Source organism: Notamacropus eugenii, chromosome 4, assembly GCF_028372415.1.
Source record: "Notamacropus eugenii isolate mMacEug1 chromosome 4, mMacEug1.pri_v2, whole genome shotgun sequence".
In the NCBI taxonomy this organism is placed as follows: domain Eukaryota; kingdom Metazoa; phylum Chordata; class Mammalia; order Diprotodontia; family Macropodidae; genus Notamacropus; species Notamacropus eugenii.
This window is the reverse complement of record NC_092875.1, coordinates 51583845-51728023: the sequence shown is the minus strand read 5'-3', so window position 1 is coordinate 51728023 and position 144179 is coordinate 51583845. Positions and strand designations below refer to the sequence as shown.

Genomic DNA, 144179 nt, shown 5'->3' with positions numbered 1-144179 from the left:
ACACAGGAAGTCAGGCGTGGGGTGTAGGACTGGATCAGGGCCAGACACCACCTACCATGGTATTTGGGCTGGCTCCTTGCCCCACTCTCTCCCTCAATCTCCCCCTCTCTTGCCCTCCAACCTCCAAGTTCTATAAACCTTAGGAAGGATGGGAAGCAAGGCTACTTGGACATATCCTTGGGGAGAGATCCTGGATTCAGGCCTTGGGGGTGTGACATACAGAAAAGCTGGGTCAGGGAGGAGGGAGTCACATAGCTAGAAGTTTCCTGACTTAAGAGGAGTTAGCCATGGAGGAGGGTTCTCTGGTCTCAGGTGCTCTTCCCTTTAGGGGTAGCAGAGAGGAGACTCCACGGTCCATCCCCTCTAGCCTTCATTTCCCTCCTGTTACAGAAGTTGCCTCCCAGCCCTGGCAATCCCATCTCTTCCTCACATGATCCTAACTCTTATCATTAACCCTGCCTCCACCAACATCACTCTACTCATTCCCCACAATATGGCAACCTAAATCAAAGTCTGGAGAGCCACCCACAAGCTCTATTTATTAACTGAGTGATTAGTGCAAATTACTTCCCTCTCTGGGCCTCAGTTTCCCTGTCTGTAAATGAGAGTATCAGACAAGATGTTCTCTAAGGCCCCTTCTGTGACTCTCAAAATACCTTACTGTCCTGTCCCATCTCTTTCTGTCTGCCTAGCCCTGGGCCCAGAATTCATTTGGGGAGTTGGAGATAGAAGACCCCTGGGTTCCAGATTAGGTTTCCACTTTAAACTCTCACCAACTCCCTTTTGAAGGAACTGATGAAACCCTGCTGATCATCCCCAAGTCCCAGTCAGTATCACTGATGTTTGCAGTCTCTGAGCCCTGGCATGCTCCTGCACAAAAACAATGTCTAAGGATGTTTGGCCAGTGATCATACCCTTATGTCTACGTCTTCACAAATCAGTCTGCCCTATCAAACACACACACACACACGTCTACTTAATATGTGCATGATTGTGTGTACTCTAATGGAGGCAGGCTCATTCCTGTCTTTATTCACATGTACCCTCCATTCATGTACACACATATATCAGGACATCCTGACTCATACAGTGACACACACACATACTGACACACCCAAAGTTATTGTCAGAGGCCCAGTTCCATGTACGATAACCAAGTTACAGACATACATACACAGAAATAGTGATATATTCACAGTCAGTGATATTGGCATATACTGATACATACCCACTCAGACACGCCCATACCCAGGCTTGCTTGTGGTACATGAAAACATACCAAAACAGAAACATCCACATGACCATAGGCCTGCAGAGCATACACACAAATGTAGGCATATTTGTGTTAACAGAAAAGTGTAAGTGCATTTGCACAGACATATTCTTGGCAGTGCTGATAGAAGACCTGGGGTCAGAGGGTCATGACTCCTTGGTCCTCTAGCCCCACACTGCCACTCTCCTTGTTCTAAACTTTATAATCCTCTGCTGCCTATCTCTAGTGACAAACTGCTTAAAGCCCACTGCAATCTGGCTCCCACATTCCTTTCCAATCTTTTTTCATAGGACTCCCCTTCACCAATGATCAGTTCTTGTCAAACAGAAAGACTGTCGATTTTCCTGGATGTAGCTCTAGGGATCATCCTCCCTGATCCAAATTTTGTCTCTGGGCACTCTTCACATGACACATGCCTGGAAGGCCCTCCCTGCTCAACCTCACGGTCCCTTCAAGACTCAATTGATGTTCCATCCCCTCCTCCCCAAGGTCTTCCTTGATTCTACCTTGCTCCTCCGTTTTCCTTGTCCTATAAATATTTTTGTTCACATCGTGTCCCCTAACATAGAATATCACCTCCTTAAGAGCAAGCAATATTATTTCTCCACATCCTCCAGTCCCTAAGAGAGGTGCTTAGTAGGAGCTTAATATATTTTGAATTGTTCTGGTTTTCACAGCAGATCAGCATGGAAGTCATTTGTTAAACACCTAATTATGTCTATCACTGTAAGTCTCACTTTCCACAGCCAACATCAAATCTTCTCCCATCCTCCACCCCCCCAAAAGTCATATCATTTGTCCTCTTTGAGAATGAAAGATGGACAAAAATAACAACCCCCCTCAAAAAAAAACACCTAACTAAATCCAATGCACCACTTATCGATAAGCTTAGGTCACAAAGCCCTTGTTTCTGCATCAGTTCCTACCATGTCAGAGAAAATCTTAGAAATGTACTCAAGAAAGACAAATACTGAGGAAGAATCCCAGTCCCCATCGTGCATCTCAAACACCCAATCAGATAGATACACAATCACAGTAGACCCAGTCTTACTCATCGTTGGTTACTCAGTTACAGGCTCACATAGAAATATTGAGCAAACCCAGGGAAATAGTCACCAACCCACCAGTCTCTCTTAAATACTGACAGACACAATCCTAGTCACAAACACAGAGAGGTACAGATAAACAGAGGCAGAGATGAACAACATCAGACAAGAAATCCATTCCAGACAGATGGACACAAAAACACACACAGTCCCAGACAGAGCCCCAAATGTAGAGTGGCATATAGATTGGCAGACACATGGAATTGTCATTATCTCTGTCTGTCTTTAATTCTAACTTTGTGGTCCCAAACCTATCATTAAGCCCCCATAGACACATGACTGTCTCCACGCGCAAGGACATTGTCTGAAAACGATTCTGGTGGAAGGGCCCAAGGATAATAGACCTCTAAGCAATGAATTCTCAAGTGATGGGCAGCATCTACCCTATGACCTACGGTGATTTCAGACACTTCAAAGCAGGCTCTGGACCCCTGAGGAAGGCCTGATATCCCATCATCAGGACTTCATTCCTTTGAAGGCATTTAACCCTGACAAAATGCCAATATGTGGGAGGGTCCCCTAGCCAGTCATTTCAGTCACTGACTCCTTTGTCAAAGAGATTCATCTGTTCTTTTCCTAAGATCAGATCTGTAAGGGAAGATTTGAGCCCTGGATGCCTGAGGCAGAGTAGATGGGGACAGGAAGGTCACAGAAAAGAGAAGCCAGGGGACGCATGCACTTCATTTACCTGACAATGGCCTCCTGACCAGCCTCCCTTCCATCTCTTGCCTCACCTCTAGATGATATTTCTGGCATAAATTACCAAGTATCTTCCTAAAGTCCAGGTCTGACCATGTCCCTGCCCTGACTTTCCATGGCTTTCCCACCCTAGAGGGGAAAAAAAGGCACTGCAGTGGGTACTTGAGATGTTCTTCTAACTGGCCCCAACCTACCCCTGCAAGGTCATGTCTCCTTCTGCTCCAAGCACCATCCCCTCCTCATTCGTCTGCCCTAACCTTTGCTCTGTCACCCCTTTTTCTAGATGTCCTTCCCCCTTTTGTTCTATAAATCCTCTCCATCTTGGGCTTTCAGTGCTTGACCCAAGACTCACCTGTGGGAAGCCTTCCCAGACCATTCCAGCTCTATCTGAGCAGACAGCCCCTACCTATTCTTTGGCTAGAGATCTTGGCCTCTGCCCTATGATACTGGATTCATTATGGATTAGCTATCTTCAACCTTGTCTTAACTCTTCTAGGAGATTGGAAATCCCTAGAAGGCAGACACCCAAATATTTGTTAATTGGCCAAATCACAGGCTAGTCCAAAGGACAGGATAGTGGAGTGTCAATATGCTGAGGACTGAGGATCTCAAAGCTGACTGGAGAGATAGGAGTCAAAAATCGAGGAATAGGAATTGGGATTTTGAAACTGGAATCTCAGGGCCTGGGGTCTGGGGTCTGGATAGGGAAACAATCGCTTCATAAGTCAGGGGACCGTCTATGGTGACAGGGGCTCAGAGTAGAAGAGATCTGGACTGGGCCCCATAACAGGATCTATGAGGACTGGGGTTTAGGGTAAAAGAGGTCGGGACTAGGAGGGAATCCCGAATAAGTCTTCTCTCAGCTCTTTTCTCCCCCCCACCCCCAGTTCAGGGGCTCAGCCTCAATGGCACCGACAATTGCCCGGGGGTAGATCTCGCTCTTTTCCCGGCAGACTGTGTGTGGTGGCGTACGCAGCTCAACTGTCCCAGCAGATCTCCCTGTCGGGGGGATAATTCCCACTCTCCCCTCGCTCTCCACACTAGTCCTCGATTTCCAGGTGCAGCTCCCCAGCCTTCGGGACAGACCTCCGTTCTCCCAGCAGGTCCTCCTCCCCGTACAGGGACAACTCCCTCCCGCCAAGCTCTCGGGACAGAGCCTCATTCTCCTGGTCCAGATCCCTAGCCTTCCGGACAGATCCCCGTCCTCCGAGGGGATTCCCCTGCCGGGATAGATCCCCATTCTCAGAACTGAATCTGCTCTAGGAACAGACCCCTCGTTTGACTCACCCGCCGGTGCAGCAGTGACTCAGTCCCAGCTCTCGGGGAATGCGCTCCGGTCTCCTCCGGACGTCCCGAGCAGCACCGGGGCCGGGCGGGTGAGTCAAGTCGGGCGTGGCCGCTGGAGCTGAGGAGCCGGAGCTGCTCCGCCCACCTGGTCCCGCCCCTCACCCCAGCCCTACTCGGGCCAGAGACTGGAGGGAAAGGGAAACTGAGGCGGAGGGTACCAGGATTCAAATGTCTGGGCTTTCAAGCAAATCAGGGGAGTCTTCTAAACTGGGCAACGTAGTTGGGTTCTCTGGGGACAGAGCCAGTCATTTGAGGTCAGCCTCAAAGGAAGCTAGATGACTGTCCTGTAGGACTTTGTACTGGACCTTCAGGGGAAACTAAGCCTTAGGCACTTAACAGGTCATTCTAAGGGAAAAAAAGATTCAGGCACCCTGCCTCCCGACTGTCTAGCGTTTCCTTCTCTTCTCCCCAGATCAGCAGTTCCAGCTAAGGGAGAGGGAAAGAAGTGGGGTCCTTTAATGATTTCCCCTCAGCCAACCAATCCCCAGACCAATCCAGAAGAGGGAATATTAGGGAGTCAGCACCAAGGGAGTTAGAACCCTCATCCAGCCACTCCTCCAGGGGGTAGTGGTTATGTCCAATAGCTGCAGGGAAACTACATGGCCAGCCCAAGGGGTTCCACTCCTTTCACATCAGTCCTGCAGGCTCATCCGGCTCAGAACAAAAATTGGGGAAGAGGAAATGTAGGATCTTAAAAGGCTAGTTAACCCAAGGGTTGGAAAGAGAGAAGAGAGCTTCTGATGAGTAAACCTGGACATAGATTCTGATAAGAGGGAGCAGACAGTAACTAACCTATGTCCGTTCTTCCCTCTGACCAGTGGAGCCTCTATGGTCACCAGCAGGCAGAAAAAGGAGGGTTCAAAGGAAGGGCTCCAGGCATTGGGACCTGAACAAGGACTTGAGCTGGAGCTCTCCTGTCTCCCAGGGATCCTGTCCTACCTAGCTTCACTTAAACTATATCTATCTTCCCTGTCTGTTCCTAAAGAGGGTAAGCTGGCTGAACGGAGAGCTAGCAAAGAGCTCAATCAGGGGATGTCAGGTTAGGTGAGCTGAGCATAAGAGGTCAGTCCTTTGAGTCCTTAGCTCACCTGAGGCACTGTGACTCACAGGCCACAACCTCTCCTTCTCTTCTCATCTCTCTTACACTTTTATCATTTTTTTTTTTTTTTGCCACATTTTCCCTCTTCTCCCCCCATTGAAAAGTAAAGAAGCTGAGGAGGCTTAGAAAATGCACAGACACCTAAGTCTGTGGAAATTGGAGATTTCCACTACTCTCCCCTTCTCTCATCTGATGCTGCCACCCCTCTTGTGCAAGCCCTCATCACCTCAAGCCTTGATTATTACAACAGCCTACTGGGGGAGGGAGGGGTTCTGCGGGCCTCAGGTCTCTCCCCACTCTGTCTTTCATTCAGCTACTAAAATGATTTCTCTAAAACTTTGATCTAATCATGTCACCTTCTTACTCAATCAACCTCAATGGCTTCCTATTGCCTCCAAAAGCAAATACAGAATGCTTCGGTTGGTATTCAAATCCTTTTGTAACTTGGATCCTTCTTACCTTTCTAGTTTTCTTATACCTTGCTTCCCAATACTTTCATTTCGATCCAGTGACACTGGCCTCCTGGCTATTCCACAAACAAGGCATTCCCTCTCTTGGCTCTAGGCAATTTCTCCAGCTCTTCTACATGCCTGGAATGCTCTCCCTTCTCTACTCCAACTACAGACTTCCCTGGCTTCCTTTAAGAGCCAGCTAAAATCCCTTCCTTTATTGGAAGTCTTTACCAACCCCTCTTAATTCCAGTGCCTTTCCACTGTTATATATGTCCTATTTACCCTATTTGTAGCTTACTTTGAATGTATTTGTTTTCGTGTTTTCTTTCCTAGTGTAAACTCCTCCAGGGCAGGAACAATCTTTTGCCTCTTTTTGTATCCCCAGCACTTAGCACATTGACAATTAATAAATTTTTTAATGCTTTTTTCCAATTATGTGCAAAAATTTTTAACATCTGTTTTTTAAAATTTTCAAGATCCAAATTCTGTCCTCAATTTCATGTAGATTACACATGTGCAATGATGCAAAACATATTTCCACGTTAGTCATCTTGTGAAAAAAAAAACAAAGACCAAAAAAAACACCACCCCAAAATAAGGAAAATAAAGTTTTTTTTAAAGTATGTTTCAATCTGCATTCAGACTCTATCACAATCTGCATTCAGACTCTACCATTCTTTCTCTGGAGGTGGATAGCATTTTTACTATCATGAGTCCTTTGGAATTATCTTAGATCATTGTATTGCTGAGAATAGCTAAGTCATTCACAGTTGATCATTGTATGATATTGCCGTTACTGGGTACAAAGTTCTCTTGGTTCTACTTATTTCACTTTGTATCAGTTCATGTCTTTTTCTGAAAGCATCTTTCTCTTCATTTCTTATAGCACAATAGTATTCCATCACAATCATACCACAACTTGTTCAGCTATTCCCCAATTGATGGGTAACCCCTCAATTTTCAATTCTTTGCCACCATAAAACTGCTATAAATTTTTTTGGCACATATAGATCCTTTTTCTTTTAAAAAAAATGTCTTTGGGATATAGACTTGTTGCTGGGTCAAAGGATAGGCCCAATTTTATAGCTTTTTGGGCATAGTTCCAAATTGCTCTCCAGAGTGGTTGAATCAATTTGCAACTGCATCAACTGTGCATTAGTATTCAGACTTTCCCACATTCCTTCCAACATTTGTCATTTTCCTTTTCTTTCTTATTAGCCAATGTGATAGGTGTGAGGTGGTACCTTGGAATTATTTTAATGTGTATTTCTCTAATTAATAGTGATTTGGAGCATTTTTTCCAATTGACTTTCTTCATCTGAAAACTGCCTGTCTATATCCTTCAACCATTTATCAATTGGGGAATATCTTATGTTCTTATAAATTTGACTCAGTTCTCTATGTATTTGATGAATGAAGCCCTTATCAGAGAAACTTGCTGTAAAATTTCCCCAGTTTTCTGCTTTCCTTCTAACTTTGGCTTCATTGGTTTTGTTTGTGCAAAATCCTTTTAATTTAATGTAATCAAAATTATCCATTTTGCATTCTGTGATGCTCTCTGTTTTTTGTTTGGTCACAGATTCTTCCCTTATACAGAAATCTGACAGGTAAACTATTCCTTGCTCCTCCAATTTGCTTATGGCAGGACCCTATTTGTTTAAATCATGTACCCATTTTTACCTTATCTTGGTATACAGTGTGAGATGCTGGTCTATACCTAATTTCTGCCAAACTGCTTTCCAGTTTTTCCAGTAGTTTTTGTCAAATGGTGAGTCCTTGTCCCCAAAGCTTGGATCTTTGGGTTTATAAAACATTATGTTATTATGGCCATTTATTACTCTATATTGTGTACATAATCTATTCCATTGACCTACCACTCTACTTCTTAGCAAGTAATCAAATTGTTTTGATGATTATTGCTTTGTAATACAATTTGAGATCTGGTATTGCCAAGCCACCTTTCTTCATATTTTTTTCATTGATTCCCTTGATATTTTTGATAGATCTTTTGTCCTTCCCTTCAATATTTATTCTACCCTCTGGTTCTAGAATATCAGGGAAGTTTTCCTTGATAGTTTCTTGAAAGATGGTGTCAAGGCTCTTTTTTTTAATCATGACTTTCAAGTAGTCCCATAATTTTTAAATTGTCTCTTCTGGATCTATTTTCCAATGAGGTATTTTACATTGTTGTTTTTTCATTCCTTTGGTTTTGTTTGACTGATTCTTGATATCTCATAGAATCATTAGCTTCCACTTGCCTGACTTTAATTTTTTTTGCTATTTATTTTTTCATGCTTCTCTTCATTCTTGTGTTTGAAAGTCAAATTTTCTTTTCAGCTCTGGTCTTTTCATCAAGAATGCTTGAAAGTCTTCTATTTCATTGAAAGACCAATTTTTCCCCTGAAGTATTATACTCAGTTTTGCTGGGTAGGTGATTCTTGGTTTTAGTCCTAGTTCCTTTGACTTCTGGAATATCCTATTCCACGCGCTTCGATCCCTTAATGTGGAAGCTGCTAGATCTTGTGTTATCCTGATTGTGTTTCCACAATACTTGAATTGTTTCTTTCTAGCTGCTTGAAATATTTTCTCCTTGACCTGGGAACTCTGGAATTTGGCCACAATGTTCCTAGGAGTTTCTCTTTTTGGATCTCTTTCAGGCAGTGATCTGTGGATTCCTTGAATACTTATTTGGCCCTCTGGTTCTAGAATCTCAGGGCAGCTTTCCTTGATAATTTCATGAAAGATGATGTCTAGGCTCTTTTTTTGATCATGGCTTTCAGGTAGTCCCATAATTTTTAAATTGTCTCTCCTGGATCTATTCTCCAGGTCAGTTGTTTTTCCAATGAGATATTTCACATGATCTTCCATTTTTTCATTCTTTTGGTTTTGTTTTGTGATTTCTTGGTTTCTCATAAAGTCATTAGCCTCCATCTGTTCCATTCTAATTTTGAAAGAACTATTTTCTTCAGTGAGCTTTTGAATCTCCTTTTCCATTTGGCTAATTCTGCTTTTGAAAGCATTCTTCTCCTCATTGGCTTTTTGAACCTCTTTTGCCAGTTGAGTTAGCCTATTTTTCAAGGTGTTATTTTCTTCAGCATTTTTTTGGGTCTCCTTTAGCAGGGTGTTTACTTGTTTTTCATGCTTTGCTTGCATGTCACTCAATTCTCTTCCCAGTTTTTCCTCCACCTCTCTAACTTGATTTTCGAAATCCTTTTTGAGCTCTTCCATGGCCTGAGCCCATTGGGTGGGCTGGGATACAGAAGCCTTGACTTCTGCGTTTTTTCCCTGATGGTAAACATTGTTCTTCCTCATCAGAAAGGAAGGGAGGAAATGCCTGTTCACCAAGAAAGTAACCTTCTATAGTCTTTTTTTTTTCCCCTTTTCTAGGCATTTTCCCAGCCAGTGACTTGACTTCTGAGTGTCCTCTCCACCCCCCACCTCACCTCCAGATCCGCCCAGCCAGCGCTTGGGGTCTGAGATTCAAATGCTGCTTCCCAGCCTCAGGGCTTTGGGCGGGGGCAGGGCTGCTGTTCAGTGTGAGATTAAGTTCAGGTGCTCAGGTCAGGGCAGGGCTGCCTCATGGGCTCCATTCCCTCAGGGGGTTTATGCAGAGACCTTCAACAATGGATCCAGGGTCCTGCCTGCTTGGGGAGCCCTGGTCTGCTCCCGCCTCTGCTGCTGCCTCCAGAAGGGGCCTGAGTTATAGGGGCACCCCGCTCCCCTCTCGACCCACCAAAGGGTCCTCTCACCAACCCTTGTCACTTGTGGGTGGAGGGACCCGTGCGGCTGCTGGAGATTCTGTCCCTGAAGCCTGCTCGGATCTGCTCCTTTTGGCGCTGCGCTGCCTAGGCAAGGTTGGGCTCTGCTCTGGGTCCGGGGCATGAGGGACCTTTTGCGAGAGGTTTTCAGGCTCTCTGGAGCACAAATCTCATCTGCTCCGTTCTGTGGCCTCCGCTGCTCCAGAATTCGCAGGTGGCTCTTTTCCTTACAGGTATTTTATGGGCAGTGGGTTCGGAGGTAGCGTATGTGCGTCTTTCTACTCTGCCATCTTGGCCCTGACTTTAATTTTTAACAAAGTGTTTTTTTTCAATTAGATTTTGTGCCTCCTTTTCCATTTGGTCCATTTTACTTTTTAAAGAGTTTGTCTTTAAAGAGTTTTTGTGCTTTACTTTCCATTTGGCCAATTGCACTTTTTAAGGAATTGTTTTCTTAAGTGTGCTTTTCCCCTGATTTGGCCAATTTTATTTTTTTTAAATTAATTTTCTCCCCATCCCTCCCCTCTGCCCACCCCAAGGCAGTATGCATTCTGATTACCCCTTCCCCCAATCTGCCCTCTAGTCTATCATGCCCCTTCCTTCTCTTATCCCCATCCCCCCTATTTTCTTGTAGAGCAAGATAGATTTCTATACCCCATTACCTGTATGTGTTATTTCCCAGTTGCATATAGAAACAATTTTAAACACTTGGTTTTAAAACTTTGAGTTCCAACTTCTCTCGCTACCTTCCTCCCCTCCCCACTCAGAAGGCAAGCAGTTCAATGTAGGTTATACATGTGTAGTCATGCAAAACACTTTCATAACAGTCATGTTGTGAAAGACTAACTATATGTCCCTCCATCCTATCCTGCCCGCCATTTATTCTATTCTTTCTTTTGACCCTATACCTCCTCAAAAATGTTTACTTCTAATTACCCCCTCCTCCCATTTGCCCTCCTTTCTATCATCCCCCAACCCCACACTTATCCCTTTTTCCCCTACTTTCCTGTAGTGTAAGATAGATTTTCACATTAAATTAAGTGTGCATGTTATTCCCTCCTTAAACCAAATGTGATGAGAGTAAGGTTCACTCTTTCTCTCTCACCTCCCCCCTCTTACCCTCCATTGAAAAAGCTTTTTCTTGCCTCTTTTATGTGAGAGATAATTTACCCCACTATATTTCTCCCTTTCTCCTCCCAATATATTCTCTCATCCTTTAATTTTATTTTTTTAGATATCATTCCTTCATATTCAACTCACCCTGTGACCTCTGTCTATATGTATATAATCCCTCCAGCTACCCTAATACTAAGAAAAGTCTCAAGAGTTACAAATATGATCTTTCCATGTAGGTATGTAAACAGTTCAACTTTAGTAAGTCCCATATAATTTCTCTTTCCTGTTTACCTTTTCATGCTTTTCTTGATTCTTGTGTTTGAAAGTCAGATTTTCTATTCAGCTCTGGTCTTTTCATCAAGAATGCTTGAAAGTCCTCTATTTCATTGAATGATCATTTTTTCCCCCTGAAGTAACATACTCAGTTTTGCTGGGTAGGTGATTTTTGGTTTTAATCTTAGCTCCTTTGACCTCTGGAATATCATATTTCAAGCCCTCCAGTCCCTTACTGTAGAAGCTACTGAATCTTGTTTTATCCTGATTGTATTTCCACAATACTTGAATTGTTTATTTCTGACTACTTGCAATATTTTCTCCTTGACCTGGGAGCTTTGCAGTTTGGCTACAATATTCCTAGGAACTTTCCTATTGGAATCTCTTTCACGAGGTGATTGGTGGATTTTTTCAATATCTATTTTACCCTCTGGTTCTAGGATATCAGGGCAATTTTCCTTCATAATTTCTTGAACAATGATGTCTAGGCTCTTTTTTTTGTCATGGCTTTCAGGTAGCCCAATAATTTTTAAATTGTCTCTCCTGGATTTATTTTCTAGGTCAGTTATTTTTACACTGAGATATTTCACATCTGCTGTTTTTTTCATTCCTTTGGTTTTATTTTATAATTTCTGGATTTTTCATAAAGTCATTAGCTTGCATCTGCTCCATTCTGATCTTTAAGGAATTATTTTCTTCAGTGAGCTTTTGGACCTCCTTTTCCATCTGGCCAGTTCTGCTTTTTAAGGCATTCTTCTCCTCATTGGCTTTTTGGATCTCTTTTTCCATTTTGGTTAGTCTATTTTTTAAGGTGTTATTTTCTTCAGCATTTTGGGGGTTCTCTTTAGGAAGCAGTTAATTCCATTTTCATGATTTTCTTACATCACTGTCATTTCTCTTCCCAATTTTTGCTCTTACTTGATTTTCAAAATCCTTTTTGAGCTCTTCCATGGTCTGAGACCAATTCATATTTTTCTTGGAGGCTTTGGATGTAGGAGCTTTGACTTTATTGTCTTCTTCTGTTTGTATATTTTGGTCTTGTCCCCAAAGTAAGATTCTATAGTCTGATTCTTTTTCTGTTTTTTGCTCATTTCCCCAGCCATTTACTTGACTTTTGAGCTCTTTGTCAAAGTAGTTCTCTGCTTCCAATGGAGGTGGAGGGGTGTACTGTCAGTCACTCAATCCCCTCCACAATCTGAAGGCCTAGAGCTCCAGAAACAGCCACCATTGCTGTCCATGGTGCTGTAGTGGCTGCCTTGGGTTCCACCACCCTGGAGCAGGGGCCAGACCACTGTACCCTCTCACAAAGTTTCGACAGGTTTTTTCCACTGACCTTCCAATTTGTCCTTGGTATTTTGAGGTCATGAAGTCTGGAAACTGCTACAGGTGCCAGTGATTTAGTCCCCTGGAAGCCTGCTCAGGTCCTGTCTGTGCCAGCATGGCCCACACTGGCCTGTGCTCTGCTCCCAGTCCAATGTGATAGATGCTTCCTTTAGACTTTTCAGGCTTTCTTAGGCAGGAGATTTGCTTCACTCCCTTATTCTGGGGGTTCTGCAGTTCCAGAATTTTAGAGTCATTTTTTACAGGTATTTGACTGGGTTTGGGGGGAGAGCTCTAGCAAGTTCTTGCTTTTACACCTCCATCTTGGTTCTGCCCTGACCAATTGTATTTTTAAGGACTTGTTTTCTGCAGTCAATTTTTGTCCTTTCTTATCTAAGATATTGACTCTCACATATCGCTCATTTCTTTTCCCAGTTTTTCTTCTACCTCTTTTATTTGACTTTTAAAATCCTTATTGAGACCTGAAACAACTCCAAAAGACTCATGATGAAAAATGCCATCTACATCCAGAGAAAGAAATATAGAGTGTGAATGCAGATTGAAGTGTACTGTTGCTCTCTTTTGTTTTGTTTTGTTTTGTGTTTTCTTTCTCATGGTTCTTCCCATTCATTCTAATTCTTCTACACAACATTACTAATGTAAAATATGTTTAATAAGAATGCATATGTAGAGCCTTTATCAGATTGCATGCCATCTTGGGGATGGGGAGGAGAGAGGGAGCAGAGAAAATTTAAAACTTATTAAAGAGAATGTTGAAAATTAAAAAGAAATAAATTAATTTATTAAAAAAACTAAATCCTTCTTGAGCTCTTTGAAGAAAGTTTTTTGGTCTTGAGACCAGTTCATATTCCCCTTTGAAGTTTCAGATGTGGGTATATTGACAATGATGTCATCTTTTGAATTTGTGCCTTTATTTTCCCAGTCCCCATAGTAAGAATCTATGGTCATTGTCCATTTCTGTTTCTTGCTCATGATATTTGCCAATTTCTTGGCTTTTAAAGTTGAGATCTCCTGCTGGAGCACTGGGGCCACTATTCCAAACTTGTTGTATTGGGAACCTGGGACCTGGTCACTGGCTTTGTGTGCTGGAGCCTCAGGTGCTGGCAGCTGGAGGCTGTAGGGAACTTAATGCTTACCTGGTGCTGAACTAGGGTCAGCAACTCAAGTTCTTGGGGTAGAGGTGAAGAGTCTGGCCCCTGGAGGATGCCTGCTCACCCAGGCTTCTTTAAAACACTGTGAGGTTGGCTGCTGGAGGATGCTTGCCCACTGAAGCACATGATGGTTTTCTAATCTGGTGTCTACCAGTTCCCTGCCTGCGCCAAGGCACTAGATTGGGGAGGTGGGGTGGGATCCTGCTGTTGGTGCTTGCCTGCTCCACCATGCTGGGGCTCAGAATCTCCTCCCGGTTTACTGAGGTGGGGCTTGCTGGGACATCTCCTGTTCTGCGCTGCTCTTCCTCCGCCAGAGTGAGAGGGGCCTTTCCTGTTAATCCCCCAAAGCTTCCTGGGCTACAAGACTGCTGCACCTCATCTTTCTGTTGGCTCAGCTGTTCCAGGGTTTTCCCTGGGGCAATACTTACTTCTTACTCCACCATCTTGGTTCCTGGAAGTCCCCATCTTCATTGCTTTTTAAATAGTCCTGATGATCTTTTTCCTTAGGGTGCTCATGGATGGCTTGTTAAATTTCTTTTTCTATGTGTTCAATAGGAATGTACATGTAGAGCCTATATCAGATTGCATGCCATCTTGGGGAGGTAGGGGGAGAAAATTTAAAACTTATGGCAGTGAATGTTGAAAACCAAAAATAAACAAACTAACAAAAAAGGAAAAAATAAAATAAAATAGAGACAATTAAAAATAAATTTCTTTTTCTAGGATAGGGTTGTTTAAGTATTTTGTTTCCTTTTTTGTTAATCTAGGCAGTTTGTATTTTTGTAAATATTTATTCATTCCATTTAGCTTGTTAGATCCATTGGTACATAATTGGATAAAATAGCTCCTATTAATTCTTTCTTTTAAAAATAAGTATTGATTGATTGATTAATTGATGGGTGGTTTTTACTCCATTTGTTATCCCATACCTCTCAGACATCAAGAGTGCTGAAGGGCAAAGAATCGTAGGTTTCTCTATCTGTAAAATGAGTTGGTCAGATTAGATGGTCTAAAATTCATTTCCAGCTCCCTGCCTATCAGGTGTACTGGAGCTAGTTCAAACAGTGCTGGGAGCCAGTTGTTAAATTTTCACTTTGAGCATTTACACTTCAAATCTAATTTGAGAGATTGCCAAATGCTATATATAAGGGCTTTGTTTCTTATTTTGTTAATAGTCTGGATTTAAGTAAGTGATGGGGGAAATTTTAATACGGTTAAAATTGTATCCCATGTACATTTCCCCCACAGAATCCTTTGTTAAACATTCACTAGCACCCCACTCCCCTACTTCTTGAGGTGAAACCTAATTCAAAGGTCCTTCTTTCCTCAGCCCTAATCTTTCAGGAAGCACTGGACACCAAAATGCTCCTCATTGATGGCTTCTAAAACTCATTTTTTTTTTTTACTATCTCTTTGAACCAAGAATCATGTTTATGCTCAGACTTAAAAGGGGACCCTGTTAAGGTAAGCTCAGTTCTCACGTGAACAGTCTCGGGTCAGGTACGAGACCCCCCCCAGAGAACAGCTGGGAATTGAGGAGTGAGACACAAGTTATCTGGTTTTCCACCTCTTCTCAGTGGGAACTTGCTGGGGAGAGCATCCCACCCTTGAGATTGGTCCGTGGTCTGAGCACACCTTTTGTTAATTAGCTAAGGGGCTGAGAGCATGCACGGTGCACGAGTGAACTAGCAGGGGGAGAGCTTAAATGTGGACAGGAAAGCCTGAGAAGGGGTTGGGTTCTTCCTTGTTCCTCGGGAGGGAGAAGGGGGCTCCCCTGGTGGGCTCCCACAGGGAGCACTTGCCCTGTATGCTGACATGTAGCTTGTATCTGGAATAAGGCCCACACCTCTGTTTGACTCTGGAGGTCTCTTCTCTCATATGTTTATCCAGCTGACCACCAAAGACCTGAGATAGGTAAGAGGACCTGGCAGCCCACGGCGTTAGGCTGGACAGGATGCTAGAATCATTTCATCAAACACCCAGATGGCAGAGTGGATAGAGCACTGAATCTAGAGTCAGAAAGACCTGAGTTAAAATCTCACCTCAGATACTTACAAGACCCTGGACAGGTCACTTAATCTCTGTCTCCCTTAGTTTCTTCAGCTATAAAATGGGGATTACAATGGCACCTCTTCACAGGTTATTATAAAGATCAAATGAGAGAATATCTGTAAAATATTAGGCACTTCATCATGCTTGTTCCTTCCTTCCCCCTCCCATGCAGAATTCCTCTCTATAGTATCCTTTATCCATGATCACCCAGCCTCCACATGAAGACCTACAGGTTTGGGACCTTCTGAAGCATCTTGTTCTATTTCTAGATAGTTTAGGGAGTTTCCATTGATTCTACCTCTACAATATCTTTGGAATCTACCCTCCTTTGTGTCACAATAAAAATCTGTGATAAAGAGAAACTGAGGCACAAAGTTTAGAGCATAATCCATTTATTAGCAAGGCTAGTGATTTCCAATAAAAGGGATCCAAGACTCCTCAGGAACCAAGAATGCATCAGAGTCACTCTTTTATACAGTTGAAAGGGTAGCAGTACCAAAGGATTGCAGTATAGTGATGCAAGTTAAACTAAGACTGTGATTGGTCTGACAGTGATAGAGAAGGGGCTGTGCTTGGCTTGACTCAGAGAAGAGAATTCCATATGTCTTCTCTAAACATCCTCTGGAAACACCCTGTGACCAGATTGACTCACCTTCCCCCATGGTCAGGAAATTCACAGATTTGAGTTGACAGAGCTGAAGCTCCCATAATGAGAGGTCCAACCAATACATAGTGGATGGATTATTAACACCTAATAAATTGACTAAACCTCATTAAAATAATACAAAATAAAGTAGAGTATCAATTTTCTGTTTCTCATTTACACTCCCACAACAACCAGTCTAATGCAGGCTCCATTCCCTGTCTCCTGATCTGTTGGAGATGATGGGTCTCCCCACCTATGCTCCTTCAGTTTTTCCTTTGAGGGCTGCCAGAGTTCTCTTTCCAAAGCCCATTTTCAGTTATTTCCTGCTGTCTACCAAATAGAATCCAAACTCCTCAGGTTGAAATTCAAGGTTCTATCTTTCCAGTCCATCTCCCACTTTTACTGTCAAGACTAGACTAACAAATTCAACAAATTCAGCCAACCTTTATTAATCATAAACTATATTTAAGACACTGCTCTAAGCCCTGGGATACAAAACAAAAATAAAACAGTCTCTCCTCTCAGTGAATTTATGTTCTCTTAAAAGGAAATAACGTTTACATGACAAAGTAAATACAAAATAATTTGAAGTTTGGAAAGAGACCAGCAACTGGGGAGGGGATCAAGAGGGTTTCTTGTAGGAGGTGGCATTTGAAATAGTATATTATGTATATGTAAATAGTATTTCATATACATATATTCACATAAATACACACATATATGTATATACATAAACATACATCAATCCAAATTAATTTCAAATGGGAGATACACTGGTCATTAAAAAACATCTCCTGGAAGAATGATCTGTGTCTTAAAGGAAACCAGGGGTTTCCTGAGATAAAGGTAAAGAGGGAGTGCATTCCAGACATGAAGAAACATCTGTAAAAAGGCACACCATAGATCTGGGGAGAAGAATGGAGCCAACTCCTGATCTCCAGCCATCGGGTGATTGACCCATGAGGCGTCATCTATTTGACAGCTAGAAGTGGGATGAAAAGACTATGAAGATAACAAGCAGTGGTTAGTAGCGGTTCAGCCAGACTGCAAGAGGTGACTCTGGTGAACCAGAATGAAAACTGCTCCACACCCTTTACTTGTGAGACCAAAATGGTTGGGAGTGGGCCCACTGGGAAATGCTAGGTATAAAAAACCAAGGAAGGGAAGTTGGACATTCGGAACTCACTAGGAGCTGCAATTTTCCAGTTCAGAAATTTTAAAACTGACACTGTTATGATTTGGTGATGGTTAAGAAATAGAGAGGTTAAAAAGTTTGGCTCCATGATATAGAGAAGCAAACAAACATCGTGGCCTAGTGTTTGATAAACACAAAGCTCTCAACTATTGGAATGAGAACTCATCATCTGACAAAAAATGCTGGGAAAACGGAAAGCAGTCTAGCAGAAAGTAGCTCTACCTCGCATACCTTTCTGTATACTGAGATAAGCACCAAATGGGTCCATTATTTAGACATAAAGAGTGACATTATAAACACATTAGAGAAGAAAGAGAGAAAAAAACCCTTCAGATCTATGGATAGGGCAAGAGTTTATGATCAAAAAAGGATAGAAAGGATCACAGAAATTGAAAGGGATGATTATTATAATATACAATTTGACAGTTTTTGCACAAAGTCAGTGCAGTTGAAATTAGAAAGGGAAGCAGGTAACTGGGAAAATTTTTGCAACACTCTGATAATGGACTCATTTAAAAAACATTTATTTTTAATTTATGAAATAAAACAAGCATTTCCATATATAACAGAATTTTTAAAAATATGATTGTACATGAAATTGCAAATCTATTATGTACAACTTGTGATTCCTTTTAAATATATAAAAACATTCTTGGCTAACTTTCTTTTTTTTCTCCCTCCCCGTACCTACCATTAGATACAAACATGTATATGTGTATGTAAAATCATCCTGTACATTCTATGCATACTTTTAGTAATACTTTCTCTAGATACAGATAGAGTCTTCCTTCATAGGTTCTTTGTAGTTTTGTGTGTGTGTGTGTGCGTGTGTGTGTGTGTGTGTGTATGTGTGTGTGTGTAGCAGTTGGGGTTAGGTGATTTGCCCAGGGTCACACAGCTAGTATCAAGTGTCTGAGGCTAGATTTGAACTCAGGTCCTCCTGACTCCAGGACCAGAGCACCACCTAGTTGCCCTGGTCCTTGTTAGTTAATTTGGATATTTGTAATAGTCAAAATGACTTAGTCGCTCAAAGTTGTCCTTAAAATAACATTGCTGTTTCTGTATACAATGTTCTCTTCGTTCTGCTTATTTCTTTCTTTATTATTTCCTGCAAGTCCGTCCATGTTTTTCTAAAATCAATGAGTTCATGACTTCACAGTAGTATTCAGTCGAGATCATACATCATAACTTGTTCCCCAATTCCTCAATGGATGGGCATCCATGAAATTCCCCGTACTTTGCCACTACAAAGAGAGCCGCGATAAATATTTTAGAATATGTAGGTTCTTTTCCTTTTTTTCCTAGTCATCTCTGGAAACAGACCTAGCAATGGTATTTTTCTCAGTTACAAGTAAAGAAAAATTTGTAACATTCATTTTAAAAAAATTTGAGTTCCAAATTCTCTCCCTCTCTCTTCCCCTCCACCCCAGAAGAAAAACAATTTGATATAGATTATATACATGCAGTCATGCAAAACATTTCATATTAGAAAGAACTCACGTTCAAGATATATGTATATACACAAATACGGAACTAATTTAAATTCATAAGAATAAAAGTCCACAAGCAATTATTAAGCACCTACTAAATTCTAGGCACTGTACCAAGTGCTAGGGACAAAAAGCAAAAAATAAAAGTCTCTGCTTTCAAGAAACTCACATGAGGGATATAATGAAATGACTGAACAGCAATTAAAAAAAAAACCTATGTACAAATGATCTGTGTAGGACAAAGTGTAGATAATCATATTAGAGAATCAAGAAAGGCTTGTTGTAGAAGATGGCATTTTTTCTGGTACTTGTAGGAAGTCAGGGAACCCAAGAGCTGATTCAGAAGGAGAGCATTTCAGGCATGGGAGACTGCCAGCGACAGTGTTTGGAGCAGGGAGATCCACTGCCTTGCTCTAGGGACTAGGAAGTCAGGGTAGCTGGATTATAGGGTACATGACGAAAACTAAGGCATAAGATGATTGGAAAGGTATGAGGGGAACCATGTTATGAAGGATTTTCAATGCCAAAAAGAGAGTTTTTATATTTGATTTTTGAGGCCACTGGATAGAAGGACAATGTGTTCAGACCTGTGCTTTAGGAAGATCCTGAGTGACTGGGAGGATGGTGATGCTCTCGATATTAACAGGAACATGCAGAGAAGGATATTGAGCTCTGTCTTTAAAATGCTTAGTTTCTGATGTCTGTGGAGCGTTTAGTGAGACTGGAAGTCAGGAGAGAGGGTAGAGCTGGATAAAAAGATCTGGGAATCACCAGGATAGAGATGACAGTTGAATCCATGGGAATTGATGAGCTCACCAAGTGAAACAGTATGGAGAGAGGAGAGAAAAGGATCTGGGATAGAGCCTTGTGATACATCCACAGTTAGTGGGCATTACCTGGATGAAGATTCAGTAAAGGAACCTGAGAAAGGTCAATCAGTCTGTAAATAGCCAATAGCCAATTTAAGCCATAGAAGACTCCAATATTATGCTTTAGAAATATAATGAAATCTTACTGGAATAAAGGCACCAGCCAAGCTATTTTGAATTAGGAAGGAATTAAATTTTTCCCTTACCTAAAAGCCCTGGAAAACAACCAAGGAGGAAAAGTCCAGCAGAGCAAACATAGGTAAGTTGGGCAGATACCAGGAATGAGATGGCAGAGCTCAAATTTTGAGTATCATATAATGATTGAATCAGATATCCCACTGTTTCTTTTGTGAGTTAGCTTGTGTCTAGAATGCCACCCAGTGGCTTGTACACAAATATTACACTCTGAGCAACTACCTTTAGCTATTACTAGATCAAAGGATTATATATTTAGAGATGGAAGGGACCTCAGAGTTCTACCAGTCCAATTCTCACTCATCATTTTTCAGATGAAGAAACTAAACCCCAGAGATGTGACTTACTCGATATCGCCTAGCTAGTCAATGGAAAAGTCCAGATTTGAATTCAGGTCCTCTTGTTCTAAAACCATCATTTTTTCTACTCTACCATGCTGATACTGTGACACCCAGTCATCCCTATGTCAAAAGGAAACAAAGAATTCCAGTAATTAGGTGGAAAGTCTTGAATGCCAACCTGAGGACTTTGGGCTTTGTCCTAGGGGCAATAGCAGCCACTGAAACGTTTTGAGTAGGGGGTGACCAGGAATGTTAATTTCTTTGCTTTACAGAGGCATTAGAAAAAGAAAGAGTGGGAACCAGGAGACCAATTTGGAGACTCTTGAAATAATCCAGCTGAGAGGTAATTAGGGTCTGAACTGAGATAGAAATTGTGTAAGAGAAAGGAGAGGATGGAACTTAGAAATAGTGTGGAGGTAAAGCTGAGAAGATGTGACAGTTGATTGGAAGTGGGAAAATAATAAAGAAGTCAAGGAAGAGACAAGATAAAGAAAGCCATCATCATTTTCTTTTTAAAAATATTTTAATTTTAAAACACATTTATTTTTACAATTTTGAGTTCTCAATTCTCTCCCTCACTCTAGTCCCTCTCCCACTCAATGAGAAGGGAAGCATTATGATGCCCCTTATACATGCCATCTTTCAAATGTGCGTTATAGTCTCCCACCTCTGAAGGAAAGTTTCCAGTACTTCACCTGCTGAAATTTTATTCCCATCCTTCAAAATCCATCTTCCATTCCAAGGAGGAGCCTTCCTTCATGATCCCAGATGTGAGTAACCACTTTCTTCTGTAAAATCCCATTGTTTTTTTACTTGGTGCCCTATAAACTAGCTCTGGAACTATGCTCTACTTCATATGCTTTGGATGTATTAGGAGATGTGACTCCTGATTTCCCCAGAGATCTCAGATCTCTGCAGAAGGCTGAGACATGGAGAAAGAGTTGGAGAGAGACGGATCAGGAGACACAAGGCAAGGACTTTTCAAATGAGGTCTGGAAATCTTTCTTGGAGCCAGATATGTGGGAGAAGTCAGCCTCTCATCCTCAAAACCTGCACTTTCCACCCTAGAACCTGCTGAGAGTGGACTCTCCAGGGGGAGATCAGTCCCTTCTTCTTTGGCTGAGCTGAGGTGTTTGCTTCCAGCTTTACCATCGGCCACTCTTCAGTTTATCTGAATCTGTATAACTTCCCTGACTTTTGTTTACTGTTTTGCTTAGATAAATGGGTTTATTCAAAACAATATTCATGATGGTCTTTTACATAACCAGAGTTTAGTGGGGTTGGGAGAGTTAGGCTGGCTATTTTCAGCTATTACCTTCCTCTTGAGAACAATTAGGGACAGCACCCTTTATTTTGAACATTGCACTCCTAGACTTACAGATATTTGATGTGTGATATATAGTTATAATTCTTGCTCAATCCTCTTCTTGTAGATGAGCAAGAGAAGAAACCAGAGGCCAGCCATGATCATCATATTATTCCCAACAAAGGCTAAAATAAGTGTCTCTTGTAGAAAGGTGGGCCAGGCCCCTGATCAGATCTATGCCACACTTAACTGTCTTTTATTTATTGGATAGTATACACCCACAAATCTTACATTCATATTTCTTTTGTGGCCCTTATCTTTCTTATAGTTATTAAATAACAATACATATACATACATACACACGCATACACACATTCAGAATTAGAAGGGACTTTAGAAAAAGTCTGCCTCCCCTCCCATTTTGAAGTTAGGGAAGCTGAGAGCTTAAGTACCTTTCCAGTTTGCGTAGTTGTAAGTTGTAAAGCCTTGTTTCAAACCTATAGCCTCCAACGACAAACTCAAAGTGCTTCTGCTACAACAACACAGTAGTCTCTCTCTCACTCTCCCCTCCTCTTCCACAGGGAATCCTGTCTCTCCCCCAACCCCCACTCCCATGTGCCTTCCTCCTTCAGGGGTAGGACCATCCTTTTGTCTCTTTAGAAGGTGGAGTCTTTTGGTGAGATAGGCCCTGGTTCTTGGGTCCCTGGAGGAGTCTGGGCAGGACCAAACATCTCATTACCAAGCCCGGGGTGGAGGCACAGATCAGAGAGTCCAAATGTGGAAGGATACTCACCATGATGATTGGTCTGCCCACAAGGAAATAGACCAATGGGGTACTAGTCCCACCCCCAACCTGTCCAAAGCCTAGCCTGTCAGTTTCCTAGAGGACTTGGAGAGGCCAGGTAGGTTGAAGAGAGGGAAAGGGCTAGAATGGGGCTAGGGGTAGGGGTGGGCTTGGGGGTAGTGGTGGTGGTTGTATGTGTATGTGGTTGATGGGGGTAGGTGGGTGAAATCTAATGGGGGGAGGCCATTTGAGGGGCAGCGGAAATTCTCCTTCCTCCCACTCCCCATATGCGCCTTCTGGACTCCGGGAGGCAGTTGCCATGGAAACACCCCCTTAAAAAAATCTCCCCCAGAGATTTGTCCTCCCCTTGGTCTTTGCTCCCGCTTCTGTCCTACTGTTCCTCTCTCTCCTCTTTCATCCCGTCTCCCTTCTGCTTTCTCCCTGTGTTTCTGTCTGTCTCTGTCAGCTCCATCTTCCCCCACTTTATTTCTTCCCGCTTCGCTCTCGTTCAGTATTCGTCCCTCTTTCCTTCTGTCACCTCCTTTCGCCTGCATCTCTTAATTATTTTTCTCATCTCCTCCCCTCCTCCCCCCATCTCGCTTTCCCTTGGCGTGTCTCTCCGCTCCCTTCTCCATCTCTTCCTCGGTCTCGTCCACGTAAATAGGGGCCACTGTCCCTATCCCTCCTGCGTCGGCCCCTCTCTAGCGAGCCAAAGCTGGGGCAGGGGGCGGGGTGGGGCGGGGCTCGCCTGTTGTCTCCTCGCCCCCAGCCCCCTCCCCTTCCTTGGCTTCCTCCTTCTTCTCCCCCTTCCCCTCAGTTCGGCGCCCAGGCCCTACGGCCCGATCAGGCCCTCCCACGGGGACTCAGGTGTTGGAACTGCTGGAGGCTGAAGGTGACTGAGAGATGGGCTTGGGGGGCGCGGGGCGAGCGGAGCAGGTGGAGGGGGAGGGGTCGAGAGGCGGGGACCACAACCGTAGCGTTGGGCTCTTTGTCTCCATTAACTCCTTCCTGGCAGCCCCCCTTCATCCCCTCCTTTCGCCAGCAGGTGTCTGGAATCGAGGTGTATGTGAGAGTGGGGTGGGGGGATGCTAGACAGACACCCCCAGGAGCACACCCCGACTCAGTAGCCCCCACTCGCGCGAGAGACAGGAGCAGAGCGGCTCCCCTTTCGCTAAGCTCTCCATCTGCTCGAAATGAGGCATAGGTTTCTGATCCCTCGCCCCTTTCTCAGGCCTAGCTGGAACCTCAGTTTTCCCTCGTCTTCTTAGGGATCAGATGTGTCGAGGCTGAACACTGAGACAGGAATAGCACCTGTACTGGGGAGGAGAAGCTCTCTGTTTTATCCCTCAGATATTGGGGGTGGCAGAGATCTCGAGTTTGTGTGTGGAATCAGGGGAAGGATGACTGGGTCTGCTGGGTGGCAGAGGATAGGATGCCTGGGTCCTGGGTGGTGGCGTCAGGACTATGCTAGCTCTTCGGGGGGAGGGGTAGATGGTGCTAATCTCTCTCTAAGCTGTATATGGGGGGGGTGGAGGGGGAGGGGTCCCCATCTGCCATCTAATTCCCTCAACCCGGTGCCAAGGGGCTGGTTGCTATAGGATGTACACAGGAGAGCTGGCCCCAGCTGGAGGGGGAGGCAGGTATTTGGCTCCCTCCTCCAGTGGAACAGAATACAAAAGAAGTATGGGGAGCATGGGGGCTGGGACTGAGGGATTGGACAGTTGGGTGCTGGAAAAGGCAGAAGAGACTGGGTGGGGGAAGGTACTGGTATGTCTGGGTGCTGCAAGACAGATTGGGATGCAGGTGTCATCCTCTGTCTTTGTTGCAGGATGAATACTGGAGTTAAAGCCAAAGCTGGGGGGAGTCGATCCCTGGCTCCCCGTCTGCCTAGCTCCTCAGTGCCAGGGCCTCTTGGGACTCCTAAAAGATCAGGAACAGTGCCCCCACGAACCACTGCTGAGCCTCGAGCTGTGGTAAAGAAATCTCCAGGGGAACAGGCAGGAAGAGCAGCCCCCGTCCTCAAGGTAGCCACAGCCCTACCTGGGCCCCCCAGAACCAGCAAGACAGGCCACAGCGTTCCTAGCACAGGTACGGGACCCCAGGTCTTGTCTCTTGCCAGCTCCGATTCCTGAGGCTGCTTCTAGGACCTTAAACCTGTCCTGTCTCTTGACTCTTGGTCCTACTACCTAACAGTGACCTTGAATCCTATTCCCCCACCCCTGCTCCTCCTTGATGGTCCCTCCCTTTACTATGCCTTCATTTCTCTTCTCCAAATGTCAGAGAATAAAGGGAGCGGAATTTGGGGAAAACAGATTGGCTGGCTCAAGCTTCCTGAGGTGCCCTCCAGGACAGATAATGCAGGACTCCTGGCCTTAGAGGAAGGCCTCCCCTCATCCATGCCCTGTCTCCCTCTTCCCCCCCCCCCCATCCCCTTTCAAAGGTGTGTTTAAGGTGTTATGGGAGGACAGAGGAGGTCAGGATTGAACTGACCTGGAGTGTCTCCCGGTAGTGCCCAGGCAGCCTTTGGTGAGGAAAGCGGAACCAGTCCCAGGTGCTGCTGGCCGAACCTCCAGGAATGACCCTTCCCCAAGAATGTCCCCTCTCCAGACTGCTCCCTCCTCGGGCAGGTATGACCCATTTCCAGACAGGGACCTACTCAGGTATGACTGAACACTAGGAGTAACAATTATCCTTCTCTGGTGAGCTTCTCCCCTAACGACCCGTCCCCAGATAGGGCCACTCCAGAGTTGGACCCTCCCCACCCATGGCCCCTTCCCAGGCAATGATCCCCTGCCCAAATTGGTCCCTCCTGATTTATGACCCTTCCCTAACAAAACTCCCTCCCCAGATATGCTGTCTTCCCAGGTGTGGCTCCTCTCAGGGGCGAGTATATTACAGGGAACAGATTTATTTTACAACCTTAGATGCAAATGTGTATGAACCATTAGCTCTTGTTCTAGGGAAGGGGACAGGTCCTAAAAGACTCTGGGGGACCTAAGCTAGCTTTTCTTATCTGACCCAGGCTTTCTTGTCTCATCTAAGGTCAGGGCTTCAGGGCTCCAAAGTATCCATTCCAGCCAAGCAAGTCCGCTCTACCCCTGCAGAGTCTGCAGCTAAGCCTAAGGCATCACTAGCTTCCAACCCCACAGGTCGGAACAATTCGGTCCCAGCAGAGGCCAGGAGAGGTAGGAGGGTCAGGGGGATAGTGATGGCATGGGGCTCAGGGCCAGAGGATGGTGGCCTGTCAGCAGTGAGGAGTACCCAGTGAAGGGATTTGTGGGGAAAGGGCACCAGGGAAGGAGCTGGGGCTGACACCGCCCGCACTCCCATTCCAATTTGGGGAGGAGCCAAAAACAACCACTAGGTGCAGGCAAAGGGGGAAGGTCTCCTAGGGTCTTGCAAAATGACTTTCCCAGAGGCCTTTCTCTTGTCCTATCTCTTTCAGATACTGCTCGCCCAACTCAGGGAGCCCAAGTCTCAAAGGCTGGGCTCCCTGGGTCACGACTGCCCGGAGCCTCAGGACCCGAACCAGGGTCTCTGCGGGCTCCCCCCAAATCCAGGGCCCAGCCCTCTCCCCTACCCAAAGCCACAGCCCCCAGAAGAACCTCCAAGAGCCCCGGGGACCCTGTCTCCAGCCCAGCCTCTGTGGTCAGGAGGAAGTCCAGCGAAAGTTTTTCTGGTGTTCAGTCCCGCCTCCCTGGACCCACCCGTCGCCAGGACAACACTTCTGCGGCCTCATTGGCCCAGACCTCTCTTCAGGCCCTGCCCTCAACCTGTCCAGTAATTCGGTCCAAGGGTCCCTCCCTTCCCTCCACACCCCCGCCTAGCCGAAAAGAACAGGCTCCACCCTTAGCCACACCCCCTAAACATGCTCCTCCCCCTTCCTTGACCACACCCCCTCCACAAGTCAATCCCTCTCTGTCCACATCCCCTCAGAAGGCCCCACCCTCTCCCTTAGCCACACCCACTATACAAGCTATACCCCCTTCCTTGCCCACACCCTCTCCACTAGCCAATCCCTCTCTGTCCACATCCCCCCAACAGGCCCCACCCTCTCCCTTAGCCACACCCCCTATACAAGCTATACCCCCTCCACAAATTAATCCCTCTCTGTCCACATCCCCCCAGCAGGCCCCACCCTCTCCCTTAGCCACACAAGCTACACCCCCTCCACAAGTCAATCCCTCTCTGTCCACATCCCCTCAGAAGGCCCCACCCTCTCCCTTAGCCACACCTCCTATACAAGCCACTCCCCCTTCCTTGCCCACACCCCTTCCACAAGCCAATCCCTCTCTGTCCACATCCCCCCAGGAGACCCCACCCTCTCCCTTAGCCACACCTCCTATACAAGCCACTCCCCCTTCCTTGCCCACACCCCTTCCACAAGCCAATCCCTCTCTGTCCACATCCCCCCAGGAGACCCCACCTTCTCCCTTAGCCACATCTCCTATACAAGCCACTCCCCCTTCCTTGCCCACACCCTCTCCACAAGCCAATCCCTCTCTGTCCACATCCCCTCAGCAGGCCCCATCCTCTCCCTTAGCCACACCCACTATACAAACCACTTCCCCTTTCTTGCTCACACCCCTTCCACAAGCCAGTCCCTCTCTGTCCCCATCCCCTCAGCATATTCCATCTTCTTTAGCTTCCAGTCCTCTACTGATCCATCCTTCTCCTTCAGTCACATCGCTTCCTCTGGCTCCTCCCTTTCTGACCACAGACCCTCAACAGGTCCCACCTTCTTCTCCCTTAGACCCGCCCTCCCTCCAGGCCACATCTCCAGCCACACCTCCTCCACAGACCCCTCCCTCTCCTGTGGCCACACCCATCCAGCCTATTCTCATTCCTTCAACCACTTCCACTCTTCAGGACCTGACTCCTCTTTCACCCTCTGAACAAAGGGCTGACTCTCTCCTGGCCACACCCCTTATTCAGGCTCCACCCTCTCCCTTGGCCCCACTCTCCCCCCCTCAGGCCACTCCTCTTCTACAGGGCTTTCCCTTAACCACATCCCCTTTACAGGAGCCACCTTTGCCCTTAGCCACGCCTCCTCGCCAGGAGAGGGTGGGGCTTTCTCAGAGGCTCTCCATTTTAGCCACACCCCCTCTACAGACCCCTCCCATTCCTTCAGACCCACCCTCTCACTTGTTCCCACCCTCTCCTCCCTTGGCCACACCTCCTCTTCAGGCCTCTCTTTTCCCTTTGGCCTCACCCCCTCCTCAAGCTACTCCCTTTCCTCCAGCCTCACCCCCTCTGCAGGTCCTTCCTTCTCCCATAGCCACACTCTCTCAACAAACTCCATCCTTTCACTTGGTCCCGCCTTCCCCACCCCTGGTCACACCCCCTCTTCAGGCCCCTCCCTTTCATCTGATCTTGCCTTCTCAGGCACCATCTTTGGATACTCGCCCTTTGCAGCCCCCTCCTATTCCTCTAGTTTTGCCCCCTCCTCCCTCTCCACTAGCCACGCCTCCTCTTCAGGCTCCTCCCTCTCCCCTGGACACACCTCTTGTGCCACGCTCTCCCTCTCCCCTGGCTAGAGCACCTGTGCTGACCCAACCCCACTCACAGACTGAGCCTCCTGGGGAGCTGTCCCTTCCCGAGCCTGTCTTGTCCTTGGGAACCTTGGGTGGGGAGCTGTCCAGAAGCCCTTCCAGCACTCTGAGTGGCCCGGACCTTGCTGGCCACAGCAGCAGTGCCACAAGTACACCGGAGGAGCTGCGAGCCTATGACAGTGGTCCCGAGATAGGAGCCCCAGCTTCGCCCCCACCTGATCCTGACCTCGAACTTGCTGCCTGCCATCCTGCTGTCTGGAGCCGGCCGGGGGTCCCCACACGGAGCCCCTGTACCACCTCCCCTCGACTTGCCCATGCGGTCCCAGGTAACCCCAGCCAGGGAGGAGAGGGAAAGGGCCTGGAGGAAGAGGGCAGCTTTTTAAAGAGGGGAGGTCTCAATCCTGTCCTTCCTTCCTCTAGGTGAGCCACTGCCCTGGTCCCCTATGGCTGGGCCCCCAGATGGCTTGTCCACAATCTATGAGGCAGAGGCCCCGGAATCAACATTTGGGCCCCCAAACAGGGAGGCACAGGATCAGGAGGAAGAGGATGATCAGACCGTGGAGAAGATGCCTCCAGCTCCACGTGGTCCCAAGGCAGCTCGAGTGGGTGAGCTGCAGCTGGGAGCATTGCAGGCCAGTGTAGTACAGCAGTTGCTGAGTCGGACACTGCTGTTGGCTGCAGAGGGACCAGGGGGAGCCAGGCAGGGACCTGGGAGTGGCCGCCCAGCTCTGAGTGATGCTGAACTGGGCCGCTGGGCAGAACTGCTCTCCCCTCTGGATGAGTCTCGGGCTAGCATCACATCTGTCACTAGCTTCTCCCCAGACGATGTTGCCTCACCACAGGGAGACTGGACTGTAGTTGAGGTGGAGACCTTCCACTGAGATGCCTTTGTCCCATCCCATTCCAAGGACCAGTGTGCCCTCTGAATTGTTTGATACCTGCATTTTACCTGCTTTCCCATCTGCAGTTCCATTGCAGGGGGAACTGGGCAGAGGAAAAGCCCTGATGATGTTCTAGCTTCCTAACATCCTTCCATCTGCATCCTGAAAGGGTGTTGGCCTGACATACTCCTTGTCAACCCCTGCACCAGATGTATGTTGTAGGTTGTCCTTGCTGGTTTGCTCCTGTGGTCCCTAGAGTCCGTGTGTGGTGTGCCTGTGTGTTTTCTAAAGCCTTTTTAGTTTGTAATAAAGATGAGACAGTGGAGCTGTAGCTGCTGTGTTTAGGGGGATTGGGCTGTCTGGAACTTGTGTATCTGAGGTTCCCTACACAGATTGTATCAAAACCCTCCCATTTCTGCTGATGGTGATGCTGTGGTTGAGCAGGTGGAGAACAAGGCTTTAGGGGCAGTTTTTTCCCTTCTCCCTGGGGTTCAGGACCCCCAGAGAGGTGTTAGGTGACTCTTTGAGGCAGGAGGATCCCTGTGAGGGTGGGCACTTTGGCTTCCGAGAGAGAGGGGCCGGCTCACCCCATGCTGCCGACAATGAGTGAGCAGGTTGGAGCTCTGGCTGAAGGATTTTCCACACACTCCACAGAGACAGGGCTTCTCTCCTGTGGAAGGGTAGAGGGGAACTTGGTGAAAGTGCTGGAACGGGGCAAGGAGTATATGTAAGAAAATGGGTATGGAGTATGGGGTTGGACAGGAGAACTATGGGGGTAGAGTGGATAAACGACTTGTCAGAATTGAGGAGTTATGGGACTACATAACGGGGAGATGGGGAATCTAGTGGGGAGTAAAGATGATAAAGTTCGGGTGGCTAGTTAGTCGAGAAAATGACAGTGTAGGGTAATGGAGGGGTTTGAGGAGTTATGAAGATGAACATGAGGACCAGCTAGGGTGAAATATGGGGAGAGATGAGGCTGACAATGGACTGGACTCTTTTCCAACTTCCCTCCTAGAGTGGGTTAGATTTGTTTCCCGATAGGAGGGGATGAAGTGGAGGGGCCGTCCTTCTGGCCTTTCCTGCAGCTTGGAAGCTTGCTTCTCCACCCCACCCCCCCCACTCCCCCTCCACCCCCCACTCCCCAGCCCTTTTCATCTTCATCTTTCCGGGCCCCGTCGGTGTGGGTGAACGTGTGCTTCTTCATGTCGGATTTCTGATGGAAGCGCTTGGCGCAGAAGGGGCAGGGGTGGGGTCGCGTGCCCAAATGGATGAGCAGGTATGTGGACAGAGTGGAGGAGCGCCGGAAACTTCCCGCACACGCCGCAGGGGAACAGTCTCTCCTGAGAGCAGGATGGAAGCAGTGGAAGGAAGGACAAGGCTAGGGTTCTTCCACACCATCCCGCTCCACCCCAGAGGCAGAAAGAAGGAGCTGTGACTGCCGCTGGAGTAGGTTCTGTCACTCCACCCCCTAGTCCTCCTGGGTTACCTTGAATTGGTGAGGGGTCTGTGCTGTGGGTGGTAGCAGCAGTAGCTGTGGCTGCAGACTTGGGGAAGTAACTCCTGTCTCAGGCTGAGGCTGGAGTTGGGGCTGGGGGCAGTGACCATCCCAGCAGAGACTGGCCAGACCCTGGAGCCCTGGGGTTAGGTCAAATGAATCCAGTCAGTAGGGGACCCCTCCGACCCAATTATCATGCACCGTCTCACAATCTAGAGACCTTAGCCCACAGTCCTTCAACTTCCACCTCCTTAGCCCAGGGGAGCTCTTACCAACGAGGTCACCCCAGGCTAGGGCATGAGACCTCAAGGAAGAGCCGGCTTCAGGGCTTGGGGATAAGGACCTCTCAGCCCATGTGCCTCCAAGGCTCCCTACAGACAGGGCTGGATCCCGTGGAGTAAGCCTATGTAAGAAGAATCCATCACTCCTTCAGTACTGTGGGAAAATCCAGACATTCTGGCTCCTGACTCTGCTGGTATCCTGACTCCTAACACAAGCCCTCTCCCCCCACCTCTATCTGAGGCTCTTAAATTCCAATTTGAATTTGGACATTTATTCCATCCTCATTCTCTGCTCCTCAGCCTTTCACTCCCTCCAGAATTTGGGCAGCTTAGTACCCAGCTTTTCCATGGGAGCCCTGTAGGATTCTGGGGCTGGAGATCCTCAGAAAGCTCAGGCCATACTTACCAATCAACTTTTTTCTTCCAGAGGATCTCTTACTTCTTACTAGGAAGGACTGAGGCATCTTGGGGGCTACCCAACCAGAGGTGGAAGGTAGAAGAAAGCAGAATAGGATCCAGACATCTTTTCCCCCAGTCTGGAGACTCAGGTGTCTAGTTCTTCAACCCCCTCACTTCTCCCACTTTGAGAGGCTAGTTTAGATTAGCCTGGATTCTTGTGTAGCTATCAGACATTCAGATATGCCTTGGAGGATGGGAACTGAGGAGGGCTGAGAAGCAGGATGCCTAGGGCCATTCCATCTTCTTCCCCCTCCCCCAACATCCTGGTACCAATTCATTCTGGTGTTGTAAAAGGTAAGTGGCTTTATCTTGGGGACCTGTCCTATCTTCCCACTGCTCCCCTCATACTCAAACACACATACCACACCTCTATCTATTGGGCATGGGAACACACACCAATTGAGCTTCTATTGCAAACTAGAGATTTCCTTCCCAGAAGAAATGAGGATCTAGGTAGTCTCTGTCCTCAGACCTGAGCAGGAGTGCCAAGGAAGCCCCACCCTAACACCCCTCCCCCCCCACCTGTGCCTTCTGTTCTTGGGCCACAGGGTATATAGGCTCACCTTAAGCCCCCACAAAGAGAAAGTCGAACAGAAAACTCAGCACACAAATCCTCTCTACCATATCCACACCCACATGCTTTGTCCCCTTACCAACCACGCCTAATCTTGCCTACACATCAAAGTCTCACCTCCACAAAGTCTGCCAACCATTCCAACCCAAAGGGTGTCTCACTCTTCTAAGGCACAGGATCAGACCTTCCTTTTCTCTGGATTCTTTGGAATTTAAGAATCCCAGAATCTCAGAGCTGGAAGAGATCTCAGGTTTAGTCCAACCTGTACATAAGCATAAATCCACTCTTCAACTACTCTTTACAAGTGGTTATCCAGTCTTCACTTGAAGACTTCTAACAAGGGGCAGTCCATTCCTCTTAGATAGCTCTAGGAAGTTCATAACCTTGTGTGAATTGGCCTCTTTGCAGCTTCTACTTTAGTTCTGCCCTCTGAGGCAAAGCGTAACATCTCCAGTATTTGTCCCTGTCCTTGGCTATCACAAACTCTAGGATGCCATGGTCACTTCCCCTTGTGGTTTCTGTAGTCCCATTTCACCCACCAATTAATTCTCCTTGTAGATTAAGATTTGTGCATAGGCTTCTTAATGTATAAACTGCCTCCCTTATGTTTCTTTTTGGACAAGATATGATCATTCATGGATGGATTCCTGTTCTGAATTCCATCCTCCTAAATCTCAATAACACCTATGAGGTTGTAGCTGTTTGTGTCTCTTGCTCAAGACTGTGCCACTGTTAAGATAACTGAAGACATAGGCTTCATTCTTGATCTTTTCTTACTAAAAGCACTATTTGGGGGGAGGGGAGAGGAAACTCTCTGGATTTAGATCTTAGAGAACCTAGGTTCAATTCCTTTTTCTGCTTCTGTGACTTTGATCAAGTCATTTCACCTCTTAGGGCCCCAAAGTTAAATGAGGGCATTGAATGAGATCGTCTCTAGTTTGCTTCCATGCCCAAAGTTTATGATTACATTCTCCACATCGTGCTTTAAAGTGCTTTTGATCAGGCTACTGAATCCCTCATCATAGGTGTTTTTCCCAGTCCTGTGAGATGCCTTGATCACAAGCCCAGCTTTCTTCTATCTTAAGTGCTGGAAGGCTTCCCACAAACCAGGGAGTCTTCTGTGGACTTACAGAAAGGAATGGATAAGAATCACACAAGATAAGATGGTGTGGAGGGTTGTGATCTCAAGCAGTGGAGAAAGTATCTACACTGATGGATCACAGATCCACTGAAGTATAATCCATGATACAGAAAATCAAATACTCAAGTGCTGAACTGGAAAGACCTGGATTTGAAGTCTGACTCGACATTTATTATCTATGTGACTTTGGCAAGCCATTTCACCTGAGCCTCAGTTTCCTATCTGCAAAATGGAGATAGCACCAAAAGTCCTTATTTCACAAGGCTAAGAGGTTCAAGTGATGATGATGATGGTGTGTGTATATACATACTACATACATATGTAATATTCTGCATACTTTAAAGTTCTACATGAATATCAATTGGTATTTCTTTTCCAAAGTCCAAACCTTCCACTAACAGGAGATGAATTCTCTATACCCCTAAACCCTTGCTTCTTGTCCAGGAGACCAAATTTATTAGGGGTGCTTACCTCTTAACGTTTCGTCTGAAGGGCTCATTCATTCCCAAAGCAGAGGTGGGTTCTTATACCTTTATTTCTGATCTAGACTTCTGCATCAATCTCCTAAAGAAGTTTCCCTCTAGCGTCTCCCCTTTGTATTTCATTTGCTAGCTTCACCTTTCTAAAGTCTAGCTCCATTCATATCACTCCCCATCACTAGAAGGCTAGCAGGAATTCCTACATAATGTCTTGAATTTGGTCCCAGTGACTAGTTACATTTATCACTCCACTTCCACCTCATCACCCAAGATAACACACACATTCTTACCTCCTGGCTTTGGTTTTGCAATTTCCTTCTCACTTTTCCAATTAACTGAAATTCTATTTATCTTTCAGAGCCCAGTTTAAGTCTTACCTCCTTCTGGAATCTCTCCTGTTCATTCCTCGGTGCTCTCAACTCCCACAAACTTCCTCTGGTTCTTATTTTTCCATGTGTCTTCTTCACTCAGTTAAATTGTCCAGAAGCTACTTAAGGACAGGAGTGAAACCTTATTCTCCTGTGTTCCCCTAGCACATCATGTTTGACGACTTTAATGAACCTGCTCACACATAAGCACACTCCTTACCCCACCCACACATCCTTCTTCACACCCACCTAAAACAGTAATATATGCAAACACGTCATTCACAAGCCCCATCTCCCTATCACACACATACCCCTCCTCAACCCCAGTCACTACTAACTTCAACCTCAGCCTCTAAGGGATTTCATCTCACCGAACAGTCTGCTCATTCTTGGCAATCTTACCCCTCCTGAGAACTTTTAAGTCAGGACTTAGAGCCACATTGAAAACTCCAAAGCAATCAAGCAAGCCCTGGGAACCCAAGGGCTTGGAATGAGGTGAGAAAAGGCTTTTCGTAGTTTGTGTGCCACCTCCGGCCCCCGCATTGTGCCTAAGTTCTCCAGGACTGGCCTTTTTCTTTTCCCTGCTGACATTCATACTCTGTCCTGAAAGAGAATTTACTCCCTAGTGCTTCAGGGGAATGAAAGCAGTCCTCATCTCTCTTGCTCCCCTCATGCCATCTGCTATTACATGAAAGACTGAGGAAGGGAAAGAACCCGAAGTCGTTTTCATCTAAGCCATGAAGCTCAGGCCTCATCCCCTTTTGCTTAGGTTAGGGTCTCTCCCAGCAAACTCCACCACTCCCCCACCCCCGCCAACATCCTACCCACCAATTCTAAGACCGTGTAAATATGCTTTATTATTTGTCTTTCCAACCTTGTGTGGAAACACATGGGTTTGTACAGGCAGTGTGAGGATGGTGGTGGGCAGAGGGGGAGATGGAGGACATACACTTACACCTAACAGGACATTGCAGAGCAGGCCAGACACCTGCAGAGTACCTGTCACCTCAACTACTTCTGGTCTCAGCACAGAGGACAGAGCCAGTGCGAGGTGATGTGTATGTGTGTGAGAAAAAAGGGATGGAGTAAAGAGAGTGGGAAACCTGCCCCACAGGGGCTTTCCTATTAAGTAAAGATCAGACTATTTGCTTCTGATATCAGCTAAGGGGCAGGGGAAATGGTGGCAGGGGTCAAGAGATAGCTTTGGGAGCACCAATGTGGTGGGCTGCCCTGGAGCCATGAGCCCTCGGTAATTGGGGGAGGACAAGAGGACAGGGTGTGAGGAATGAAAGATAGGGCAGATCCTCCTGCAAAGATAGAGAATAACACTTGAGTATAGTGTGTATGTTTGATGGGAGCATGCCCCCAGAGCAGCGTAAGTAGACACTTCATGGATTTTGGCACCTAAGTTCTCAAACTCAGCAAACAGAGCCCGAGGGGAGGAATCAGGGATGAAATGGAAGACCAGAAGTCTTATTCTCCAGGGAATATGACATGTCTTCCTTCCATGGCCACAGGCACAAATTCTAGAGGCAGGTTCCTAGGGCAGGGCCTACCAGGGAAACACTTCTACTCCTCTTTGCCCAACTTCTTTCCCCTTTTAAGTGACTTCTGCTGGGTTGGTGGATCTGCTTGGAGTGAAGGTGGAGGATGTAGAGGGGCATACATGGGTGCTGAATACTGATACTGTACTGCAGGGAGAGGCAAACGGGATGAAACACTCAAGTGACAATTCCCCTTCCCCTTCCTCTAGGGACTGGTCACCATCTGGCTGAAAGGAAGCCTGGCAGCACCTTTAATGTTGGCAAAGAAAAGAGACACTAGGAAAATCTTAGAAAGCAAAGTGCTGAATGTAGGGGAAGAGGCCTGCTCCAGGTGGGATGAGGTGAGGGAGCAACATGGTCTGGGACTATGATGGTCTGAGCCGCTGTTCACTACCTCTAGGAGTGGCCAAAGCAGTTTTTCTCTTAACTCAAGAGCCAAATGAGGGTTCCTTCTTCCCACCTGTGGCCCAAAGAAACCCTTTTCAGACCTCTGGGCATAGGAACTTCCTTAATCCTGGTTGGGACTAGTGGCAGGCGGGTGGGTGGGCAAGCTGCTCAGGATTAGAAAATGCTTCTAGACATTCTCTTAGATATTTGCTCCCCAGACTGGGATGACTTTGGTTTTAGCAGAAAAAGGACCTGTTTCTCCAGGGGCACTAACCCTGGCACTGGTTTGGCTGATGGCAAGAAGGGAGTGGTAGAGGAGAACCAATATGGTGAGAAAATGGGATTGGCACAGGGAGGAAGAAGCAACTGCCCAAACTGATACAGGAACTGCCCCAAACTCTGAGGCCAGTCCCTCCACCTTAGGGGCTCTAGGGGGATGGCCTGGGATTGGAGGAGCTAGTCACTGAGAGTATGAACATGCCAGGTTGAGGAGCTCTAGAGTGGAAGATACCACAAAAGGCCCAGCCAACATGAACACACTGTATCTCCAAGGGTGGAAGCCAGCCCCTTTTGTCAGCCTGACCAAAGGATTCCATAGCTCAGGGGCAGCTGATGGTCTTTACTCACAGGAAAGACAATCCTAGCCTTGCTTTGACACTAGGCTACGACTCTGGGAGGCCTGTAGTCATCACCCATCTGCCAAGACCTGGCCTCTTTTTTTTTTTTTTCAGGAGGGAATCTTTCACTCAGGGATCTTGCTTCCCTTGTCAGATCTGCTAATGGCTGAATCTCGCCCTCCCTCCCAACCCCTAAATGTGGAGGTACAAAACTGGCAGGCAGGGGCTTGGTTAATCTAAAGCACCTCCAAAAATGTACTGGGGTACATTTGGGGTACATAGGCTCTCAAGTCCCTAAAGAGGACAAACAGCCTAATCCTGGGAATGGAGGCAGAGAAGAGAGCAGTTGCCACAGAGGCCAGTTCTGACCATTGGTCCTCTCTGCCCCTTCTCACCCCAGTGCCTGTGCTGCTCTCTTGGGAGGGAACGGCAGTGCTTTCTGGTCCTGGGCAGTCAGGGATGGGGGGAGGAGAACAAAACAACCCTCTTGTAGAAAATAAATAACACCGGGAACGATCGGAAACTTAGAGACCACAGAAGTGTTCGGAGGGGGAGAGAAGCCTGTGACTCTGTCTCCCAGTCCCTGCCCTCGAGAAGCCCTGAAAGGAAGGAGGGTGATGGGCGGTGGGAAGGGAGCCACAGAATGGAGTTGAGTTTAAATACAGTGAATCACAAGCGCCCTTGGGCGAGGGCAGTGTAGACAACACTCAAGGTAGATACTCTGGTGCACTCTGTGGAGGAGCTAGGCACACTGCAATGTGCCCCACTCCCCCTGTCCCTGTGGGGAGGGGACATCCCCTCCAGGAAGAACGCTGAATGGAGGTTGGGGAGAGCCTGCCCTCCTACCCCTCCTGAACATGAGAGGTCTGGGCCCCAGGTGGGGCGGGCCAGAGAGGCAGTCATTCCTCAGTTACCCAGGCTCTGGCCATAGGAAGGGGCCAGCTCATCGGCTTCACTGTCCGTGCTGCCCTCACTGTCCTTGGCTGGGCAGTCCAGTCGTCGGAAGAACCGGGCATCTCGAGGGGAGAGAGGATACAGGGCATCCTGTAGGGCTGCCCCCACCCCTACGCCTACACCCAGGAGCTCCTCATCAGAGGAGGGTAGCGAGTCCTCATCCAAATGACGTACCAAATGAAGGCTGTCGAATGCCAGGGGGTCCTCAAATGGAGGTGGGCCCTTCAGTAGCCGAACCTGGGAGATGGGGGGAGGGGAGATAAGGTTGGGAAGGAAGTGGACCTGAGGGATCCAAACCCATATTAGAGGGGAAGAAGGGAAGATAAGCTGTGGCCAGGTTGATATGGGAGATAAAGGGAAGGCTGGAGAGGACTGAGGGAGATGGAGATGGAGGAAAAAAAGGAGATGACTGAGGGATCAGGAAGGGAAACAGAAAAAGAGGGAGGGAACAAGACCTGCTGGATGGTAGGGGGCCACAAAGAGAGGACAGATGGCTCTTTGGTGGAGAACACAGAGCAGGAGGAGCTAGTAGACCACTGTGGCACCACCAGCAAGACGGTTGCTACTGGATTTGAGGGGAAGACTTGGGGCCAGATGGGGGGAGGAGTAATGGGGATCAGGCAGAGGGCTGGCAAGGTTCTGAGATAAAGGTCTTCCACCTTAGCCCAGCCCTGATTCACCCAGACACCAGAGCCTGAGGGGGAGGCTCTGCAGGAGGGGGAGTTACCCTGGGCTCTGATACGGAGGGGTGGCCTGTGGGAGCCTACAAGTCCCAGCATGCAGTGCGTCGCCTCGGTCCAGCTGCCAGCCTGCCCAGGGTGAGAGACTCTGCTCGGATCAAGACAAGAGTTATGGGGCAGGGAGCTCCTGTCCTGATGTGGGGCCCACGAGTGGGCCTGAGACACCAAGCACAGCCAGGGAGCCCATTCTGGGGAGCCCTGCCTCCTGGTCTCCCTGATTTTCTCCCTGCAGCCTGGGTCCCTCCAGCTCTGACAGCTGGCCCCAATCTTAGCCCTTTCCAGGCACTGATTCTGGCCATGACAGGGGCTCTGTAGGTGTCCAGCTCATGGAATGGGGCCCCAGAGAGAGAACATGTGCGAGACGTTGCCTTCTCAGTCACCCTCTGCAATTGTGTCTGCTCTAAAGATAATAGGAAGCTCCTGAAAGGACATCAGTACATGGTCATAACAGAAGACAACAAAGAGCTTTCACCTTCACCGTCTTAGCTGATCTTCACACTACTGGGCAGCAGGGAGTTCTGCTCCATTTTACAGATTAGGGAAACTAAAGTGAGGAAAGAGGAAGGGCTTCTGCACCCATGGTCACCATGGTCACCCACAGAGGCAGCAGCAGAGTCAGGAGCACAGCTCCAATCTCCCGGTTATTAGGCCAGGGTTCCTGCCATTCATTTTGCTACAGAAGCCATCAACTGGTATGAGGTTCAGATAATGGAAGCCCTGTTGTCTAGGTCTAGTCCCACGATTTGCCCTGGGGAGCTAGAGCACTTGTCGGACTGAAGACAAGTTGTGCAAAGATGCACAGCATCTGGGAGACTCTCCAGAAGTCCAGGACCCTGGGAATGTCTGTCTAGAGCACATTAGCTTGTGTCTTAGCATAAAGGGGGGAGGACTCCCAGCATGCCCACAGAAGGAATGGCTGGTTTCCCTTCTTGGAATGCCAGAAGGCAGATGAGCAACTGGAGAAGTCAAAGACTGGGGCAGGCCTGGGACTCACCTCGGCCTTGAGCTCATCAATCTGATCCTTGAGCTCACGGATATACTGGGAAGAATCGGAGTGGTTGAGCTGCCCCTGGATCATACCCTCTTCTCTCTGGAAGGTAAACATGTGCCCCATCCCAAGTCACTGACTGGAGAGGAGAGGAAAGAGGGGCCAAGGGCTTCCCCACATGAGCCCTTCCTCTTGGGCCCCTCACCTGAATCTCCAGCTCTGCGATTCGCTGCCTCATCTCCGCTACAGCAGCCATGCTGTCGGCCTCTCGTAGCCTCACAGCCATCACCTCCTCCTTGCTCTGGAGGGGCAAAAACAGCAGGAAAGCACAGGAGCCAACTCAGGGGAGGGAGGGATGAAGGATGGGGGCCAGAGAGGACAGATGGGAGCCCAGCAGACTGGGTTGGGAGATGGGCAAAGGCCTCAGAGCATGCTGGGAAGGGAGCACAGCTTGGGGGGGGTGGCCCACCTTACACTCAGCCTCAGCATGCTTGCGTTTGCTCTCACTCAGTTGGGTCTGCAGGCCTTTGTTCTGAGCCACCAGGTAATGGAGCTTTTCCTGCAGGCCTGCGCTCTCTGCTTCTACACGGTTCAACAAGTTTCGATGGATCTGGTCCTAGGAGGAGGAGAAGTCACCAGCAAGTGACCAAGTGGCTCCAGGCAGTGTAGGAGTCTACAGCCAGAAGCCACAGTCTAATAAAATTAGATGACACCTGGCCTGTAACCAAAGAGGCGCAAGCCAACAATGAGGGGAGACAGCATGGCTCAGGGGGTTCATGAGGTCCATTTGGGGCAAGGAGATGGCCTAGGCTTGACAAGGGGGCAAGGGGAGGGCAGAGGCCAGGGAAGACAGGGTCACTCCCCACTTCTCATTCTGGGCAGGTTCTCTGACCTGTGTTTCCAGCTCCACAACTCGCTGCCGCAGCTCCCTCCCTTCAGCTAGAGCATGGGCCTCTCGAAGCCGGACAGTCATCAGTTCATCCTGTAGGTCACTAAGGGCCAGCTTCCGGGGAGATTCCTTCCATCTCCCTCCCCGGGAGAGGTGGGCCTAGCCAGGAGGGAGGCAGGGTCATCAGGTTTTAGGGACAGAGGACACATTAGATGGTAAGATCAGCCTCTTGGAATCTCAATGCAACTCTCAGAGTGTGAAATGACTTAAGGAGCAAATAAGACCCTGGATTGTTGCCTCAGGAAGATGAAAACATCCAGGGGAAGGTGCAATTGGGGGAATGGGGGAAGGGCCCTTCCTGGCTTTGCCCAGGTTGCTTCAACTTATTGGCTAAATGGGGCTGACCTTGAAAGTCCTCTGCAGGAGCTCCTCACCAATGAGAGCTGCCACTTCTATAGGGCTGTCTGCTTTACAAATTATTTATATTATCTCCCTACTTCTCACAAGAGCCATTGGAGGGAGTTAGTACAAAGCACTCGGCACACTTTAAAGAACTAAATAATGTGCGTGATCTTGATTACTCCCGTCCTCAAGAATATCTATGATTTCATCAGGGAGGGTACTTGCCCCCTCTTCCCCAGTGCACTTCTTACTGCACTGCTTTAGGAACTGAAATCCCAATGGGATCTGCCTTGCCCAGGAGTCTCCTGGACACTGGCTAGGCTCAATTCCACACCATTCTCCTTTACCTGCGCCTTGTACAGGAGAGTGGTGTGGAGTTGAGCCTAGCCAGTGTCCAGGAGTCTCCTGGGCAAGGCAGATCCCATTGGGATTTCAGTTCCTAAAGCAGTGCAGTAAGAAGCAGGTGAGGCAGCAGTTCCTAGGGAAAGACCTGGTGGGATTTAGTGAACTGCAAGCTCAGCACAAGTTGACAACAGGACACAGAAGTCCAAATGGCCAAGAGAAGAGAAACACCACATTCGATATGAGGGAGATCACTGCTCCTCTGTCCTGTGGCCTGATCAGACCCTGTCTGAAGGACCATAGGCAGCTCTTTTGGGAAAGACATTGAAGCTGCAATGCAAACAGAGGAGGGTGACCAAAAGGAGACAATGCTATACTTGGATCAGCTGACAGAAGACACAGAAGAGAAGATGGAGAGGAGACAAAATAGTGATTTTCAGGGATTTAAGGGGATATCATGAGGGACGTGGGATTAGATTTATTCTTCTAGAATAGAAGGGCAGCAATGGAAGGAAGTAGCAAAGAAGTAAATTCAGGCTTGATGTGAGGTAACATTTTCTAACACTTAGAGCTACCTACAAGTGGAAAGGGCTGCTTGTCATGGAACTCAATTTTATTTTTCCATCTAGCAAAGTGCCTACTATGGGCAAGGCGCTGTCTGAGGTGTTAGAAGTTCAAAGATAAAAACCAAACTGTCCCTGCTCTCAAGAAGCTGGCATCCTGTGAGGGGGAATGAGACCAGCACCCCAGGAAGCCCTGGCTTGGAAGATGGCTGATCACTTGGAAGGGTCATAGAGTCTTAGGGTACAGGGGATTCCTCTTCATGCAAGGGTTGGCAAGATGATCACTGAGATTCTGTGACTCAATAGAAATACAATCTGCAGCCAGGTCCCCACTCCGACCTTATCTCTAGCTTGTTAGGACCAGCAAGGGCTTGCTCAGCTGGCACTTCAAGAATCCAGGGCCAGCTCCATCTCCAGAGGAGCACTAGAAGAAGACTCTAATAGAGCATGCAAACCTTGTGAGCCTCAAGAAAACCAAAGACTGAGAGAGGAAATGGTTTTGCCCACACGACAAGGAAGTGGCAGAGACAGCACCTGAACCCAGGGTTTTGGACTGCCAGTCCAGGACTATGCGGTGCATCAGTAAATGAGGGAGAAAGCCGTCAAGGGAGGCCCATGGCTGCTCCTGCTTCTCTCACCTGCCAGCTGTCTGTGAGCTCCTGGACCTGCAGTTTTAGCTCCCGAAGGGAGGATACAGCTTCACTCTCCCGAAGTTTTAGACCTTTGAGTTCCTCCTGTAGTCGGGCCACATTGTTCTCATCAGGAAGTGAGTTGTTCCTCTAGGAATAGTAGAAGATACAACAGTCAGAGGAAGAAGTTAGGCTTCCCACCCCCTCCCCAAGCCTCGACTGGGGTGCCAGGGTTTGGCACTTGAAGAGAGCAGTGGGTGATCTTATCCACTAGGGACCAGTTGTTCCTTGGTCCAGACTACCTTGATTGGTACCTTTGCCTCTCAAAGGGCTGTGTGCCCCATCTTCTTTTTTTTTAAATTAATTTTATTTATTTTCAGTGTTCCACAATCACCACTATACAATTTAGATTATTATTTTTCCCTCCCTCCCCAAGATGGCATACAATCCTATATAGGTTCCAAACCTACATTGCTATTAAATACACTTTCACAAGAGTCATGGATTGTAGAAGAATTAAAATGGGAGAAATCATCTAACAAACCAAAACACAATACACACACAAAAAAATGGTCTGCTGCATTCTGCGATTGAATTCCATAGCTCTTTCTCTGGATGTGGAATGCATTTTGCCTTGGAAGACCACTGGGAATTTTTTTTTAAGTCCTTGCTTTGCTGCGATTTTCCAAGTCTACCAAAAAAACTCTTGCACACTGTGGTCATTGCTGTGCACAAAGTTCTCCTGGTTCTGCTCCTTTTGTGCATCATCAGTTCATGTAAGTCTTTCCAGGTCTCTCTGAAGTCTTCCTGTTCATCATTTCTTACAGCACAATAGTACTCCATTACATTCATATACCATAATTTATTCAGCCATTCCCCAGTTGATGGTCATCCCCTTGATTTCCAGTTTTTGGCCACCACAAAGAGAGCTGCTATAAATATTTCTGTACATGTGAGACCCTTTCCCATTTTTATGATCTCTTGGGGATACAGTCCTAGAAGCAATATTGCTGGATCAAAGGGTATGCATATTTTTGTAGCCCTTTGGGCATAGTTCCAAATTGCTCTCCAGAATGGTTGGATCAGCTCATAGCTCCACCAACACTGAATTAGTGTTCCAATTCTCCCACATCTTTTCCAACATTTATCATCTTCCTGTTCTGTCATGTTTGCCAATCTGATAGGTGTGATGTGGTACCTCAGAGTTGTTTGGATTTGCATCTCTCTAATCAAAAATGATTTAGAGCATTTTTTCATATGACTATAGATATCTTTAATTTCTTCCTCTGAGAATTGCCTGTTCATATCCTTTGACCATTTATCAACTGGGGAATGACTTATATTCTTGTACATTTGACTCAGTTCTCTATATATTCTAGAAATAAGGACTTTATCACTGACCTTGGCTGTAAAAATTCTTTCCCAGTTTTCTACATTCCCTCCAAATTTTAGCTGCATTGGGTTGTGCCCCATCTTCTTCACTGCTAGGCCCAATCCTCCCTAACCCCAGCTGAGGCAACTGCCACTTTTCATTCTTAGAGCTAGTTTGGTGAATGGAGCCCTAGAACCTCTGAACTTTCAGAAGCCTCAGTCCTCCTGTTATGGACTAGAAGAAGAACCCCTTTGGGACTCCAAGTGTCCATTTCTCAGGTTCTCAAACTCCAGTCCAGCCCAAGTTACTGCAATGAAAGACTGAGAAATGAAGTCAGCCATACGCAGGGAAGGAGAGATGACTGACGTAGAAAAGAGGGAGTTAGAGAGAGAAGACCGTATCTCTTCTGCTGTGTGACCTTTCCAGAAAGTTGTCCCATCCTGGGTCTGACATCTGACCCTTCCCTTCAGCCCCTTCCAGACATTTAGGAGATGCAGAGATCATAAACCCATCTAGCTCTAGAGAAGTCATACCACCCATCCGTGGGTCTTTAGGGAGAAGAGTCTCTAACCACCTGGACCAATGAAATGCTCTCTAGCTACCCTGAGAAGCAGGTTCCACGACTGCGTGGAAGCAACAACTGACACTACTTAGGTAGTACGTTAAAGTTTATAGGGTGTAGATCTGACCATGTTGTCTCACTGTTCAATCAACTCCAGTGGCTCTCTATATTAACTCCAGGTACAAATAGAAAATCTTGTTTGGCTTTATATGCCTTCATAATTGGACCCCTTCCTACCTTTTTGGTCTTCTTATACTCTACTCCCCTCTCTATACTCTACAATCCAGTAACATTGGCTTCATTTTTGTTCTTCAAACAAGATACTCCATCTTTCTCCTCTGGACATTTTCTCCAGTTGTCCCCCATGCCTAGAATTCTCTCCCTCCTCATCTCTGCCTACTGACTTCCCTGAAGTCACAGTTAAAATCCCACCTTCTACAAGAAACTTTCTCAATTCCCCTTGATGCTAGTACTGTCCCTCTTTTGATGACCTCCAATTTATCCTGTTTCCCCTATAGACTGAGCTCTTTGAGGGCAGGCTTTGTATTCTCATTTCTTAGGAGGTGCTAAATAAATGCCTGTTGACTTAACAAAGTGCTTTTTCCACAATAACAACTTTTCAACGGTGGAAGCAAACAGGTTCAGAGAAGTTGTGACATGCCCAAAGTTACAAGCAAGCACGAGGTGGAGTCAGACTTTGAAAGGTCTCCTCACTTCGGGACTAAATCTCTTTTTACTACATTAAACACCAAGAGTTTCCCTCCAGGGATAGGAAATTCTTCCTCATGTTCAAGTTAAATCTCTCACTCTGCAAATTATAGGCCAGATCCCTTTCTCCTAGGCCAATCTCAGGAAAGATGAGGAACAGCTGGTCTCCACCCTTTTTGTCAGAAGCCATCTCTGTGTGCAGGGAACACTGTGACATTAATATAAATTACTTTTTATTGACTCCCAAATACCCTCTCACAAACTGGGGTCCCTCAGTATCCCTCATGCTAAGAAAGGCCCAGGTCTGGAGACAGTACCAACCACTCTGATTGAAACTGAGGAGAGTGATATCAGATCACTGCACAAATGGCTCTGGGGAGGACTCCAAATGCACTATTTTTAGAGCCCTAGGATGGTTTCTCATGAGGGTGGGGAGTAGATGGGAGAGAGACAGGGTTTGTTCTAAGCTTTTCTCTTCAAATGAATAGGATACCTCTTCCAGGGCCTCTTCAGCTTCTGAGAGGTTTGGGGGCAACGGCTTTAAGGAAGTAGGGATTGGTTTAACTTTGAGGCTGTTTAAAGACGATGTGATCCCTGCTCATTAGCAGTTTACACTTTGGAAAGTGGAGTAAATATGAAACTAGCTGGGGTGGGAGCTATGAATTCTGGCCCCTTGCTTCTCTGCTGTCTGTGTCAGGACAGGAAATAAGGCAAATGCATCCTACATCTCCGCTCTATTGAGTAGCCCTCAGAAGTTGGGGCTGGGGTATAGAATGCCCAAAGTTGGCCCTAGCCTTGTATATACTGCTCAAACTGGGCAGAGGAGGCAGAGCCAGCCTCTGGGGGCCCATGCTGCCCTTAGCCTTCCTGATTGGCTGGCATGTTCCAAACAGTGGTTCCCATATTTTCTCGTGTCACTGGAGGCAAACAAGACACTCTCAGGGGATGTGTTCAGCCCAAAGTTCTTTTCTATCTGAATAGAAGCCCTGAAATGAAAGACATGCCAAATCTACTGAGCACTGCCCAGGAAGGAAGGACCCAGAAGGAAAACTAGGCTCAAGGCCTGGTTTATAACCATTATAAAAATTATAAGGATCAAACTGATGTTTATATAGCTTTTTAAGGTATTCAGAGTACTTTACACACATTATTTCATGAAGCCTCACTACAACTCTGTGAAGATTCTTACAGGTATTATTATTATTATTATTTTATAGGTGAAGAAATTAAGGTGAACTGCACAGTTACTCGGTTAGTATCAGAATTGTTATTTGAACCCAGGTCTAACTACTAGACCAGCGCTCGATCTGATACATCACAATGCAATTTCTAAGCTGATTCTGCTTCTGAAAATGGTCCTTTCCTTAGTTGTAGACCAGTGACTCTCTGAACTAGCCCTCATCAGATGCCCACAGGAGGATTGCTGCCTTACAATCAGAGGGTGCCCAGGGAGCCCCAAGTTGTATCTCTCCTCTCTCCATGCTGTGGTCACACAGTGTGATCATAAAGTCCTGAGACTGATTTTGGGACAAGATTTACTTACAAGCACTGGCCTCACCGTTTTATGTGATAATTTATATGTTGTGTGTGTTGTGTACATACGAGTATAGTTTCTATGCCTACAAATATCTCTATGTGTACATATACAGGTAGTCGGGGTTTGGGAGGAGAAAGAAAGGAAAAAATATTTCACCTGCCTATCTCCCATTCCATGCCAACCAAAATAACTGAGAGGTCTTCCCAGTGGTAATGCAGAAACAACACTTTAAAAAACTCTTTTTGTATAACTATCTAGAGAGGTGAGGCTTGTGTAGGAGACAAGACACTTAACTTTTCTGTTCCTCAGTTTTTATCTCTATAAAACAGGGGATTGGACCAATTGATCTACAAGGTCAAAGTGATAGAATCTTTAGCAGCAAAATTCTTTTATTCTGTAGTAATAGGGATGGGGATGGATGGATGTCTTTGCGAAAGTCCCTTCTGTGCGAAGCCCTTCCTAATATTCTTTAATCTTAGTGTCTTCCCTCTATTTTATCCTGCATATATCTTATTTGTCCATAGTTGTTGGAATGTCATCTCCCCTATTAGACTAGGAGCTCCTTGAGATTAGGGACTGTCTTTTGCTTTCCTTTGTATCCACAGGGTTTAACATAGAGCCTGATACACAGTTGGTGTTTAATAAATGCTTGCTGACTAACAAGTGCCTGAAGATCTTCAGATAACTGTGGAAGACAGTCTCAATGCCTTGTATACTGTTTCTCTGGGCTGGTAGTATGGTTCTATAACCATCACATCTTCTTTTGTCTCCAGGCCTGAAGCTATAACTAGACATATGGTTTCTTGGTCATGTGCTCTAATTCTCTCATTTCAGGACTGAAAATAAGATCCAGGCATCTGGCCTTTCTATCCAAAGCCCTGACTACCTTCCTCTGAGTTGGAAATAAGACCCAGGCATCAGCCTTCCACCCAGTTCTGGACATAGGAAGGTGATCCAGACATCTGCACTCTCAGTTCTGTGCCAACTCCCTGCTTTGGGTCTGAGAAGAGGACCCAGTTAACTGGCCTCTCTGTCTTCGTCCCCTGACTCTCTAACTCCTGGCTCTTTCCTCTATTCTCTCTCATTATTGGGGCAATGTTCTCGGTGCTCTCTGTTGGCCTCTCTCCTGGCACTTAGAGGCAGGAAGGAAATGGTGAAGGAGGAGTGTGTGGAGATGGTGGTAGGAGAATTCTGGGCTTGTGTCTTTAAAGGTACCATAGATAACACCTTCACCAAGGCTTGCAGACAGAGGACCGACCACAGGGGAGAGGAAAGCCAGATCAGCAAACAAGACAGTGATGGTTTGGAGGGTATGTAATATAGGAAAATCCAGAGGATCACTATGAAGCTTCAGAAGCTTAGATATTTGGGGAGGGGAGCTTCTATCTTATCCCAGCCCATCCTATCTTATCCAACAGAAACAAATGCTAGGCTGAGGTGAGGAAGATGGATAGGTTGCAAAAAAATAAAAATAACCAGCACAGTCTCTGGTCCTACCCATACCAACCCTTTTGTTTACTAGTTCCAAGATACCCCTCTTCCTCATGGGCCCCACCTTCTCCATGTCCAGGACTTTGTCCTGCATCTCTCGGAGGGCACTCAGGGTCTCTGTCTCGCGCATTCGAGACTGTTCCAGTTCTGTCTCCAGGTGGGCCACAAACTCTTCTGTTAGGCGAGGGTTATCCTGCATGGAACAAAACATATGACAGGGTATAAGCCTGACTCAAACTGTGTTCCTAGAGGTACTGTGTCCAGAATAAGGGAGGTGAGAATTCGGCTGTTCTTTGCCTTAGTCAGATCATATCTGCAGGGCTGTGTTCAATTCTGGGTCTCACTTTTAAGGAAGGATGTTAATAAGAGCATGTAGAAAGAATGCTGGTCAAAATAATGAGGGTATTGAATACTGCCATATGAAGATCAGTTGAAAGAACCAGGGATAGTCAGCCTGGAGAAGAGGTTTAGGGAAAAGTGAGAGCTGTCTTCAAATATGTGAAGGGTGATCACAAGGAAGAGGGCTAAGGTTTGCTCCACTTGACCCCAGAAGGCTGAATTAGCAGCTGTACGTAGAAGTTGCAGACAGGGCAATTTTTGGCTCAAGGAAAAATTTCCTAATGCTTAGGGCTCTCCTGAGGTACAAGGGGGCTGCCTTGGGAGCTCTTCTTGGGTACACATCAAATGGAAGCTGGTTGGCTTTTGGTTGGGGATAGTGTAGGAGAGATGTTGTCCCCTCAAGTCCCTTCCATGTCAGAGATCTTTAGGATTCCAGTTTTTGGTCACTTCTCCTTTCAGGGCCACTGGGCTCTCCCTAGAACCAGAGAAACACAGCTCTGAGCATTCACTGCTGACTATAACTTTTCATCTGTGCCTCTACCCTCTATATGCCGTTTCTCCATAGCCTGTTCAGAGGCCAAAAGGGGAAAATAAAGCATATGTGGGTGGTAGGAAGTATAGAATTATCATCACCTGTTGAACTTAATAAACATTTATTGAGCACTTATGTGCTTACATATTCCATATTAGCACAGTGATATGTATATATGCATACATAAATGTAAAGAAATTTATACAAAGCAAGCTATATACAGGACAACGAGGAAACAATTAATAGAGGGAAGACACTGGAATTAAGAGAGGCTAGGAAAGGCTTCCTATATAAGGTGGGACTTTATCTGGGACTTAAAAAGAAACCAATGAACAGTTGCGAACAGAGGTGTAAAATACAACTACCCCACCACCTGGGCATTGTCTTTGAACTCCAAGCCATTGAACACTTCCACATTGAAAGAAGTGAAAAAAGCACTGAAGCTCTGGGAGTAAGGAACTTTGGGTTCTTATTCTGGCTAGGCCACAAACTGTCTATGTGACCTTGGCAAAGTTATTTTCACTCTCTCTCTCAGTCTCCTCATCTGTAAAATTTGAAGTTGGACTAGATGCTTCCTTCCAGCTCTAACAGTCTATGTTTGCTGAAGTCTCACTCAGAGATGCAGGGTGGGGGGTGGGAAGGGCTGGGCAATGCTTGGAGCCTAAGAAACAGATATCTTTTATGGTTACCCATTACATAAAGTCCTTACACTGCCATTCAAAAGCCCTGCATCATTTGGGTCTAACACACTTGTCTAGCCTCATCTCCTATTACTTCCTTTTCTATTCCAGCCAAATGAGACAACTCATTTGCTATCGTCCTCCTTCCTTCTAGCTGTGTCTTCGCTCATGCTATTTCCCATGCCTAGAAGGCTCTCTCTTCTCACATCTCCATCTCTTAAAATTCTTCCCTTCCTCTAAGGTTCAACTTCTCTATGAAGCCTTACCGATCCTCATCCCTCCAAGTGAAAGTCATCTTTTCCTCTTCAAATTTATTCATTGTATTTTGCCTGGACTACTCCTCTGCACTTACCTCTCTCTTGTATATTTGCCTCCTGGAGCAAGGGTTGTAAACTGGTTATCTATATGGCCTGAGGGATGAGCACAAAGCTTCACGCAGAATAAATGTTTGTCAAATATAAGGAAATAAGAGCATCTAGCCTAGTAAAATCCCTGCTTATGTTGAGTTCTGTATTCAGCACCTAGAGATGTGCTTCTCAGGTAGCGGGCATGTGTTGTTCACCAGCTGGGCCGTCATATATGTAAAGGAAAGAAGGGTGCGTGAGTTTTCTAAGTGTATACTTCATTGAACATTTTAACCTACAATGAAGGTAAGTTTCTCAAGCTCCAAGGAATGATTCTTCACCGGGGAGACTGAATAGAGGACAGACATTACAATTGTTGAAATTTGTAGCCCTGGCTAAGCAGTCTATAGTCAACCAAGGGTGAGGTCTGCTTAAATGAACAACAATTTTCTAGGTGTGACCTGGGGATCAAGAGTGATCTCTAATGGTCCTCATTCCTAGGTGAGACCTTGTGGTACCAAATTTATTCTCAGCATTTCCTTCACACACACACACACACACACACACACACACACACACACACACACTCTCTCTCTCTCTCTCTTACACACACACACTCTTTCTGCTCACACACATACTCTCATGCACACACACACACTCTTTCTGCTCACACACATACTCTCATGCACACACACACACTCTTTCTGCTCACACACATACTCTCATGCACACACACACACACACACACACTTTCTCTCTTTCTCACACACACACACACACATACACACATACTCTCCCTCATACACACACACACACACACACACACACACACACACACACACACACTCTCTGTCTCTTTCATCCAGATTCTGGCTTTCTGAAGTCCTAGAGAGGACAGACTAGAGGAAGGAATCTAGCACATCAGACAGAGGTCCTCTATGGAATACATATGGGGAAATGCCATAGGAATGGTGCAGGAAAAAAAGGGAGAAGTTTGCAAGTTGTGTTAGTGAAAAGAGCACCCACACTAACCGGACTACACATCCTTTAAAGTATCCTATTAGGAAGAGCTAGGTGGTAGAGAGGATAAAGCTCTGGGCCTGGAGTCAGAAACACCTGAGTTCAAATCTGGCCTCGGACTCTTACTAGCTGTAAGTCATGGGCATGTCACTTAATAGCTGTCTGCCTCAGTTTCCTTAACAGTTGCACCTACCTCCCAGGGTTACTGAAGATCAGAAGAGATAGTATTTATAAATTTTAAAGTGCTATATAAATGCTGGCTATTATGTTTATTATTATTAAAACTGGGAAAGAAGCTGGACTTTGAGTCACTGTTGACTTGGCTTAGACTTAACAAAAACAAAACCTTTCACTAAGAAAGATTAAATTATTTTTCTTTCAAGAAAGAAGGAAAGTGGAGTCCTAGAGAAGCATGGAGAATGGTAGAAAGTTAAGTCTCCTGACACAGAGATGAGACTTTGCTCTCAGTGATCATGCAAAAAGTTAGTATTTTGGAAAAAGAATGATTTTTCAAGGATGCAAATAGGAAAAATGCTCAAAGGAAGCATTCAATAGTGCGGGAAATAGAGCAGAAACATGTCTCAGTAGAGAAATGAAACATTAAAAGGAAGTTTCTGTCAGGACTAGGACCCAGTTCCTTGTGATGTTAAGCACTACAAAATTCAAACTCTGGACAATGAGAATTATCCCACCTCTTAAGATTTGCTTTTCTTTTTTTCTTTCTCATTGTTTTTCCCTTCTGTTCAGATTCTTCTTTCACAACATGACTAATGTGTTTAATATGATTAATATGATTGTTTATGTATAGCCTATATCAGATTGCATGCTGTCTTGGGGAGGGAGAAGGGAAGGGAGAGGGAAAAATGTAGAATTCAAAATTTTATAAAGTGAACACTGAAAACTAAAAATAAACAAATAAATTTAATATTAAAAAAAATTTTAAAAAGAATGATTTTTCTGCATATTGACAACTACTATAAAAGGAGATTCAATATATGAAAAGTGTCTGAGTGACAGATCAAGAGAGAGGAAGGCAGTGATTAAAAAGGGATGTTCACACCTTCGAGGCAGAGGGAGAAAGCCCAGGCAGCAAATGCAGCCCCTGTTCATTGGTCCAAGCACGGCAGAGTGCTGGAATCTCAAGCAAAGCGTTCTTGATGAGAGCTGGCTACCACATAAGAAGGAGGTACACCCCACTAGAGGTCTCTGAGAAAATGTGGATAGCATGAGGATACCAGGCAACTGTTGGGAGGTTAGGGCACTTAAAAGGGGGGAACAGAGTCCAACGACAGAGATGTGGCCATCCTAAGTGGTAATGAAGACAGCCTAACAAAGCACCCTATTCATGAGGGGCATCCTGGTATACCAGAGAGAATTCTCCCTCCACAACTTATAGACTATAAATCTACAGACAATATCACAGACTTGGAGAACTTTGATTTCTTCCTATGTAAAAGGGGAAATTATAATACCTGTAGTATCTACCCCAATAGGGCTGTAGTGAAGATCAAATGAAAAACTGTGTGTGAGGTGCTTTATAAAGGTGGAAGCTCTATATAAATATTTGCTCTTATTATCCAGAGCAGTACTTGATAAATGCTCATTCTCTCCTACTCTACCCTGTCCCCTTCTCACTCACTTCCATAGTTTCCCTCAGTTATTAGTTCCAAAGATACCCCTTCTGGGACTTCCTAAAATCTAATTCCTCTTACTGTAATAGCAATGTTAACTCTTTTCCTCACGTCTTCTGCTGCTTTCCACCTTCCATATAATATAGATCCTAGGCTGTTCGAGCTAGAAAGGACCTTAGAAGTCCTCTGGTCCCCTTCCCCTTCCCTCCCCCCCAGTTTCTCCCCTCTACTGTACTGACAAGAAGGTGAGACCCAGAGAGATTTAAATGAACTGCCTGAGGCTTGAGGTCCTTTGTGTCTCTCACTTCCTACCAATCTCTATTTCCAGGCTGAATCATCCTTGTTCCTTTAGCCTTTACTCATGAACCTTCTTTTTCAAATGTTTTGTCTTACTAGCCACTGTACAGAGCAGCAGACCTTTCCTGATTATACTAGGCCCTGATAGAATGGAAGACAACAGTATACTCCTTACCTGTTAAATGTTTATTGCTGTGAGAAGAAAAAAAGCTAACAGGTTCCTCCAACAGGGTGTCCTGTTAGCTTCAGAGTGCAGGCAAACATAACCACAAAGTGGAGTGGAGTGGGGGTAGGGAGCATGGGTGGGGACAGAGGAACCATTGCACAGTTTGGTCTGCAGCTGTTGACAGTTTATCAGATAAGAAATGAGTCTGAGGCTAGAGGGACCCAGATAGATACTTCCCTGTGACTATGGGGGTCTCCAGGGAAGTCCCCTGAACTTACCACACACATATTTAGCAGGGTATAGTGGTGAGGAATACTTTTCTTCCTCGGAGGCAGAGGCCCTGGACTCTAAGACAGATATCCTGTTTAAAAGACCTCTGCTTTTAATCTCAGTTGCTACTAAGAACAGAGGAGATACCAGGCCAACAATGCTTGTAGACTGACTCATAATTTTGGTTAGTTTGGTTTGGTTGGCCTAGATGACCTCTGACATCCCTTCCAACTCAAATTCTAAAACACTAACTCTCTGTGATTACATGTCTCCCAGAGTCCTAATTTTGTCCTCTGTGTCTGACCCGGTTGCCTCCATTTAAAGCTCTTCAAACTTTGCCTCTTCCTATCTTAACAGTCTACTCCTTTACTCACACACACTCCAGAATCCAGCCACACTGGCTTTCTTACTTCTCCAGAACAATGCCATCTCCTGACCCCAAGCCTTCTCTGACACCTAGGATGTTCTGCCTCCTCCTCCCTGTCTATGGATATTCCTGGTCTCCTCTAAGACTCACTTCAAATGGTACTTTCTGCAGGTCCTGGTCCTTCCACCCCCAACCCAACCTTCTCTCTGAGATTATCTTCCATCTATTCTGGATGGTTGTCTACATGTTGCGTCTCCCATTAGAATATAAGCTCCTTGAAGGAAAGGGATTTTGTTTTTGCCTTTCTTTGTTTCCCCAGTGCTTAGCAGAATATCTGGCACATAGTAATTGCTTAATAAATGCTTGGTGATTGATTAGTACCCAAGCCCATTCCTCTGGGATCTTGGATTTGGGCAGGACCATATATTCCTGTCCTCCAGCTCAGCCTCAGGTCTTTGTACATAGTGGTAAAGCACCCAGATCCACACTCGGGCCTCACTTCATCCAGACACATGGCCATAAAGAGTCCTAAAATGATGTTCCTGAGCTGATGCACAGAAAAGCTGGAACTGATTTTGTCTCCAACCAGAAGAATACTTCATTTGCTCCTGTTCATAAAGAACCAAAGGCCAAGTCATTTTCTTTCCTGAGGCCAAAGATCCTGGGGTTCAAACCCCAGGGAGATTTAAAGCTTAGAAACCTTAAAGTGCTATTATCAGCTGTAATGAACTATTATTACGTAGCTGCTCCTTAGGAAAAGGGACTCAGAAACTGAAGTTCCAATCCCTTTTCTCTCTCTCTCTCTCTCTCTCTCTCTCTCTCTCTCTCTCTCTCTCTCTCTCTCTCTCTCACACACACACACACACACACACACACACACACACACACACACACACACACACACACACACACTGGGATCCTCAATATTTAGTTGATATTTATTTAGCTTGGGGGATCTCTTCCACCTCCAATGGTGGAACCATCCACATCTGCCCATTTTTCACATATCTTGCCCATGTGTTCCAATAAATTCTCTACAGGGAATCCACCTAACATCTGGGGGGGGGGGGTCCTCTTTGAATTTCGTAACATTTCATGGATCCCAATAAAGCAGGAAGACTAGTCATTATAGAATGATTTCAAACTGGAAGGGATATAAGAAATCATCTAGTTCAACCTCTTCATTTTATAGATGAGAGAAAAGGGGTCCTGCTCTATTTAAGAAACTTGTCCAAGCTCACAAAGGCACCAAGTGGCAGAGTTGGGATCTGAATCCAGGTCTTCTGAATTCAAATCCAATACTTTTTCCACTGCATCACACTGCCTCAGGACCTTTCATTATTGCTATATGCCTAGCCCACTTCCTTTTCTGGTCATATGTCTCTCTACTGTAATCCGTTAGCCTGTTTTTCCTGTGCAATTCTTTATTAGTAACATGTTGTAGTCTACTTAAGTCCACTATGCACAATTCTATTGCCCTTTGGGTGACCCTCAACTTTAGTTCTTTTGAGACTGTGGTGTTCCATGATTCACTGCCACACAGCAGCAGCAGAGGAATAAAGATGTCACAATGATGGGCCTCTGTTTCAGGGAGAAGCTTTGAGTCATTATAAGGACTACGCATTTTTCCAAAGGCATTCCAGATTGCTCCTCTCCTCTTGTTCAAATCTGAGCCCAGCTTCTGGTCCGTTCACAGAGTCTGTCCAAGGTACATACATTGATGGGCTAGCACCATGGATTGTCCATACTGTTTTATATGACAGCCTGAACAATAGGGACTCTTCATCTACTTAGTTTTTCTTGTACGGACATGGATCAAGCCGAACATTTGGGTCACTGTGGTTCTCATTGACGAGGTTCCCAAAATGTTTTGGCGTTTGATGACACTGGAACAATGTCATCTGTAACAAGGACATCTGGAAGCTCTGACCACATATAATGAACCTCTCTGTAGTGGATGTTCTCCATAATGATTTCAAATCATAATGATCTCTGGTGATCATGTCTTGTTTTATGCATCATTTGATATTAACCATTCGAGGTTTGAACAGAGTTATCTCACTGTTACATCTTTTAAAGAAGTTTGAATGAGTTTGTCATAAGCATGGGAGCTACACTGCTGGAGTAGGGCGTTTTCGGTGGCATTTTGTTGTACTAAGTTGAACAATAAGACATGAGATCTTATATTTTCTACTGTCAATTCTTGATTATTTACACTGTGTGTGTATGTGGACACATGTGCTTAGTGACCACTTAGCTATAAAGATGGAGTACAGGTAATGTCATTGATGAAAGTCAGACTCCTCCCTTTTCAAATCTTCAAAGACTCTCTCAATGCTTATATAGATTCTTCTCCTACAGTTTTATAGAACTGGTTACACAGGCAGAATTACTGCCATTTTCTCAGATGCCTTTTTTAAGGTAATAAAGCTCAATATTTTTTCCAAGTCTTTTATATGGGTCCTTTCAGATAACTTGAGGATCAATCTCTCAGCACCTTCAAAATTGTGTCACCCCCTGCATAGACAAACTTTGTACACACTTCTGGTCTAGCTCTTCTTTCTGCCTTTGTTTCTAGTGTCATTTCTGCTTCCTCATGTAATTAGGGACTGTGATAGCAATAGTCCAAGTGTGGTCACTCCACTACCATTAGAGTTAATGATAAAAATCTTAACAGGTTTTTTCTGTGTTTTTGCCCATGCATTTTCTTCCTTTAAATTTCATACTTAAATGTTCTCAGTATGATTGGTTTAGTTCAACTTCTCGGCAAGTTTTTTCTTTTCACTGCTTTTTCATGCTTTAAGAAACAACATTGCTCATAATTATTTCATCACCTTCCTCTGTGTGCCTTTATGAATAAGTTTAGGTTTTAAGCAGACATTGCTCTGGGGTGCTTTGGTAACTAATTCACATCAATTAAACTTCTTAAGGAAAGTGATAGCCAGTGCTGATGTCCCTTCTTGAACTTATTAATTTATTAATTTTCCATATCAACGGCTTGTTGAACTAAATCAGGTTAGACTTGGCCCAACTGTGTTATATCTTCTCATTTTTTTCTTTCTTCTAACATGGTGCTGATTTTGACTTTTGCTCTAACATATTAATGTACTGTACACACTGCTGACGTGGGAATAATTCCCACACAGGTAATCTGTTGTTTTCTCTCTGTTAAAATATAATCAGTTCCCTTTTTGCGATGTTATTTGGCATTCAATTTGTGATATATTATAATATGACTTCTGTATTATAACCCTTTGGTTGCTTTCATTCCTCACTCTTAAACCATGTTTTCCAGCATTTCTATCTTCCCCATGCTCACTTTAGCACTAAAGTTACAAATTATTAAAATATATGAAAATTAATTGAAGGGAAGTTCTTAGTGAGTTGATAGATTTTTTCCTATTTCAACAATATATGTTGGTACAATAAACTATAATTATTTTAATATCTTCTTGTGAATGTTTATCGAAAGTACAATATAAGAGATCAAATATTTCATGAAATAACATTTTTTGTTTTTGTATGCATGCTAACTCACTTTTTCATATGCCTAAGGAGAGCCTCTGGCATATCCTTCCATCTAACTGTCATTTCCTTTGCCTTCTGGATTCATTTTTGGCAAGAAAATCAAAACTGATTCAATTCTTCCAGTAGTATGTCTACTTGCTAGTCACTGGACAAGGATTTCACATTAAAATACCAACAACTGAGTTAATGTTTACAGATGGTCTAAAAACTGTATGATTCTTGGCATCCTCTCTCCTTCCCACTTTTCTGTCACTGAAGAAGTAGAAGGAGGCCACATGGGACTGAGCGGCATTTAACGTTTTTTCTTCGTTTCATGGGTTGTCATGGCAAAAGGATTCATTATCAAGTGGCTAACCTACTGATAATAAGCCTCTGTGAACTTAACTAGGTTGGTCGTTGGAAACTGGATGATTGGTATTTAATGCCCTTCCAGGGTGAGTAGACCCTGTCAGAGCTTATGTTCTGCTGACACAGCCTTTGAATTAACAAAAGAGAAAGCCTGTAAAAGCACTTTTAAAGCACTTAATATGTGTAAAGCACCGTGCTAATGATGGACACATAAATGGAAAAAGCCAGCTCCTGTTCACATTCAAATGGGGGAAATAATATACATAGAAAGTTCTAGCTGCAAGTCCGATGGAAAGGACCCAAGGTCCTTAGGGTGTGATGACAAAGCAGGTAGTTTTGCATCTTCTTTAATCTCATTTCTACTGATAAAATCACACCTGTTTTTGGTGTAGAACCATTTGATGATACCAAGGATTTTGGCAGTGAAACTCTCCTTCCCTGGCACGCAGACGTTGTGGTTGCTGAGGAGGGGGCAGTGGCACATTTGCCGAAGCACCTGTCAGGTCACATCTCCACAGGGGGTGCTTCCCAGGCTGATGGCTGAGGGGCTGGGTGGGGTGCTGGGAAGAAGCAGACTCAGTGGTCTGGGATTGCTGACACTCCTGAGGTTCTTGTGCTTATTGCCTGTTAAAGGCAGTTGGTGCTGACAGTGGGAAAGAAGTGGGGTTCTCCTTCCTTAGTTACTGCTTTCCTTCTCCAGTGACAGCTGTAGTGCTGGACTAGAAGTGAAGATGGTGGTCTGGAGGGCACTGCTGTTACCAAGGCTCTTGGGCTCCTGGGCTATCTGAGGGGAGGGGTGTAGGTATGACTTTCTTGGAACATGCCACCCCATCTCTTCCCCAGGGTGCCATGCTGTTTCAGTTAGGTTGGCTTGCCTGCCGTAGGATGGTAGTTAGTCAGTAGCCCCTTCTCCACAGGAATTGCTTCCCCAGTAACCTTGGTAACCTAGGTTACCTCCATGCTGTTCTAGGACTTTGGGGGCTAAGAAGATAGTTCTTGTGTATGCTGTTCAGCTCACTGTGGAAAAACAAAATGCTCTCTGCCACATAGCCTCTTGGACACAAAAAGGATTATAAGTGTTCATATGGGGATGATTACACTTGTCTGGTATAGACTCAGGAAGGTTTCCTTTAGTTAGGTGCTTAGCTGGCCACTGTGTGTGTAGCGATAGCTCAGACTAGTCTTCCATGGCCTCCTAGCCCACGTACAGGTTCCTCATTAGCTCACTGATCACACAGTTAGCAAAAACATTCGTTTATACGGTGCTTTAGGTGCTTTTACTTTTACAAAGTGCTTTACAAATATGACCTCATTTTATCTTTGCAACAACCAGAGGAATTAGGTGCTATAATGATCCCCATTTTATGGATGAAGAAGCTGAGGGAGGCAGAGGCTAAATGACTGGCCCATGGTGACACAGCCAGGAAGCGTCTCAGGCAGGACTTCAACCGACGTCTTCCTGATTATCCATTGAGTCACCTGATCTCTTGTACCATAGAACGCTAGTGTGAGAATGACCCTTGGAGAACATTTAGACAATTGAATTCATTCTTCAGAGGGGGTGAAGCCATTTGTCCAAGTTCATCCGGCTAGATATGGGATCCTGAGATTGCCAAACCATTTTCCTGAGGTTACCCTAAGACAAATGCACTTGGGAAGGTCCATGTCTCTCCCTCCCTCCTCTCTCAGCTACCCCAGCCCCAATCTAACAGTCTTCCAGACCGAGAGCTGCAAGAGACTTTAACAAGAACCTCAGGCCCAGGCTCTCATTTCACAGATGAAGAAATGGAACCTAAGAGAGATGAACTGACCTGTCCAATCGGTCACATTCAGTGGTAAGGTTTGGAAAGTACTTTTCTTATAACAACCCTGTGAGGGACAGAGTATAGACCTTGTTATCCTTATTTGATTGAGGATGGCAGAGGTGAGGAGATTTGTTTGAAGTCACATAGATAATAAAAGGTCACAGTTCTATAATGCTTTAAAGTTTGCAAGTGCTTGACATGCATCATGTTATTGGAGCCTCACAACCTTGTGTATGTGTGTGTGGGTGATATTATTGTCCCCATTCTACGGATGGGGAAACTGAGGCTCAGAGTTTAACTGACTTGCCCAGGATCATATAGCTAGTGAATATGTGAGTTAGGATTTGAATCTAGTTCTTCCTGACATCTTTATCTCATTTGTATACACTTGTTTTAATATTGTCTCCCTCATTAGATTAGGAGTTCCAGTAGGGACTGTCTCTTGCTTTTTTTTCCCTTTGGTAATCTTAGTACTTAGCTCAATTCTTGGCACACAGTCAGTGCTTAATAAATGCTATTGCCTGCCTGACCAAGCCCTACACACGATCCTCTCTGTCATGCTACTTAGTAAGCAGCAGAGACAGGATCTGAGCCCAAGCTGTCTCAAATTCAAAGTTTTTTCTCCTAGCCTAGGATTCCTAACTCGATGGCACCTCTGGATTATCTGTATCATTGCTTTCTCCCTGGTTCTACCTCCTTTTGGTGCATTTAGCTCAGAAAGACACAGCTCAGTGTCGCTTGTTCATGTTTGCAGGGCACGAACAACCTTCAGGAGGGCGGGATTGCCAGGGGTAGTGCTGGCATCCCCTTCAGCTCAGGTGTGGCATTAGGAGCTTACCTGCTGTTCCTGGAGCTGCCGGATGGTGCTCTGCGCCTTTTGGAGGTTCTCAGTGGCTGAGCTGCACTGTTGTTTCACCACAGCTAACTCTCTTTTGATGACATAGTTCTCCTCAGCCTCTTGGGCTCGAGTGACCTGTCCCTAAAGGAGAAGGGAGGTTCAGTTCTGCAAGGCTTCTTTGTGTTCTTGCCTCCCAACTTTTGGTTCCCACCCCACGGCCCATAAAAATGAAGTCTGGGCTCCAAGGAGAGATGTAAGACAAGAGGTGTGCTGGACATGGGTGGGGTGGTTAGGCCTCATGGTCAGGTGCCTGGAGATGGGGAAGGAGCAAGAAAAGAGAAGGAGAAGAGGTAGCTTTGTGAGAAAGTTTGTAAAAGAGAAGCAGGAGTGGAGAACACAAGTCAAGTTTGCCAGGAGCCTAGAATCCCAACATCCTCATCCTCTTAGTACTCCTATTGGTCCTCAGGGACCTGATTGTCCTCAGGGACTCTGTGGTTCCCCCTGCAGGCCCACAAGAGTCCTGTCCTGGCCCTGTTTGGCTCTAATAAGAAGCACTGTTCTCCTGGATACTCATGGGAATGCGCAGGGAGCTACAGAGGCAGTAAAGCAGCATGGTGGGGCCATCCTTCACCAACCTCAGAACTGCTCCTCTGTGGCAAGGCCTCTCTCATAGGGGTGTTATGAGGATCATATGAAATAATGGATAGGTAAGTGCTTAAGGCATAGAATGTCAGAACTGGAAGGGACTTTAGAGATGATATAATTCACCCTCCTCATTTTACAGATGACAAGGCATGGAAGGCATAGAGATTGGGTGAAGGTTCTTGAAGGTTATACAAGCAGAACAAAAGTTCTGGCAGGTCCTAAACCAAGCAATTAACTGTGTCTTTCATCAAGGTACCAATTTAGCTCAAGTCAAAGAGGTTCAATACTAGAAGACTGGCTGGCAGGCCATGATTTTTCCTTTTCTTTTTTCTGTTTATGGCCACAGCAACTCATAATGCAGACTAGTGATGCGTGGAGAGGTTGTAATCTACATCAGTAGAGAGAACATCTACAGTGCTGAAATCAGTCTTTTAGAGGTAGTAAGGAGGGGCTTAAATGTCTGCCAAACTGACCAAGGCAATAGAGGCCCCAAGAAGTCTTAGGAACATAGACCAAGAGCTGAAAGGTTTGCCCAAGATCACATAGCAATTTAGTGGAAAGAGCTAGGAATGGCACCTAGGTCTCCTGACACATGATCCAAAGCTCTTTCCCCATTATCCCAAGCTGCATCAATAATTCTATTCAGCAGACATTTGTTGTGTACCTAAGTATAAGGATTTTGAAGGGGTTATAAAAATGAAGAAGATATACTCCTAGTCTTTAAGGAACTTAAAATCCAACAAGTGAAGCCACTGAGAAACTGAGCTAGAAGCTTGGTCTCTAGGATTCTATGATTCAGATAAATCACATCAGACATGAAGTCAGTCACTTCCCTGCCCTAGTCTGGATCATCATTTTTTCCCCTTATGTCTTGCATGGCAAATAAATGAATGTTTTAAGGGCTTAGAAATAGAGATTGGCAGGGGAGTAGGTGAAGAAGCAAATAGCAAACCAGATCCATACATTTTATTGGATCTCTAGCTCTTGGATAATTTATCCTGTTTCATAAAATTTATCCAAGGTAGCCTGTTGAAAGGAACAAAAACACATTTCAAGGATGTTTTCTTGAAGAGACTCTTTCACTGGATGTGTTGGAAATTAAACTCCTAATGGTCCTTTCTAAGGACTCCACCATTCTATAAGTATATATAACCACACTACTGTCATTTCAGCCATCCCCATCCCCCAAAAAACCAACAAACAAATATGGACTTTTCCCATCCAGGCTCAATGCAGAAAGTTTTGGAAAAGATGGTCTAGTGAAACAGGTAGGTGAGTTAGATTAGAAGCCAAACAGTGGTATAAGAAGCATCTCATATTTGTGATAGGACACAAGGCAGATGGAGGAAACAGAGTAGTGATTCAGGTACACACACACACACACACACACACACACACACACACACACACACACACACACACACATACCTCTTATCCTACAGAGAAACCCTTTCTCTCTATCCCTCCCTCCTTCCTATTCTCCATACACATGCTCACACCTCAAGAACAGAAAACTATCCCCTCTCCTCAGATACATAGACACAGACACATGGACATACACACACACACACACACACACACACACACACAACCACTACAGGGAAACTCTGATAAATGCATCATCATGCACCTAATAACTCCACAAATGGCCACTTGGTTAGAACTGGGGAGATACTTATTACATGCACTGTGTGAAACCCACCTCCTTCCTCATCCTTTACATGGGAATAGTTTCTGCTTCTTGCCCAGAGAGCTACCCACATACACACAAGCCCAAGAAATGGCTGCAGTCACTAGAGAGTCAGGCAATTGGCAGAAGGGAGGAAGCATGGAGTGCAGATGAAAATCAAAGATGGGTAGCAAGAAAAAAAAAGTACCGTACCTGGATTAACCTATCAGCCAGAGCAGCACTCTCCTAGCGAAACCCACAGGGAGCAGATCCCGAAAGTGGGGAGAGGTAGAGCAGAAGGGATGGGACGTGGGGCAAGGGAGAGAAGAAAACACGACAAGAACCGGCAGTTACTAGCACAATAGACTAGAGCTAGAAGCAAGGTAGAAAGAACAGGCTGAAGACCAGAGGCCATAGGCAGAAATCCAGAAGACACCAAGGCCAACACTGCTTCAACTCTCCAGAAATATACGTGGGACAGTAACTGGGGAATGGAGAGCGTGGTACACTGGAGCATCTCATGAAGTTGCAACAGTGGGGCAGGCTACTTCCTGTCTAATTCCTCCCCTGGTTTTCCAGCTTTATCACATTTGTTCACATTAGTTCAAGACGTTCTCTCATGCAACAAAATAGAGTAACTACAGTAGCAGAGAGAATGATTTTATTCTCTACATAAGTTTTTTACCTTTTTAAAGAACATTTGAGAGTCTTGCTTTGGTTGCTTTGTTCTCTTGTATACACAAGAACAACCCTAACAAAAGCCCCCTCACACACCATGACGTATCTCTGGGCTATGGGACAAAGAAAACAGAATCCTCATGAATTTCCCTGTCCCGAGCAGAGTGACCAAAGAGCGAAAGGATTCCTAGTTGTGTCCAGAGCCAGGATGGGCCCAGTTGCTCTCGCAGGAGTACTTGTGGGAGAGAAGGAGGAAGCAGGTCACTGGCCCACGCCTCTTCTCCACCACAGACCCACCTCCCCACCCTCACAGCTATGGAGTTTATCAGTCTGCTAGCAGCACCAAAGGCGCAGCAGTACAGTTAAAATAAGCTTTGACTGAATTGTCAGAGTTATGGTGCTCAGCATACTGCCACCTAAGTACACAGCAATCAAATGAAAACCTCAACTATACCTCTGATCTAATTAAGATAGAAATTTCAGCTTCATTCAGGGAAGAATTATTTCTCTCTCTTTCCTTCTCCATATATATACATATATGTGCAAATATGTGTATGTATACACATATACTCACATATACATGTATATACATACATATGTTTATACATCTATGCTTATCTATCTAGATCTGTCTATATAGAGATCATGGTATTTACAGTAACAGTTATGGCATAACCAACCCAAAGGGTTAATGACAATGCCACTCAAACATTGCTGAAATCATATCCCAGTCTTATTTTATAGCACAATACAAATCACACCACCATGACAGGAGAAGACAGTGGGAACTCTGCTGCCCACAGGACATGGCTACTCAGACCCTAGGCCTTGGTCTTGCAGCACACAGGGCAACATTCAGGTTAGGATAATGACTGTCCCCTCCACCACAAAGGTGGTCTCTGCAATCCTGGGTAACCCCCAGCCTCCAGAGAGCTCAAAGGGGAGGGTCCAAGGAGCTTAGGATGGTAGGTGACATTTTCTGGGGACTGAGGTTCCTCTGGGAAAGGGAGAGCTGCTGGAGGTGGACAGGGACCCCCCCCTACCTTCTCTAGGGTCTCAATCCGCTGCTTCAAGAGCCGATTCTCTGTCCGTAGCCTCTACACACCAAGGGAGGGATAGGAGAGAACATGTTAGAGTGGATCTCTTCTCCCAATCTCACCTCAGTTTTCCTGTGGTTAATCTAGTTTATCATCTAGTTCTCTTTTCCTTAAGTCTACACCTCCTTTCAGGGCCTGACCTTAGATTTCTGCCAAACAGAATACTAGTCTAGTCCAGGGATTCAGAACCTTTCTGTGTGTCCTGGACCCCTGCGGTAGGCTGTCTGGTGAAAACTGTGGACTGCTATGGACTGCTTCTCATAATGTTTTTGAACGAATAAAATACATAAACTTACAAAGTAACCAATTATACTGAAATGTGTTTATCAGAAGTTTTTGTCTCCCCCCACCCCGCCAACTCCAAACAGCTTCCTGGACTCCAGGTAAAGAAATCCTGCATAACTTTAGAAAATATAGTCTTGGTTCATGTTCAAATGGCTATGTTTCTTTTTCTGAAAAAAAAAAAAAGACTTTTATTCAGTTAAAAAAAAAGTGAGACTTGGTTTAGCTCAGAGATCAGTTAGCCAGAACCCTCTCTGTCTCTGTCAGTCACATAAGCTGTCTTCTGATACATGGGACATGTGCCCTCCTCAACTCCATTAAGTCTCTGTCTTCCTTTAAGGCTCAGCTTATGTGTCATGTGCTCTATGACACCACTGCCGATTTCCTCAGTTGTCAGTCTCTCTCATTCTTCACTTAGATAATATTTGTCTGAAACATGTTATAGTCCTTCCAGGAGAACAGAAGAGTAGCTCCTTGAAGGCAAGGGATTCTCTACCTACTCCCCTGGATCTCCAGGGACCAGCCTAGTCATTTAATAAATGTTGGCTGAATTTTTATTTCTACACTAAGACTCATAAAACCGCCCCTTCCCTCTTTTGTCTTACTCTGTCTGGGGCAGATGCCAGGGAGTTAGCTGCACAATTAGGGGAATTTTAGGACTAAAGGGCCCCAAAAGACCATGGCTTTGAACTTGCCCCAAAGGCCGAAGGCCCACAGTTGCAGGTCTCTTGACCTCTGCTCTGATGTACTTTGCCTTCTAACAGTCTGGAGACCTGAGTCCCGGATCCCTGTTCTCAGCTGGGCCCTTTCCAGCCCTGTGGGGAAGAGCTGAAGAAAGAGAGAGAGCACCCTCTTCCTGAACCAGATCCTGACCATGCTCTACATCACCTTTGTGATCTACTCAGATTCCCAAAGTTTCAGAGACACATAAGAATTCAGAAAAAGACCGGTCAAGAACATGAAAGATTAAAAGGGTGGGATGTAAGATAAAAAGAAAGGTCAAAAGAACTGAATTATTACCAGTTCTCAAGCCTGTGTCCTAATGAAGACTACAACCCAAACTAGAAACAATAAAACATCATTTCTATTTAACATGGAAATAGAGGCCCACCATCTATATGTCAGTAGACTTTCCCTTTCCCACTTTGCTCACTGAGATAAACACGCATTCCCTGTGTAGATGGGGCGGGAGAAGTTAACTTGGAAAGGATTCAGATGCTACCACATATGACCCCCATATGACCCCCAAACAGTCCTGCCTCAGTAGGTTTGCAATCCAGGACAAATCCTACTCATGTACCCTTCTCCTCAAAAGAAGAAAGAAAGCCACAGGCTAAGAAGGTATCTATAGAAATTGAGGGGGCAGAAGAGGGGAGGAGGGAGAGGGAAAAGAGTCTGATCCTTCCTCCTTTGCACTGAAGATACAAAAGCAATGGGGTGGAATGGACCTGGGATCGGTAATCCTGGCTCAGCCCTCTACTGGCTACATGATTTCGAGCAAGTCACTTTCACCTCGGTGCCTCAGTTTTCCCCTCTGTAAAAGGGGATAATAATAAACACATCTGTCTAGTCCTTTACACTTTCAAAGTACTTCCACACACACATGCTTTCATCTGACCCTCAAGATATGCCCAAGGTAGGGCAGGCTTCAATTCCATTTTACAGATGAGGAAACTAAGGCTCAGCTATAATAAATGATTTGGACAAAGACACACGGCTACTGAGCACCAGAGTACACATTATATAAACCAGGGTTTGGGATTCCTAGTTCAGAGATTTTTTTTTTTTACTACCTATACCTCAAAAATTTCTGTGTGGGCCAAAAGAGATGCTACATGTGATCATTATTTTTAAAAGAATCTAAAAAGTGCTTTACAAGTTTATTACTATTGGTGATAGAGCTGGAGTGGTTTTGTGAAGAATGAATGTATAAACCTATACTGTGTAAATGAACGTGCAAACAAATGAATGTATAAACTTCAAGAATTTATATGGTATACACATATGTGTATATGTTTATATGTGTATGCATATAGTCCATCTATCACAGGAGCTGGTAAAAATCACTCACACCTTCCTTGGCAGTTATCTCCGAGACCCCACAAAGCTGGGACTCAAATCTTTAGGGGACATCCACCCAGACAGTAGGTTCTAAGACTTGTCTACTCTGCCAGAAAAAACGTGATTTGAGGAGAGAAAGGCCTCAAATGTCTGTGACTGATGAAGAGTGGAGCCGAGGAATTGTTTCATAGACTGGGCTAGTAAATGAGTAAACCAGAGAGGCTCTGTTGCATTATGGCAAGCGTTTCCACAGGTGAAAACTTGGTTTTGATTCTCAATTTTAAAAATCATTCCCTTTTTATAATTTCATTCTATATCTTCAACATATTGGATCACAGATGACAGATATCGTAAGAGCATCTCCACTGTGTTTTCCTAGCTTCTGCTCCATACAAGGGAAAGGGCTTGTTTTGAAAGCTACAACTGGGCAGTTTGGTCAAATATGACTTAGCAAACCATTATGTCAAAAAGTATGTTACGTGAAGACAAACAGTTGGCTTTATGATGCTTTAGGGTTTACAAAGTGTTCCCATAGAATCCTCCCAAGAAGCTGGTCATGGAAGTTGTAGTTACAGATGAGGTCACAAAGGCTCAGAGAGAAGATGCCATTGTTATCTCTGTTTCCCTGACACTTACTCCTTCCCAAATGTGAGGCATTATGTGAATGAGGGCTGAGTCACATTACTTTGGGTTGGTCAGTAACTCGGCTCAATTAGACCATCTACCTGTCATAAAGCAGAGTTTATTCCACCGCAATCAAATTCACAGAACAGAGAGTCTTTTTATGAACTCAGGAGATTTCAATTCTTTTCTTCAATTCAATTCTTACTCATGACCTTTCTGCTTCAGTTTGAACCCATTTCCTAATTACAGAATCCCAGGGGCAGAAGAAACCTCACAGGTCATCTAGTACAATCCCTTATCCTAGTATGGTTGAGTTGTTTCAATCATGTCGGACTCTTCATGATCCCATCTGGAGTTTTCCTATTTTTTTCTTTCTTTGTTTTGTTTGTTTTCTTGGCAGAGACACTGCAGTAATTTGCCATTTCCTTCTCCATTTCATTTTACAAATGAAGAAACTGAGGCAAACAGGGTTAAGTGACTTGCCCAGGGTCACACAGCTAGTCAGTGTCTGAGGCCAGATTTTACTCATGTCTTTCTGACTCCAGGCCTGGCGTTCTACTCACTGCACCACCTTGCTGCCTGACCTTGACCCTAATAGGAATCTTTTTACTAGACAGTAGCAGGGAAGTCATCAGAACTGTCTTTTGCCTCTTTTTGTATCTCCAGCACTGAGTGCAATGATTGGCACATAGTAGGCACTTGATAAATAATGATTAAATAATGAATAAATGAAGTCAAAGTCCTGGGTTTAAAGTCAAAGCTAGGTTCAAGTCCTGTTCCTGGCATTTACCATTTGTGAAACCTTAAGCAGGTCACTTCCTTTTCCCACAAACTCATTGAATCATTAGGTTGGCAGGGTCCCTGCAACTCATAAGGCTAGTGAGTAAGAGAATGAATTCAGGCAAGTAGTCTGGGGCTCCTCATCTTCCAAACAGAGATAGCACTGCCTCATAATCTACCTACCTCACCAGCTTGGTGAGAGGATCAAATGAGAGAACAGAGGTAGATTCATTTTTGTAAAGCCTTACAGAGATGTGCAAAAATCATCATTATCATTATAACTAAGAGCTGGGCCGTGGGTGCCCTCTAGTGGAAGGCTGTTCAGTTTGGCAGCTGTAAAGGAGTGAGGGCACTGAGCTGATGGACAGCCGAAGGTAGAGGCACCACTGAGTAGCACTTTGTTACTACCAAAACAGAATCCCAAAGTTGGAAGGTTCCATCACTTCTACAATATCCCCAACTGATGGTTATCCAGTCTTTGCCTGAAAACTCCCATGGTGGGGAACACACTATCTTTCAAGGCAAGCCCTTATCATTTGGACAGTTCTTTTAGCCAGATTGTCCTAACTGAGCCTAAGACTACCTCTTTGTAACTTCCCCTACTGTTTCTAGTTTTGCACTTTGGAGTCAAGCAGAGAATGTCCAAAGCTATCTTGCACAAAAGCTCTTCAACAACTTGAAAACAACTGTCCTGTTTCCCTCCGAACCTTCCTTACTCTAAGCTCATTCCAGTTCCTTCAGACTTTTATGTGGCCTAGACTCTAGGCCCTGCTTACTCTGGATGCACTTCAGTCTGTCAATGACCTTTCTAAAATGTGGTGCCAAGAACTGAATGCAGTCTGCCAGTGAGGGGCTGGCCAGAGGATAGCATAACCTGCCCTGTTTTGGATCCTATATCCCTTGCAGAGTCTAAGATGAAGTGGGCTTTTTGAGCCACATCACATTCTTCTTTATCTCCTTTCCCCTTGCATTACCCACTCTCTCCTATCTATTTGATAGGTCTTCCAGGGCCCTTCCTAACCCCTACTGGGCTACTGGCTTCTGACTCCTGCTTTAATGGGAAATGAGGAACTTAAGAGAGAACAGAACCAGTGCAGATCTCAAAGTACTTTGGTAATCTCCAACTGGGGGCAGGCTGCTAACTCATGGTTTACACAGGTCACTGACACATGACAAAGGCAAAGGAAGATGAGCAGTCTGAGTAACTGAGGTGCTAGAAATATTTCCAACCCTAGGCATTTTTATCTCTCCTCCCAAGGTCCGTTAATCAAATGACTGGGGTTGATCCCTAGATCAAAGAAGAATCAATGCCACTACGGGGGTGCTGCTAGCTAAGGCTCAATTTGGGGTGGAAAGGAATAATCCTTGGGGTCAAGAACTTACTTTTATCTCTATCTGCTCCTCCATTTCTTTGTTTTTGATGGCAGCATATTCCTTCTCCAACCTATAAAGAAGGGCAACTCCAATTCAGTTTTAGTCAAGCATCCCCTCTTCTACCCCTCCTGTTGTATCTCATTTCTTTCTGAGAAACTCTTGAGTAGAAGCTCCTGTCCCACCCCAACTACCCCCCAAGGATTCAGAGTCCCACATACTGACCTTTTCATCTTCTTGGAATTGTACTTGACCTGGTAGGCCTTGAGAATCAACTTGTCAGGACAGCTATCAAACTGATGGGGTATCACCTTTTGGAAGTACTGTGGAGACATACTTAGTCACAGCTACCCCTCCCACCAGGGCTCTTCAGGGTTCCTTTTCAGTAACAGTCACCAGTCACCAGTCAACTCTCCAACCCCTACCAACACCTCCTGTTTCTCCAGAGCATGGGGTCTGCATTTCAGCCGGTGGGCAGCGAAGAATGGCTTTTCTATCTCTCTTTTAATACAATAAAACTTTATTCCAAATGTCAAAGCCATCCTTAACTTGTTAGGACCAAACAACAAGCCACTGCCCTAGAAGGTTAATGGCAGACAGCAGCCTAATTCCTCCCCTTTCCAGGTCGCCAAACCCAAGATTTATCACTTAATCCAGCTATTCTCTGGATAAGGGTTTAAGATTTAAGACACAGTATGGATGAATCTGTCCTTGAAGAGACCAAGATCCATAAAGAAATCAAACAACTGATTGTCTAAGTTTGACAGGGATAAGAAATGTAGAAGAAAGAATGGTAAGGCTAGTCAGATTACTCGAGGTTCCTATAACTCTCTAAAGCTTCCTTCAGGCCAAATTTTTCAAACACAGATAACAGGAGAAGTATAAAACAACAAAAAAAGGGGTGGGTAGGCAGACTGAGAAAAAGGTTTTCATAAAGACCAGGAGGAAGGCAAGAAGGAAATAAGGCAAAAGGCTGGAGGGTACCTAAGGATGGTACTGGGCAAACTATAGGAGCTCAAATATTTAACTGAATCAGTGAAATTGAGCAAAGTAGAAATCTGAGATAGCACACACCTGGAAAGAGCCTTGAAGCAGAGGGAAGAACTTTACTTTAAAGAAGGCTAGAGTGAGGTGGGATTTGAGAAGAGGAACCTTCCTTCCCCAGTCATTTAGTCCGCCTTGAGATGGCAAGGCACTGAGACCAAGAGCCTTGGAGCGCATACAACCCACAGCAAAAGGGTTAAAATGTTAGCAACAGCCTAGCACAGCTTAGGTGGGGGAGGGAAGGGGATTCAAGGAGATTGGCTCCTGCTCTTCCACCACAAGCTGGCCTCTCAGGCTGAATACAACGGATCCCCCTGTGTCTGTGGACACAACTGCCGCCTTTGTGTATTCTTTCCTGAAACACCAGCTGGGAAACATTGGGGGGGGGGGGGGCGGGTTGAGGGAAGGGAGAGAGGTGGAAAATCAACCTCTTCCCCTAGGAAGGCTATGTCCCAGGACTGTGGATTCTCTTTCTCCTGGGTCTGACCTATTGGCTAGACCATCCAGACAGAAACCATGCCCAATGCTATGTCTATTTGATTATTCTAATTTACCGTAAAGCACATTCTGTAGCATGTGGCTTCAGGGAACTCAAGCTGGAGGCAGAAGACAGAACAATGTGTTCCACCCTCTTTTTCTATGCCCTTTGCATTCCCTTCTTGCTCTGTAGGCCAAGAATGGCCTGACTAGCAAATTCACTCTCTCTCTCCTCCTTCAGATCTTTGTTCACTACCTCCACCGGGAAGGCCTCTGAAATAGCCTTCAGATTCCTAGATATGCTTAAAAAAAAAAGGCTTAGGGATGACCTCATTCCTGCCTTCTCCCAAGCCAGGTTACTGCCTCTTTTTAATCTGCCTTCTAGGTGTAAATGTGAATCTTGTCTGTAGAAGGATCACAGTTCCTCCCTCCTCCTACTCACTTGTGACATGCCCTCCATGTCCAGCTGCATCAGCTCCATCTGGTTCACCTGCAGCAGGGCCAAACCTACCCGGAACACAATTTCCAGTCCCTGCAGTGGGAAGAAGTTGCCTGTTTTAACAATGAGGGTCAGAGATGCTGACTCCACCTACTTCTCACCCCGTAGTCCTAGGTCTCCACTACATTTGCAATGCCAAACAGGTAGAAGCAGGGTAGAGGAAAAGATGTCTTTAAGTTGGAAGAAGACAGCAAGGGCAGAGAAACTGTTAGATAAAGTCAGCAAAGAAGAGAACTTCTTTTAGGGCCTGTCGACACAGATCCAAGTCACTCTGAAATCTCCCCTTCACCCAGTCCCACCTCATACATAAAGCCCTCACCTCATACATAAAGATGTCGAAAACTCGGGTGGCAATTGGCAAGGGGAAGGTTGTGAGGAAGAGCGTGAGAAACCAGGATGAGGCATACATGGAGGTATGGAAGCTCTGGGATCGAAAGTGGATGTTCAAGTCTGGAAGCTGCTCCTGCCAGAAAAGAAGAAAAGAGAGGTCCCAGTGTCCCCCGCCCCCCGATGTTTCCCCAAGACAGAACTCTAATACAACCTGCCCTGAGCCCCACCAGAATTCAACCAGCAGCTGTGGTGTAAACGTGTTTTAGCCACTCCATCGTCACTCCATCATGAGGGAAGTTCATGTTCCAGTTAGTACCCAACTTCCTTAGGCTTCTACATCAATTTTTATTCTTTCTACCCAAAACCCTTTGGGCATCTCAATCCCATGCACTTCTTTCTAAGGTTATATGTTTAAATTTCCCCTTCTCTTTCCACAGTTCTTCCTTTCTTCCCATTACATGACATATGCAAGTCCTCTTTTCACATTCCTACCCTTAATCATAGATTCTCAGGAAATTAAATGGCAAAGGAGGGAAACTAAGGTATGGCGTAGAGCATGGGGAAATTGTTAGGGTCCTCCAGGGTATCTTTGATGGAGTTGGAAACTCCAATCATCTTCCCCCTTGAACCCAACCCCCTCCACTCCCACCCCCATCACCTTTATAGACTTCCTCCCAGAACGGAGAGCTTTCTGACTCCTAGGACAACAATGAGTTACATATTCAGCTTTAGAACTTCTTGGCTAAGTGACCTAAAAATTATGACATTCTTGGTAGAGGATAAAGGATAAAGTAGTTTTTCATCAAGGGAAAGAAAATGAAAATCAACTTGAGAACCCAGACATGACTGGACTACCAGAAGCCTCAGTCCCTGGCATATTCAGATACCTGGATCAACAGAATCCTTCTGTCTTCTCAGGACCAGCTCTAATGCTAGTCCTTGGGAGAGTAAGGCCTTCCCTTCTCCTTGTCACCTTATTCTCCACAGTCCTGAGAGAACCTAATAGTCCCCTCCACCTGCATCTGGCTTCCTGAATGGGCCAACTTACACAGCTCTGTCTAGCAGCCATGAGCAGTGTGGGGGCTGCTATTTATAAACAAAGACGTCTGCCGGCTCGCCTTTAATAAGCAGAGGCGGGTAGACATTTTTCTCTCTTACACATAGAAATACAGTGGAAGGGAGGGGAGGAGGAATGTCTGGGTCGTGGTCGGTCTCTCTCTCTCTTTCTCCTCACACACACATTTTTTAGCCTTATTTCCTAAAGAGATACAGTAAAGAACCATCACTCTGAGCATTTCCTCAACCAAGCCAGTCCAGTGCCTCCCTTTCCAAAGGCTTTGGAAACCAGGGTCAGGCAGAGTCAGGCTCCTTTTGAAGAGAGAAAGAAAAGGCTCAAAGCAGTAGCATGGGGCACGCTTCTTAGTAAGGCACCTCCTCAAAGTAACTGCCTTCAGAAAAACTGCTTCTATAGTATATTGTCAAGAAAAGGAGGAATAGAGGGGAAAACAGAGACAGAACACAGAAGGTGTAGTTAACTCACAGGTAGGCTTTCCCTTTATGATTAAACCAGGCCCCAAAATCTGACATGGATAAGAGACAGCTTCAAGTACTTCCTTCACTCTAAATTCTATAATCCTTTAAAGAACTTCCAGGAAAAAGGACAGGAAGGCCCAGGAGTAAGGAAGGCAGAAGCAGCTCTGGCTTCTCAGTAGTTATCTGCAGCCATAGCTGGCTTTTCATCAACCTGGACCTCAGATCTGGGCCCTTCTATGTGAGATACCTGGGTAGGCTATCCTTGCGTTGGTGAAATACTCAGCTTATAGGGTTTGATGTAACTGACCAAACATCAGAACTAAACCTTCACCACAAAGACACATGACCTTAGTTCATATCCCAGACCTCACCTGTAACATGTACTCAAACTGGTATATACAGAGCCCTAGCTCAGCCATGCTAGGCTTAAAAAGTTCCCGGAGACGATATTCTTGCATCAACCGCACAAATACACAGAATGCCTCTTCTTCAGGCATCTGGAGTAAAAAGAAGAAAGAAACTGTGTTGAACAAGGTTCCAGACAAGATTATAGGTTTTTCACAGATAGGGGAAATGTCCTCTACTTCTCATTTCCTTCGCTAGGACTCTGCTAGCACACAGGTGTAGGGAAAAGCTATATTTGCTATCATCTTTGCCAGTCAGGCTAGGTACTAAGGATCCAAGACGTTGGGCTATGACTTCCTATGGTCTGCCTTCCAGATTCCTGAGTGTTTATTTTTTCTTCCTTTATGTTCCCTGTCCTACTGTTAACCCTTCTTTCTCACCTAGAAGAGCTTCCCATGGTCCACTGATGCTCACCTCTCCTTCAGGTCCTCCCCTCAACACTGCCTCCAAAATGCCCATCCTAAGTTACCTCCAAGCCCCTGGAAGAGGACGGAGAAAGAAGGACTGCTCCTGGGCATTTCTGTCCTCTGTCCTTCCACTAGATTGTACAAGTCAGAAAATTCTTACATAGAGACCAGCTCAGTGTCTCAACACGCTACTGATGCTCACTCTGTGTTTCCATCAAAGAATGTAGAAGTGGACAAACAGGGTAGCTCCGTGAGGCCACCATCAGTAGGATACAAGCACTGACATAATATGGTCAAATACTTCCACCATTCCACCCCAGGGAAGCCAAACAACTGACTAAAATAACGACAGAAGCCAGGGATTTCTGGGGTGAGGGACATGCATGATGCATAAACTGGGAGAGTAGAGCAGTCAGCTGCTATGGGTTCAGGGACCAGGTCACTGACCTGCATTAGAAGCAGGCCAACGATGAAAGCGCTGCCCTGACAGTAGCCCACTTCTCTGTCCACCAGCGAGTAAGCCTGAAAGAGAAGAAAACAGCAACAATGCACCTGCCGGTGGCCCTGAGAACTAGGGAGCAGAGACTGTAGACCTCTGTAGAGGTCAGCTTGGAATATAAGAAAATCAGGACATAAGAGCTTCAGGGTCTTCCTGAAAAAATGATTAAAAATTGACATTGGAAACCAGCTACCTCCCAAGACTCAGTATCCCAAACTTATTGCCACATACTGAAAAAAAAAAAATCTCTTCTCAGCGATACTCTGAAGGAAGTGAGGGGCCAGAAAGCTGACTCCAGAGATTTCTTGGAAGAAATGATCCCCAAAGAGAATGCCTACCCCTTGCCCTTTACCTTCATAACATTGAAGAGGACCTCTTGGCCCAAACTGTCCTGCCCTTTGAAGAACTCATGTTCAGGGTAGGTCCGTGCAATGTCTCGACGGATCAGTTTCTCACAGGGAGATGACATTTTGAGCAGTTCTGAGTACTGATTTTTCACCGGCATGTCTGTGGCACTGCAGAGAAGCTGCCACACAATGGCACGGAAGTGGTGAGGGATTCCTTTCCGGATCAGCTCCTGGGGAGCAGAAGATCCAATGGGAGAGGCTATAATGCAGTTTTTGGTCTTCTATCAGTTTAGTAGAGAAAAGAAGCTTCTGGCTCAGAAGTTCAGGTTGAGAACATTGAGGTATGGAGGAAAAGAACCTCAAAGAGGCAAAAAGCAGTTCTAGATTGGTGCCCCCACTTCTAATCTTTCCCTGCTCCACCCAATACTACATATCACAAGACCAGATTTTTTTTTTTTTTTTGGACTGCACCTGTGATTTTATCAGGGTAGGGGGCTTTCTGTGAGGAACTTCTACCATCAATACAAGGAAGTACCTTCTCTACAATGCCAGCCACATAGTGGGTGTTTAATAATAGGAGATGCTTTCTGACTTGACCCTTAGAGAATTTCCTGGGGCGCTGAAAGGACAAGTGCCTTACCCAAGGTCAAAGAGCCAGCATACCGCAGAGATGAGATGTGAATTCAGGTCTTCCTGAATCTGAGGTTCATTCCCTATCCACTAATCCTCACTGCTTCTCCTTAAAAGAGGGCTTTTTGCTTGTGTGACTTCCCTGCTCAAACACTCTCAGTGGCTCCTGTGTAGACTCTAACTCTCATAGATGTCAATCAAGGCCTCCCATGACCTGACGCTGCCTATCATTATAATTTTATCTCCCACTAGAATCAGAGAATCTCAGAATCAGAAGGGCCCTCAGAGGTCATCTGGTGACCCCTCATCCACAGCATGAATCCTGTGTACAATGAGGTCATCCAGTCTCTGTTCATATTGCCTTCAGCATGAAGAAGTTTATCGTGTTGGGGCAGCACTAGTTGGAAAATTCTCCTATTAAGTTAAAATATGCTCCCTTATGCCTCCTACCCCTCTGGTCTTGGTTCTGCCCACTCAAAATGCCTGATCCTTCTTTCAGGAGAGCTCTTGAAACATCTAAATGCCTTTGACAATACCTCCCCACCAAACAATCTCTTCTAAAAATTCGGTTCTTCAATAGATCCTCACATAAATATGGTTTTAAGGGTTCTCACCATTCTGGCCACTTTCCTTGACTTGAAAAGCTGTCACGTGGAAGAAGGATTAGACTTGTTCTGCTTGGTCCCAGAGGACAGAACTAGGAACAATGGGTGCAAGTTACAAAAAGGCAAATTTGGCTTATTGTCAAGAAAACCTTCCTACTAATCTCGGCTTTCCAGAAGTAGAATGGGCTGCCTCAGGAACCGCTGGAGAGCTTCAGGCAGAGGCAGGGGGTCCACTTGTCTATTCTGGAGACTATGTGGGGTATGAGTTATATTAGATGGCCATTGAGGTCCCTTCCAATTTTGAAATTCTATGATTCGAATATTTTAGACATGTTCTGTCTTTTCAGTCTCTTAAACTGTGGCATCCAAAACTAAACACAATGCCGTAGAAGTGGATCATCATCTCCTTTGTTTTAGACCTTGTATTTCTATTTATGTAGCTTCATATTGCATTAGCCTTTTGTGCCCTATGGCACACTACTAAATTTAAATATTGAGCTTTCAGTCAGCTAAAAACACTCAAGTCTTTTTCATATGAACTGACATTCAGAAATCTCCCATCTTGTACTCTGAGCAGCTGCTAAGTATAGGACTGAGCATTTACCCCTAATAAATTTTATTTTATTAAGATTTGGCTCACAGCAGTCTGGTCAGGGATGCCTTTTCTGTCATCCTAGGCTTTCCTTTCCATTTGCATGTCATCTGCAAATCTGGTAAGCATGCTATCTATGCTTTCAACTAAGTTGTTGATAAAAATATAGATCAGAACAAGGCAGAGGGCAGAGCCTTGCAGCATAACACTAGCGACACCTTCCTCTAAGGTGACACCGAATGAAGATTCTTTAGCTATACAGGGCTAGTCAATGACTTGATTCATCTTTCTTGACTTTTCTGCAGCTGTATGTACTGCTGACCACCCTCTACTTTGAGATGGATCTTTGAGATACTATTCTCTCCTGATTCTCCTACTTGGCTCACAACTCCTTTTCAGTCTCTTCCACATCCATGTAATGCCCCTTAATTGCGTGTTTACCCCAGTGCTCTGTCCTGGCACCTGTACTTCTTTCTCTCTATACTACCTCAAGAACCTTTTCAACTCTTAAGGGTTTAATTATCACTATCATGCAGAAAACTCTCAGATCTATATTCAGAAGAGTCCCAGTCTCTTTCCTGAACTCGTTTCACATCATAAGTTGCTGATATTTCAAACTGAATATCACAGAAATACATCTTTACCTTTAAAAAAAAATTTAAATTATGAATTTAACAAACCCTAAACAAAACAGTTATTTCCATAAACATAGTAGAACAGATAAAGAGTCCAGGAGAATGCAGATCTCTATGATGTATAGCTTGTTTTCCTTTTTAAATATAATATAAATTTCTGTAACTTTCAAAGCTGCCCTGCCTTTCTGTGCTTCCTTTTGGCCTTCTTTCTGTTCTTTGAATTAAAAAACAAAACAAAACAAAACAAATAAAAACACATATGACAGTGGGCCTCTCTTCTTTTCTTTTGTTTTTTTCTTATTTCCTCCCTATTCTCCCTTATCCTCCCAGCCTTACCTCATGATGACAAAGAAAAGTCATAGTAACAAATATGTATAGTCAGCAAAACAAATTCCTATACTGACTGTGTAAGAAGATACTTGTTTTGTTCTGCAGTTAGAATCCGTCATTTATTTATTGGATGGCATCATTCATCCTCAGTCCTCTAGAATCATAGTTTACAGTCACTTAAAACTCAACACCATCAAAACAGAAATTGTTGTCTTTCCCACAAACCTTCCTTTCTACTGAACTTCCACCATTCTTCCAGTCCCCCAGGTTTATAACCTTGGTGTATCTTTGAATCATCACTTTCTCTCCAATCTGTTGCCAAATCTTGCCATTTTTGCTTCTACAACATCTTTTGAATCCAATTCCTTTCTACTCATAATCACCTCATTAATTCAGGCCTTCATTATTCTCCACCTCAGCTACTGCACTGGCCTCCTCACTGGTCTTCTTACCTCAGATCTCCCCATTCCAATGCATCCCACACACAACTGACACAATGATTTTCCTTAAGTGCAGATGTAACCACATTAATCTCTTACTCAAACTCCAGTGCCTCCTAGTGCCTATAAGGTCAAATATAAGTTCTCCTGGGTTTTAAACCCTTTCACAATTTGGCCCCATGTATCATTCCGGGATTATTATGTACTGCTCTTTCTCCTCTGACTCCTATGGTCCAACCAAATTGGTCTTCTCTCTCTCTTCAAACAGGGCATTCCATTTTCTGTCTCTTTCTTTGAGCCTTTGCACTGCATTGAACTGGAATCCCATTCTATCTTCCCTACACCTCATAAAATTGAAGCCATTCTTGATTCCGTCAGCTGCTAGTGGCCTCCTTCCCTAATGACTGTGTATTTTTTTTTGTATTTTTTGTCTGTTACATTATATACACACATGTTATCTCCTGTAACAGAATGTAAGCTCATTGGAAGTGATATGGAAACAAATGGTACCCAAAGGGTTAAAAAGAGTATTTTGTTTCTTTTTTAATGTTTATTTATTTATTTTTAGTTTTCAACATTCATTTCCACAAAATTTTGAGTTCCAAATTTTCTCCCCATTGCTCCCCTCCCCCCACCCCAAGACACTGTGCATTCTGATTACCCCTTCCCCCAATCTTCCCTCCCTTCTATCACACTCCTCCCTTCTCTTAACCCCATCTTCTCTCTTTTCTTATGGGGCAAGATAGATTTCTATACCCCATTGCCTGTATTTCTTAGCTCCCAGTTGCATGCAAAAACAATTTTTGACATTCATTCCTAAAACTTTGAGTTCCAATTTCTCTCTCTTCCTCCCTCCCTTCTCATCCCCACTGAGAAGGCAAGCAATTCAATATAGGCTATACATGTGTAGTTTTGCAAAAGACTTCCATAATAATCATGCCGTATAAGACTGTATTTCCCTCCATCCTTTCCTGCTCCCCATTTATTCTATTCTCTCTTTTGACCTTGTCCCTCCTCAAAAGTGTTTACTTCTAATTACTCCCTCCTCTCATTTGCCCTCCCTTCTATCACCCTCCCCACCTTACTTATCTCCTTCTCCCCTACTTTCCTGTAGTGTAAGACAGATTTTCACACTAAGCTGAGTGTGCATGTTATTCCCTCCTTAAGTCAAATGTGATGAAGGTAAGCTTCATTTTTCCCTTCTTACCTCCCACCTTTTCCCCTCCACTGAAAAAGCTTTTTCTTGCCTCTTTTATGAGAGATAATTTGCCCCATTCCATTTCTCCCTTTCTCCTCCCAATATATTCCTCTCTCACCCCTTAATTTTATTTTTTTAGATATTATCCCTTTCTATTGAACTCATCCTGTGCTCTCTGTCTATATATATATATATGTGTATAATCCTTTCAACTACCCAAATACTGAGGAAAAGTTTCAAGACTTACAAATATTATCTTTCCATGTGCGAATGTAAACAGTTCAACTTTAGAAAGTCCCTTATGATTTCTCTTTCCTGTTTACCTTTTCACGCTTCTCTTGATTCTTGTGCTTGAATGTCAGATTTTCTATTCAGCTCTGGTCTTTTCATCAAGAATGCTTGAAAGTTCTCTATTTCATTGAATGACCATTTTTCCCCCTGAAGTATTATACTCAGTTTTGCTGGGTAGGTGATTCTTGGTTTTAATACTAGTTCCTTTGACTTCTGGAATATCATATTCCAAGTCCTTTGATCCCTTAATGTAGAAGCTGCTAGATCTTGTGTTATCTTGGTTATATTTCCACAATACTTGAATTGTTTCTTTCCAGCTGCTTGCAATATTTCTCCTTGACCTGGGAACTCTGGAATTTGGCTATAATATTCCTAGGAGTTTCTCTTTTCAGATCTCTTTCAGGAGATAATCAGTGGATTCTTTCAAAATTTATTTTACTCTCTAGTTCTAGAATATTAGGGCAGTTTTCCTTGATAATTTCATGAAAGATGATGTGTAGGCTCTTTTTTTGATCATGGCTTTCAGATAGTCCTATAATTTTTAAATTGTCTCTCTTGGATCTATTTCCCAGGTCAGTTGTCTTTCCAATGAGATATTTCCCATTGGCTTCTATTTTTTCATTCTTTTGGTTTTGTTTTGTTATTTCTTGGTTTCTCATAAAGTCATTAGCTTCCATCTGCTCCATTCTCATTTTTAAAGAACTATTTTCTTCAGTGAGCTTTTGAACCTCCTTTTCCATTTGGCTAATTCTGCTTTTTAAACATTCTTCTCCTCATTGGCTTTTTGGACCTCTTTTGCCAATTGAGTTAGCCTATTTCTAAATGTGTTATTTTCTTCAGCATTTTTTGGGGTCTCTTTTAGCAACTTGTTAACTTGTCTTTTATGATTTTCTTGCATCATTCTCATTTCTCTTCCCAATTTTTCCTCCACCTCTCTTACTTAGTTTTCAAAATCCTTTTTGAGCTCTTCCATGGCCTGAGACCATTGCATATTTATTTTGGAGATTTTGGATGCAGAAGCCTTGACTTTTAGATCTTCCTCTGACGGTATGCTTTGTTCTTCCTCATCAGAAAGGATGGAAGAAAATACCTGTTCACCAAGAAAGTAGCCTTCTATAGTCATGTTTTTTTCCCTTTTTGGGGCATTTTCCCAGCCAGTTACTTGACTTTTGAGTCCTGTGTCAAAAGGAGGGTATACTCTGGGGACCTGTAAGTTCTCAGTTCCTCCAAGGTGGTACAATCAAGGGAGAGGAGCTTACTCCTCTCCTGGTCTGCGCTCTGGTCTGGGAGCCACCACAAGCACTTTTCTGCCCAGGATCTCCAAGTAGGATTCCCTCTCCAGAGCTTCCACCAGCTCCACCAGCCAGTGCTCCTCCTCACCCCAGGACTGCCACTCAGGAAAGGCTCCAAAATGGATGCTGTGGTGGCTGCTCCAGGCAGGGCCAGACCACGTTCCCTTCTCACCCAGGTGAAAGAGCTTTCTCACTGACCTTTGAAGCTGTCTTTGGTGTCTGTGGGTTGAGCAATCTGGGAACTGCTGCTGCCAGTGGCATCCTGAAGTCTGCTCTGGTCCTGTCCCACTGGGCTGTGCTCCGCAAAAGACCTTTCCTGTCAGCCTTCCAGGTTGTCTTAGGCTGGAAATCTCTTTCACTCTGTCATTTTGTGGCTTCTGCTGCTCTAGAATTAGTTTAGAGTCATTTTTTACAGGTATTTTATGGGCTATGGGGGGGAGCTTCTACAGGTCTGTCCTACTCCGCCATCTTGATTCTGTCCCCAGTTAAAAAGAATATTAAGGGTTGCTTTTCCAGTACTTTGTGAAGCTACTCCTGAGGGGGTTTGGGGCTCATTCTGTAGCTCTTAAGAGTATCCTAAAGTCCTCTTTCCCTTATCTTGAAATACCATAAAATTCTTTCTTATCCTTAATGGGGATTGATGGTAGTCCCCTTCCTTGTCTCTATGAGGGACAGGCTTTCACACATACTTTCCTTATCCTCCCCACTTGTCCCATTCTTCTACTGGGCTGGAACCTCATGTTAAAACTTGGATTCTACTTTTCCTTGATCTAGAACCCCCTAACCTTATTAGTCACAACAGGCAATCCCCCCACATCCCTCAGGAGGTCTAAACCAGGGTTACCCCAGTAGGCTGGGACAACAGAGTCCCTGGAAGGGCTGTATACACCATCCCTGTTCAGATTCATCTACGGGACCCAACTTCATACCCTCACTGGTAACAATACCCTATTAGATATGAAGTCTGATTGGGGTTAAGCCTCTCATTGCTAAGTTTTTACAATATGGCTTACTGTTCCCTGTAAGTCACCCTGTAACACTCTGATATTCCCCATTTTTAAGCCAAATGGAGAGTTTCACATGGTTCAGGACTTGTGGCTGTGAATGAAACTGTTATCCCCATTCATCTTACTGTCCGGAACACTTACACTCTTTCAGCTCAGGTCCCAGGAGACCTCTTGGATTTTGGCACCATAAATGTTGAGATCAGATTTGGGAGTGCAGTTCAAGTGTGAAAGAATTCACTTAGACATTCTCTGTAGCCAATGGGAGATTTATTATGTGAAAGCTACATGGGGCTTCTTAGTGAGAAGCTAATAAAAACTAATGATTTTTGGGAGGACCAGGCTTATACAGATAGAAAACTATACAGCCTGTAGATATTCGGGATGATCATGTAGCTTTAGGGTTTTATGGATAAGGAGGAATTTTTATGACACAAGATGAGAAAGATGCCTATCAGGGTAAGAAGGACATGGGGATATAGGATAAGGGAGATGAAAGCAATTCTTTTGGTATAAGTTAAGGAAAAATTTTATGATATTTCAAGATAAGGGGGAAAGGACTTTAGGACACTCTTAAGAGCTACAGAATGAGCCCCAAACCCCCCTCAGGAGGGGCTTTACAAAGTTCTGGAAAAGGAATTCTTAATATTTTTTTTAACCCTTAGGGTACCATTTATATCCATATCAGAAGGAAGGATCATTTCATATTTTGTCTTTATATTGCTGGTACCTAGCACAGTCCCTGGAATACAATAGATGCTTAATGAATGTCTGTTGGTTAATTTATCACTCTAATAACACTCTTAAAAGCAAGTGAGGTTGGTCTATCATGACTTGCTCTTGGTGAACCTATTTTGGTTCTTAGTAGCTAATATTTCTCTTCCTAAATGCTCATAAGACTAACACTAAGTAACATTACAGAATTTGTCTGGGATTGATATTATGCTGACCTGTTTATAGTTTATGGATTCCTCTTTTTCCCTTTAAAAAACAGGGGCAACATTTTCCCCATCTCTAGCCTTCCAGTCTCTCTTCTATTTTCCCTAAGTCCAATTCCTCAGAATCACAATAAATAATCCTTTAAGTTCTTTTTCTTTTTAAATACTCAGAATAATTTCTTTAGATCTAGAGGCATAGCCTTGTTTACAGAATCATAGACTCTCAGAAATGGAAGGGACTTCAGTGGTTATCTAGTCCAACAGGAATCTGAACACATTTCCCCTCTGAAACATCTCCAAGTGGTTATTCTGTCTCTGTTTGAAAATCCCCAGAGAGAAAAAACTGTTCCTTTTGGATTTATCAGCTACTTTCCTCGTGCACAGGTAATACATGAATTAAAAACGATTAGTGAGAAACAAAACCTCCAGAGAGGAGGAATGCAAAATGTCCTAGGGTAGTGTGTTCCACTTTTGAAAAATTCTAATTTCAAGAAATTTTTCCTCATGTTGAGCCTAAATCTGCCCTTGGGCAGTTCCTTCCCAATGCTCCAAGGAGAACAAGTTTGATTTCTTTTCCACATGACAGCTCCTCAAATGCTTGAGGACCACAATCATGTCCCCTTCCCCTGCCCCTACACCTGCCACCTTCTGTTCCTGTGCCTGATTTCCAGTGCCCTCCCCCATCATCCTCCTGCTCCTGTGATTTCTAGCATTAGAATCTCTAGGTACTATCTCACTAGCTCCTTATCCATCTTTTTCTCCAATTCCCTTGTGACCATGTTAATCTTACTTTTCTCAATCAAATGACCATTCCCTATAATAAAGGGGGTAAAACCATGCAGAATTTTTAAAAAGTGCTAAGTAGTCCTACTTTTTCCTTGTCAACTAATAACATTACACCATCCTTCCTAAGCAGTGGGCCTACTCTTTTTCTGAAGAAAGCTTTTTTTTCTTTTAAAAAGTCGTTGTTGCATCTCATTTCAGTTTCCCTGACACAATTCTGCCATGCCTCAGTGTTCTTTTGTTCCACGGCCTTTAGTCCATCTTCTTCAGCAGCATATACTCCAGTCCTTTTACCCTCCCCCTTAACTCCTGTTTCTGTACCTTTTCTCCTCCAGGTTAACCATTCCCTATCAAGTTGTTACATGGTCATTTCTCTTTGAATCTGAGAGAGGCATCTAGGCAGCTGTATTAGACTCTTTCTGCCCTCAGTCTCTTTAAATGCCCCCTCTTCTTTCTTATTGGAAATATTCATCATCATAATGTCAGAATTTCATTCTAAGAGCCTTCTAGCCACTCTAAAACTTCCTCCCCTTTTAAGAGTCTCTGGTCAATTTTCCCTCTGACGTTTTTGAAATCTGTTCTCCTAACTCTGTGAGCATCTGTCCATGTTTGGCATTCCCCTAGTTGCTCTGAACCTAAGATGACACGGCCCCTGTCTCCCATGTTCTAGCACTTCTATTTTACAAGCAGATTCTTCCTCGTGTTCAATATCAAGTTCAGAGCAGTAGTTTCCCTTACCTACTGAGATGAGAAACTATTGACAAAACAAATTTTCCAAATGCTCTACTTTTAGCGTAATGAATCTTCTACAGAGTCATAGACTTGGAAAAGACCTCAGAGGCCATCTAGTCGAACTTTAACTGAATAAGAATCTTCTAACAACTTGCCAGACAAGTATTCAGCCTTTGCTTCAAACCTTCTAGTAAGGGGCAAAGTCATTACTACCTTACTTGTTAGGAAGTTATTCCTTGCATCAAATCTAACTCTGTCTCTCTGCAACTTCTCCCCACTGCTTTTAGGTTCTTCCTTTTGGGGGCTGAGCAGCACAAGCCAATTCACCTGCAGGCCTTTGAATACTTCAAGACTATTACCATGTCACTATTCTATCTGCTTTCCTCTGGATACTCTCCACTTCATATGTGGTACTCAGAAGTGAACACAATGCTACTGTAATCCAGCCAAAGCCAAGTACAGTGAAACAATGGTTTCCCACACGTAGGTTTTCTTAATAAAGCCTTATTTAACATTAGATTTTTCTTGATTGTCATATCATTCTTGACTCACACTGAGTTTGTAATTCACTAAAGATCCCACACCTTTTTCAGATGATCTCCTTTCTCATCTTGTATGTATGAAGTTAATTATTATTTGTATGAATTGATGCAGAGTGAAGTAAACAGATCGAGAGATCAATGTATACCATGATACAACATTGTAAATTAAAACAACTTTAAAAGGCAGCCAGACACTGATTAATTGCAATGATTGATACTGATCCCAGAGAAAAGATAATGAAACATTTCCCTCCTCTCTAGAATGGGTAACATTATATATGTCACATACAATATAAGACATGGCAACTGATTTTGCTTAACTGTTCTCCTTTGTTTTGAAGAAGGGTTCAACATGGGATGACCATATCAGTCTGTGTGTAAATAAATATATATGTTTATAGTAGATGTTATATACATAAATGTGTACATGTGTACATGTACATATATACATATGTATATACACAAAGTTGTATATATACAGTGTGCATGTATACATTGTATATTATATATTATATATATGTAAAATACACATTATTTATAATATATAAAAAATTATACTGCTGATGGAGCCTATTTGGGTATAACCTAATTCAGTTCAACTCTCTGGGCCTCAGTTTTCTCAACTGAAAAATGAAGGGATTTGACTAGATGACGCCCACGGACATTCCAGCTTTAAATCTATGATCCTATTATCCTATGACCTATTCTTGATAATATAATGCTTCTTCTTTGTGATCATTATGTCCTTTTTCTAGATGTTCATCTTTAGTAACATATTTTATAGTCTTACCAGGACTCAAAGTCAAGCTCAATGGCCCCTAGTCAAGTTCCCTGGCCATCCTTAAAAAAAAATTGGGACAACTGGCTTCTCTGGGTCATTCCCATTCTCCCCAGTCTTTCAAAGATCACTGACAGTTACTCAACAACCACATCTACCAGTTCTTTGAGTATCTGGATATGTAGTTAATCTGAGTCTAGTGACATGATTTGAACTCAAAGGCAGTTTGTAGTATAGTCTAGAAACAATTTATTAAGTACCTACTATATGCAAAGCAATGTGCTGATTGCTACAGATAGAAAAACAAAACAAAAAAGTCCCTGCCCTCAAGAAGCTTATACTCTGCTGAGCTTTGAAGGAAGCCAAGGATGCTAGGATGTGGAAGGAAGCAAGGAGTATGTTCTAGGCAGGGACAAAAATCTGTGGGTGGAAGATGAAATGACATATTTAAGGAACAGCCAGGAGGCTAGTTTCATTAAAATATCAGGTCAGTATCAGGGAGTAATAAGCAATAAGCTAGGGAAGGTAGGCTGATGCTAGGCCACAAAGGGCTGTAAATACCAAGCAGGGCATTTTTTACTTTATTCCAGAGGCAACAGGGAACCACTGAAAGTTCTTGAGCAGGAAAGTAACATTGTCAGAGAGTGCTCTAAGACTATTTGGACAATTATGTGGATGGATCAGGGAAGGAAAAAACTGGAAGCTAGAACCTATTAGCTAATAGCTATGAAGCTACTGTAATAATCTGAGTGAGAGGCCTGCGTTTGAGTGCTCAGAGGGGACATATGAAAGCTATGTTGTGAACGCAGAATTGGCAAGATTTGGCCAATTAATTGGTTTGGGAGGAGGGAGTGAAGAATAGTGAGAAATGAAGGATGATGGAGCCCTCAACCAAATAGAGAAGTTTGGTGGAAAGACTTCCAGCTGGAGATGTTCACTGGTTAGCTAGTGATGCAGGATGTTCAGAAAAAGACTAGAGTTAGACATACAGATCTAGAATAACTGACGTCACAGCACCTGATGAAAGCACCAAGAAGTGAAAGAGAAAGAAGGCCCAGGACAGAGCCTTGGAGATACCCATGGTTAGACACTGAGACAGAGACGATGATCCAGCAAAGCAGAGTGAAAGGTGATCAGAGGAGCAGAAGGAAAACCAGGAGGTGGAAGAGACAGAAAGTATCTAAGAGGAGAGGGTACTCTTAAATTCTGGTAGATAAAATGTTATAGAGCTCAAGAAGGGTGGTGATTTTTTAAAAAAAGGACATTAGATTTTGCAACGAAGAAATTGTTGTAATCTTTTAAACAGCAGCTTCAGATAAGAGGTAAAGTTGGAAGGTACTTGGCAAGGAATTGAGAAACAAATGGGAGAAGAAGAAGTTGAATCAACAAGTGTAAAGCTTTATCTCTAAAGATTTTAATGTGAGGGGAGGCAGCTTAGAACAGTTTAAAGAGCTAGGTTCAAGTCCCCACTCTGATCCCTGATGGCTGTGTGACCCTCGGCAAGTTGCTTAACCTCTCAGGGCTTTGGATACCTCCTTAAGGCTAGAAGTTGCTGAGAGGGTGTCAATCTGCATTGGTAGATGAAGTTTCCTCACCTGGGTCTTGCCTATACCAATGAAACTGGATCATAGGCCCAATCCCCATCCCTTTGACTATGGAAGGGTCAAAAGATGTGGGGTCAATAATTTGAGAAGATGGAAGAGTCATATAATGGTTTTTCAAGGATGAGGGAGACCTAAGAACGTTTGTCAGCAGCAGGGAAGGAGGCAATTGATAGACTGAATATTATAGAGCAAAGGAAACTGACAATCACTTATTTCTCCTAACTTTTATTATCTTCCAGAAGCTCTCTATCATGTTTCTAAACCTTGTACAGTTCTCAGAGCTGGAGGGGACTCCACTGGACGTTTAGTCAGAACCATACCCACAAAAGAACCCTGTGTCCCTGTGTACAATGTCCCTGCCAAGAGGTCGTTAAACTTTGGCCTGTGGAGCCAATTCCCAAGGCAGCCCATTCCATATTCCCCATGTACAGTGCCTTTCTAAAAGAGGTTTCCTTTTATCTGAATAAGGCATGTTCTTCCACAGTTATGTTCTAGTTATGTATCTTCAGTTCAGATGTTTTTTAGTTGTGTCTGACTCTTCATGATCCTATTTTGGGGATTTTCTTGGAAAAAGTACTAGAGTGGTTTGCCATTTCCTCCTTCAGTTCATTTTCTAGATAAGGAAACTGAGGTAAACTGGGTTAAATGATTTGCCCAGGGTTATATAGCTAGGAAGTGTCTGAGGCTGGATTTGAATGTGGGTTTTCCTGATTCCAGGCCTAGTGCTCTATCCACTGCATCACCTAGCTGCCCCAGTGATGTTATTTACTAGACTGTAACAAGGGGCCATGTTCCATTTATCACCGGATTTCCCCCAGTGCCCAGTACAGTTAGGCACTTAATAAGTTTGTAATGAATAAATGAAAGTCTTTCCCAAGCCACTAAGTCTTGGGGATTCTTATGAAGCCATATTTACATATCTGTGTTTAAATGTCAAGTTCACCTTATTATCCACATCCTATATAATAATACATAGGTATCTGAAGTTGTAAGCATTGTTTTTGGTTCTGTTACCTATGATTATCTCTTGAGAATAAATAGGGTGCATGTCTCCTTATTTCCAGATATTCTCTACAGTGCCCAGTTTTGCAATTGTATCTATGAATTAATTCTTCTCTCTTTGTCTCTAATTACAGTTTAATGCCCTCTTGATCAGGTTGCCCAGCATGTTCTTCCCAGTATTCATAAGATGCCCTTCGTCATTAGATCAGTATCTATCGTTCTGATATTCTGAGTCATGAAGCAGCAAACCTTATTTTTTGATACTATCTTACATAGATAGCTGTTTGCTTTCAGTATCCTCCTTTCTAAAGGCTTCATCATTTAATTAAAAGTTGTGGCTAAAATCCCATTTGTGGCCCCCAAGACTTTCATTTTACTGCTCAGGGCTTCCCCGTCCCTACAAATGTTTTGTGGCAGCATAACTCATCTCCACACAAATCATTATGGGATTAGCTGATGAATTTCCCAAGGTTCTTAGGTCCTGAATACACATTCCAAAATGACCAGATAGCTCTTAAATGGCTATGTCAAGGGTGCAGAGTCCCTCTCTATACCACCGAGCAGGATTATACATATCTTCCTTCTGTAAATTCTTTCCTCCCACATCCTGGCACCCATGCGTCATCTTTATTATTCCAAAGAGCATGTGACAATGAGCTCCAGATCCATGAGCTACCAGAAGAACCTTCCATGTGGCTCCAACAACTCCAATTTTCCCCTTTCTCCTCAGAGGCACATTCTTCCATTTATCAACCTTGTCGCTTATAGCTCTGATCTTGACTAGAATCCTAGAATGACAGAGCTAGATGAGACAGGACTCCTCTAGACCGACTGTCTTTTTTCAGATGAGGAAATGGGTCCAGAGAGAACTAGCCTAATAATAATAACTAGCATTTGTAAAGCTTTTTAAGGTTTGCCAAGTGCTTTAGAAACATTATCTCATTTTTATCCTCATAACAACCCTGGAAAACAGGTACTCTCATTTTTCAGAGGAGGAATTGAGTAGACAGAGGTTAAGTGACTTGCCCAAGGACACACAAGCTAGTATGTGTCTGAGGCCAGATTTTAACTTAGTACTTCCTGACTCCAGACCTAGTGCTCTACTCACTGTGCCACCTGGCTGACTTAATTTATTATCTTCTTATCTTTCCCCCCAACTCAACCCCTTTTCTGAACTTCCCTATTTCTATCTAGCATACCAAGCTAAACTGACAAGTCAACCATCCTTTGAGTCACCCAGGTTTGCACCCTTAGCATTGTTTTCATACAGTGTAGAAGTGCAGATGCCTGGCTAGTCACCTATGTACTCCCTTTGGGAATTACCTCACCTTGTTATTACCAGGTCAGATAAAAGACAAACTGCTTTCATTTACCTTTAACTTGCCTTCACAGCCTTGCTCTAGTTCAACCTTTTTGGACTTATACACATTATTCGTCTAACATGGGCGAGCTTTTGGCTTACTCCCTCTTCTCATGACACAAGATTCCACTTCCCTCCTCTAGGCCTTTACACAAGCTCCCCCATAGCAGAAATGCTCTACCTCTCAACTGTACCTCATTAAACCCTTAACTTCCTCTAAGGCTCAGCTCACATGTCACCTTCTACTCAAAGCCCTTCTTGACCTCCCCAATTCTTCATCTCTCTCCCCCTAATTGATTTTGCTTTGTATGTACTTATCTGTGTACATGTTATATTCCCCAAGCAGAATATGAGCTCCCTGAAAACACTTATTTTTGACTTCATATCTCTAGTGTCTAGAGACCATCATGTCCAACCCCCTCATTTTACAGAGGAGCAAACTGAGGCAGAGATAAGTGAAAGGACTTGCTCTGGTTCACACAGCTAGTTAAGTATACGACACAGGACTCAAACCTTGGTTTTCTGACTCCAGTTCTAGTGGATGACCCACTACACCCCCAATGACTTCCATTAGGGAGTCTTAAGGGGTCCATGAACATCCTTCTTCCATATTTTAATAACTGTATTTTGATATAATTATTCTGAGAATAATGCATTAGACTGGTGCAAATGGTAACAAGCATAAGACCCAACTAGAATATTCCAAACCACTTGATTCTTTCTGCCTATTTTCTTTGATGCTGGGCTCCTGCTACCTGACCAAAGTCTGCCACTGAAGCAAAACTGTCTTCATCACTCTCCTCCCAACACACTAGATACAAGTCTGACTCTGAGTCTTTGTTCATAGTGTCTGACTTGCACCAAGAATGTCTTTCCTCACTTCTCTTTTGATCTAAGCATTACACAATCTTCCAGTTCCAAATGTAGCCTTTTGTCTTCTAACCCCTCCCAGCCAAGAGTGATCTCTCCCTCTGAATTCCATGACTGTGCAGCCTGTTTACTTGGCACTTACTAAAAGCTACTTTCTTTCTTTTCCTTGTCCTGTGATCTCATCAATGTTGGGAACTCTTAGTGAAGAAACCCCTATCCATGCAGACTGACACCTAATTATAGTCTTAAGACAATTGTCTGGGGGCAATGAGAAGTTAAATGACTTGCCCAGGGTCACACGGCTAATATGAATCAAAGGCAGGACTTGAACCCAGATCGATCCTGACTCTGAGGTCAGCTATTGGTCTACTATACCACACTGCCTCTCATAACCTCATTAGGAGGTTATATTTGATTCAAAAATAATAGGAAGTCATTGCAATGTATTGAGTCATCGATGTGAGGAATGACCTGTGCTTTAGGAAAATCTCTTTGACAACTATGCAGAGGATGGATTGGAGTCTAATTAGAAGGGCTAATGAGGCTATGAGGGGAAGTATGGGGTAGGGGTCATGGAGCTCTGAGGGAGAGATTGCTGTTGGCTGGGGCGGTTATGAAAGGCTTTATAGACTCCTGCCTCAAGTCTCCCTACTCCAATCCATCCTCAGCACAGCTGCCAAAGAAATTTCTCTAAAGCACAGGTCATTCATTCCTCATGTCACTACTCAGTATACCACAATGGCTTCCTATTACTTTTGAATCAAATATAACCTCCTTTGTTTAGCATTTAAAACTCTTTATAACTTTGCCCATCGCTGTCTTTCTAGTCTTCTAACACATTACTACCCTCCACAAACTCTATAGTCTAGTCATAAATAGCCTGTTTGCTGTTCTTCAATAAACATTCGCTCCCTGGCCTCAGTTCCTTTGCACTGGCTGTCCCCCATGCTGGAACGATTCCCCTCACAACCTCTGACTCTTAGACCATCTCTGGCTTCCTTTAAGACACAGCTCTTACAGGAAGTCCTTCTAAATCCTCTCAGATGCTAGTTCCTTCTCTTCTAAAGCTATTTTCTATCTACTCTGACTTTATCTGTATGCACTGATTTATATAGATGTGGTCAGCCCCATTAGAATTTAAGTTCTTTGAAGGTTGGGACTCTTTTTGCCCCCTTTTTGTGTCCCTAGTGCTTAGCTCAGTGCCTGACACAAAACAAGTGTTTAATGGATACTTGTCTATTAATTGCTATTTTAATTATTACTTTATGTTTGTTATATATCCTACTTCCTCAAGAATGAAAACTCCATAAGAATCATATCTTGTTTATTTCTTAGAGGGTTAGTAGAGTTTTCTGCAAATAGTGGGTGGGAGTGTTTACTGGTGCCAACAAGGATCATGAGGGAAGCACCAGTCGTAACCAGTGCAATAAATGGACACACTCCCCCTCCCCCCTCCCGTCTGGTGGATTCTATTCTGCCACCGCAGAGGTGGCAGAAATGCTCACGCTGCTCCCCATGAGCCCTACCTTGAGCAGTTTTTCTTTTTTGCGCCGCCATTCCTCCCATTCATTCACAATTCGACCCCAGAGAATCCAAGTGTCCTCCTCTAGGTGGCTGAGGTTGGAAGAGGCTGAGGAGCTAGAGACCAAGGAGGAGCCGCTATTTCGCCGGGAACCATTCATGGAACGCATCGACTTTGAGTCAGCCTCTAGAAGCCTGGGTAGGAAGGAAGACAAACAGCACAGAAACAATTGTCACTAAAAAGCTGGCTGACTCCTCCCTCTTTCCTGGGCATTGGGTGCCATGTTCCTGGTGGTGTGTCTTGGGCCTCAATGAGTCTTTTGGTCCCAACCTGTCAGCCTTTGCCTAGGTGGGCCCATATATGCAGTTCAATGCCAACGGAGTTTTAGGGGCCTGATCAGCAGAAGGAGAGTAATAAATGGGAAGAGCTGCAGGGGCTATTGCAAGAGCAGGATCCCAAGGCCCCTAACATCAGGCCAGTTCAATCCAAACCAGTAATGTCCTAGTTCTGTCCAATCTCCCAGTTCTAATGCTCATTTTGTACTTCCCCACAATCTCCCCTCATCCCAGGACTTTCTGTCTCCCCCTGTCAATTCCTTGGATCCTCCGCTTTCATCAGGTTTCTATCCTGAATAATTAGTTTTCAAAGGTCAAAAAGTGGATCCATGCAGGATTTTATGTAATTCCTGACATAGCATCATGTACAATTTGACCCTTTAAGAAATACTTTAAGGTTGATAAAAATGACAGCTCTTTTTCTAGGCCTTACTTAGGAAGCAAATGTCCCTTTCTCCACTCACCGATTCTGTTCCTCTAGTTTGGCCAACAACTCCAGTTCATCTGGGCTGAGATTCTCAGAATCTGAGGTGGGGGAACAGGCAGGGCCTGAAAGGGCCTCATGGGAAGAGGAGTCAGGGCTGAGGGCGGGGCTCGCCATGCCAGAAAGGCTCAGGGTCTCAGGGATGTTCATCAGAAATGGTTATGGATTGGGGAAATTGAAGGGGAACAGAAGACGTTCAACAGGAGGCCCAAACGAGGGAGGTTACAACTCCATCTGTAGCATAAGAGAAACACAGGTTTACTTCTATAAAATACTGACTACATAGCTCGCACTTAATAAATATTTGAGTGATTTCTACCCACATTCTCCCTGCCTCCTTCAATTCAGTCTGCATCAATAAGAGTTTACCAGTTACCTCTTTTCGGCCTCACACAATTAACAACATTATTTTTCTTTACTTAGTGACCAATTCTCCCTCATCCACCCCTGCCCCCTTGCCTTCTAACCAAACCTACAAAGTTAGCCAGCCTCCTTCCCATTTTCAGAACCTGAGTCCTCTACATGGTATCACTGAAGGGGGAAAGATCAGAGTGGATCCTTAGGGAATAAGAAAGGTAATTTCCTATGACACACAGGGTCATGGGTAAATTCTAAGTGAACAGTAGGCAACAAGACTTGAGTTCTGAATATTCAAATTGAATCAAGTACCAAATACAATTCAATAGCATCCAAGAAACAGATACTCCCCAAGCCTTAACAATAACCCCTAGTACTCTATACCAACAGTGTTCTATAGTACTTAAGGTTCCTGCCAGAACCCCACAATACACCACAGTGCTACAGAATGCTGAAGGAATTTGGGCACAGTGCCTAGAGAATATGGACCCTTAATGCTATGGATGTTACTGTTTCTGCATTCCTTCCTGATCACCCCTGTCCTCCTCACAATCCTCTCCCACCATCCTGCCCTCCAAGCTGAGGATCTGATAGCTCTCATCTCATTTACTAGAGTATGCTGTTGGCACTGACAAAGGTAATTACCACTCACCATTAATTATGTGGCTGTTTGTTAATGGGCCAAAAAGTCAGTTTTTCCTTAGCAGAGAGCCCAGGATTGATCAAAGCACTGGCAATTTGTCCTTTTGGTTATATGGGCCAAAGTCAGATGGCTCCTGATCTCATTTCCCCTCACTCATCCCCCATCCCCCCATATCCAGTGGAACTCTTGGGATTCTGCTTTGGCACTCCTGATGAGTACCAAGGCTCTCTCACCTACTTAGTACCTCAGGCTCTCCATCTACCTACTTTTAAAGACGCTGACTTTCCACCTCCTGCTAGGAGGCATATGTAGATTGGTCAAAATATACTTTCTACCAGATATAACACACATGTAGTATGAGATCCAAGAGTCAAGATATGGGTGGCCTTAGCATACCTGGTACTGCTCAGCTAAACAAGTCCTGTCTCTTTTCAGGAGGTGGGCTTAGGGATCCCACAGGTCAGATACAGCTCTGGGAAAGGAACTGACATTACTGCTCTTGCTTAGCCTCATTCACATGACTGAGCATGTGGAACACTTGTCCAATATGCCAGAAAAGGAATCGCTAAGGACTATGGAGATAGGCATAAGAACCTAGATTCCTGATTCCTTCACATGTTTCTTCCATTATACCACATATTGCTTTTTCCTGCCCCAGTATCATGACGGAAATGCCCTTGACCCTCTCTGTGGGAAGAAAAGGAAGTGGTCACATTGAGATGTCTAAAACATGCTGAAGCTTCACCAATTCCCATTCACCTTCTAGGAAACTCAAGGAATTTCCTTCCATTCTCCCCACAGCCTCCGAATGCCATGAACAACCTGTGAAATAGTTCCCATGTCACCTTTCAAGCAAAGTAAATTATTTCTGGAAATGCCCCTCTCTCATACCCCTCTTGTAGCTGACAGTCCCAAGCAACAGAGCCAATTTTCCCATTCTATCTACATCTTCACCAGTATACTGACCCTTCTGTCCCAGAAACAACCTACCGAGGAGTCCAAGGGAGGTGTTTAGACTCAGTTGAAGATGACTTCAGTCTAACTGGGGGTTAATCATTCTTAAGATTCTGACAACGAAGTCCACTCAAGCGCTTCCTGAGACAGTCAAAGTCTGCAGCTGGGGCTGGAAGGAATTGAATTGTGAACAGAAAATGCTGAGTCTAAAGGATTCACCCAAGAATTTGGGGGGAAGGGAGGGAAAGAGAGGGCAAAATGAGGGCACAAGGGAGATTTCCAAACTAGCTGGAATTATGGGATCATCATAATTACTGCCTAAATTTGTTGGAGAGGAGCAGACAACAGACCACATGCGGCCAGTATAGGTGGAACTAGAACTCTTCTGCTTTTTTTTTTTTTTTTTTTTAGAACAAGGAGAGGCATTGAGACTGAAAAGGTGGAATTAATAGGCAGGGGAAAAGAATTGTTCCAATATCCTGAATATCAGTTTTAGGAAGAAAACCTAGGAGTTCTGATTCCTTACTCCTCTCTCACACTCCACTATAATCAAAAAGGTGATGGGATAGCCTGGACTTGAGTTTCCAAAACAAAACAAGAGTGGGAAATTACTGGAGATCAGCCAGGTGATTCTTACATGAATGAGTAGTTTTTTGCAGGGAGTCAAAATTACTAAGCAACACCAGTCTGAGATTTGCAAACTTAAGGACAAGATGTTCATTAGGCTAGCATGAAATTCACTTCCCCATCACTTCTCACAAAGTCCTTGCTGTTTCTGACCCCTTAGCAATCTTCTATTCTGCTTGGGCACAATGCCTGGGCACTGGAAAAGTCTTCTACTGGCTATGAGACACATCCCTTCTCGACACTCACTGCTATGACTAGCCCCATCCTGATATGATATCACAACACCCTCATCCAGAAATACTTTAGTATAGAGTTCGGGCTGCTGGCTTTTTTGCTATATATTTCATGCAAGATTTCATCTTTCTTCAGAACGGCATATCCTTTTCAGAAATAGTTACTTTTTTTCTAGATCTTTGTATACTAACAAAGCTAGGAGAGTTCTCCCTACCAAGAGGAAGCAAGGAACCCAAATTTTCCCGCCTGTGGAAACATTTTATTTAAACTCATGCTCTCCAGCTTCACCACCCTCTCACCTGAATTCCCTGCTCTTCCCCCCACCCCTAATCCCACACCATGTTCCTGATCTCCCATTTATGCCTATGTAACAGGTGTTTAGGTCCTTAAGAACATGGACTCCTTCCGAGTTCAAAGACCTCAAAGGGAACCACATTTTCTAGATTGTCTAATATAACTATTGAGTCTTTAGAGTATCAACATACACCAGGCATTTCCTGGATGATAAATGATTTCAATCTAGGGAGAATAGCCTGATAATCCCAATAAAATGTGATGCTTTTTCTGGGGCACTACTTTTTCCTAAGAAACAACAAAAAAAGTTTTCTTATCCTCAAGATGGCACAATTTGCAGGTTCTCCTCTGACATAAACACAGTCGTTTCAGAATTCAGTCATTGGTCAACAGGAACACTTATGACAGTGTAACAATAGAAACCTTCCACTGGATTAACATAACCTATTTCTATCATCTCAACTGTGCTGCCGTTACCATCCTCTATCTATTCAACTTCTAACTCTCTCATACCTTTTGGGAAAGATATAAAAACTTCCTTTGGATGTGCAGGGTCAAAGTCCTGGCTCTGTTTCCTGCCTTCTTTCATCCTTAGAAAATGGTAAAGCAGGAAGGGAGCTTACAGGTCATCTAATCTGACCCCCTCATTTTGCAAATGGGAAAATGTGCCCAGAGAGGAGAACAATAGTGATTGAAGTAACTGACATTTATATAGCATGATAAGTTTACAAAACGCTTTACATATATTATTGCATTTGATTCTTGGAACAACAGTGGGGAGCAGCCACTTGAGAGATAATAATCCTCATTTTACAAATAATGAAATTCACTGCAGAGAAATGAAGTGACTTGCTGATAGTCAGACACCTAGGATCAGAGGAGTAAGGTCTCTCCTGACTTCAAATCCAGTACAAGTCCTAATATATCAGAGCATCTTTTGGGAAGGAATTTGTCCAAGGTTACAAAGCAAGGAAGTGGCAGAGCTGGAACTTAAATCCATAAGAGTTGGCACTGCAAATTACTCTTTCCCATCTTATTTAGGCTCTCAATGCCCAGTGGATGTTCCTTGTTTGATGATAGATGCTAGTTCACAGTAAGTTATTATTATTTATTATAACTATTAGTGGTATTAGTAACCACAGAAGCAAGGTCCTGATGCCTAAAGAAAAGGGCTGTCATTACTGGAATATTCCATCTGACCTGGAAAGTAGTTATCAACTCACACCTTGCAGGTTTTTGGCCTTTGTGACCAGTTCAACGTTAGCCAAGTTAATTAAGTCTCTGTTGCCTCAGTTTCTTTCTGAGCATGAGAAAAAGAATGAACTTGCTAAACCATGAAAGAAGCACAGAGATGATGCATTGGTATCCAATAAGAGTTCTTGATTCCTTAAAAATCTAGAACCAAGGAGTAGGAAGAACATACAATATTCTCTTTCATTTTTATGTTTTGGTTAGAACCATATGGAACTATAAGAGAAGCTTTCCTCAAAGCCTATAAAAGTCTTGATGGGAGAACAATGAAGGGGGCAGATGAATTCATCTCTTGAGAGTTCTCAGAGGAAAGGGAGACAGATGACATCAGGCCATCTGACCTTTCTGCTTTTTGACTTGATTTATAGTTCTTAGGACCCAATCTACACACAGAAACAGAACCCCTCCTGCATATCATGAGACTTAAACAGCTGAGGCAATGTGGTTTTCCAGAGCAGCACAAGATTTGGAGTTAGGAGACTTGGGTTCAAACCCTGCTTTTCCCTCAAGTCCTTGGACTTGGGGAATTGTGACTTCTTGGAGTCTCAATTTACTAATTTGTAAAAAATAAATGGAGTCTCTCCCAGCTCTAAATCCTATGATCCTATGACACATACTTGCCTTAGGAAAACCTACAGTGTTCTCATTCACAAAGTAAACATCTTTTTTTCTTCTGTGGACAGCTTTTCATTTTGGTGTCATCCTGAAGATAGTCCAGAACGCTTCTTGTTGTTACTGTTGTGTGTTTTGTCCTCCGTTTTTGAGGAAGACTGTGCCATCAGAGAAATGATGAATGACTTGCACTTGACTTTGTTTGGAGTGAGAGAGGGCTGTGCAGGTCACCAGCCTCACTTCTCCTCCAGAGCCATCTGAATGCAGTGACCACATATTCATCAGGATGACTGGAGATGACCCAGCATACAATGGGAGACCTTGGCCCCTTTTGGCCAATGTCTACTCAAAAACTCACTTAGGGCGAGGTAAGGCCCACAGAGTGAATAAGCCTGTTTAAGAAGTAGTCATGGAGTACCCCAAAAATAACTAAATCAGACTGGAAGGGAAGGAAAACAGTTACAACTGATAATCACTCTTTAGCCAGGAGGGTCCAGGAAACAGCCTGATGAAGATGACCTCCTTTGCTTGAGGCTTCAAACAAAGTTTAGATGACCCTTCCGAAGGTATGTTGCAGAGAGCATTCCTGTTCACACATAGGCTGGACTATATGGCTTCTAAAGTCCCTTCCAGCTCAGACTTCTATGATTTTTGTGACTCTACAACTTGAACAAAAAAAATTTGTTCCTTCTGAACAACACATATTCATACATAATCAAATTCTCCCATTCTGTGAAATCTCAGTGATCCCTTCTATGAGGTCTAATTTGTCTCTTCACACTAGGATCTCTAGTTCTTCCTACTGTCTCATCCAAATAATAAGCTCTTTTAAATATATATATTTATTTTTAATTTTTATTTTCAGTTTCAAATTCCCCTTCCCTCCATCCCTTCTCCCACCCACTGTGAAGGTACGGGATGAGTGAATCTGCAGATTCATTAGAGAGGGGGAAAGGACCTGGGTTAGGAAAACATCGGGGGCTAAGCTGGGCAGAGAAGCACCAGAAAGAAGTTAGTGTAGCAATCACTGTCTTTGTTTGACATTTATTAAGCATGTGCTTGGCTCTGTACTGAGCCTACAAAAGATACAGTTACAGTTATCCCTTCCACATCAAAGGGGGGAGGGGTATGACTGGAAAATCCAAGAAAAAATTTTTGGCCCACATTTGTGAAGTCTGAATTTTTTCTTTTTCTTTTATGGGGTCTTTATAGTACCATACTGTAAAATTTGGGGTATTTGGTCATAGGCTCTGTGTCTTCTGCTGGTCTTCGCATGTCATCGATGGCTTCCACAAAACTCCCCCCAAATTTCTAAATAATTTCTTATGCCAACCCTCAATATACTGAAACCATAATTGGGAAAGTCACAATGTAGAAGGGATAACTGTACTATCATCAGGGAGCTTCCAACTTCTCAACTTAAAAAAAATCTCAGTTCCTCAAATTCTTATTCAAAATAACAAATAGTTTTATAAATAAAGGATGGTATTCAGGATTTGGGGAACAGTCCCTAAACCCCTAGGAGTGAATGCCAGATACTGCACTGGGAGAGTATTCTGAATCATCCAGGAGTGTGGCTTTTCACTCTTTTCATAACCTCTTCCCCCTTTTTTCTCACAGTCTAAGGCACTAAATGAAGACAAATGGTTCAGTGAATAAGGATAAAGGAAGGATACCAACGAGAGAACTTCAAATCCTATTTCCAGGTGCTACTCTTTCTCAATGGCATATTCATATTCTTAACTTCTACAGTCTTTGTGATCGCCCTCAACATCTAATGACTCTGGAGTTCTCCCCCAATTCTGCTTATGAAGGTAAAAACTATTAAGTATTCCATTGATCTTAGCTCCCTACTTTATACAGTGAAAAACAAAAGACCCCAGTAGGCTGTTGTGCTTTCAAGAAAGCAAATGGAGATTCATCCTTTCTTAAGCGCTTAACAGGTCCTTTCCCAGTATCAACTTGTTCTGGATTTCACACAGCACAGACTGACCTAATCCCTCAGTTATCTGTTATTCCTGCCAGTTCCATTTCAGGCAAGATTTCTGATCAGCCACAAAGGGTTAACTAAGGACACCCCCATCTAAAGTACAGCAGCAACACAGATTTCATAGGCTTCTAATTTAGCTAGCTAGCCATATACCATGTAGGATAACTTTAGAGATGGAACTGAAATGGCCACCCTTCCAAGCTCCTACTGATTTCCTCTACCTCGAATATAGATAACCTGGAGGAAAGAGGGGACAACACATTGCCACCTTGATTTTTATAACTCAAACTATGTCATGTCCAGAATGTGTCAGAGGACCCTAGAGATTACATTGGAAGGAACCTTAGGGCCATCAAGTCCAAGTCCTCATTTTATAAGAAATCTAAGGCTTAGAGAAGCTAAAATTATTTGTTCAAGGTTGCAGAGTTAGTTGGTAGCAGAACTGGGATGATCTGAATCCAGGTCCTCTCACTACAAACCTAGCACTCCTTCTACTGCACCATAGAAGGCATAAGGAAAAGGGAAATTTGTTGGATTGAACTGAATTTAGGGCAGGGCTCAGCCCTGGAAATTCTCAATACTTTTTTCTTCCATTTTTTCTAATCAAGAAACTGAGGCACTGAGAAGGAAAGGGTTTGCTCGGAGGTGTACAGAGAGTCAACAGCTTAGTCACTAAAGGAGTTTCCTCTCTTGGTGCTTTATAGCTCTTTCCATGAGAAAGTATGTAAATCTGTTTCCTAGCCTGAAGGATATGGTCAGAGCTCTAATAGTCTGTCATGTTCATTCTCACAATGGCCCACCAGGAACGGGAAGCAGGGGAAACCTTGTTTTGGTCAAACACTCCAAACTGTCTCCTTCATCCTTGTTCATGCCACCTCACCAGTTCTATATGGCTGATGTGATTCTATCTAGTCAGCTTTCGATGCCAGCTGCTAACCCACATGGAATTTCTTCCAAACCACCCCACAGCTATCCACAGGAGTTCATGAGAGCCCACAGGTCAAACCAACTGCTCTGGTACTGTCCTCTTGCCAGAAAGAAGAAACTGGGATAGAGGCAAGATGACAGACAGTTAATGCCACCTGGAAAGACGGAAACAGATAGCTTCATATAGAACAGTAAGCTTTCTTCTGCTAAATCTCAATTCAGCCCAGAGGCAAGAGAAAAACGAAATGACCTATTCACTAATTTTTTATCCAAGCTTTTTAGTACATTTTCTTTCTAAAAAAATGCCTTAACAAAGAAATGCCTGCTCTTGGCAGACTCACATCCAACCCCACTGTGCCCCAAATGCCACAACCTATTGAAGATATTCCATTCTGACAAAACAATCCAATCAGAGGTGTGAGACTAGATTCTTGCTATCAAGGTGCAGTCTCAATTAACAGCGACAGAAAGGTGAGCAGACTAATGCCATCTGAAGGTCGGCCTCATCAGGTGGAGTCAGGATGCCACCCAACCAGTCTGGTCGGCCCTTAAGACTAGCAACTTATGCACCTCCTGCAGCTGAACAGACTGAGTAAGTGGGCTGGTTTAGTGATGTAAACCAGGATGTATGTATTGGAGGGGGAACAGTGCTGATTCACAGAATTTCAGAGTTGGAAGGGACCTTAAGCATGGATTGGACTACATGACCTCTGAACAGAGCTCTCTGCTACACATTCCCAACAAGTCACCATAGAGTCTTCTCTTTGCCTGACTGGTTGACAACCCCCCTCTGCTTGTTTCTCCTTGACTTCTGCCTTTTTCCAAGTTTCTTCTCAATACTCTCTGCTCCTGGAATGGCTCTCTTCACCTCCAAAGGTACCAGTGTGGCCTTAGGTACTACAGATCAGGTCATACTTCTTTCCCTGTACCTTGCTTGTACTAGGATCAGCCTAGGAAGTCACTGCAAATTTCACCATAGCATAGGACTTCAAGGCTGACTTCTATGGAAGGTCTGAATACCTAATAATCCTGGGGTAAGGATCAGAGGAATTCCAATGACCAGAAAGAAATGGGGGTGAGGACAAGGAAAGGGTTTTGAGTAACATCCGGCACTGGAAAGGACCTTAGAGATCTTGATATTATATGATTTACAGCTGGAAGGAATGTTAGAGGGCATCAAGTCCAATCTCTTCCTTTTACAGATGAGAAAAAGGAGATGCAGAGAGGTTAAATTACTTGCCCAAGGACACACAGGTGGTATAGGATGCAGAGCCTGCATCGGAACCAGCATTCTGCTTCCTCCTGGAACCCGAGGTGGGAGAAGTCAGGGGAGAAAGGAAAGCCCCCCCACCCCATGGCCTTTGTAAAGGCCAAGGGGAGGAAGACATGGATGGGGTGGTGGCTGCTCCCAGATGCCCCAGACGGTAACGGGTGCAGTATCAGCCCTTGGATGTCTACCCCAGCCCCCTTCTCCCCCCAGGGCCCAGAAGCCAAGTCAGCTTGGAGGTCAGGACTCCTGGGTCCTGTGCCCCCAAACCCCACTTTTGGGAATAAGAAGGGGGGAGGGATTTTAGGCAACTTCCCAGGGCCTCCCCCTTCCCCATTTTGTAGGAGGGAAAGCAGGAATTTGGAGGGAGGGGGGCGAAAAGATCCCTGGGGTCTAGGCACCAGAAGACCTGGGTTCGAATCCCATCTCTGCCCCTGGCTCGCTGTGTGACCTTGGACACCTCTTCCTGGACCTCAGTTTCCCCCACCTGTCAGACGAACCCCACGGTCTCCGAGGCCCTGGATGGGAGGGGGCCTGATGGAAGGCTGGGCGGACGAGGGAGAGAAAGAGGGAGGGGTCCTGGCCCCTCCACCGGCCGGCCGGGGCCAGGGGCTGGGCCAGGGGCGAGGGTCCGGCCCGGCAGGTGCACCGTCGGCGCCGCGCCGGGGCCCGGGGTGGGGATGCTGGCTCCGCGGAGGCTCCTAGAGCAGACGGCCGCCTGCCGGCTCCCGGGAGCAGGGACCGCCCGGGCCCTACCTGCGCCGCCGCTGCCGCCGCCATGGTCTCCGCCGCCGCCGCCGCCGCCGCCGCCTTCTGTTCTCCGGCTCCGGCTCCGGCTTGGGCCGCCGCCCCCTTCCTCCCTCCCACCCGCCCCCCGACTCGTCCCGGCCCCCTCAGCCGCCCCCCGGGACCGCAGCCGCCGCCGGCACCGCCGCTGCCATTCCACCTCACTGACAGGAGCCTCCGTCCCGCCCTCCGCCCGCTGGAAGGCCCAATCCGGGAGCCCGAAACTCGCCTACCGGCGAGAGTGACCGGGAGAATAGCCAACCAGGAGCGACTCCGTGTTTACGTAAAGGTCACCGCCCCTTCAAAAAGGAGCGAATGGCAAGAAGGGAGTGGGTGAAGGATAGGAGCTTTTGCCTGTGAAGATTTGGAGAGAGAATGAGCGACATCTGGACTAGCCAATAGCGAGGAAAGAACAAAGGAGAGGGGCGTGTCCCCAGGGAGGGGCGGAGGCGCTGCGGAGGAGGCTCCGCCTGCGAGCTGTCTTGTAGTCCTGTGACTTGGCCCCCTGAAATAGACATCCATCTCCACCCACCTCCAGCCCCACCAAGGAGTCTGATAGGTGTAACCAGTACAGACAGACAGCTGAAGTAGCCAATAGAGAGTCAGGGAGGCGGGGCTCTGTGACCAACCCAGCTGCCTGGGGCTCACCAGCCAAGCCTTTGGCTGCGGAATCCCAGGTCCTGGATTCGAATCGCAGTCCTCCTAGCTGCTAGAGGACTGTGTGATCTCGGGCAAACCCCTTAATTTTCATCTGCAGAATGAGGAGGCTGGATGGCACGAACTGTTCCATCTGCAGCCCTGGGACTCTGTGGACTCTGATACGTAGTAGGTACTTTGTTCATTCGTCTCCGTGACCCCCGTTTTCGGGGATTTTCTTGGCAAAGATCCCGGAGTGGCTCGCCCTTTCCTTCCCCAGCTCATTTTACAGATGAGGAAACTGAGGCAAACAGGGTTAAGTAACTTGACCAGTCTGAAGCTGGATTTGAACTCATGAAGATGAGTCTTCCTGCTTCCAAGCCCAGCCCTCTATCCACAGCATCATCTTCTTTGTATAGAATTATTGGCCTTGAGAACAAGCACTAGTCTTTTGCCTTTTTTTTTTGTATCCTCAGGGCAAAGCGTAGTGCCTGGTATATCATAGGTGCTTAATAAATGCTTGTTGCTTACTTGACTGACTGACAGAAAGCTTCCTGGAACCCAGGGAATAAAACTCTACATACAGAAACCGCCTTCCCCTTGTTTACCCCACCACAGTTCCATGATCTGCAACTGCTGTTCAAAACATTTTGTCCAAAGTCACGAGCCAAAGTCAGGAAGATGACTTGTTTTTGCCACATCTGCAAAGTGAGGAAGGATGTGTCCCCTTGGATAAAGAGATTTCCTCCCCGGAAATGTCTTCTGCCAGAACAACCCAGTAGTTCCAGGGAAAGGAAGCAAAATGCCTGGGTTCTAGGATCTAGGACCACCTCCACACCACACACACACACCCCCCCCCCCCCACCGCCCCAAAAAGCACCAGTATACTGTATAAGATAGAACAAAAGATTTAGTTAGAGCAGGACTTGGGTTCTAATCCTGTCCAGGTCCTTCCCTCTGTCTCAAGTCGCTTTTATAGACTTCAGCTTTATACTGTCTGTAAAATAAGGATGTTGGACTAGGTCTGAGCTCCTTAGCCCTCTTGGGGTCCCTGATACCCCTTGGCAGATTGGTCAAGCTCACAGACCCCTTCTCTGCAAAATCTCTTTCAATACATAAAGTTAAAACCATAGGGTGACAAAAGAAAGCAATGGTATTGAAATGTAATTCCAAAAATGTTTTTTTAAGTTTATGGATTCTAGGTTAAGGACCCCCAGGTCTCTAAAAGTTCCTTATGACTTTGAATTCTGTGATATTTTTATTTTTATAATTTTTATTCAAGCCTTCTTATTCATTTGCTTCTTTTTATCCCCAACATTCATTTTTTATAAGATTTTGAGTTCCAAATTTTTCTCCCTCCCTCTTTTCCATCTCCCCTCCCCAAGACAGCAAGCAATCTGATATAGGTTATACATGTGCAATCATGTAAGACATATTTCCACATTAGTCATGTTATGAAAGAAGAAACAGAACAAAACGGAAAAAACCCTCTGTAATATTTTTATCAGATCGCTGCCCGCAATGATGTCTCCCTCCTCGGAAAACACTAGATATTTTTTCTAATTTTTAATTTTCATTCATTTATTCAACAAATATTAAGCACCTACCCTGAGCAGAGCCCTGCACTGGGTGCTGAGCAAGACACAAGGTTTATAGAAGCCTTGGTTCTCATTGGACTGCTTGATCCAAGAGCAATGATGATGATAAGACATGAAAACTGATCACTCCAATTATAGGACAGCATTAGAGCCACGGGTGAAAGTTGCAAAGAAGCAAATTTAAGTAAGGAAAAACTTTGAATCCTAAAAGAATCTGCCTTGACCATTTATCTCTTTTCATTCCCCTGCACCCCCCCCCTCCCCCGCTGCGTCCAAGGAAATAATTTACTAGCAGAGAAAGCCTAGCAGAGCAAATTCTGAGATTCTGGCACAGAAAGTGACTGCCTTTCCCTTCCCCCATCATCGGGGACCTTGATGAACTTTTCAGTGATGGAGCAGGACAAGCATGAGTGAATCAAGGAGACAATATCTGCATCCTGACACCCTGTTTTTCCTCCCTATTTTCTCTAGTCGTCTCTGCTGGGGAATGAGCTGGCAGGGATGGTCCGAATGGTGAGCTTAACCAGTCTGCCAGAGAAGCTGAGGGGCCAACAAAGCCAGAGTCAGAACCCATATCCTTCAGAACTGACTGAGCCCTGGCAGCTACTCTACCAACAAACTGGTGAGCTAGGGGGTATTTCTTTGTTTTTCCCTTTAATGTGTATATGTGTGTGTGTGTGTGTGTGTGTGTGTGTGTGTGTATGTGCACGCATTCATCCTTCACTGCAGAAGAAGACCATGCCATCAGAGAAGTAATGACATGACTTGCACTTGACTTTCTTTTGAGTGAGGGAGAGCTGTGCAGGTCACCAGCTTCACTTCTCCTCCAGAGCCATCTGAATCCAGTGACCAGATATTCATCATGACTGGAGATGACCCAGGATGAGGCAACTGGGGTTAAGTGACTTGCCCAAGGTCATACAGCTAATGAATGTCAAGTGTCTGAGGTGAGATTTGAACTCAGGTTCTCCTGACTCCTATACTGGTACTCTATCCATTGCACCACCTAGCTGACCCTCCCTTTAATGTAGGAGATGACAGGATGAACACCCTTCTGCCTATTTCTTTTATTCTTCCCCCCTTTTTAAGAGCTGTGGGTGGGAAGACCTGGAGATAGAATGACCATGCCATGGAAAATGGTTTATGCATGGTTAATGTAGCAAAGAATTGATCCAGCCATTCTGTGCTTACCTTTTATGCCAATCATACCACTAGTAGACATATACTCCAAAGAGATCAGTATAAGATGGAAAGGATCTGTGTTTACAAAAATATTTATCCAAGTTGTTGTTGTTGTAGCAAAGAATTGGAGAACAACGGGAGTGCTCATCAATTAATTAAACAAATTTTGGGATATGAATGTAATGGAATATTATGGTACCATAAGAAATCATGAAAAGAATGGGAACAGAGAGCAACATGGGAAGATTTATATAAACTGATGCAGAGTGAAGGGAGAATTAGAAGGAATTTAATTCTAATTAATTAAAAAAGTGATTACAACATAATTAGTGTTTTAGACTATGAACACTAAGGAAATGAACTTAGGAGAGTAATATACACAGGGGTATGCTGGAGCTAGTCTTGGTTGGTTTGTTTGTTTGGTTTTGCTTTACCAGTTTTCAAGGTGTAAACGTTTATATTCAAAATTTAACAACACATTTTTTTCTAGAGTAGTCACAGTGAGGAAGAGTGTGGTGAAACTGGCATTGACAATGTAGTCAACAAGTTTGCATGCTTCCCAAAAGGAGTGAATGACAGGCTTATGGCAATATGATTGCCATTAGTAAGAAAGGGTCATGCCACTATCTAGACCCTCATCATCAATGTGCTGAATGATGACAAGCTTGTAATTCTGGGTGACTTTAATACCAGAATAGGCACAGACTATTAGATATAGCAGGGAGTCCTTGGGAGGAAGGAATAGAGTTGGAAACAGCAACAGTCGCTTACTACTGAAGACTTGTGCATCTCATGACCTCATCACCAAAACTGTCTTCTGTTTACCTAAACACAATAAAACTTTGTGGCTGTGTCCTCACAGCAAACATTGGCATTTAATAGACATTGTAAGAAAGGAGACAGAGAGGATGTGAGAGTAATGGTGGTGATGTGTGGCACACAGTGCTGGACTGATTACAGACTTATCCTCTCCAAGCTAAACATTCACATTCAACAAAAGCAGCAGCCCTTCAACAAGACAACTACCAGAAGTCTCAATGTTGATGAAGTAGAGCACTTCTTTGTGCATGAACAGTTCATTGCTACCTTAGAGGGAAAACTGAGTCAACGCACAGTTGGCAACAGTGGAGTCGGAAAAAAGTGGGCAGCTTTTAGAGATTTGGTGTAGGGTACTACAGTACTTTACTCATCTGGGCCAGAACACTCACAAACATCAAGACTGATTTGATAAAAATGATGGGGAAATTCAGAAGCTGCTAAACAAAATGAGAACTCCTCAGGGTTTACCAGAAGGCTAGTTTTTCCATCTCTAAGAAGACAGCACTGGGATAGCTACATGGCACAGGAGATAGAGCACTGGCCTTAAAGTCTGGAGGACCTGAGTTCAAATCTGGCCTCACTAGCTGTGTAACCCTGGGCAAGTCACTTACCTGTGATTACCTCATCCCCCTCAAAAGGCAGCATTTAACTCCATCAAAAGTCAAATGCAATTGAAGTTTAGAGAGATGTGCAATTCTCAGCTCACTAAAAAGGCAAATGAAATTCAGTTTTACACTGATAGTAACAATCCAACATGTTTTTATATTGCCCTGAAGACTATGGACCAAAGGCCTATGGTGCATCTTAACTACTGATGTGGTGATAAAGATATGATCCTGAAGAGATGAGCTGAATGCTGCCATAATATTCTTAACATCGCCAATCAATGCTGAAGTTCATTGCTTATACAAAAGCTGACTGAAATCTTCCTAGTTATATGGTAAGAGGAGGTTATCCCCTCCCCAGAGATGCCTCCACTGTCCATCTCAATAAATGAAAAGGAAATAGGTTGTCCTCTGACAATCATGGGGGGGAGGGGGTCTCTCTCTTAGTCATTGCTGGCAAAATTTCTTGCCAGAGTCCTCCTTAATAGGCTGATCCTCCACCTGGAAGATGGTCATCTATCCAAGAGCCAGCATGGCTTCAGAAAGGGCCAAGGAATAGTCAATATGGTGTTTGCTGCCTGACCATTCCAGGAGAAATTCCAATAGCAGAACAGAGGTCAACACACAATATTTGTCAATCTGGCCAAGGTCTTTTATATTGCCAGTTGTGAGGGCCTATGGAAGATCATGGCAAAATTTAGTTGCCCAGAGAAGTTCATCAGTATTGTATGCCAGTTCCTTGACTGCATGCTTCCAGAGCTTCTGGATAATGAATGATGTTCTCAATTTCCCAGTCACCAATGGAGTGAAGCAGGGCTATGTGCTTGCTCAACAAGGACAAAAACAGAGTCAAAGTTAGTTACCATACTGATGGTAAAGTATTTAACTTGAAAAGGCAACAAGCCAAGACTAAAGTGGAGGAAAATTGGTGTGTGACATTTTGTTCATAGATGATTGTGCACTCAATGCAGCCTCTGAAGCCAAGTTGCAACAAAGCATGGATTGGTTCTCTGTTGCTTGTGCAAATTTTGACCTAACAATTTAGACCAAAAAACTGAGCTTCTCTACCATCCAGCACTAAACCATCCTTATGTGAAACCATTGGTTACAGCAAATGGAGAAATTTTGAATGCTTTGGATAAGTTCATTTACCCTGGAAGTATATTTTCTAGGGATGTACACCTAGATGATGAGGTTGACACATGCATTGCCATAGCTAGCTCAATGTTTGGGAGGTTCTGAAGGAAAGTGTGGGAGAGAAGAGGTATTAGGCTGCCTACCAAACTGAAAGTCTATAGAGCCATTGTGCTAACCTCATTATTGTATGCCTGTGAAATCTGGAAAGTATGCCAACACCATGCTAGGAAACTGAATTACTTCTATTTGAATTGTTTTAGGAAGAGTCTGAAGAACACCTGGCAGGATAAGGTAGACACAGAGGTCCTTTATTAAGCTGAACTGCCATGTATTCAAACTCTACTGCAGAGAGTGCAACTCCAATGGGCTGGCCACATTGTTTGAATGAGAAATGTACATTTATTTGCCTAAAAGATAATTTTACAGAGAACTCACACAAGGCAAGTACTCACACAGAGGTCAGAAGAAGAGATACAAAGACACTTTCAAGGTCTCTCTGAAGAACTTTGGAATCAATTGTGAGACATGGGAAATACTGGTAAAGGACCACCCAACAACAGGGCATGCCCACATCAAAGAAGGGGCTGTGCTCTATCAGTGAAGTAGAATTGCAGTAGCTCAAAAGAAATGTGAGATGCAGAAATTTAGAGACATCTCCACTCCAAATGTTCATGTGGACCATTTGTACCTTATTTGTGGTAAAGCATTCTGAACTTGTATTGGTCTAATCAGCCACAGTCATACACATTGTACCTTGACCTCAACATAGTTATATCACTTTGATCCCCTTTCAGCATGAAGGACAACAACCAACAGACCAGCTGAAGATTTCTTTTATCCTTTTGGTAATAGGGAGCCACTGATGATCTTTCATCAGGAGAGGGACATGACCATATCTGTGCTTCAGGAATATTATTCTGAAAACTATATGAAGGATGGCTTGAGCAGAGGAGAGACAAAAGGCAAAATAAAAGTCTGGAGACTATTAAGTTGAATATGACAGTGAGAGAGAGGAGGAAAATCAAAGCTAGATCTAAGGTGTTGAGAAATCAGTAAGAGGGACACATTTAACGGGAAAGATGTTGATTTTCTTTTGGGACATGTTGAATTTTAGATGTTGGTGAAACACACAGGTGCAGCTGTCTTGTAGCTGGTGGAAGATATAGGTCTGCAGCTCAAGAGGGAGAACGGGACTACAGTTATGGATTTGAATGTCATTAGTCTGGAGGTGATAGCTGAAGCCAGGGATTAAATGAAATTAATAGTCAAGTGAATAGGCATTTATTAAGTGCTAGCTTTGCAGAGGGAGAGAGAGGAAAAATGGGTTGAAGACTAAAGGGAAACTTTTCAGAAGCAGCAGGAGGGGGAGAAACCACCAAAGGAGACCTAGAAGTAGCAGACAGGTAGAAATAGAACCATGAGAGAGATGCATTATAGAAGTCAAGGTTTCAGGCAGATTTTCAAGATAAGGAAGTGGTCAACTATGTCAGATGTGGCAAAAATACCAAGAAGGATAAACACTGAGAAAAAGGTCTTTGGATTGAGCAATTAAGCCTTAATTATTAAGGTATCACTGATGACCTTGGAGAAAGCAGTTTCATGTGGTGGTAGCTGTAGAAACCAGAACGGAAAGGGTTGAGGAGTGAATGGGTAGTGGTCAAATGGTATCAATTCTTTTTAGCAAGGAAGGGGAGGAGCGCTATAGGACAACAGAGTAAAGAGATGACAAAGATAAGGGAAGGGTTTGGCTTTTTTTTTTTAAAGGATGGCACACCTGGAAATGTTTATAGGCAGCAGAGAAGAAGTCAATAAAAAGGGAGACACTGAAGATGAATGATTATCACAGAATCTCCTGGAAGAAATGAGAAGGGAGGGAATTCAAGGTTCAAGTGGAGGGGTTAGCTTACCTCATTCTCTGAGACCAAGGGAAAAGGAGGTGACAGACTGACTTCTCTCAGTACAATAGGAGGCAAAGTCTCCTGCTGAGAAGAAGGGATGGCTGATGGTGGAATACGACACTTGAAGAGAGTGGAGAAATTTGGAGACAGGTGAATAAAATCATTTCCATGCAGCGGTATGGGTCCAATTGAAGTCAGCAATATGATTTTGGAGTACTCTGTTATGTGTTTCACTTCCAACAGTGGTGGCTTGGGAAGTGGAGCAGAGAAGGTAGATGTGGAGGTGACTCAGGGTAAAGATTATAGAACAGGAGAAACAGAAAGATAAATGAGAAATGGGATTTGAGGGTGGGAGATAGTACCTTGTTGAAATTGCTAGCTAGAGATGTAGAAAGACATCGAAAGGGGAGAAGGGAAGCCAGAATAAGACTGAGGAACTGGGGAAACAGGGAGAGGCTGAGAGACCACAGGTTGTAACGAGAATAAAGATTCAGGAGGAATGAGACAATGAGAAAGGTGGACAGAAGGACAGGTGATTGGGATCAGAAATGGGATTTTCAAAGATCAGGAGCTTGGAAGTGGATCAGTTTTGCCTGAGAATTGGAGGTAGTTGGGAACAGCCAGTCTTGGTGGGGAGTGAGGTAGAGTGGTGACAGATGTGTAAGTTAAAGAGGCTGTTTACTGGGAAGGCCAGGTATTAGAAGGTTCATCATTGCCAACACTGAAATCACCAAGGATAAGGCCAGGTATTGTGATAGAAGGAGGGTTGTGAACCATCCTAAACATGCATGACTATTATCATCGTCATCACCATCAATTCTAAACTGAGGCAGCATGGTAAGACAGAAAGACCACTGAATTTAGAGACAAAGGACCTGGGTTCAAATCTCAGTTCTGTTCCTTAATACCTACCTACATAACCTTGGACAAGTCATTTGATCTTGGGGTTCTCTGTCATGCTCCTCATCTCCCTCTATGTTACTTCACTCATTGAAGTAATTAGTAATATCTATGTTGTTGATTCCCAAATCAACTTATCCTTGCCTAACCTCTTTGTTGACCTCAAATATTGCATCTCAAACTTCTTGAACTGAATGTCCAATAGTCTTCCTAAACTAAATATGTCCAAAACAGGACTTGTTATTTTTCCTCTAAAACCCTCCCCATCTCCTACCTTCCTTATTACTGTAGAGGGCGACACCATCTTCCCAGTCCCTCAGGCTCCACAAGCTAGGAGTCATCCTGGACTATCTCTCATCCCCCATAGCTAATCTGTTATCCAGCCTTATCAACTCCCCTTTGCTGCATCTCTCAGATACATCCCCTTCTCTCCTCTGACACAGCCCCCATTCTGGTGAAGATCCTCATCACCTTACATCTGAACTATTACAGTAGCCTGCTGATGGGTTCGCTTGCCTCAAGTTTCTCCCCACTCCAATCAATTCATCATCTATTTCTTCACCAAAGTGATTTTCCTAAAGCACAGGTCCACCACCATCAGCCCTCTCTTATTCAATAAACTCTAGTGACTCTATTCCAGGATCAAATACAAAATACTCTGTTTGACATTCAAAGCCCTTCCTAACCTAGCCCTTTATTATCTTTCCAGTCTTCTCTCACCTTACTCCTTAACACATACTCTTTGATCCAGTGACACTGTCCTCCAGGCTGTTCCATGAACAAGATCCTCCATCTCTCAGGTGCGTATTTTTTCTGGCTTTCCCTCATGCCTGGAATGCTATCCCTCCTCTCTGCTTTCTGGTTTCCTTGGCTACTTTTAATCCCAAAGAAAAACCCATCTTTTACAGTAAAGATGTCAAACAGTTGGCCAGAGGTTGCATTCTAGCTGTAACCTTCCAGTGACTGAACCAGATTAAAATATAATTGGGAAATATTTAAAAAAATAAAAATAGAATAGAATACAGATAATGTTAATATATCATTTTCCAAGTCAATATGGGCCCTTGGAAGGTGACCCTTTCTATCTGAATTTGATATTGCTGTTCTACAGGAAGCCTTCTGCAAGCCTTTACAAACCTCTCTTTATCCTATCTTTCCCTCTTCATTATTTCCTTTTTTCTTGTAGGTAGCTTGTACTTATTTCTTTGCTTCCTGACTTTACCATTAGGTTGTTAGAAACATACTCACTTTAAAAAGGACAACATCCGTTATGAAGTCAGGAAGGGTTTTATTAGTTTTTACATTCATTCCTGAATGAATGAAGGAGTAGTTCCTAATGGATTACTACACTTGCTTCAGACAAATGTAAGGTTTATATGCCCTGTTTTCAGTTTGAATTGCCAGCCTTCGTCCCTTTGGCCAGCACTCCAAGGTTCACTAAACCTCATGGGTCTACACTACTGCCACATTTCTCATTTTCTTTATAGAATGACATGATGTAAATTCCTTTAAAGGAATTCCCTTAATTGATTTCTGGTGTTGACCTGAAGGTTTAGTAAAAGAAGCAAACAGGCTAAGTGAGATCTTTATTGAATAGGAGGTAAATACAATAAGATAAGAGAGTTGACAAAGTGTCAGTTGAAATTACGATCCAGGATATCTGTGTTCTCTTTACCATTAACATGCCATAAACATAGTATATGTCCACAAAATATTAAGATGCAGAAAAAGTCCCATTATTCAAGATAGTGTTTCACATTATGGTTATCTTAAGTCAGCCCCATCTGGCCACATCGGACATCATCGGAAGCTTGGCATCGGAAGGTATTCTTTGAGTTTACTCAGGGAACAAAGAACAAAGAAGCTGTTAGGTCTAGGCTCTTCTTCTTGTTGATCTGTTCAGGCTCTGACCCTTATCAAGTGTTCAAAAATGATATTAAATGATTATCACTGGTATTACATACATTACATATTTTCTGTGGAAACATAAGTTTAATTCATCTCTTATATTGTTATCCTTAAGGGTAGGGACTATCTTTTGCTTCTTTTTGTATCAGCAGCTCTTAGTACAGTGCCTGACATATAGTAGGCACTAAATCAATATTTATTGACAGACTGCCTAATAGTTTCCCCTCTGTAAGATAAGGGGCTAGACTAAATGATTTCTTATGTTTCCTTTTAGCTCTGAATTGTATGATCATATCTACCACCATCATCACTTTTACTTCCATCAATATCACTGTTGTGGAATATCCAATAGCAAATCATATGGGATAAATCATATAGGAAATCATAGGATATCCAATAGCAAAGCATGTCATGATAATATCATAGAAAGGTAAATAACAAGGAAACCCAGTTGGACAATGAAACCATTCCCAACCCCACCCTTATCTATAAGCAGATGGGCACATCCCCTCAATGGATTATGATCTAATAACCCCTCAAGCCTAATAAGTCACCCCCACACACTGAAGGAAGGACATAATTACCTCAAACCCACAGCCTTGCAGTGAAAACTTAGGAGTTCAATACTGTCTACCTCAAAAGAGTCTCCAAAAGCCTCTAAGGACAGGCTGATGATTTGTTGAAACAATGCGCTTGGATCTGGGTAACTTTTTTAGTATTCTGCCAAAACTCCAAAATTTGGGAGAACAAGATAGTATGGTTCCATGTCCTATTTTTTTCTTTCTCCTCTAGCTCATATCTGAGACTGGGTTTTAATTCAGGTCCCCTTGACTCTAGGGTCAGCACTCTATCTATTGCACCACCTAGCTGCCCCACTCTTCAGTTTTACATTTTTCAATTTTGGCATTTAGTTGGGTATTTTTGATTTGTTGGATTTTTTTCCCCTAGTCTCTCTAGTTGCATAAATAATTTACTGATATGTTCTTTTTTTTGAAGAAAGAGTTTAAAGCATAGGTTCCCAAAGTAGGTAATGCTTCCCCTTGGGGAGCACTGGAATGATTGGGGTGGGGGTGTAGTAGTAGCCTTGGGTGCATTTGGGGGGCATTGAATAAAAACAAGGGGACAGTGGAAGCATAAGGAAAGAAAAGAAGAAAAGAAAATTTTGAAAAACCATTCACACGTTTCATCTGTTGTGTAAGAGTTAAAGTCATAGTGATTATATTATTTTCCAAATAAACACACAAAATGCAAGTTATAATCAATCAGTGGTCAAGTCCTTCAACAAGTCTTAACAAGCAAGTGTTGGCAGGCATGTGCGTCATGCATTGTCGGGAAGTCCAGTGTGCATCAGCAAGAATATGTGGGTGTAATGACTTGCTTACAGTACAATACTATACAGTTACATGATACAATATTGTGTCATCAAAATTTCAATGTAGAAAAAAACCCCAAATTTACAATAAATTATTAAATTTAAGATGTGTCACTTTAAAAAATTATATAATTTTTAAATGATGCAAATTTCAAAAAAAGTAAGAGGGTTAGAGAGAGTGTTATGTTGTCTTATTGTTGTCATTTTCTTTGATGAAATTATCAGTTTTCATGATTTAGTCTCCATTTAAGTTTGAATCCTTTCTTCAAAGGCTCTTAATGATTACAGCTTTTATTACATTGTGATCAGTAAGGGGTATCTTTAATATTACTACTTTTCTGCATTTTTTATGGGATCTTCATGTCCTGGTACACAGCCAATTTTTGGAAAGATGCCATATACACTTGAGAAACATATATACTCCTTTCACATTCAATAACTATCAATCTAACAATAATGAGTGCTATAAATATTACAATAAACTTTTCTAAAATTCTATTCAGGTCATTAACTTCATTTTTGTGTATCTTTTTGTTCAACTTGTCTAGGTCCGAATGGGGGTACATTAAGATCCCCTACTATTATATAATTTTTCTGTTCATTTCTCCCTATTATTCCATTAACTTTTCCTTTAAGTACTAAGATATTTTGCCATTAGGTTCATATATACATATATTTATCATTCTACCGTCTACAGTGCCTTTAAGCATATTGTAGTTTTCCTTTTTAATCTTTTAATCGTACACACGTATACATATGTAGTATTGCCTTGTATGAAATTACAGTTACTACTCCTGGTGGAGTTTTTTTTTAAGTTCAGCTAACACAATAAATTCTGCTTTAGTTTCTTATTTTAATGCTATATAAATCTTTATCTTTCAAGTGTGTTTCTTAACAACATCTAGTTGAGTTCTGCTTTCTGATCCATTCTGGACAGGACACTGGACTTGGAGTCAGACCTGGGTTCAAATTCTGTCTCAGACACTTGCTGTTTGATGCTAGGAAAGTTCTCACCCTCTATTTTGATTCAGTTTCCTCATCTATAAGATAGCTGGATTTGGTGGTTTCTATGGTCATTTCCAGCTCTAGATGAGTGATCCTATGATTAGTTGCTCTCATTCACATTTATAGCTTTGATGGTTAATTTTTGATATTTCTCACCATCCTATCCTCTTTTACTTTTCCTCTTTCTGCCCATTCTTTCCCCTCTTTACAAAGAAGGTGGCAGTCATGAAAGAGACTCTAGTGATATATAATCAGTATGGTCTATTTTTGCGTCACTGCCTCTCCTCTCTTCCCTATCCCAGACCCCAATTCCTGGGTCTTATTCTTTTTTTCTGTCCTTCACAAGTGACTCTCTAAAGTTGAAGTTTGCTTTGTTTATGACTTTTCCCTCCCAGACACAACACCCAAACTTATAATTCTCTTCTTACAATCCCATCCTCTTCCTATCCCTGCCAGTTTCCCTCTTGAATTTGACATTTTTCTTTTTTCTTTCTTTTTTAAAAGTAATTTATTTAGCAAATGATCAGTTTATAAAAAGAGATAATTTAGACATCTGCAATGGTAACTTCAATTGCTATGATTCAATACTGATAGAAGCAATCTGTTTAACATCTCAGGAGGACTGTACAAATCAAATGTTTGTGAATTCTCTTTTGGAACTATCCCAAGTCTTTTACCCTTTTTCTAATTGTGATCCAAAGTGTCTTAGTGAGCATATATATGCATGGGTTCCTCCACTTTCAAATCTTTTTCTTTGGCTCCTCTAACTAGCACATACTTTCTGAAATGATTTAAGATTGTGGCTTATGAGGGTGATTCTAATGTGGCAAATGGCCACTTTAGGTGCAATAGGTGTCTTGCTGGTGTCTGGAGTTGTAGGGATAAACTAACATGATATTTGCCAAGCACTTAGCAAACCTCAAAGTGCTACATAAATACTAGCTCTCATTAGCTTCTTGGGCCACCATATTGCATTGTTGATTCATATTGACCTTGCTGTTCACTAAAAATCCCAGATTTTCTTCAGATGAAGGGCTGTCTATCCATTCCTATTCCCTCTTCTACCGCATAAGGCACCTAGATGGTACAACGGATAGAGCCCTGAGCCTGGAGTCAGGAGAATCTGAGTTGAAATCTGGCTTCACACGCAAGTTGTGTGACCTTGCTTAAGTCACTGAACCTGAGTCACTGAACTGCTGCCTGCATCGATTTCCTCAACTGTAAAATAGGCATTATCACAGCACCTACGTCCCAGGGTTGTTGTGAAGACCAAATGAAATAATATCTGTAAAGTGCCTGCACAGTGCCTGGCATAGAGTAGGCACTTTATAAGTGATGATGATAATCATCATCATCATCAAACTAATTTTTTGAACCTGAGATTATTCCTCATTGTTAAATTTTGTCTTATTAGATATGGCCATCATTTGTGTGTGTGTATGTGTGTGTGTGCGTGTGTGTGTGTGTGTGTGTGTGAGAGAGAGAGAGAGAGAGAGAGAGAGAGAGAAGGAGAGAGAGAGAGAGAAGGAGAGAGAGGGAGAGAGAGAAAGAGAGAAAGGGAGAGAAAGGGAGAGGGAGAAAGAAAGAGAGAGGGAGAGAAGGAGAGAGAGGGAGAGAGACAGAGACAGAGAGAGAGGGAGAGAGAGAGAGGGAGAGAAAGAGAGGGGGAGAGAGAGAGAGAGAGAGAGAGAGAGAGAGAGAGGGAGAGGAAGAGAGGGAGAGAGAGAGGGAGGGAGACAGAGACAGAGAGAGAGAGAGAGAGAGAGAGAGAGAGAGAGAGAGAGAGAGAGAAATGGCATCTACCCTCCAGGGCAATTTGAGGTGGAAAACAACCACTCTTCTTAGGGAGTCCCTAGTTTGAAGAGAAGACAAGGATCCTTAGACAATCCACTATGTCAGAGGGAAAGAGAAAATCTTTTATTGTCCCTTCTCTGTGCCCCACCACACTTGGGCAGTAAATTTCATCTCAACACTGCTGCCTCTTCTCACAGATCCAGTTGTCACTGAGGCTTTTACAATTTGCATCATTCCATCGACCCGAGTAAAGCATCATGACACAGTTCTCATTCCTTCTTGAATCATTGGGCTCCCCTTCATTCCAGTAGCTGTATGGGTGGAAGCAGGATGTCCCATAACCATGATAAGAGAAGAAACCATGTTCCAGATTCACACCAAGCCAATAGCCAGTGGTGTCCTGGGGTTCTAGTAAATAACATAGAACACCTGCTAGAGCTTTCAGACTCGGGGACCTTACACACTTTGGGAAGGAATGATAGAATAGAAAGGGACAAGCCAAAAGGTCATCTGCCCTTCTTGTCCCCAGTTCCCAAGGGATGTCTGGAATATCCCACTAAGAATCACATAGTCTCTGTCTCTCTGTTCCTCTGTCTGTCTGTCTCTGTCTCTGTCTGTCTGTCTCTCTCTCTGTGTCTCTCTGTCTCTGTCTCTCTGTCTCTCTCTCTCTCTGTCTGTCTCTGTCTGTGTCTCTCTGTCTCTTCCTCTTTTTTTCTCTTTGGGAAGGGAACTCAAAGCTCTGACATAATGTCCCACCTGAGCAGTCATCGTCTCTCAATATCCTTAAAAAGTGTCATCTAGCCTTTGCTTAAAAACCTGCAGGACTGGGGGTCTCACTACAGATAGGCCTCAATTCATGAAAATAAAGAATCCCCCCAAATGGGCACATGTTCCAATTCCCATAACATATTTCCATTTGGCTGGAACCAATAACCACATTTTACATGCTTGTAACTGCGTGAATGCTAATACAATCCAACACTTCACCAATTCATTATTCACACTAATTGGGAGCTAGCTGTATCTCAGCCCTTCTACTTTGGGAGATCCTCATTAGGAAGTTTTCTCTTAAACTAAAACCTGCCCCCTTTCTGCTTTAATCCTAGTTCTCTTCTTTGGGGCCAAGCAGGAAAAAAAAAGCACAGCCTCTCTTCCATAGGATAGCTCTTTGAATACTTGAAGCTTTCTCTCTTGCCCCAGTTTTTATGCTTTCTAGTTTCTTCACTGTCACAAAATCACTGAATCTCTAAGTTGGATGGGGCCTCGGAGACCAGCTCTCATTAGCAATTCACTGCTTCTCTTTCTCTACAAGCTCGCAAACTACCCCTTCAATAATGTATGCTAGAATCTTACTGGCAGTCAGTCAAGTCCATAATTTGCAGGCTCCACCTTCTTTCCTTAAAAAAAATCAAGATATTTGCTCCTCTCCAGTCCGAAGGAAATTCTCCCTGTCATCATTGTTTTTCAAAGGCCATAACGTTGCAGAATAAAACTTGGAAGAATCCTTAGCGATAATCTGAGCTGACCCCTTTCCCTTAACAATGAAGAAAGTCAAGTCTGAGAAAAGGAAGTGTTTTTCACATAAGGAGTGAGGGGCAGAGCCCTAATTCAAACTCGGGTCGTCTGACTCTAAACTCACATTTTTGTCCACTCAACAAGTTCCAGTCATTCTTTTCAGTGATCTGTGCTCTAAGGCACCTCAAACTCTTATACTCTGATTTATGTTTGAAAGGTCCTCCAACTTGTATTTTTCATATTTGTGTTTCTAAAGAAGAGCCTTTCAACCTTGGATATCCTTTGGCACATCTCATGGGGTTTCAGACTCAGATAGTCCCTATACCTGAGTGTATGCCTTGGGAGGTTTGCCCTGTGTCCCAGGGGAAGACATTTACCTGAAAGTGAGTTTGGTGCCATCAATCCACATGTACCCCTTAACCTTTCCTCTGGCACGAGTTGCTGTGAGTCCAATCCAGTAACCCAAACCTCTGGTATTCTGGGTCAGAAAGGTCTTAGCAAGTAATAAGAGTTGTCAGTGGAATCATGATCCCTATCCTTCACAGGATATATATCTCACTCATTCACACTGGTGACTACTATCTGGGGCAGGGGGCAATCCTTTCTCATCTCTTCAGATTGGGAACTGAAAGGGCAGATCATCTCTCTCCTCTCAAACTAAGGACATCCTGAGGGCAAGGGATATGATTTACCTCCCCCTACCCAGACCATAGCCTTCCCCAGGTGCCATGTCTCCCCCGGACTATAGCCTCCCCCAGGTGCCATGTCTCCCCTCAACTATAGCCTCCCCTAGGTGCCATGTCTCTCCCCGGACCATAGACTCCCCTGGGGTTCATGTTTACCCTCTCAGACTTTGGGGGAGTCTCCCCAGGCTCCTACCTGTTCCTCAAGGCTGTTTACAATAACCAGGTGTGCCTGGACCTTGGCACAGTTCTGCTGTGACTGGTCCCATTGGGCTTTTTCGGTGGAGAAGAAGTAACAAGAACCCTCAAAGGCCAGCCAGGAATCAGGGCACGGGGAGCAAGAGCCTGGGGATGGTACTTAGAGTTTGCTCCAGGCACAGGACAGACCATCTCTCTTTTGGCTTGAGAAAGGAGTCCCTCTTCCTGTGCTGTATTCTAGCATCCATTGCCCCAGGATAAAGACAGAAGGAAGCCAGATGCTGACTCTTGAGCTGCCATGGGCCCTTGGTCTTTTGCTCATTCCCCAGAACCCGACTGCTAAGCCAGGCTCTGTAAGTCTAGGGCCCCAGCAGGGCCCTGAGTATACTGAGAGATCAGTGCTCAGGATGGAGAGGTACCACCCGATGGGACAGCCCTGGGAGGAGGAGAGAGGTGGAGTGCAGGATGGAGACTGCAGCCCTGTCTTTGGACCCATGAGAAACAACTATCTGAGCAACTTATGGACAGCTAAACCTAAGCCCAGGTCACTTTGAGGCCCTCTGGCTCCCACTTTCCCTACTCCAGTTTCCCTCAGACTGAGCCACTCCAATCCACAGCCAAGTGTCTCTCTGACTGCATCAACTCACTGTTCCCACTTCTCACAGCAGCTACAGCCCGGAACATCTCACTGCGAATGTCTTGTCGGTCCTTCCCAGCCTCTGCCAGGGCCTGAGTCACTGGGAGAGCAGAGGGAAAAGAGTGGGAGTGTGTCCAGCAGAGTGAGTAGGGGCATATCTGGTGGCAGTCAAGATATTTGGAGAGCCCTATGGTGGGTTTCTGGGAGGACTGATTCTGAGAACAGTCATCGAGGTTGTTAGGAAGGGGTCAGGTTATTATGGGTTATTATGGGAATACTTGGCTGGATCAGGTTTGGACTGTCCAAGAGGGTTGGTATGGGGTCATAGAGCAGGATCAAAGTGGGAAAATACGGCAGACTGGATAGCCCAATGTCCAAAGAGCAGAACCAGCGCTGGGGATAAACTTGGCTTTGAGAGGAGACTGAGGCTTCTGTTTTTGTGAGAACTTACTTTGGGTGCTGAGCTCATTGTGTTCACTTTCTAGCTTGAGCAGTCGGGCATGGGATTTGCCCAGTTTACTCTCCCAGGTCCCCACGTCAGTCCGCAAGGCAGAGTCTGGCCATAGGGACAGGAGAGGGATTTGGGATGAGGCGAACCAGAGTTCTTTTCCCTCCATGTCCCCAGCTCTCTCTCTCAGCATATCTCCAATCAGTTCTTCTTAGCTCCCACCCTCAACCCTCTCTATTCCTTCTCACCATTTCTCCTGGCGGCAGCTACGTCCTCTCTTAGCTCCCCCACATCCTTTGTCCAGATAGAAGCTGGAAAGATCCCCCATAATTCTTTAGTCCCACAGATTCATAGAATTGTACTCCACCCAATAGTGGTTTTGGGGCCATCTGGCCCAGGTTGCCCCACCTACCATTGGTTTTCACTTCCTCTTTTAACTGATTCAGCTCCTGGGAGGTCTTTGAGCCTAGGGACACATATTTATACAAAGACACACAAAGACATGCATTCACACATGCACACTTGTACAGGATCCCCACTCGTTGTGGCTTTGAGGTCCATGGGGGCTGGGAATGGATCAGGGGAATGAAGACAGTTAATCGGGAGGTGTGAGCTGATGAGACCAAGGAGAAGGAAAGGGGATCTCTAGAACCCCATATTCATTAAGTTGCTATCTTCCCTCCTCTTCCCTTTCCTCACCTCTCCCCACACCCCAAATTCTGTGGAGGCCACCTAATATCTAGCTTCCCTCCCGCTGGTCCCCTCACCCTTGACCAGCACCACAATCAAGAGAATCCACAGCAGGAGAATCACAGCTAGCATCAAGGAGACAGATTTCGAGGGCAGATCTCTGGGAAACCATTTCCTCCACCTGCCTGAGGGAAACCAGGAAATAAGGACTCTGGATTACATCCTGACAGGAATATTAAGTCACAAGCTTAGCCCAATCAGAGAAGACCCAAGGCCACCTGGGTCACATATCTGGATTGATAGAGAGGGGACAGCAATGCCTTAGCCTTAGAGACAAGGGGATAGATAGGCTAGCAAGCAGGATAGGATTTGGTGGTGACCCTAATCTTTGTTCTCTTTCCTTTTGGGGTCCTGGGCCACTCTTATGGAGGTTCTGGAGCTGGGAAAATCCAAAGAAAATGAGAGGCTGAAACCCTGAGAGTACAAGTGACTCCTAACATCTTGCTTCCCAATCCTATGAAACCCTTGGAGAGAGTGGAAATCCTTGCCTGGTACCTGTGCCCTGTGAGCTCCCAGCTTGTTGGAACTTACCCAAAGAAGGACGGTCTTGGTCTTCCCATTTTTGATAGCTTGAGGAGTTCATGGTGAGGATGTAGGCTGGGCCACCCAAAGGGAAGAAATGAGCCTGTCCCGTGCAGTCCTCACATGCATCACATTTATTAGATCCTCCCTTCCTTCTAAGATTACCACCCAGATTCTGGGTGTCAAGTCAGCAAGTGGGGAAACTCTGGCCACTTGCTCTTCCTTTCTGCTCTTCCTTTCCCAGCCAGTCCCTACTGATAATGAGATAGTAAGGACTATATTTCCTGAGACAGAGGGCCCTTTGCCTCCCTCTGGGGACGAGAGACACACAATCTAGCTGCATCTATCTCTGAGGTCTCTTGGTCTCTATCGAGGCCCCCACTTTCCCTCATTTCTACAAGGTTGTAAGATCATGGACTTGGAACTGGAAACGACCTTAGAGGCCATCCTCTCTAAACTGTCCCACCCCCTCACTTTGTAGAAAAGGGAATGGAGAAACCAAGAAAGGTGCAGTTACTTGTCCAAAACCATGCAGTTAGTTTTGGGACCCAGGTCCTCTGACTTTCAATCCAGCTTTTGGGTATGTGTTGGTTTCCATTCAGCCACTGTGAGGTCCTCTCCTGCCTTTGCTGTGTTACTGAGCCCCCTTCTCCAGAGGAAGCAGGTCTGAAAATCCAGTTTTCTTGTCAAGCCTTGACACTCTCAGAACCACATTTTTCATATCCTCAACTTCCAGAAGTTTCCAACTTCCTCCTTCCCTTCTCTTACCAATGATCGGGTCAAGGATCATGGGCTTACAGCTGAAAGGAATCTTAGAGGTCCTCAGCTTTTTTTCTTTTCTTGTCTAAGTTGTTTTGGTATATATCATAAACTATGGATTATATGTTGAGTTGTGAGCAGGGTCTTCAGTCAAGGAATGCAATGATGAGTCAAGTATACAGTTGCACGAGCCCATGCATGAGCACATACATACACACACACACACACACACACAATACATTGGACTCTGTTTCAATTAATCAATCAATAAACATTCATAAAATGCCTACTATGTGCCAGGCACTATGCTAAGCACTAAGGACATAAAAGGAGGCAAAAGACAATCCTGTCTTCAAGGAGCTCACAACCTAAGCAGGGGAGACAAATATATACAAAGCAAACTATAAACAGGTTATATATAAAAGTCCCTTCTGGCTCTGCCATCAATTGAGAAGGCTGGTAAAAAGACTAGAAACCAAGTCACATGAGCATTAAAACTGGACCACATTTTGACCTGGTAAGAGAAAACTTGACAGGGACGTGATTGTTGTCAGTGTATTTTGAGGGCTCTCAAAGGAAAGAGAGATTAAACTTGTGCTATTTATTTCCCTAGAGAACAAAACTAGGAGCATATGGGGGTGGGAGTGGGTGAGTAAGTGAGGGAAGGTACAGAGAGAGAGGTAGGTTTCACCCAATGTAAATCTTCCCATTAGCCAATCAATTAGTGTTTATTAAACAACTACTATACTCCAGTCACTGTGAAGAGCTATTCCTAACAGATGGAGCTATCCAAAAGTAGAATGAGATAGCGAGTTCTTTCTCACAAGCAGTCTTCAAGCAGAGCCTTGCTGCCCATTCGTTGTTAGGGATAGGATAAGAAAGATTTCTGCTTCAGTATAGGTCAGACTGCATAGCCTGTGGTTTCCCTTCCAAATCTGGGATTTGGTTTAAGTCTTTTTGCCTCACTGGGCAGAGATCACGAATCTTCCCATTCCTCATCCTCTGATTTAGTGGAGAGACCTTTCAAATACTGCCTCAGACACTCAGTCATATGATCATGGGCAAGTCAGGCAGTCAACAAGCATTAATTAAGTACTTATGCTGTGCAAGACACTGGGCTAGACAAAAAGCAAAACGAAGGTAATTCATTCAGCCCTTCAAATGGGGCTGATAAGATTCCTCTTACTTCACCTCACAAGGTTGTTAGATTGTTGGGCTAGTCCAAAGTGTTCTGTGGACCTTAGAGTGCTACAGAAATGAGTTACTAGATCCCCCTATCTTTCTCAACCCTTGTACCTCATTAATATTTGATGAATAAAAGAATAGGTAGGTAGAATGATGAGGAAAATAAAGGAGTAGGAGATGATAATAGATAATATTCATATGGGGTTTTAAGGAAAGCAGAGAAATTTATAAATATTATCTCATTTAATCCTTACAACAACTACAGGAGGTAGGTGCTATTATTATCCTCAGTTTATAGATGAGGAAACCAAGGCAGACAGATGTTGAGTGACTTGCCCAGGATGACACAGCCAGTAAGTGTCTGTGACTGGATTTGAATTCAGATCTTCCTAACTCCAGGTCCATCACTCTATCTGGTACACCACCTGCTGAAAAATCCTTCCCACCACAGGGGATGGGTGGGCAAATTGTCAAGGATGGAGTTTTTCTCTCAGTGTGAGATCCTATTAGGCAGTCTTGTTCTCCTAGAAATAGATTGTCAATGGTGAGTCTTGTGTTTATGGGCATTGTATCCTAGTGAGATGGTGTGTCTGAGTGCTATCCATCCCAGTAAGCACACCCTGGTGTTGTCTACAGGTGACGGTGGTGTTCTCTGGGTTAAGGGAAAGAACTTGACTAGATTTCTAAGATCTCTTCCAATTCCTTCACAATGACTTCAGGTGGGAGCACTCTGTTCTCACCTTTACCTTCTTGTCATCTCCCTTTTTTTTAAAATCTGTCCTGAACAGGATGATCATGAACCTATTTGTCCATTTTCTAGCCCACCCCAGCCCATCTCATGACCAGGTCAATGAATTGTGAATCCAGCCTCTTCCCTCCTGATTGTTTTTTAAAATAAAATCCACTTCCCTGTAACTTCTTCCCAATGCCTTTATTTCTGCCCCTCAAGCCAAGTAAAAGCCTAAGAACTTTTCAATACGACCTTCTTTTTACAGTCTCCCTCCTTGCCCTCACACTTCCATCCAAGAATCCTTCAGCTCTTTCTTGTATCTCCTCACTTTTCTAATGTCTCTGTCAAAAATTGAGCCTTCTCATCCCCCCACCTTCCTGGATCCAGAGAGGTTCATCTCTAAGGCTCAACTAGTTGCAATTGGGGTCCAAAGAAAGTGAAGAGGCAGCAGGTGGGGACCATAGTGATATGGAAGGGAGAGTTCTCTTTCTGCTTCCCTGATCCCAGTGGTCACTGTGAAAACATTGAGATGCCTACTCAGACCAAAGGAGTGGGGGAAACTGACTGGATTTTGATGAAAAGATCATCCTTTCCTCTTTGTTTCTGGGAAGTCTCTGAGTAATCACAGGGTAGTCAACTTCACTTTCCAGGAAGGAGAAGTTATAGATTTCACGTCTCCCTGACTCAATCTAGGGTAGAGAAGTGGGTATTAGTCCAGCAAGATGATAAAACAAGAACCCAGGGGTAGGACTCATGTGGCCTTGTTTGTAGCTCCAGAACTGCTCCCAAATCAAGTAAGGTATGGGATAAGCCTGATGAGCACTGAAACTCTCCCACTGACTCCTGATCATTTCAAAAGAGAGCTAGGAAGCTTCCTCTACCCATGATGAGATTCCTCAGAAACCATTAAAAGAAACATTATTCCATGGTACCATTCTAGATTTTATCAGTCCATGTATATCACCTATGGTGGTGGTAAGAAAGAAGACTGGGGAAAATAGGAATGTTCATAGACTACCAGACAGTTAAAATGAACCCAAGAGTTCAAGATCCCCAGTCTGTTTGCTAGACAGCCAGTGGTTCTCGATGTTGGATTTACACAGTGGATACTATAAAAATCCTATTGCAGAGGAAAACAAAGAGAATAGAGCTTTGACCTACCCAGCTGGACTTGACCAGTTTCAGTATAGGCGCCAGGGCATCTAAGGAGCATTTGCTACTTCACAGGCACTGATGGAAAAAAATAGTTGGAGATATGGAAGCATTAGCATATCTGATAACCTCAGTGTCTTTGGAAAGACACTGAAAGAGCATGGAGAGAGGTGACAAAGGCATCACACTGGCTGGTGGAGGCTGGTCTGAAATGGTTGGTTGACAAGTATCTGTTTTACAGCACCTCTGTTAAGTATGGGGTCATATGGTACAGCAACCAGAAGTCAACAGTGACTTGGAAAAGCTAGAAGTTCTCCTCAAGTGGCCATGTCTTTTCAAAGACTTGGTGACTATTGTAAAAAAAAAAATTCTTAAAGCACTCTACTGCAATTGTTAACCCACAGAGTGATCTCCCTTGTAGATGATTGAAGAGATTATGAGCAGAAGGACAAGAAACATGATTTTAACTTGAACATATTTAAACTCTTTGGACATTGTTTTTTTATTTAATTAATTTATTTGTTTTCAGTTTTCTAGTCACTTCCATATGTCTTAGATTTTCTCCCCCTCCCTTTCCTGTCCTTCATTTTTCCCTCCCCCTTCCCTCCCTGAGATGGCATGCAGTCTTATATAGGTTCTACACATACACTCCTATTAAATACATTTTCACCTTAGTTGTGTTGCATAGAAGAATTAAAGTGAATGAGAGAAACCACAAAACAAAACAAAACACAAGAGAAAATGGTCTGGTTCATTCTGGGATCCAATTCCATAGTTCTTTCTCTGGATGTGGAAGGCATTTTGCCTCAAGAGTCCATTGGGAATTTTTTAGGTCCTTGCATTGCAGTGAAGGTCTAAGTCTACCAGAAAAAAACTCTCGTAAACTGTGGTTGTTGCTATGCACAAAGTTCTCCTGGTTCTGCTCCTTTCACTCAGCATCAGTTCATATAAATCCTTCCAGGCCTCTCTGAAGTCTTCCTGTTTGCCATTTCTTATAGCACAATAGTATTCCATTACATTCTTATACCACAACATGTTCATCCATTCCCCAATTGATGGGCATCCCCTTGATTTCCAGTACTTGGCCACCACATAGAGTTGCTATAAATATTTTTGTATATGTGGAACCCTTTCCCATTTTTATGATCTCTTTAGGATACCTTTGGAGATTGTTACGACTGACAAAGAAAAATAAGCTTTCAAAGATCTGGTTAACTACCTCATACATACACCAGTGTTTACCTGTGTAGATCTAAGCAACCTCTTCATCCTGCATAGAGACCCTAGCTAGGAAGGCATTGGAGCAGTCCTGTAATGACAAAATCATGGTCATAAGAAACCACTCACATTTTCTAGTAGAGGACGTATTAACAGTGAAATTAAACACGAAATGGAATTCTCGACATTTAAATGGGCTGTTGATAAGAAGTTGAGACAGTGGGTGTGCAGCTAAATTTCAAGTATGATTGTATAATAATTCATTTAAATACATGTAGTCCAACTAAGATCTGAAGATCCCTACTTCCAACTCCCACTCTCACTGCTGAGTTGGGTCCTCCAAGTATTGATACATCTCATCCTCAGAATTCTAGAAGTATCCCCAAGGGGCTAAGAGTGTTTCTTTACTGCCGTTGGCTTGAGCCCCCACCAGTGTACTTCCATGTAAGACAATCAGTTGAGAATGCTTTTAGTCAGCCAGTCCTAAATAACTTTTAGAAAGAGATATTTTCTAAGGTGTAGTAATAATAGTTTGTACAAAACACCTCCCCAAAGTCTGTGACTCTCTACTACAGGTATGTAACAAGTCCAGAGGAAAAAGGACTCATGCTTAGAGAGAACATATAATAAAGAGGAGACTCCCAACAGTTGGTTTTTGGGGAAAAAAAATTTCTCCCATTTGTAGGATGCTCAAGAAATTTCCCATAGGCATGGTATAGTTTGTTTGCTGAGTTCCTTTGATGAGCCATGAATCCAGTCTGCCTTTTGATCCCAATGTAGACACAGCCACAGGGTTCGCATATGTTGCTGACATGTAGTCTAGTAGAAGTCTCAAACCCTAAGTTTCACTTCCATTTGGTTGTGTTGAAGTCCTAGGATCACACAAACAAATAAGTAAGTAGAGATATAATTTAAACCCAATGTCTCAACTCAATACATGCTCAACAAACTTCTACTCCCTCTGGAATCCAATTACTGCTATTTGGCATTTCAAGTCCTTTACAATCTTGCTTTAACCAATCTTTCCAAGCTTATTATAATTATTTCCCTCTACATACTTTCCAGTCAAACCAACCTCATCTCTTGTCTCTGTGCCTTATTCCTGGAATATTCTCCTTTCTTACCTCTGCCCACCAGAAGCCTGGACTCTACATTAGGATATCTTGGCTCAGATGGATGAATTTTCACTTCATCTTGCCAGGACCCAGGCCTCCATGACAGTTTCCACATCATGTCACCACAAAAGTAACCCTTTATGTGTGGTGTCCACCATTAGAATATAAGTTCCTTGAAGGCAGAACCTGTCTTGTTTGCTTTCCCAGTGCCTAGTGTGTGTGTGTGTGTGTGTGTGTGTGTGTGTGTGTGTGTGTGTGTGTGTGTCTTGGAATCCTCAGCTTCCTTCAAGGCTTAGCTCAATCTCTACTTTCTCTGTGAAGTCTTTCCTGATCAACATAGCTTCTGCTGTCTCTCTCTGCTCTGCCACTGAAACTACCTTGGATTTACTTTGTATATATTTATATATAAACTTGTTACTTCACCTAAGAGAATGAAGAATCCTCCAAGGCAGAGACTACTTCATTTTTGTATTTTTTATCTGTATATCTTTATCTCTCTATCTACATAATTTTGTATTTTTACCTATAGTGTTGGGCACATAAAAGTTTGTTGATTGTGTGAAAAGAATGGAGAAGATGTCTTAACAGTGGCATAGACATGGCCAGGGACCATGTTTTAGGTCATCCCCCAGAATTCCCTGAGGATGATAGCAGAAACATGCTCTCTCATCCCCATAGGGGCTGGGGGCTCAGTGAACAAAAGAAAGAGAGAACTTGGCATTGGCCAAATGGAATTGTCCTCAGCCTTTTGTAAGTCACAGTCGGTAACCCAAGACCTAAGGAGGAAGGAACCAAGTGTGTACTCCTTCCTTAAGTGTGTATTCCCTTAAAGCTACTGTTCCCAGGACACCCACCCCCATCTTCATATCCTTTAAGTTAATGCTTAAAACTCCAGCATCAGATTTGGTCTCAGAGATCAGAAGTCAATACTTTCCATTCTCATTGTCATGGAAAGAGAATAGTCTCAGCTACTCTCCGCTGGCTGAGAGAATCAATACTTGTAATCACCCCTCTCCTTCCAGGGATAGCATCTGCATCCAATAAACTAATGCCCCTCCAACTCCACTCCTAAAGTGGCATCTCTCCTCTAACCAATGTCTCCACCATCTTCCTTCCCCACCATAACTGGTTAGTGTCTCTCCCCAGCCTATTCTCCCCCCAGAGGCAGCATCTTCTCCTTCTAGTCAGTGTTACCCTAAAGCCCCTTAACCATTTTTTTCATGTCCTGGACCCCTCTTGTTCTCTGGAGAAGCTATAGACCCCTTTTCAGAATCACATTTTTAATACATACAACAAAAATATATAGAATTACAAAGGAAAACAATCATGTTAAAATGCCATTAGATACAGTTTAAATGTAAAAATATTTTTAAGCAAGTTCACAGAGTCCAGTTTAAGAACTCCTGCAAAAATCAGCAGCTTCCCCCCACCCCAGGTATTGTCTCCTCTTCATCCGCCAGAGTCAACTACCATCTTTCAGAATCAGGATCTCCTCCTACAGTCACTGTTGGCCCCCTTGACTTGCCCCTGTCCAACAACCAGCATCCCTCCCTAGAATCAGTACCTCCTTTGAGCCTCAAGCTGGTTTTAAGTAGACATCCTGGCCTTTCAGAAGGAAACTGGACCTTGGAAACCATTTTGCTGTAGTTGAGAGTTTGTTTTATGAGAAAGCATAGCTCTCCCCTCTAGAGGTGTGAATGGTGGGGTGGGGAGGACAGTATAAAGAAGTTCACCTTGGAAAGGGCCTTCAAGTTCTGGGATCCTAGAGACCTTCACCCTATAGAGGTTTACTGGATCCACTAGGAAGCTCCCCTCTCCACCCTCACAGGCAATAATTTAATTTTTTTCTATGACCCAAAAATTATTTCTTAGGGGTGGGGAACCTGTTAGCTGTTCTGACTTCCTTATGGCTGGGAGGCTAGGGGATTTAGGGGTCCAAACATACTAACATGATGAGAGTTCCCAGGGAAGGATCCTTGGAGACAGAGACAGAGATAAAAGGAAGTATGAACAGGGAATGTGGGTATAGCATTCTTGGTATAAGGTTGGAAGCTTCATTTCCCTAACTAAGACTTTGGGGTGGCAGAGAATGTGTGGATGTGAGTATAGGCTGGCAGGAGCGTATGGGGAAGGAGAGGAAATACCAACTTGGTGACTTACTGGAGCCACACCATCACTTGTGCAGGGAAAGCGGAATTGGAAAAGAATGAGAGGACTGGACTGTTGGGGCTGAGCAATTGCTCCAGGGGGAAAATTGCTACTGAGGGCTTGGTATTTACAGTTTCTGGATTGAGAGAGAATCCAATTATGTTGGTAATGGAGGGTTCTGTGAGCCGAGCCCTGGAGTACTTTGCAGCAAGAATTTCTGGTTTCTTGAGGGAGCAACTTGCCCCTGTCCTAGGCCCTGAGGTCCTCCAGGGCTTGGGGTGGGGAGTCTGCATTCTTAACTGGAGAGGAGAGTAAAGGGGTTAGGGTGATGAGGGCTGATAACCAGAACTTCTGGGTTTGAACCAAAACGGTGATGGCCTTACTAACCCTTATAGCTCAGTTTATTCTTTTGCGCATCAGGCCCGTTTCCTAAAGCTAAAGTTCCCAACACAAAGTCTTCCTCCTGTGCTATCTTCTAGACTTCCCTCTATGGTTTCTGCTCTACCTCTAAGTAGCTGATTCTCAATTCTACATCTCTGGGCTTGTTTTCTACCCTGAGTTCTGAACTCCAGGTATCTAATTCTAGATGTCTGGCTGCCCAGCACTGCTTATAATGACCTACGTCTTTCTCGTTTCATGTGTATTCCTTCTCAATAAACAGAGGGATGTTATACACAGATGTTCATGAGACTTACTTTATGGTGGGTGACCACTTGTTGGACCCATCACCTTCTCCCCAACTTTCACTAGACTGAGTATCAGGCTGACACCTCTCCTAGTATAACTAAACCAAAGCTCAGACTGTCTTCTGAAATCTGAGATTTCTTTGAAGCTGGTACTCCCTCCACTAACAAGATTACTATCCCTCCATGCCTTAGTGCAGCCAGTAGGTACCCCTTACCTGGAAGGGACTGATGCTAGTGTTGCCAGCTGCCCAGAAAGTTTTTCTCCATGCAGAAGGAGAGGATCAACAGGCATCAACATTCAGGAGTCCTCATGAATCCATGCCTCCTAGGACCACAGCCAAGGTTCTTCCAGGCTAAAATCATTCATGTACAATAATTATTGTTGAGCACAAAGTGACTTGTTTCCAGCTAGGTGCCATAGAGTACTGAACTTGCAGTCAGGAAGACTTGATTAATCCAGCCTCAGACATTTATTTGCTGTGTGACCCTAGGCAAGTCACTTGTGTGGTATTTACCTCATTTCCCTTAATTGTTTATCCTTTGTTCAGGAAGAGGACCATGACATCAGGGACATCAGGGACATGATATGCAAGTGAATTGAATTTAAGAGAGGGAGGGCTGTGCAAAGTCACCAGCCTCACTTTCTCCTCCGGATCCATCTGGGTCCAGTGGCCAGATACACATCAGGATGATTGGAGATGGCCCCAGAGGGTAGGGGTGATAATAATAGCACCTACTTCCCAGTGTTATTGTGAGGATCATAGGAGATATTTGTAAAGTTCTTAGGACAGTGTCTGGAATATAGTAGGTGCTTAATAAATACTTGCTCCCTTCCACCCTCCCCTCTCTCAGCCTGTATTTCCTCATCTGTAATATAATAACAATAGCACCTACTTCAGAGGGGTGTTGTGAGGATCAGATGAGTTAATATATGGAAAGCACTTTGCAAACCTTAAAGCACCTTATGCATTTCAGCCATCATTATTTTCCTTATTATTAGTTCCTACCCAGAGTTTAAGTTCTGAGAAAGTTTCCAAAGGTAGCTCATCCTCCATTTCCCATTTAGATTCTTACCTCCTTCCCAACTTAACCCCCAAAGGAAAATACATTTAAACTGTAGTTCAAAAGTACATTTAAGAACTTAAAAGGCTGTGTGGTACAATGGGGAAAGCATTATATCTGGAATTCAAGGCTTGGAATCTAATCCTACACTCAGAGACAAGAGGTACTGGGCTAGAATGATATCTGTCTCTTCTCTTAAATATAGAGGATGTCCTTTTTAGATTCAAGCTAAAGTCTTGGTCTCTGTTCCTTGATGGAATGTCCTAAGCTATATATCCAAGGCTTGACTCCATTCCCACCAAATGTTGTATTCCTCAGATAAATCCATTTATCCAAATCGATAACAAAACAAAACTCCAAGAAAGTATAAATATGAGAATGTATATTAGAAATACAGAGTGAAGGAATTCTCCCATTGGGAGGGAACTCAGTTAAACCAAGAGGGAATCCCAGGTGTCTCTCCAAGAGAAAATTCTCCAAAGTATCTACTGTATCAAGCTGTGAATAGGGACATGATGAAGATTTCCAGCTCTTTTCATGACTGCTTCTTCCAAAAGTCTTTTTCTCCCTTCAGCAACTTGATGAGAAGAGATGGAATGACCCATCTTCTTTCTCAAAGCCAGAAACCACCAGCACCCAAAGAGACTAAAGAAAGTTAATCTTTTGTCTCTCTGAAACTCTCCAATTCCACCCTGCCTCTTATACAGGCTTGAGACATTGATCTCCATCACTGAGGTCCCTCCCATACCAGTGGACTTTGGTATTTTGCACTGTGTCTGACACATCTGAAGAGTTATACAAATATTAGCTATAGTTATCATCATTATCACCATCATCATCATCATCACTCATCTTTCCCCTTCACCTAACCCCACCCCTATTCCTTCTTAGTAACCTGATGTGCTGTCTCCACCTCTTCCCTGGCTGAATTCCATCACATCTCATTTATCCATGTGGCAGCTACCTCTGACCCAGAGATTCTGGGCAGGATGACCCCTACACTGTCCATGCAATCTTTTACTCTTCTCTTTACTCTTTCCACTCCTCTCTTTTCTCTCCCTGTCTCTCATATGATTGCCCTAAAGCAATGTTTTAAAAGCCCTGTTCAATGTGAGGCTTAATGTCAGTACCCCAAGGCAATTAAATTTCAACTCCGCAGTTTCGTTTCTTTTCTCTGGTGCCAAGAAATTCAGGAAATTTCAAGCAGAAAAACCCAAGTTATTTCTAAAAAAAAAGGGGGGGGGCTATGCTAGTAAATGGTATTCAGCAATTATTGTGGCTGAAATGTTTTCACTCTACAGGTACTCCAGTACCAGTAATGATTCTCTCCAAAGTTAGCTTTCCAGGCTTTGGAAGTTCGACAGACCCCCCCCCCCCATAAATCATTTCTACCTTTGTTGGACCCATCAGAACTTGCTTTCTGTTGGTCTGTTCTCAAGAACCTTGGGTGAATTTCATGCTACTACAAGGAACCCATAAGCAGATTATTTAGAGGATGAATATAACCATTCAATTGATACTTAAAGCTTTACAAAGTGCTTTCCTCTCAACTGATCTGTGAAAGAGAGAGTAATGGTTTTATAATTGTTTATAATTGTGAAAATTACACCTCCCACAGGTGACAGAAACATATGTGACACATATATGTCATAAGGAAATATCTGTACTATGGTATTCACATGAATGCCTAATAAATATTGCTACCAAAGTAAACATCCAAAGGATTTGAATGAACCTGGCATATCTGAGTTGGCCACTAGGGGACACTCTGGTGGAATATTCCCTTTCTGTCTGCCATTGGCTATAAAAAGGCTAAATATCTCTTAGCAGAGATTTCAGTGATCAGAATTGTTAAGTCTATCAGAGTTGTTCATCTTTACAGCATTGAAGTTACCATAGAGTAAAGACAGTAAAGTATTCTCCTAGTTCTGCTCACTTCAATAGATCATTTCATACAAGTCTCCCCAGACTTCTCTGTCCATCCTCTTTGTCATTTTTACAGCACAATATTCCGTTACCTCCATATACTGTAATTTGTTCAAACAAGTGATGGTCACCTCATTAATCTTCAATTCTTTACTATAACAAAAATATTGATACATACATATACATACATGTGTGTATGTATGTATGTATGTATGTTTACTTAGGGGTCTTTTCCTTTCTTCTCTCTTTTATCTCCTTAGGAGTTTGTGCCTTCTAGTGATTCTGCTGGTTGGAAGGGTATGCAGAATTTAGTGATTTTGGAAACATGGTTCCAGTTTGCACTACAAAATAGTAGGATAAGGGACTCAGCAAGGGGTGCAATGCAGATAGACCTTTGATATCCTTGGATTTATTGCTACTGTTCTGATGAAGTCACTTCTGCTTTGCTGCCAAGATGAGGGACTGGAAGTTGTTGTACTGCTTAGCAGACATTTGTGAACCTGACCTGTAGCCAGTGGGTCAGTTAGAGGTAGACTGTTATGGGCGAGGAAACTATAATACAGACCTAGGCCAATCTGGGTTAACAGCCCCTTCTACCATGGCTGTTGTAAGTCTAGACACTATAACCCAGATGATGAGGCAGTTTGAGTTTATTTCAACCCCAAGTCCCAGTGGATTGGCCTGAAACCCAAATGTGAGATCACTGAGCAAAGAGAATATAAGAATTGATCTACAGATTGGAATATGAGGCTTCTGAGACCTCCCAGAATCCATTTGTAGGTTGTTTTATCCTGGGAATCACTGAGTACAATTATACCAATTGTGGAGCCCTTCCTGGGACAGGTATCAAGACCACATTTGATTCATAAAAGGAACTCATTTTTGCCCATTATTGTAAAAAAAAATAATTTATGTAATATTGGAATTAATTGATCTTTGAATGTTGGAATTCACTTATAAATCCATCTGTCCCTGGAATGTCTCCACTTTTGAGAGTTATTTTATGACTTAGCAAATTTATAGCTTGTTCAGTTTCTTTTTCTAAAATTAGTTTATTCAAATTATCTATTTCTTTTATTAGTATGAGTCATCATATTTTTGTAAGTATCTATCTCCTCTAAGATTTTAATTTGGTGGCATAATTGGGCACAATTATTTCTGATAATTTCCTTAATTTCATCTTCATCTGCTATGTATTCTCGTTTTTGTTTTTGATACTAATAATTTGATTTGATTTCTCTCTCTTCACAAGAAGAAAGGGAAATCAAATTCCTAGTATTAGGTTATGTTTTTTTAAAAACTAGTTTCCTAGTTTTATTTATCAATTCATTTAGTTTTTTTCAATATTTTTAGTTATTTTGATTTTCAGAATTTCTATTTTGTTTTTTAGTTGGGGTTTTTAAATTTGTTTCCAATTTTTTTAGTTATATGCTCAACTTATTGATCTGTTCTTTCTCTTTTTTGTTTATGGGAGTATTTAGAAAACTGTTTTTCCCCTTAAGGACTAGTATGGCTACATTCCAAAAATTCTGATATATTATCTCATTGTTGTAATTTCTATTTTCTAATTGAGTATACATGGGCATATCTGGTGAAATGGTCAGTCACTATTAGGATATGACATCTTCTAACTACTTCTTTCCAGAGATAATTCAATATTCAAATGTTCCAAAGGTTTCTAGCACTTGCACTACAAATACATAGCATGAATTGGTAGCACTCTCTTTTGGACCCATCAAAAACAAGTTTCAGGTCTTAGTGACATCTGTTGCTATCTTGGCCAGTAAAAACAGTGTCTCTAGGATTCTCTTTTGACCCCTATGGCTGAAGCCCTTATGGAAAAAAAGCCTTTATGGATGGATGTAGAATGTGACTTGAGTAGCATTAACTGCTTCCTGGTACCATGAGTAATAGCAGTTATAGTTCCATACAGAACTCTATTGTGCAGCACCAATGACTGCCATTCTCCCAACGGTAATATTGGATGCCTTCTACGGAGGGGACCTTAAGTTCCTTAGATTTTGCCTACTTATTTCTTAGCTTATATCACTTCTTAGAGACCTTCATCTTCCATTTGCTTTCACTGTCATTGTTCAGTAATTTTACAGTTGCGTCCAACTCTTCTTGACCCCATTTGAAGTTTTCTTGGCAAAGATGATGGAGTGATTTACCATTTTCCAGCTCATTTTACAGATAAAGAATCTGAGGCAAATAGGGTTGAGTGACTTGCCCAGGGCCACACAGCTAGTAAGTGTCTGAGGCCAGATTTGAATTTAAGAAAATAAGTCTTCCTGACTCCAGGCCTAGCACTCTATCCTCTATACCACCTAACTGCCTTTTTATCTAATGGATACCCATTCATCCAATGGCAACTGAGGAGATGAGGATATGTTCAGAGAAACAGCGGAAATTTTATGTCTTATGCATACTGAGAGCAGAAATGTTCTTGTACTAGAGACAACCAAGATACAAACCTAGAAAAGGAATAACTCATTGACAACTACAAGCAGAGCCTTAGCTCCAGGCTAGAGGGAATTTCAGATCCTCAGCATCACTTCAATTTGATTATTGCTAAGGTCCCAGATTATGACGGCCTTCATTCACCTACTTCTTGATGTACCCAGGCATCTGCATTCACATTAATCTTCCCTGGCCAATAGTGTATTCAAGGGTGGGGAACCTGTTGCCTTGAGGCCACAGGCTCTCTAGGTCCTGAAGTGCAACCCTTTGAATCCAAACTTCAAGTCAGTGGGCCACACTTGAGGACCTAGAGGGTCACATGTGGCCTCAAGGCAACAGGTTCCCTACCCCTGTAGTTGGATTATTATCCATGATGGGCATCATCCAACTTGGCACTGGACAATAGTCACTAAACATTTATTAAGTGCCTACTTTGTGCCAGGCACTGTGAATTTGAATGAATGGGAATACAAGCAAGAAAAGGAAAGATGGTCTCTGAACTCAAGAACGTTACATTCTAACAGAAGAAAATCAGTTAGAAAAGGGTGGGGGAGAAAAAGGCACCCACGTAATGGGTATCACCACCCATGGTGATAAAGTATGGAAAGTAAGGAGAGTCAGAAGGGGAATGAAACCTAGTTGGCCTGGCCCCCTAGAAGGAACTCACCAGTTGGAGAGGGGGACAGCATGGGAAAGGGATAAGAAGGTCCCTGGCATTACATGAAATTCCAGCATGAGAAAGCAGCTGAGTCGTGATGGCAAAGTCTCAGCCAAAATTCTTTTCAGTTTCTGGTACTGCATGTCCTAGAATTCTTTCTCACTTTGTAGAGTCCTCTCACAACTCCCTTTGGGTACAATATCATTGCTAGGTGGACTCCTCAGGGGCGATCACTCCTTAAGTGCATTTCCTGTCCAGGGTAGTTGACAAGTTTTTCAAAGTTTGCTCATAGTGATCAGTCTAATAGAGTCTAAAAGACCTGAGATTGAATCTTACCTCAGTTACTTACTAGCTATGTGACCCTGGGCAAGTCACTTAACCTCTATTTGCTTTGGTTTTCTCATCTGTACAGTGGGGATAATAATAGTACCTCCTTCCCAGGGTTGCTATTAGGATCAAATGAGATATTTTTAAAGTGCTTAGTACAGTGCCTGATGTATAATAAATAGATCACTGCTTACTCCCCTTCTCCCTCCCCTCCCAATTGAGTTCTGTCTTTTCTGGGTTAGTGCCCACTTCTTGGTGATCCATCCTTGACAGAAGCTCTGCCCAGCTGGTTCTTGTCAAACGATAGCTACTTCTAGCTAATCTTACACTTTTGTGAGTCTTTTCTCATGCTCTTTGGCATTTTTTCTTCAACTTTAAACATGTAATTGACAATTTTTCTTTTCATTACATTTATCACTTGCCAGAGACTCTTCTCTCCCTCTCCAACCCAGTAGAATCCTCCGTTAAACAAATAAAGGCTGTCAAATGAAAAAATGAACACAATGGCTACACTACAGACATATGCCTCACTCTGCTGAGAGGTGAGAGGCCTGTGTTTCCATAGTCATTCAGATCATCCAGGTATAACACCACTTTTATGTAGTTCAGTGTCTCCAGCTACCACTGAAAAGTGGCAGGTGCCAAGTGGGAAGGGGATATGGTGTGGAGAGGGGGAGAGATTGCTTGAACTGGTAAGAATCCAAGTGAGCAGATGAAAGCTTTCTTCTATCTTTTCTCCTACAAGAATCTAATGGTGTGTGCCATGTCGATTTAACACGTAGAAATTCAGGTTACCTAGCAGACATTTCAGGGCACTTTGAATGAATGCATGGCATGGAAGTTCAGAGCTGAAATACTGGGATATATCTATATTAGTCCATTCGATCTTTATCCTGAACCTGTGAAGGAAATGCAGCCAGGAGTATCGGCCTCATTTTGCAGATGCCTATGATCTGTTTGGAATATTTCTCCTTCCTTCCTAAGCAAATACAACCCACCCATCAAATCCATTTCTTCCCCAAAACCTGTCCTGACTAATCCAGGCCACACCTAATTTCTGAATTCCTATAACATGTAAAGTCAGAACCATATAATTTAGTACTGAATGATATGCCATTCTGTGTTCTTTAATAATTGTTCCATGTACTAGTCTACTTTTCTTGGCCAGACTGTCCTTTCCTGTCTCCTCCACAGAGCAGTGGAATTGAAAATAGGCTGTAAAGGTTGTTGTTGATTTTTTTTTTAATGGAATAAAGGAGTGAAAAACAACATAGAAATGCGCCCTTCCTAAGGTATAGATCAGGTGATGTCACTCTCTTACTCAAAACTTTCATTGGCTTCCTATTTCTTCATCCTGGCATTGAAAGACCTCCACAGTATGGCTCCAATCTGCTTGTAACTGGGGGCTGAACAGAACTGCCCTTCCTGTTTCCTACCAAGCCTATGCCTGACTCATCACTGAAGGTCTTGGCACTGAGAGATGATGAAGCATCTCCTTAATGCCTGATGAGCAGGAAGGATTGGCTCAGGGGACCCTGAAAAAGGCAGTGACTCTACCCCTTCTTTTCTTTTCCTTTGACCCTCCAGGTGATGTCACATAGCTATCGTATTTCCAGAGTTAAAGGCAACTCACCTTATTTCTGCATTTCAACTACCATACAACAGTTGAAAAATTGGCAGCTAAAGCCCATGTCCTACCAAGGCAAACCTAAACCTGGGTTTGAAGATGCCACTTCTATATTTGCTCTTTTCTTGATCTTAAAGGTTCAAAGATGAACATGATGAGGTTTAGCGGCCACCTCACGAGTTGAAAAAGTCTAGCGATTCAAGGTCTGTCGGTTGGAACTGACTGAAAACAGAGTAAGGATTCCTTAACTCTAGTCATTCTTAGAGAAAAATGGCCACTGACTGGAGAATGAATTCAATCTCTGGCCAAGCTTGCCAGAAGATACTGGCCATGAGGGGAATAGAAGAGTTAAGGTAAAATGTGGAATACCTCTTTAGTCGTCCCATAAAGTAATTTCTGTTCTTGGAACCTGGTTGCCTCTGGTCTCACTCAGGCCTGTGACATTTTATGTACCCCTCCCAGGAGCCCAAAGTAGGTTAGGGAGTCCACTTCCTCTGCCATTAACTTAACCCCCCATTGATTGCCTCCTATCCTTTTCTCAGGGGCCCAGTGACTAGCACCTCCATTTAACATCAAATTAGCTTTTTTTTTCTTTAGGGATATTTACGTCAAAGATATAGCAAGAACAAACATTTCCTCTAGCTCCTAGAGGCTTATTCTCATTTGTACCATCTCAATCTATGGAGAGTTCAATTTAGCTCAGTTTTTAATAGCATTAATCTCACTAAGTTCAATCCCAAATCCAACTGGGCTGGCATCCCTCGACTCTTGCTCCTCAGGGCATTGCTTCTGAGTTGCTTGCAATACCTTCCTGACTTCTGGACCAGATTGGAAACTTCAGTCCCCATAACTGGAATTGAAAAGAATGAATGAAATGGTGGGGAGGAGTATTTTACCTTCAGACATGAATGTCGGGAGGAAAACCAAAAGTGTTTAGGAAGGCAGTTTTATAGATGCAAACTGTGTGGCTATGAAAAGGAATCCATCTGCTCTGGACCTATGTTTTCAGACCAAACTGGATCCAATCCTAAAGAGTCTGATCATCTAGAAGAGAAGGGAAAAGTTCCAGCTATGCAGTTGAAGGAAAAATGTGACTCTCAATCACAAAATTTGTTGTCAGTCATTTTTTGGTCTTGTCTGACTCTTCATGACCCTTTTGGGGTCTTCTTGGTAAAGATACTGGATTAATTTGCCATTTCCTTATCCAGCTCATTTTACAGATGAGGAAACTGAGGCAAATAGGGTTAAGTGACTTGCCCAGGATCATACAGTTAGTAAGTTTTGAGGCTAGAATTGAACTCATAAGCATGAGTCTCCCTGACTCGAGGTCCAGCATTCTATACATTGCTGCCACCTAGCTGCCTAGATCGATACACAGAGAGAGATATATCAATATAGATATAGATATATTGATACATATATATGGATATATATTTACACACATACATATACATACATAATAACAGAATAGAACCCCACATGTAGAGAGAGGAATCCAGACATGGTGAGGGTTGTTGTGTGGGGCTCAAAGAGAGTTAGAATAGATATCTCTAGCCCACTCTACTCTATTTCTCTCTCTGTTTGTTTCTCTGTCTGTCTCTTTATATATATACACACACACATATATACACAAAGAAAATTTAGGGGAAGCCCTAACAAATGTGGGGAATTAGAACATATCTTCTGTAGAAAGTGCCACCTGAGCTAAGCCTTGAAGAGCTCTGGATAATAAGGAAAAGGGGGCAGCTAGGTGGTGCAGTGGATAGAGCACCAGCGCAGGAGTCAGGAGGACCTGAGTTCAAATCTCACTTCAGACACTTGACACTCACTAGCTGTGTGACCTTGGGCAAGTCACTTAACCCCAATTGCCTCATCCTGGGTCATCTCCAGTCATCCTCATGAATAGCTGGTCACTGGATTCAGATGGCTCTGGAGGAGATGTGAGGCTGGTGACCTGCACAGCCTTCACTCACTCAAAACAAAGTCAAGTGCAAGTCATGTCATTATTTCCCTGATTGCATGGTCTTCTTCAGCAACAAAGGATGAACACATACAATAATAAGGAACAGAGATTAAAGGGGGCATTCCTGGAACAGAGTTCAGCTTGTCCAAAAGCTTGTAAAGAAGGAGACACATAACATTATGAATAGGGGTGGCAAAAAGTCCAGTTTGGCTGGAATATAGAGGAGAAGGAATGTGACATAAGCCCTGAAAAGCAGAGAAGAGACATAATTTGAAGAGCTTTGAACGTCAAATGAATAAATGTATATTTCTTTCTTGGAGGCAATAGGGGGTCATTTGAGTTTCTTTAGCAGAGGAATGACATATTCTTAGCTGTATTGTAGGATTATCAATGGGACCAATATGTGGAGGATGGTTTGGAGAGATGGAAAGACTGGAATCAGAGAAATCACATGGGCAGTGGTCAGTCCCAAAGAGAGCCATGGACCTGGGCTACTATGACCATGACCATGGGAGTAGAGTGAAGGGGACAGATCCATGAGATGCTGTGCAAGTGGAATTGATCAGACTTGCCAACTCATGTGGGGTAAAGGAGAGTGAAGACTTGAGTGTGATTCTGAGTATGAGCTTGGGTGGTGCTGTGGTGCTCTTGACCGGAATCAGGAAGTTAATAAGAAGGGCAGGTTTAGGGGGAAGGTAAAGAGTTCAGTCTTGGACATGGCAGGTTTTAGATGCCAATGGGATAGCCTAGGTGGAGATTTCTAGCAGAGAGTTGGTAATGAGGCTCTAGAGCTCAGAAAAGGAGTGAAGACTAGATGCACATGTGTAGGAGTCATGTGCAGAGATGATTATTGAACCTATGGAAGTTGATGACATTACTGGAGTGTGTACAGAAGGGATGAGAAGGGAGCTCAGGACTAGGACACATCAATGCATAGGGGGCAAAGCATGATGGCGATAATAACAGATTGTATTCATATGGATGGCTTGCCAAGTGTTTGAGACATGTCATCTCATTTGATCCCTCCAACAATTCTGTAAGGAAGGAGCTATAATCCCCATTTTACAGATGAAGTAACTGAGGCTGCAAGATGTTAAGTGACTTGCCCTGGGTCACTTATCTGAGTGAAAATTTGAACTCAGACCTTCCTGATTTTAGACATGAATGATGATCCAGAAACAGAGACTAAAAAGAAGTCAAACTTGTAAGGAGGAGAGCTAGTTAAAAACTGAGTAAGAATTCCCTGTAATCACCCTTAACAAGTGGTTTTCCGGCCATTGTTGCCCTCCTAGCATATGACTTCAAGCAATTCATTCTATTTTTGGATGACTTTAATTGTCAGGTTTTTCTTTAAGTCCTTCTACGCCCAAGGGTCACCCCTCTCTACCTCCTGTGTGGTCAGATGGAAGTAGCGTAATGTCCACTATGGGAACATTCCCTTTCCTTTCCCCTACAAGAGCAAGATTCCCTAACCTCCTAATGCCCTATGCCTGCCCCTCACCTCCATTGCTTTGTTCCTGTTTTCCCATAGCCTCAATTCTTGTTGAGAGAATAAAGAAATAACCTTCAATTCTCTGCCCAGCCATACACTGAGCAAAAGCAAACATCTGGCTGCTGCTGCCCACTCTCTGTTTGCTCAACTCTTCCCTCTGTCATCGCTCTAATAAAAGATATTGATTTTCACATAGAAGATCATGGGATTTATTCCGAATTAATTCTGCTCTTTCTCCTTTTTTTTCTGATTCTTTAATTTTCCCTCAATTGAACATTTATCTCTGTGGACATACTGGTGAAGTTCAGGCACTATGCAAGGTGTGGGCGACAGAAAGACAAAAATGAAACATCGCCTGCCCTCAAGAAGCTTATATTCTATTGAGGGAGATGAGAGAGAGACAGAGAGAGAGAGAGAGACAGACAGACAGACAGAGACAGAGAGAGACAGAGACAGAGAGAGACAGAGACAGAGAGAGACAGAGACAGAGACAGACAGAGACAGAGACAGACAGAGACAGAGAGAGAGACAGAAAGAGAGACAGAGACAGAGAGAGAGACAGAAAGGAAGAGACACAGAGAGAGAGACACAGAGAGAGAGACACAGGGAGAGAGAGAGAGAGAGAGAGAGAGAGAGAGAGAGAGAGAGAGAGAGAGAAGGAGAGAGTTTTTTCAGGGGAGAGCATGAGCAGTAGGGGGAGAGGATAAACAAATATTTGTCAAGTGCCTACTGTGAGACCAGCACTATGCTAGTGCTACATGAAATCATTCCTGTCCTCGAGGACATTGCACACTGCCCAAACACCTCAGAATAACCCTTGAAGGACTTCCTGTCGAAATGGCTAGCTACCTCAACAGGAGTCAGGCCTCCTAGCTCTTATATACCTACTCTAGCAAAACTCTCACATTTGTTCCAGACCTGATAATGATCAAGAAATCCAATGAGAAATAACAGTAAGGGATTTCTTCCATGCTAGAATTGTAACAAAAAAAAAAAAGTCAGCTAGACCCTGTCTAGAAAAGTAAATTCCCATGCAGGATAGCCACCCAGGGACCTGATTTACCCATGAGTTTCTGTGTCAGAAAGTTGTGGTTTTTGTCCTTCATTCTCGAAAGAGGACTATGACATCAGGAAGATGATGACATGACTTGCAAATGAACTGGATTTGAGTGAGGGAGGGCTGTGCAAAGTTACCAGCCTCACTTTCTCCTCACTGTCTAACTGTAGTCACCATAATAAAACAGAAAGCCTGTCTGAAAAAACCCTTGGGAATGGCAACCAGAGGCATTGACCAGCGTAGTGCAATAGCACTCAAACCAGGACAATCCAAGCACTGAGGCTCTAAGGTGACTCATGCTGTATCCTGAGATGTCATAGAGGGCCCTGAATATGGAGGGCTCTGAACCTCAAAGATCCATAGAGAATGGATGCTAAGAAGTAGAAGTCAGCCCAACAACCTGGGTGACCAAGGGCAATGCATGGCAAAGCAAAGCATGAGAGCAGTCAGGTCCTGATACAAAGTTCAGGAACTAAAGCTGGAAAGATAAGCAAATCAAAGAAAACTGCAACCAGTATAAAAAAATTTCTTGCAAATTTAACTCCATAGCACCTGTAAGCAGAGACTCAAAGAAAAAAAATGATTTTTTCATAAGGACTACAGAAATACCCAGGAGAAATGAAACAAGGGAGAAAAAGGGAATAGAAACACTTGAGGTAAAAACTGCAAGAAAAATAGTTTAGAAGAGAGAGTAGTAAATCCTTCCCAAGAAGTAGAAGTAGAATCCTATAAAACTT

General features: G+C 43.9%; 4 protein-coding genes across 10 annotated transcripts in view; 1 reads left to right on the top strand and 3 right to left on the bottom strand.

Moving 5' to 3' along the window:
- LRRC8E (leucine rich repeat containing 8 VRAC subunit E) overlaps positions 1 to 4451 on the bottom strand; it is a 9442-nt gene extending 4991 nt beyond the window's left edge. The window contains exon 1 of the mRNA XM_072600906.1: positions 4366 to 4451. The gene's annotated coding sequence lies outside the window, so the exon portion shown is untranslated. The remainder of the gene's footprint in view (positions 1 to 4365) is intronic.
- A 21272-nt stretch (positions 4452 to 25723) lies between these two features.
- Positions 25724 to 29248, top strand: PRR36 (proline rich 36). Its single transcript, XM_072606505.1, has 3 exons — positions 25724 to 25740; positions 25838 to 28368; positions 28463 to 29248. The coding sequence occupies exons 1-3, from the start codon at positions 25724 to 25726 to the stop codon at positions 28921 to 28923; spliced, it is 3009 nt and encodes a 1002-aa protein (XP_072462606.1). The 3' UTR covers positions 28924 to 29248.
- A 5306-nt stretch (positions 29249 to 34554) lies between these two features.
- EVI5L (ecotropic viral integration site 5 like) lies at positions 34555 to 102327 on the bottom strand. Of its 6 annotated transcripts, none has more exons than XM_072600904.1 (22): positions 102241 to 102327; positions 94319 to 94451; positions 92309 to 92562; positions 91514 to 91703; positions 74367 to 74591; positions 73963 to 74037; positions 73075 to 73200; positions 71160 to 71303; positions 70784 to 70873; positions 69046 to 69143; positions 68833 to 68893; positions 63649 to 63702; positions 62141 to 62173; positions 59614 to 59754; positions 47513 to 47641; positions 41788 to 41928; positions 39846 to 40001; positions 39423 to 39569; positions 39159 to 39254; positions 38960 to 39055; positions 37953 to 38053; positions 34555 to 37462 (listed from the first exon to the last, which is right to left on the bottom strand). In XM_072600904.1, the coding sequence occupies exons 3-22, from the start codon at positions 92476 to 92478 to the stop codon at positions 37450 to 37452; spliced, it is 2286 nt and encodes a 761-aa protein (XP_072457005.1). In that variant the 5' UTR covers positions 92479 to 92562; positions 94319 to 94451; positions 102241 to 102327; the 3' UTR covers positions 34555 to 37449. The 6 variants fall into 6 exon arrangements, with proteins under 6 accessions (XP_072457005.1, XP_072457001.1, XP_072457002.1 ...); XM_072600905.1 differs by having other exon boundaries at positions 37285 to 37462; positions 37953 to 38034; XM_072600900.1 differs by lacking the exon at positions 37953 to 38053.
- A 10297-nt stretch (positions 102328 to 112624) lies between these two features.
- CLEC4G (C-type lectin domain family 4 member G) lies at positions 112625 to 121996 on the bottom strand. Of its 2 annotated transcripts, none has more exons than XM_072600898.1 (9): positions 121887 to 121996; positions 121373 to 121480; positions 121018 to 121071; positions 120854 to 120916; positions 120609 to 120713; positions 120168 to 120257; positions 119519 to 119667; positions 119017 to 119132; positions 112625 to 112957 (listed from the first exon to the last, which is right to left on the bottom strand). In XM_072600898.1, exons 1-9 carry the CDS (start codon positions 121936 to 121938, stop codon positions 112945 to 112947), a joined length of 750 nt encoding a protein of 249 aa, XP_072456999.1. In that variant the 5' UTR covers positions 121939 to 121996; the 3' UTR covers positions 112625 to 112944. The 2 variants fall into 2 exon arrangements, with proteins under 2 accessions (XP_072456999.1, XP_072456998.1); XM_072600897.1 differs by lacking the exon at positions 112625 to 112957 and adding an exon at positions 117226 to 117435 and having other exon boundaries at positions 121887 to 121993.
- Positions 121997 to 144179: the final 22183 nt, after the last annotated feature.

Coding starts and splice junctions, on each gene's coding strand:
- EVI5L (XM_072600899.1), bottom strand. CDS start 92,478: ATGAACATCCCTGAGACCCTGAGCCTTTCTGGCATGGCGAGCCCCGCC. Junction 68,894..69,045: donor AATTCCAAGAAGATGAAAAG/GTCAGTATGTGG, acceptor CCTTCTTTATAG/GTTGGAGAAGGAATATGCTG. Junction 59,755..63,648: donor GGATTGAGACCCTAGAGAAG/GTAGGGGGGGGT, acceptor CTTCTCCTTTAG/GGACAGGTCACTCGAGCCCA.
- CLEC4G (XM_072600897.1), bottom strand. CDS start 121,938: ATGAACTCCTCAAGCTATCAAAAATGGGAAGACCAAGACCGTCCTTCT. Junction 119,668..120,167: donor TGCTGTGAGAAGTGGGAACA/GTGAGTTGATGC, acceptor TACCATCCCCAG/GCTCTTGCTCCCCGTGCCCT. Junction 119,133..119,518: donor TAAACAGCCTTGAGGAACAG/GTAGGAGCCTGG, acceptor TTACTTGCTAAG/ACCTTTCTGACCCAGAATAC.
- PRR36 (XM_072606505.1), top strand. Junction 28,369..28,462: donor ACTTGCCCATGCGGTCCCAG/GTAACCCCAGCC, acceptor TCCTTCCTCTAG/GTGAGCCACTGCCCTGGTCC.